This window comes from Astatotilapia calliptera, chromosome 4 (genome assembly GCF_964374335.1).
Source record: "Astatotilapia calliptera chromosome 4, fAstCal68.1, whole genome shotgun sequence".
In the NCBI taxonomy this organism is placed as follows: domain Eukaryota; kingdom Metazoa; phylum Chordata; class Actinopteri; order Cichliformes; family Cichlidae; genus Astatotilapia; species Astatotilapia calliptera.
Window position 1 is genome coordinate 23,051,151 of NC_137425.1, and position 117,653 is coordinate 23,168,803.

At 40.8% G+C, this 117,653-nt stretch overlaps 1 protein-coding gene and 1 long non-coding RNA gene across 3 annotated transcripts; one reads left to right on the forward strand and one right to left on the reverse strand.

The window, feature by feature from the left end:
• Positions 1 to 5,320: 5,320 nt before the first annotated feature.
• prkcbb (protein kinase C, beta b) lies at positions 5,321 to 108,347 on the forward strand. Of its 2 annotated transcripts, none has more exons than XM_026165483.2 (17): positions 5,321 to 5,775; positions 7,086 to 7,117; positions 36,220 to 36,302; positions 45,529 to 45,640; positions 46,005 to 46,133; positions 55,716 to 55,872; positions 56,407 to 56,541; positions 58,671 to 58,767; positions 64,210 to 64,353; positions 70,855 to 71,028; positions 72,887 to 72,978; positions 73,982 to 74,044; positions 75,021 to 75,159; positions 78,647 to 78,727; positions 79,242 to 79,349; positions 87,230 to 87,370; positions 108,053 to 108,347. In XM_026165483.2, exons 1-17 carry the CDS (start codon positions 5,597 to 5,599, stop codon positions 108,206 to 108,208), a joined length of 2,022 nt encoding a protein of 673 aa, XP_026021268.1. In that variant the 5' UTR covers positions 5,321 to 5,596; the 3' UTR covers positions 108,209 to 108,347. The 2 variants fall into 2 exon arrangements, with proteins under 2 accessions (XP_026021268.1, XP_026021267.1); XM_026165482.2 differs by lacking the exon at positions 108,053 to 108,347 and adding an exon at positions 92,128 to 92,452.
• A 7,812-nt stretch (positions 108,348 to 116,159) lies between these two features.
• Positions 116,160 to 116,664, reverse strand: LOC145428315 (uncharacterized). The gene is made up of 2 exons (XR_013908596.1): positions 116,515 to 116,664; positions 116,160 to 116,414 (listed from the first exon to the last, which is right to left on the reverse strand). It is a non-coding gene; the product is annotated as an uncharacterized LOC145428315 (long non-coding RNA).
• Between the last annotated feature and the right edge of the window lie 989 nt (positions 116,665 to 117,653).

Consider the following 117,653-nt stretch of genomic DNA (forward strand, 5'->3'; position numbering starts at 1 on the left):
ATATAGCTGTGGCTCGACTGGATGATGAGGTGCAGGTGGGCTGACAGGTGGTTGCTATCTTGTGCAAGCAACATAATTATCATGTGCACACAAGATAATTATGTTGTATGGACAAGTTATTTTTTTATATGTGCAAAAAATGATTTGCTATAAAATTATAAGTCACAACAACAATTTCGGATGCACACAGTCACCATGTAACCCAGTGGAGTCCAGTGGAGTCACTATCAGCAGGTTGGCTATCATTCAAGCGCCGCATAACCATTTTCACAAAGGCACTGCAAACCTGGAGTTCTCTTGGACTTAATCTAACAGATGTGCATTATAGATGCTAGCTCAAATGTTAGCTTTTACCTGCCTTCTCCTTAGGACAAAGTCTGTGTGATTTCAGATTGGTCTGATGTGAGAGGAGACCAGCTAATATCCCTGTGTACTCACCACTAGAGAGTGGGTGTCATGTGCGCTACCTCTTGCACAATCTATCCTTATATTGAGGTAAGGCTGATGTTCTGTTTCTGATGCTATGTTGTTGTTGTTGTTTTCAGTGTACTATTAATAATAATAATAATAATAATTTTTAAAAAAAAACATTTGTTCCCATTGGCCTCGGTTGTATTTTACTCTGACTGGTTATTAAAATACGTGTTAGCATCTTGATGCATTCTCAATCATCCAGGTAACAAAATCCAGTTGATTCTGTTGATCGGGCCGTAGTGTTTTCAGTGGGAGAACTGCATGCTATCACACAGGCTGTAGAGGTTTCTCAGGGGGGCCTTGTGCGCACATTTCTCAAGAGTTGTCTGCCATACTGGATGTGATACAGCAACTACTCATTCAGGAAATGGACCAAAAACCTCTTTATGTTTGCTTTATTCACCAGCAGATTGCCACCAAAGTTTGCCTGGGAGACGGCAACTTGTCTGCAAACACACACAAAAATTGGAAAATTGTTCAGCTTCAGCGTAAAAGTTGGGCAGTGTTGGGTGTGGTTTTGAGTCACAACCTTTAATCACAAGGAGATTTTTGCCAACTGGTTGCCTTGAAAGACAAAAATGCAGCTGATTTCAGGCTTGCCTTTTCGCTGTCTCTAGCCCCCATCCTGCATTGATAAAAGTGAAAGAGGCCGGTGGCTTTCATGTAAAGTGAATCACTTCCAGTGTACACATGCGACACAATAGACCAATTCAGTTAGACCTACTCACAGGTTATGCTCATGTCACTTGATGCCTGGCATCATAGCAAATTAAGCTGTCATTATTTTTTACAGTCTGCCAGCTGCTGAGGAGAACAATTATGCAAAAACGCAGGTAGGTGTGCTTCTAATGTCAGAAGGTGTATGACTAAGAAAGTCTGGTGGCGGGGGGCAAAAAGGTTAACAAAAAAGAAAAGCTTCATTTCAGCTGCCAGCTAAATCTACAGCAATCTTCCAAATGATGAGACCTGAATGGATTGCACACTGTTATCTGTCCTGCAGCTGAATCAATCACATCTAGGTCATTTTAGCCAGCTGACTGCATGTGTGTGCATGTGCATGTGTGGGAGAACTCATTTGAGTTTTAGACCATTGGAGCAAAGATGTTTTGGAAAATATGGGCTGGGATGAGGCACTTAGGTGTGCTTGTTAGAATAAGAGGTGAGTGCAGCATGATGTGGACAGCATGGGCTATTTGGGGTAGATCCCTGTCCTGGAATGAGATCCATGCCTTTAATGCTACTACTATAACAGTTCTTTATGGATTTTTCAGTTTCTTGGCTGTGTGTAAATGCAGAATATGTAGTTATATGTAGAAGTTTAACGTGCTTGCTTTTTGTAAATGTAAATTCATCCTTCGACAGTTGAGCGATGCAGGTGGTTTGTAGTTTCTTGCCTCTTTCTGTGAAGCATCACACTGGCTGGTGAAATGACTCAGAAAGTCATGTAATTGATGGGTTTCATTCCAAAAATACCTTGACTGTATCTTGGAAAACTTTTTAGCATGAAATTCATCCAACAGTCGCAGATGATGATCCTTCAAAATCCCTTTGAAAGCAAAAGTCTTAAGATGAGTCACTACTCAACAACTGTGCTTGGTTTCAATGCCAGAACTCAAACTCTAAGAGGAGAGATTCTGTGTGTTTTTTTCATCCCCAAATGTTCAAATCTCCTTTTGGAAATGAACACTTCAGTTTCAAATATTGAGTATCGTTCCTTGTGTTTACAGATGGCTGTGTGTTATATTGGTGATGGAGATGACATTTTTCCCAGTTTTATCACATGCTAGCCTTACATAACCTGAACCAAATATAACTCAAGGTTAAAATGGAACTGAGATAGGAGAAAGGTGTCATTTCTGCATGTGTACAATCAATAGGCCACTGCACATTTGAAATTGTGTTTTTCAAACTTTACGTCCTTGACCGTGTTGTTTGTTTGATGACTCTTGACAAGGGAATGTTCAAGCTGTTAAAATCTTTCTTTTCCATCTTCCACCGCTTGAATAAACTCGTTTTTACTTAAATTTTGGGGGTGTTTTTTGTATGTATGCCATAAGACATATGCACTCACATTCCCCTTTAGAGTACATCTGTTCAGCTGTTTTTTAATGCAAATATCTAACCAGTTATTCATATGACAGCAACATTAAGCATTGTTGCTGATCATATCCATCTCTTTATGACCTTCTTCCAGCAGGATATGTCACAAAGGCATCTGAAACTGATTTCTTAAACATGACAATGAGTTCACTGTAGTCAAATGGCCTCCATGGTTTCCAGTAGATCATTCCTGGGATGTGGTGGAAAAGAAGATTCATATCATGGAATGTGCAGTTGACAAAACTGCAGCAACTGTGCGATGCTATCACGTCAATATGAACCAAAATCTCTGAGGAGTTTTTCAGCACCTTGTTTAATCTGTGCCACTAAGAATTGAAGGCAAAGGGGGGTCCAACCAGTGGAAAAGTGTAACTAATGATATGGTTAGTGTAAATACATCATTCATCACATTGTTTAAGCCTTTGTAAAACATCACAATTATCGGGACTGCTCCATTTACTGGATGTAAGATTGAAATCAGTCTCCAATAAATTACTTTTAACAATATTTTAAGCATTTTAAAACTTGTTGACATGTAGGAACATTAGGAGGGTTGCTGATTACTGTTTTTGTTGCTGCTGTCTGTGCCAGCTGCAGAGAGCTTCCTCTGAAGTGATGGGAGGACAAAACCCACAATGCTTATTTTGTGACTTTGTGCTTAAATAGGTTTACTAGCCTATTATCTCTCTACTTTGGGGAAAAAAACTGAGAGACTTTCCCACTGCACACTTTAAATTTAAGGCGACCACTTAATTTGTCTATCCTGTTTTTGTGACATTATCTGGCATTTTCAGAGAATCCCACATACTGCACACTATAACAAACGCTGGGGGGGAAACAGAGCCAGTAGACTTCATGTGTTCATGGGTGGATACATTTTGAAAAGTCCCATTTCTGATGACACAGTGAAGTGAGGCTAATTGACAAGTCAGGTGTTTTCTCCTTTTGTTTCTGTAGTTATTGATGCTAAACTATTAACAGTGTTTTTAGTTGTTTTTTTCCCAGGAAATAACTGTCACAGTATGACTTTACAGCTAGGTCAGAGGACTAATCCATATCCATATCCCTCACTCACTAATAGCCCTTTTCCACTAGTACCTACTTCGTTGGCTTGACTCGATGTTGTGTTTTTAGAGTTTTCCATTAGGTGGTGGTCCCTGGTACCAGGTACTTTTTTAGTACCTACTCGGCCATGATTTCAAATGATCTGAGTCAATCTGAAACTGTGACATCAACAGACTGCATGCCACCAATTGGATAGTCAGTGGCATCACCCGATGAGCCACGAGAGCAGCTCCTTCACGAAAGCCAAACTGCCATTTTTGAAACTGGCCGAGCCGAGTAGGTACCAGTGAGGAAGGGCTATAATTTTCTTTCGGGGGGCAGAGCCTCCAGCTTTCAGGCCCCTCTTCTGTGGTTCATTTTCCAGTTTGGATTTTGGAGACAGACAGTCTCTACTTTTAAGATTAGACTTAAAACTTTGCTTTTTAATAAGGTTTGTAGTGGTGGCTGGATTAGCTGACTCTGAATTCTCCCATAGTTATACTGCTAAAACCAGGACTGTTGTCTCAAAAATCTTGATTCCTTTAGATTATTGTCATGCTCTATTTTCTTGTCTGTAAAGCGTCTATGAATCGCCTCCAGTCAGTCCAGAATGCTGCTGCAAGGCTTCTAACTCACACTCATAAATGCTCTCACATGACCCCATTGTTAAAGATTTAGATATCAGTTTAAAACCTTGATTCTTACTTTGTTTGGAACAGCTTACCTCTCTCTCTCCTTTTAAAAAACACCTGCAAACACATCTGTTCAGACAGGCATTTGTGTAATGCTTCAGGGTTTTGTGTTGTTTTGATTTTGTGTTTATTTCACTAGGTTTTTAATACCTTTGTAAAGCACTTTGTGACAGCTTCTGGTCTAGAAAAGTGCTATATACTTACATGCTATATACATGTAAGTAAACTTTATTTTAATGCTATGCTGCAATAGGCTTGGGTTGGTGTGGGAGTCTCATGATGCACTAAGTGAATTTTTACACCTATAGTTAATTCACTCTGATCCAAATCAGTTGATGGGTTTGTAAACGTGTAGCTATTCCCTGTGTTTGTTTGTTTGTTTTTTCACACAGAGGAATCCAAGTAAGGTCCAAGTAAACCAAAATCCACTTACTGGCCAGATGTGTCTGGGGCGGGAGCAGCAAACGTAGAGGAAGCAGGTTCTATGTTCAGGACTATAAGAGGCCACAGATAATTTACATTCATTTCATGGCTAGTTGCTAGCCTGGGGTTGTTTTGGTCCACGCCAATTACTGTGTTCACGCCTGTACTAACCAGAGTTTTATTTAAACCAACTGAGCACTGCAGGCGTGAAAACACTCTTAGTGTTTCTTCTTCACTTCCTCACTATCTGCAGTTAAAATCTTGTTATTATTATCCACAGCCTGTCTTTGGTCTTTTGCACATGACTGCCCACCCTTATAACAGAATCGTCTTCCCTTCAAAAGGGAGTTTTTCCTTCCCACTGTCGCCAAATGTGTTTTCTTTGCATTATTGTCGGGTGTTTATCTTACAGTATAAGTGCCTATATAAACAGAGGTGAACTTAACTAAATTGAACACCATTTCTATTTCAGATTAGTTAAAGCGCGCTGCTTCTATTGGAGCTGCCACAGCAAATGAGATAATGTTAATAGTTGACGTCCCTCTCCCTCTCTCGCTCGCTCGCTCTCTCTGCTGTCAGAGCGCTTTGAAGAAAAAAGGAGGAAGCAGAGGGGAGGCAGTGTAGCGGCAGCCGTCTGCTCAACCGGAGGACAAGACAACTTAATCAGAGAAGGAAAAAAATAACCAAACTACCGAAAACTATCCATAAGCTGGTCCCAGCACCGCCGACAACACCTCCTCTCGGAACAACCCACGAAAGAAAGACTTTCCGCCTCTCCAGAGAGCGTCTGTTTCTGGCACCTGCAACTTGAGGTAGTTCATTTCCAACAACCATTAAGGCAGCTGCTTGAAAACACCGGGAGAATGGCAGACTCGGCGGCGGCCAACAGTGATGGGGAGGACGGACCCCGCGAGCCTATGCGGGGCTTCGCGCGCCAGGGAGCTCTCCGGCAGAAGAACGTGCACGAGGTGAAGGACCACAAATTCATCGCGCGCTTCTTCAAGCAGCCCACCTTCTGCAGCCACTGCACCGACTTCATCTGGTGAGGAGCTGGAACAGGGATGGACCTAGAGTTCATATTTATTTATTTTTTTAAAAAGAAAAAGTATTTAACTTAAGTCACTGCTTGTGTTGGTGCTGTTAAAGAAGACGGTAAATCCATTTACTGTGTACAGATAAGGCACTTTTTATTTATATAGGCTAAGTGAGTGGTGCAAAAGAAGGAATAAAAGGTAGGGATAAATAAAGTAGGGACAGAAGAATCGGTATCATGATGTATGCTGTTTTTTTTAAAGGAAGAAGAAGTGGGAGGTGGACTTGATTTAGTTTTCGCAAAAATAAAGACCGATTTCCGTCTTATTTTTGTACTTGTAGATACTATATGCGTTAGGTAGGGCAGAAAGGAAGCTAGAGAAATATATGTGGGTAGCTCTAAAGTTTTTTTTTTATATAAAAAGAATAGCTGCAGACCACTGTTTGATGCTATTAAGTAGGCAGAGGAACTGAGAGAAAAGAAAGCAGGAAAAGAAAAAAGAGGAAGGAATGAAGCGCTGCCAGCACGGATAACCTGAGTGGTAACAAGAAAGTGTTGCCCTGACACAAGTCCAGCCTTCCGCCTCCTCCCACTCCTTCTCTTCCGCCTGCAGTTTCTTCTGTCAGTCACCTGTGCAGACAGGTCACCCTGCAGCCCCCCCGGGGTTTACTAGACCGTGAGCCCCATACTCCAGGGCTATTTATTATCTGTTCCCTAAAGCGTTTTAAATTTGTCAATGGCCAGATGATGATCTATCTATCTATCTATCTATCTATCTATCTATCTATCTATCTATCTATCTATCTATCTATCTATCTATCTATCTATCTATCTATCTATCTATCTATCTAGGTCAATAAGCACAATGATAAAAGAACAATGGGAGCACCAAGTGATTTCAGGCCCTGAGAGATTATCTATTTCTAGTCACTGTATGAAAATCAGCTGGCCTGGGTGTGTGTTTGTGTGTTTATGCATGTGTGTGTCCACCTGTGGGAATCTCAGCGTTTCACATACCACTGACTAGGTGTGGTGTTTGTCAGTGTCAGCATGTAACCTCAGTACCTGCCCAGCAAACTGTTTACATGATAATTAAACGACCTCTGTGCTTGCAAACCTCACTGCTGTATGTGTGTGCATGTGTGTGGTTGTGTGTGTGCTATTTTGGGCAGAAACATCATTTTAAACGTTTGCTTCCATGGAGATATCTTAAGGTTAAGCGATTAGGTTTCAGTTTCTGTTCAGTTTTTTTCCTTTTCTGTGTGTGTGTGTGTGCGGATGCACATTTTAACTTCTCTGTGTGCTTGTTCTCTTCACAGGGGTTTTGGGAAGCAGGGATTTCAGTGTCAAGGTAGGACAATTAAATACACACGCACACATTATTTGTCACCGATCTACTGAATCTGAATTGAAAACTTTGTCACCCCTTCCTCTCTTCTGTTCAACTTTACCTTTTTCTTATTTCTGCCTGTCTCATCTTACAAGCTCCCTTTTTTCCATCTACCCTTTTCTCCTGGGTTTTCATTTTCCTTTCCTAGAGTAAGAGAAAATCCCAAGCTCTTGTTTGTGAAGGAAACGTCCACTGAAGAAAGTAACAGCAGTTTTTCATTGAAACAACAACAACAAAAAAAACCCCAAAAGAAAATAGGAACTTGGTAAAGATATAAGTGGTACAGTGCATTATATTTTTTGCACCATTTCCAAAGCTCATTTGTCAGGTAAAAACTAGCTCAACAGGCCGGCCAGCCTCCCTGGTGTGCAGCTAATCAAAGGCACAGCAGTCTAAAGTCCTAGTATGTTGGGATTTCATGAGAGCAAAGAATAACACCTCGACCCTTTGGGAGTAAAAATAAAATCTGATGAACAGAATAAGCGGGCAAAGATAATTTTGACATTTTAAAGTATGTCATCTTTGTTGAAAATGTCCAATTTTCTGTGTAAACAAAGCTGCAGACTTGGCTTCTCTTTTAAATAGAATAACCTAGAACTGTGTTTCTGCTTCTTCATTTCAGTGGGGAAAAGATATGTAGACAGCAGGAAGGTGATCTAGACTCATGAAATATGTCCTTGCAGACTCTCACCAGAAAAAAAACAACCTTTTGTCACGTTTTGTCGTATGTCTGCATCAGAAAAAGTATGTAATTTTGTGCCATTTGACTTGTCACACTGGAAAAAAAACCCTCCTCAAAGCAAGAGAGTAATGAATTGGCCTTATTTACGACCTTCTATGTTGAGGTTGACATTTGAATTATATGCAAAAAAAAAAGGCACTTTTCTTTCCTCTCTCATCCCTCCCTGCCAGTTTTGTCCCTCATCCTCACTTTGTCCGTCGTCTCCTAGTGTACTGTGGACAGACTCTGTGTCCGAGTTTGCAGCCTTTGCCACAGGAAATGATATAAACGACCACAGGAACGTGGCAAAAATGTGGAGGTGCTTTTTTGGCATTTATATTTTTCAATTTGTTTGAAGTCTGTGTTTTGTTTTTTTTCCACTGTATTAACTGCCAACTGGATGCTCAAGGATTTTCACGTCTCCTAGCAACAGTGAAACATTCAGACGCAGCCCTCTATATGCTGTGGGATGGAAGAGGTGTGCTTTAGCATAGCAGCAGGTTATCTGGTAATTGTCCCATGTGTGTATGTAACGGGTCAATATCATCCGTGCTGCTTGTTGGAAGAAATGTTGCACTGCAGGAGCCCCCAGACGCCTCTGGAGAGGAAGGAGTGTGTGTGCTGCAAACACCTGTGTGTCCTGATACCAGAGCTGGGAGGAGATTAGTGGCTAAATGGATGATTATAAAAGGAAAAGATTTATCTAATGGAAAATATCATGGATGCGTGTTGTTGTGAGTGAGAACTCATCGTTAGTTTGCACTTTCCTCCTTGGAAAAGTGTGTGGGTGTTTTTGTGTGTCCTGAGTTGCTCTCTGACCCTTTTGTCCGTCTGGAACAGGGTATCACTTCCTTAGAGCTCGGGGAGAAAGGGAATTCCTCCGCAAGGTCACACGCACTCATACACGCATGAAACACATCCGCTCACTGGCAGTGAGGTAAGGGATCAGTGTTTAGGTTGCGTCTTGGCCTTGCGTGGTCGTGCTTCTTTGACAGACGCGCAAAAACATGCAGTTTTAGAAGATTCAGAAGGAGAGAGCTCATGTGAATGAAGACAAGTATACCAGTCACAGTGACTACACGTTTTTTTTTTAGAGAAATGGTTTTTATGGCTCTCAAAGATAAATCACTATAGACCACAGTGGACAAGTTAGTTATAAGGACCCAGAATTGGCCCAGCAAAGACCCCAATAAAGCCCACAGGTTGGGTTTGGAAAATGTGAAAGAGGGCATAAATTTTGGATTTTTCCTGCCCATGAAAATATTCTAAGGAGCTTGGAAAGAAAGGAATCCTCAAATTATTATGACCTGGATGACTGAAAACCTACACAGACCCATGAAAAGTAATTAAATTATGGATTTCTGTGATTTTACACATTGCTCCTTACAAATTAAGCTCAAAGAGTCATGCTGACACGTTTATTTCATTTGCAACACCAGCATTTCTTTACTTTACCTGTTGAAATTCTTTGTCTTATATTAAATATCTCACTGATTAAAGGCGTAATTAAACATCTCACACTGACACTGGAGTTTCACTGGTGCGGCCCACATAAGAACAAAGCGGGCTTTATAAAAGGAGTTTGACATTCCCGGTCTACACGGTGTGTATGAATCGATCTCCTGCTTCCATTTTTATGATTGATCGCTGTGATTTTCTTTTTCTCCTCTCGACTCCTTTGTTCACCTGTTCCTCACCTCGTGATTCTCGTCTCACAGACTGTCTGACCCTTGAACATTTATCTCCATATGATATGGAGGGTTTGCAGATATTATATATGCCTGTTTATTGCTGCAAAGCAGATGGTCAGATGACAATCAAAGAATGAGAATAGAGAGTGTAGCAGGCAGCAGCTTGTGGTGGTATTTATGATAACGAAGGATGTGGTATAGAGTCTGCGTCACAAATGATCAGATGTTTGGATGTTAGTTGGGGGGAGAGAAATGATATGCATCACTATCACTTCTCTCCCCCCATTAGCAAAGATAACTTTAAGTGCTTTTCGGCATTTAGCTGTTGTTTGTTGTTAACACATTATCAGAAGCGACTGGTTAGGGAAAGCTATCGTTAACAACATCAATTGGAACTGAAACTACCACCAGTGTTAGCACAAAGCTCCCTAAAAAATTCTCGACTCTCTTTTTTTGAGAACTGCATTTGAATGACAATTCAATAAGATTTACATTATTTCCCAAATAATGTTTATATTTAATCTCAGTCAGCATCGTAATACAGCACCACGTAGTTACTGGACTGGTAGCACTGGTTGTGAGTGCAGTGCCAGTGCCAGTCTCAGCTGTGCTTTGTTGTGATGATAGTTGTGACATGTTTGTTGTCGGTGAGTGTGACGGCTGATTTAGACTTATGCTGTGAATTTTCTTGGGCCTACAGCATGACCTACTTGTGCTTGCGCTGGTGCATTACGTGTTACCAACCATGTGGTTGTGTCCTGGTGGTGCCAGCTATGATACAAAATAAAATGCTGGGACTTTTTGTCCTCGTACCTCACATCCATTCTGATAGTTTTAGCAATCTCTTTCCAGGAATTTCTTGATATTTGTGAGCCCTTATATTAATCCTATGATTGTTATAACTCATAAATTCAAAAACTGTGGTGTAAAAGTAGCCAGAAATGCACAGGAGTATGTCAGGTTACATCGTAGGTTACAGAGGGGTTTGAGGTTGCAATGTAGCTTTCCTGCTGAAGCATAAATCCCCAGGTAGGATTTCAGAGGGCTTGCAGGTTATAACCTACCTACGGTGTGGATTTACCACAGATGAATCCCCAGTAACACTGAGTAAATGCACTGAACATAGTTAAATACCACTGGGAGGCTCTGAAACCATAGACTGCATATAAGATATTCACACTCTCCAGGGGCCTGTACTATGAAACAGCATATCCTTTGTGAAATAAACAAAAGACATTTGTATAGTAAATATTGGAAACAAAGGAACCTTTCTGTCATTTAATTGTTTAACTATTACTTAATTACTTTATTATAGTATGAATGACAGTGGTGAAGTCTTTATCAGCAGGAAAAAATTATAAAGTTCATAAAAATACAGTTAAAAGTTCCAAATTGTTGCCCCTCCTTCTCATTTTTCAAAGCCGTCCAGTTTGACACCCTGCTCTAAATGCAGCTGCGGACAAAGAACCGAAAAAGAGCTGTGCAGGCAGCCAAAGGGGAAGTAAAGAACATATTTAAAAAATTAAAATGAGAAGTAGACAAAATGAGTTGCATATTTTATTTAAGGTCAGCAAGTGCAAAGGTTTGTTTTTCTCTGTTTTATGTCACTTTATAACTACATAAGCATGAAATGGTTTGGAAGTTATTTAATCTCTCAGTTATGGTAATGGCTTATCAGGAAAACCCAAAAGAGTTCAAATACTCTCTGTAAGCTACTGTCCTCTTCTGGGAATGCTGAAGTTATTTTCCATAGAGCAGATTAGTCAGTAGGTGGTAGTTTTGTGTATGCTGATCTCTTACCTGGAAGACAGGACTGATACCTCTACCGAAGCCACATTCACCCATTCACACAAGTGCTTTCTTCTTGTTTAAGCTTCTCAGTGCTTTCCTATGGAGGCATCGGATGCATTAGAGAGCTGGGGCAACTCGGGTTGCCCAAGGATATTTGGCTTGCAGGGATCGAACCACCAACCTTGCGTTTAGCAGATGACCTGCTCTACCTCCTGAGCTACAGTAACCCCTACTTTCACCTAAACCTGTCTGCTAAAGTTCGCTCAGGTCTGAGTGATTTAAATTTCATCCTCAGATGGTGAACGTTAGTGTCTGTTGGGACGTCCAGGTACCTCATTTAGCCGACATCCTGCTTCACAGTCCAGGACTCTTGTCTGACAAGTGAATCCAATGCAAACATGCCTTAAACCTGTGGTCTTATTAATTAATTTCTATTAATAAATTAAATAAAACTTATTTATATGACTTAATGGTCAGCAGAGGGCGACTGCCATAGCTGCAAAAAGATGTACGTTATGTACGATTATTGGAAAATAACCTTAAATTCTCACCTAATTTATTGCCTTTGTACACACTCTCCTTATGTGCTTATGATATAAATTGCCTGTCTTAAATCTTATTTAACACAGCATAGTGTTCATCTTGTAAATCAAAGAGCTCAATACAGCAGGCTTTGCTTTAGGGCAGGATTACCTTGTGATTGACAAGCCGCTGGCTTGTTACCCTCAGTTTCTCAGTGACATCAACCTCTTGCTTGTCAGGCCAACAAAACAAAAAACAAGACAGCAGTAGCCAAATTGCCAGAGCGGAGGGTTCATGGTGGAAGTTCACAAACCACATTACTGTGGTTATGCTCGGTCAGCTCAAGCTGGTGACTGTGCCCTGGCCCCTCATTGTTGTCTATCAGCTCTCGGCAAATGTAGACGAATATCCAAATTTCCCAGAGCCTAAATTTAAGTTAAATCCAATTAAGCCCAATTCCACGTTTTGTCCAACAGCAGTCCAAGCCCCAGAGATTTTGAGTTCGTCATCATGAAGGTAGAGTCAGGGTGAATCGATTATAAACAGACACAGGCTGATGAGACAAATAGAGCGTACAGTATTTTTTAATTCTTGTTTGTTTGTTTTTTGCTTTTTTCCTATGACTATTAATAAAGAATTAAACACCAAGGCACTCCCATCTGTTGGAATTGCAGCTAATATTACTGCACACATGAATAAAGAGGCTGGTTCTGTTTTGCATTTTGTGCGTCTCGGTATCAAGTGTTGCGGGTTGGAGCAGCTGACTGCCTCGGTAGTGTTGCTGCTGTAAACAATAAACTGTAATGCCTCAGTGGGATTCTGCCGTTTTGTTGTCCATACACTAGAGAGACTGTGGGATTCAAAGGGCAGCAGCAGCTTGTGTTATGCAATGTGGTATTTCTAAGAAGCGCGCTTCCACGTTTGTGCGATTTTTGAGCGTATTCCCTACTTCTTTGAGTCGGGAGTGAGTGTGCATGCACGTGCCTCGTGTTCCATTTAATAAGCTGGTGAGCACTTATTTCCTTAATGGCTGCTTGTGCAAAACTGTGCCTGTGCTAATGCTTCCACGTGATTGGTTTCTGCTTGTGTGTGTGTGTGTGTCTACACGTGTTCCTAAATGAGCATGTTAATAATGAGTAGGGTTTCAGTTTGTAACAGGCTGTTGAGTATCTTCCACTGTTTCCTCACAGACTTAATGGACAAATTATCCCTTTGGAGAGCTCGAGAGGGGTGGAAGGGACAGTGAGTGGCAGGAAGTGTGGTAAACATTGCAACTAGGGGAATAAGGAGGGAAAGACAGAGAATTAGATGGAGAACAGAGAAAACGGCTGAAAGGATGGAAGATAAGCATGATGAGATGAGAAGGGTGGAGGCAGAAGCAAAGAAAGGCATAATGAAGAAGTGGGGGTGGAATTCATAGAGGGAAGAGAAGGAGTCAGGAAAGGGGGAGACAGTGAGTGGGAAGGGCGTAGGAAGAGGAGGACTGTGTGTTTGCAGGGGGGGAAAAGTATGAAATATTTAGTTATCCTTCAGTTTTTGTAATAATGAAACCTATCAAGAATATACCGTACTCACTTGAAGACATGAAGCTAAGGCCAAAAGAAAGAGGAATTTATAAAGATAGAGGAAGGATAAATTAGCACAGATATAGAGGAGACGCACACCAAGTTCTGCATAATTTATTTAATGTTTATATTTAGCGTCCCGTATGTAATCATTTTGCAGTGTGACGCCTGGATACACACACTGCTGTGCTATTTGTGTTGCTGATGATATCATTAAGTCAAAAGTGAGGTTTTTTGTGTGCGTTTGATTTGAAAGAATCTGCTCTGAATAAAGAGAACTGCAAAGAGGTAAAATGGTCTGGTTCTGCACTAATCTACTCTAAAAAAAAAAAAAAAGTGGAATAAATTAAACCAGCGCAAATGGTTGAAAATGAGAGAAAAAGGTATGCTGGAATGACACTCCAGCAGATAGGTGGGAGATATTTTTTGCCAGGCAGAGAAGATAATGGACAGGGAAGAAGAGGTAGAAAAGAGGTGAGAGAGAGAGGGAAGATGAAATGGTGTAGGCACAGAGTGTAGATTGCACTTAAAACAAGCCCATAAAGGTGTTGTTTGCTGCAGCTATTAGCGCTTTTCAAACGGGGAAAAAAATGTATATAAAAAGCACCATTCAAGGGCTCTATTCAAGCTTCCCTTTGACTCATGCCGTCTTTTGTGCGCGAGTTTAACCGAGTGGTCTCTGGCTTTCACCATCTACCATAAAGCTGTTGTTGGGCACGGTGCCCGCAGTTCTTCTGGAATCACATAATACGTCTTCTGGCTTTTCATGAGTCTGTTCAGGTTCAAATGACTTAGTGAATATTTGCAAACACCAGTGTCTGTCGGCTATGGCGAATGCAGCTCAGGTGCTTCTGCAACTCCAACCTGTGTGGGTGGGAGGTCTCGGGATCTGCAACCTGCCTCCTACACACAGACACACACATATGCACACACGCGCACATATAAAAACACTGGGTTTTCATGCACGGACACGGATGAGCACGCGTCGCGTTGATGGTGAGATCACTGAGATCCTGCATGAACGAAAGTGGTTAAGAACATCTGTAATCCAGTGTGCTGTTTTTTCCTCCGTTAAGCCCTGTAGACGCCAACATTTTCTTTTCACCTACAGGTCTTTCCTCTCTAACTCACATCCTGTGCATTCATTTTTATTCCTCCCCTACTTACACATATCTCTAGCTTTCCGTGGTCCTTCTTTGCCCGTGTTGCTCCTTGTGTCTACTAGTCCTCCCTCTCTACCCCCCACCTCTTTCTCTATCTCCCCTTCTTCTCTCAAGTGGCTGTGTGCTGGAAGCTGTGGGCTTTGATGCTTTTATAAATAGCAAAAGTGTTCCACTGAGAGTACCAACAAATAGGATGGATGAATGGATGGATAGGTGGATGGATGGAGGGGGGAAGTGGTGAAAAGGGGTTGGAAGAGGAGGGAGGGCTGAACGCGTGGGAGTGTGAAGGGAGAACGGTGGAAATCAGCAGAATAAAGGTAAGGTTTAAAAAGTGACAGAGGCCGAGGTGTTTTTGTCGAGATAGTGGAATGAAGTGATCGAGCGTAAAAGACGCGTACCATTTTCAAGAGTTTCCTGTTATATAACACTATTGTGCGGGCTCTTGTGCCATGCCTCTGTAGTGGGTATAGCTCTGAAAGCGAGCCACAGTCGACTTATTGATAGGGCCAAAAATATTGCAGCATTATAGTGCATTGATTTCTCCATCATTCCCCTGTGTTATTCAGACACAACAAGCTTGCTTCCTAAACAGCTTAAGCCCATGGCACACTGCAACATAATATGAATCATATGTTTTAGGTGGGAAGTCTCACTCGGCTTATTGCTACTGGAGAAGATGCTGCTGTTTTTTATTTTTATTTTATTTTATCGAATTTTATTCTACTACTGCATTTATTTTGACTCCCGAGAATAAAGCGTTTGTGTCCAACATAGGTGTAAATGTAAATACAGGAACAGAAAACATGTTGAAAAAGTGAATTCACCAAGTGGTTATACGCGTGTTGTCATAATCATATCAACATTTATTGACTTTAAGAGGAGTAGTGCTGCTCAGATGTTTACATTTGAACACAGGAAATGCACAGAGGCTAAAGTCTTTTTAATTTGCTGTTTGAAATTTTTAGTTTCAGTTTTTCACTTGCAGTTTGGTAACTTTTGCACCCTAAGACCATGTTTGTAGTAAGTGTTCTCACGTAGTCATTTCACTGTAACACCCAGTATGTTTCCTCCCATGACTTCCTCTTCTCAGTTTTAAAGTTGAGCACATTAAAGAACCGACATGTGCGTGCGCGTGTGTGTGTGTGCACGCGCGCATCTACCAATGTGTGAACATATCTGAGAGTGTGTTTCATGTCAGCATGTGTGTGTACCACTGCATGTTCAGTTTTATACAGAATAAGAGAGAAAGTCAAGAAGCTGAGCTTAAAATTGTGGTTTTTCATCAGCCCGTCAGAGGTGGCTATCTGCTGTATCTCTGTGAGTGCACATGTTATTCCACAGGTGTGCGTGTCTGTGTGTGCGTGTGTGAAACAAAGTCTAATTTTACTTGCCACTGAGGACTAGCTCCTTTTGCTCTGATCCACTTTCACACATCAAGTCTCTGATCACTGAGAGTGTGTTTGTTTGTATTAGTGTGTGTCTGTGTGTGCTCGTACTCACTTTCAGTTACACATTGACAGATGATCTCCTTCAGGGCTTGGTTGTCCTTGCTGCTGACATTTGCGGCAATTCTACACCCGTTGCCACGGTGACACCTTGGAGCCATATCAGGGCAAACCAGACAGTCCATGTGGGTCAGTCTTGTTTGACATCTTAAACAAAAAAGAGACTGGACAGTGTGTACACAGTACCCAAATTTAGATCCTTCCTCTTTAGATTTGCAAAATAAACGAAGCAGCTTCATGGAAACATTGCAGCACTTTTGTGGTGGTTACTAGAGGTGGGAATCACCGAACACTCCACGATATGATGTTATCATGAAACATCACTCACAATACAATATTACTGCAATTTCTAACAGTATTACTGTTCATTTTTAACTGCAGTTTTTGCGATATGCTGAACAACTTTTCTGCTCTGTAAGAATATAACCAGTACAACCAGTTGGCAGCCTGTTGAGTCAAGCCTCCTGGAGTTGTGCTCATTGACAAAGACTTATTCAGACTGATGTGCATTTAGAAATTAGACAATAATTATTTGCAAACCTCCAACAAGCTCTCTGAGAGTGACTGCAGAAAGGTTGCAATCACATTGCAATCAAAAATGTTGTGAGTGAGCAATACATTCAGGCTCGGGGCAACCATGTAGTCAACACAAGGTGCAATTGGTTGCCGAATGTGAAAAAATTCAACTCAATCACCAGGTAGATATCAGGTTTTTTCTAGCTTGCTTTGAATTAGGAGGTAGCTTTGTGAACATTAGTGTGTTAGATGGTTTTTCAGTTAAATCTTTTGCTAATTTGACGTCATCTCAGAATGGCTGTGCATGACATGAGCTCTGTTATTTGTAGTATTTCCACAGTATTTAATTTATTTAATAAAGTACTGAAATTTGGTGTCCCTGCCTCCTGCGTGACCTTTGACCTTTGGCACCACAGTTCTTCCTTTAGTGTCACCTGGTGTAGTTTTCCTTTTGTTGTCGTTTTATAAGTAAATGTCAGACAAAAATCTAATCAGCTCATCAGCGTCATCTGAAATGTGTGCTAGCACAATGTTAGCATGCATAGAACATTATAACCATATGCCTAAAAGTGGATAGAGGTTTCTTGTGCCATCAGAGTAGCTCTAACCCACTGGGACATTGGCTCTCTTTAGGTTGTCCTGTGGTGACTGGCACTTGGACATTGAAAAGGGGAACCTTTATTAATCCTTTATTAATGTAGATTGTGGACTTTCTAAACATGCTCAATCAGGTCAGCTTCTTCCTGTGTGGAGATTTACAAAACACATAAGGATGAATGGTTTTATTGGAGTTATGCTTCAGCATCACCTTGGAGTGAATCCTTCTGTCATGCGTGCTACCTGAACATGATTTTACAGGCAACTGATCAAATAAAAGTTAAGCATGCTCTTATTGCTGTAACACAAATGTGTTTGCTAAGTCTTTCCACCCAATTTACTGCCACCACAAAACTCAAAGTCCTTGGCTCGTCTTTTTAAACGACTTACTCTCCCAACACTTGTCTCCTACATGATCACTGTCACGGCACCTTTGCATCGCTCATTGTTGCCTGACTGGAGCGTAGGTGATCTACGAATTGAACTCGATCTATTGCATTCAGGGCAAATTGGTGATGATGATGAGATGAGCTAAATGTCTAAAACATGAGTCATGGTGTGTAGGTGTGATAGCCCACCTGGATTACTAACTGCTGGGGAACAGAAGCTGCTGTGCTTCTATTGTGGGTTTGAAAGACTTTCTTTGAAAAGGGATGCAACTGCATGATGGTTTTGTTGCAAAACTGAGGAAAGTATGATATAATTTGGTTTTTGTTTTTGTTTTTTGACTCAGGACAGGAAAAAAGACTCAGGAAAAATAGAGAATGAGGTCCAAAATCCTGGACAAGCAAAGCAAAAGAGCATGCAAAGGACAGAGGAAAAAAAAGTAGTAGGCAATGGTCAAATGGGGGAAAAGAAGAAAGATAAACAAAATGTTGGAGCGCTTGACTGGGAAGGACCAAGACAGTGTGGCAAACAGGAAGAGCTACACATCAGGTAGAGGAGAGACTGGCAGGCTAATTGAAAGCAGGTGTCACAAAAAACTGTCAGGAAAACAAACAAAATGAGGAAGTGAAACTGACAGGGGTGCGAGATGAACTGGAATTAGAAAATTAAAACAAAAAATAAGGGATGAGTAATGTTCAGAGTCCATGCTGTTTGTCAGTTACACTTCATAATATTAAGAGTATTACTGCAAAAGCTATAGAAGGATAATATTAGGACATAGGGCTGCTCGATTATGGCAAAAATGATAATCACGATTATTTTCATTGAAATTGAGATCGCGATTATTTGACGATATTTATTTAACCCTTTAAGACCTACTATAGAACCAAGTCCGCCAGAGCTTATATTATTTTTTTACATGTTGTAGTGCCATTTGTGGTAGCATTTCAAGTTGCTATACAACTGTTATAGCCCATATTTTAATAATATGTATGCATTAAGTCCATAGTAACTACATTAATTGCAAAAAAGTGCAATAAACTACAAAAAAATTGAAAATTGTTTTTGTTTTTTAACATATATTTCTACTTGGAGAAATTTAAGAGGTTTATCCCTCAAAACTTTAAATACAAAAAAGTTTATTTTGAGTGTCTTCATAGTTTTATTTTGGAGATACAGCAATTTTTATATACTGCAGGAAAAACAAAAACAATCCTATGATGCAAATTTGCAAAGAAAACAGCAGGTGCATCAAAATAAACTATTTCCAGCAGTGCAATTCGAGTTCTAAGCATCCCAGAAACTATTCAGAAAAGTCAAACATGACCAGTATAGGCTTTTAAGGCCTACAAGTAAAAAAAACTACATTTTCCGCGAAAATGACATCACCTCCGGTTTTGGGCAGGAAATGGCGGACATGTGATAGTTAGCAGTGACATTTGTTTCAATGTGCCAAGTGTTACAAACAGCTGATCGGATCGGCAAAGCGTGTTTCTGGAATATTATGTTTTTGTTCCTGCAAGCGCTTTTTATGCAATTTATGTGGAAGAAAACCGTGACCGAGGACAAGCTGATGGCATAAGATGTAAGTTTCATATGCAAAACAAATTATTGCGCTAGCTTACAAGGTTCAGGTTCTACAGGGATTTAAAAATAGTTACACAAAACAGAGCGTGCTGCTCTGACCGGCTTTAAAGGGTTAACAATAACAATGTATTGAATAATGACTTTAAAAAATAATATAAAATAGTGTGCAACACCACTGAAGTTTTTTTTTACCTCTCTTTTCAACCAACGGCAGTCACTCTCCTCTCCAAATAACTCCTGCTTAGCTTTCCGAGCTTCCCTCGGGTCCTCTTAATCAGCGGTCTCCAACCTTTTTTGCGCCACAGACCGGTTTATGCCCGACAATATTTTCACGGACCAGCCTTTAAGGTGTCGCGGATAAATGAGGGAGGGGCTAATAATCGGCTCAGTCATTTTTAATGATCGTTGAAAGCCCAGATCGTAATGTGATTAAAATTCGATTAATTGAGCAGCCCTATTAGGACATATGAATATTTAAGCTTGTTTACTGTGTTTTGTATCTTTTTCAGCCAATTATTTGCACTCAAAATATCAGTTTAAAGTTTGGCGAGTGTGAAAACAACTGCAGAAAGAGAAAAAGGAGCAATCACATTAATTATTTATATCATTAGGATATGAATGAATGAAGGGAAGGAAGGGCAGTTTTATGATACAGTGACACCACAGTATCATGTGACACTGTATTTGTATAGCGCTTTTCTAGTCCCTAAGGACCCCAAAGCGCTTTACACAACCTGTCATCCACCCATTCACACACACATTCACACACTGGTGATGGCAAGCTACACTGTAGCCACAGCCACCCTGGGGCGCACTGACAGAGACGAGGCTGCCGGACACTGGCGCCACTGGGCCCTCTGACCACCACCAACATATAGGCATATAGGGAAAGATTTGTGGCGATTCTTAATATGCTCTTACCCGGGACCTCTGCGCTCCTCTTTAAGGTCAAACAGGGTCAAACTTTGATAAAAGATCATGTCACATTTGACCTCTAATCCCACAGTGACATTTTTTCAAGTTCACAACAAAATGTGTTTTTCAAGTGTCAGAGAAAAAGAATGAGCTGCTTAGTTAGTTAGAAATATACTGTAGTATAATATTTGGTAGTAAGCTGAAGTTATTCATGTCTAGTTATTTATAAATCAGTACAGAATATCCATTACCTGCTCCTACATAGTGTTTATGCAATCAAAGTAAACATCTGTCTTGCTTATGTGATTTGTACTGCACTACTTAAAGTACATTTAAAAAGAACAAAGAAAACGAATTAAATATTCAAAATATAATCCTATTCCCGTAAAAGTAAATACTGAGAGAGAGTGAGCTGCCTCGGTGGAGTTTGTGCTCTCGGAGTGCTTCTTGTTATTTGTGATATTATTAGGAGTGGGAATGGCAGTGTTCTCATAGTATGTTGCAATACTGCATGCAGCATGGGAAAAATAGGACAATCATCCACACTATATCACATATAACTAAAGAAGAAAAGATAAACCTAAAAGACAAATGCTAGGAACTATATTTATTCTTTGCACTGTTTCATTAGCATTTGTATTCTTCTTATTATTATTAAAACTACACTTATTTTCTTTATGTATTTCTTCTGTTTCTGTTTATTGTCTTTACACACATCTATTTTCCCTAATGGAAATGTTACAGTTTAATATTGTATATCGAGGTCTGCTTAAACATTTGTGCAAATGTGGCTCTCCTTCTGTTTGCATGGGCTTTTGTAGTGGATCAGCTTTTAGTAGTGGCTTTTTTTTTTACCACAAAGTGCATGTGCGGAGACCGTTTCGCTGGAAAAACCTCGTCAAAATATTCAGATAGTTTAAGTTTCACAATGTTACTGGAAGGTTTGTTTCACGGGAACGTTGTTAAGATTGTGGTACGTTATGGTTTTTAGTGACTCCATCGTGTGTTTATCCTATAAGCATGTCTGGCAGTGAAAAAAATCTGAACACATGCGTTCCCAGACTTGGCACAGGTTTCGCTCAGTCCATGTTTGGACTTTCTGTCTGTGGAGTGTTTATCTTCTTGATGTGAGTTTGTTTGCATGCAGATCTTCAGTGGCAAAATCTAAATCTAAATCTAGGGTTGCACACAGTTGCTCCATTTTTTGTGTGTGTATGGGCTGATGGAGATCAGCTAAACTATGTCACTGTCGCTCCTCAGATGCTTTAACCCATTCATCTACGGATGGTAACCTAGCAACAGGGGCACAAGCCGACAGGAGAGCAGTTATCCCAGACCTCTTTTTATGCCTCTTCCTCTATCTTTCTTTTCGTTTCCTTATTTGACTTTGTCCTTTTGTGCCACTCTCCCCTCACATCTGTCACTTTGTCTCCCTCATCTGACACGTGTCCCTTTCTCCTCTCCCCCTCTCTCTGATTTAACTTCAGCAGTCTTCTTCTTTCACTCTCTCCCTATTAGCTTCCTCATTGTTCACCGACCACCTAAGTTTGTGACTTTATGGGCTGTCACTTAATGACAGAGCCTCTTTCTTTTAAATATCGTCCACCTACGCTAGTGTCAATTTAGCATTATCGTTTTATTTCATGTACTCTTTGCAGATGAATGTAAACAACCTCTGTATAACTATAATGGCAATTTTCTTGTCACGCCATCAAGGGACATTCAAATTTTAGTTTGACAGTGAGAGGGAGAAAGAGAAAGAAAGACAAAACAAGTGATATTCAAGTATGTGTCATTGAGTTTTTTGTTTGCGGTCTTGGCTATAATTATTGCTAAATTTCTTTGTTGTCAAAATATGTGTATGTTTTGTGTAGCTCCTGCTCTGTTGCCCTCCAAATTGTGCAGTTACACAAGCAAGCATACATACACACACACACAAGCTCTTGTTTTCTTTGTGCTACATATTCTACCTGTTAGCTAAACGCTCACATAGCACAAATTCTACTTTTGCTGAATCCTACTTTTCTAGCTGTTGTTTTTGGGCTTTCTGAATATTAGCACTGACAACTACATCAAAACAACATTGTACTGTTGCTCTCTAACCTACCTTAAAAGTATAGTGTGTAAAATCTCACTATTACCACCACTGACTGCAGTCAACTTAATTTTGTTTTCGTAGCCTTCCCAATTTAATAATTCAGAGTTAGAGGCTGTCTGTCCGCTGTTAACTTCAGCTGATAACAAAACAGAACCAGAAAACTTTGCTCAGCTGGTGTCCACGTCTATTTTCTCTGGCTGTAACAGCAGCTGCTGTTAGCTGCTGTTAGCCTGTATTAGCTGCTGTTAGCCTCTGTTAGCTGCTGTTAGTGAAACCAGCTTTGAAGTGAATAACGCTGTTGGACTCTGACACTTAGTGAATAAACTCTCATATGATGTGAGAATGTAACCAAACAGTTTACTAGTGGGAAAGTGGTATTGTTAGGGCATTTAAGCCTAATGTTACATAGCATTAAATTAGCCTATAACCAGCTGTTGTTATTTCTTTAGCTGGGACTAAATATGCATGTTTTTTGTGTTAGAACCCAGACTTCAGTTCAGGAGGTGAGGCTTGAGGTGAAGAGGAATAGGATGACATTTTATCTGGATGCCAGCCATGTATCTTTCTTTTACATTTTCACTTCTTTGAAAAAGGTAACCTTTTTTGGGTGATAAAACATAGGTATAACATAACATTTTCCTTAATATCTTAAGTTGCTTTCACACCACGCGGACATATGTGGCTGGTCTTAATTTGGTCCTTATTTTTCAGTGATTGCCCGCCTGATCTTTGAAGCTAAAATGTAGCTTGATTGGTATCTCCCATTAGAGATGTGCGAGGAGGTTTTTTTCTTAACAGCAAAGTTTTGGCTTCATTAAATCTGGCCAAAAGCTGAGCCTTTCTTTACTGCACTCAGTTTTATCCCCCTCAGCCTGCTAGTGTTGCGCTGCTACTCTGCTGTACAGAAGCTGCATAATGCTGTGTAAATAAGCAGGTGGACATGACATTATCTGCCTGTATCAGCAACTATGATTTATGTCGTGAAGATCCAGGTTATCAAAATTAAGAAAATTTCCTGATTGCTAACTCTCTTATCTCGTCTCTCTTTTTGGCAGAGAGCAGTCGTATGTGAAAATACTGAGCAAGCAGCTACTCGTTCTTAGGTAGTGCTGAGCATCGCCAGAACATCCTCCAATAAATAATAACCTCAGAGGTTGTTTGAGCAAGCATTAGATATATTTTGTGGACTCAATTATGTAAGACAGCATCAGTTATTTCAACAAATTCTCCATAATGACAACAGTTTCATGGTCATGTGACAAGTGTGTATATCTATATATATATTTATTTATTATTATAACCATGACGATAGGTACTTTACACCTATATGGTTTCAATTGGAGAGCTTGCCTTTTTTTATTGAAAATACCAAACATCAGTGGTTGTGTCAGGGGTTATGTGTAGTTCTTTAAGCCCTTATCTATCAGGTCGTGTGTATTAATAAGTTAAGGAGAGTTATGTTGCAAATTACTAGTGGATGCAATCCACTCTGAGTTAAAACTGACACTGTGTGTGATCACGTGATCACGTACAGCGTACCATAAATATACAGCGAAAAGCTTTTACTGAGTGAATTATAGCTTTGTAGCACTGTGGCATTATAATGTCAGTCAGATCAATCATATTGTAGCTCTAAGCTGGAGATGTAGTGGTAGAGTTCACAACAGGTCCACAATATTTCTGCCATATTTCCTCCACTTGTATACTACGAAGGGAGTTCGGCACAGCCAGGGTTTCTTTGCATTAGCTGGGTCGGCAAAAGCTAAAGCCTCAGTTGGAGATGACAGATATTACAATCATGTTTAGCAACTTTCTCTGATAAGGCAGGCTTTTTACAGGTCAAGTGACTCTTCTTCCACACAAAATGATCCCTGTAAGTGCAGCCGACTCCAAACAGATGTTATCAGATGATGGTACCGTCAACAGATGATGATGATAAAAATCTATAAAGAAGATAAAAACACTTAACAATAAAATGCAACAGTATTGCAAATAGGATGAGATCAGCACACAGAGCGGTAAAATAAACATTTTATTTCAAGTTAATTATTTTATTGCTGAGTGGTCTCTCTGTGCTGCTGTTTATTTTTATCATGCACTTTGGAGCTCTGAAACTTGAAACTGGATGCATTTACTGTAAAAATAAAAGGTTACTGTCCCACAGCCTGTTGAAGGGGATGTGGAAAGCGCTTTAGATTGTCAACAGGTGAAAGTGAAATGAATTTGACTGATTGATCAGGTTTCTTAGAGAGTTTTTTTTGTGTTCTAGTTGTTGCAGTGTAAAACAGACTAAGCAGCAGATAACCATCGAGGATAACAAACTTCTAATTTTCCTTAATCCTGCCCCTCCATATGTTAATAATAAAAATAAACTGAAACTAAAGAAAAAACTAACTAAGCTGAATTAAAAACAAAAAGTCAAAATGGAATAAAAACACAAACTTCTTAGAAAATACAAACCTGTAGTAAATATGTTCCCATAAAGTTACCACGTTGATTTAGCCAGGACACAGAAAACTCTAGGACTTTAGTCTCACGCCGTAGCACAGCCCTCTGGACTGAGTTTAGCTCCGTATATCAACAACATGATTGGCTATCATCAGCTCATTTGTTGAAGTCACATTAACAAATCAAATTGCTGCCTGTATCGGTCTGAATTTTTGTGTTTCATTCTGTAATCAGTGCTGGCACATGTACTTGTATTTCATGTATTATTTGGTATTCAAAGCTGTTCATCGGCTCTCCACTCTCACCTCGATGTCCTCTCTCACCCACTCTTTCTCCCTCATCCTCTTCATATTATCTCTCTCTCTGTTAATGAGTAACCTCAGATCAGGTAAAACTGCATGCCTGCTCTAAATACAAGGATGTCTAATGTAAAGAACCCACACTGTATACACTCGAGCGTTCACTCTGCTTTTTCTTTCCTACCCGCAGTTATTTTCTTGCTGTCTGGCCGAAAACAGCAGGTACTGTTTGCGGGGGAGTTAAGAGAGAGAGGGAGAGAGAGAGTGGCAGTGAAGGGTGGAGTGAGTGAGAGATGAGGGCAGGAGAGTGAAGCATAGTGAAGAAAAGTTGATGTACAGTACAGGAGATTACAGGGTTACCGGTGTGTGTCTGTGTGTGTGTGTCGACTGGACATGCTCAGCAGATGCGGAGGTAGATGTACTTCTGCAGTGAGAGGACACGAAGAGCCCTCCATGTGCACACAAACAGGGAGCGAGAAGAGACAACAAGTGTTGGTGCAGAGATTAACAGTGCAAATGTCAGTGTTTTTTACTGTGCCGTGCAGCTATTCAGCACATCTTCTTGACAATATATTTTTAATCCAAACTTATGTTTCGTCGTTTAAGTAGATTGTTTTTACATACTCGATTTCTTTTAGGTTATTGGTACTAATATATGCATTGCACGCAGGCCTACTTACACCATCAGTGTTACACCCATTAGAAGAAACTGATACACATGGAAACGTATGCTTCCCCCATCTTAACAAGCTCTATCAAGGTGCACAAAAAGCAAGACACCTACGTAACGCCCACACAGCAGTGGCTCAGCTGTAGACTGCACAAACACTAGGAAGCTCTCAGATCTGAAAGTTTGCAGTTGCATGTATGTGATTAAAAAGCAAATATATTAACCGCGAGGTGGAGGCGAGCCAACTTGCTGAAAAATGTGATCGAGCGAGTAGGGGATGGAATTGGGTGACAGGATAAAGAGAAGGATGAATGAGCAGAGCCTGGGATAAAATGGGGAAAAGAAGGAGAGTGAAAGGCCAGAAATCAAGAGGAGGAGATGGAGTGAATGAAAGAAAGGGAATGCAGTGAATGAGCTAGAGACGGAGCAGATGAGAGACAGAGAGAGAGAGAGGATAAGGGTGGAGGTGTTAGCTGGACCACGTGAAATCACTCTGTGCCAAAACTTTTACAGCGCTGGCACAGAGCTGAAACTGAAATCGAGCGGCGCAAGAAGCCAGACAGACTGTAGTGTCTCCTGAAAAGGCAGTTTTATTGTTTTGTCACTCTGTTATCTTCCTATTTAATATTAGAATAGCTATTGAACGAGAAACAATACATTATTTTTAAAAAAGCGTCTTCCTATTATAGTTCTGCTGATATTTTATATAATTTATTATCTGCTATTCAAGGAGTAGTAAATGAAACGTAAGACAGCTGCATGTTCCTGCTTATGATGACTGCATGTTACCATCTACTGAAGTCACACAGTGTTAACGCTGCTTCTTTCTTCCCCTTTTTCAAAAGCTGTGGCCCGTTTGTGGCTTTAGGACTGATAGTGATTGCCTTGCAGTGGACTCCCCCTATAGTAAGCTGTCAAATCATTTATAGTTAACACGTGACTTGTTTTTATAGCAGATTTTTCCTGATAGAGAAGAATCTCTCTAAATGCAGCCATAGTCACAGCAAACAGCCACATGCCACAAACACATATGGAGCATCCTAAGAGGAGTGAAATGAAAGGAGCAAGTGTTCAAGGACCACTTGAGCAGATGGACTCTGTTGAAGTTGCAAAAATAAAAAGAATAGATGTTAAATACGCCTGAAATCTAACAAATATAACCTTTTGATGATCTTTTAGGATTTGCCAGATTTCCTGGGAAGCGTTGCGTAAAAGCACTGGTGAAAGGGTCCTGTTGTGAAAGTCTAATTGATTGTTTTACTTTGTTTACACCCCTACTTGTCTTTATGAGCATGACCAACCCAAGGTCACATTTTCGCTTGCCAAGTGAAATCCTCTGTTTTTGTGTAACAAGATGAAAAATGATCGCTGGAGAGATGGAGGAGGAGGAGTATAGAGGAGAAGAAGAGCGGATGGATTGACGGAAGGGAGAGAGAGAAAGAGGAGGAGTGATATGGGTGTGCTGACTCACTCTGACCCTTCTCCCTGCTCCACCAGCGGCATCGTGGGTATTTATACATTGGCGTAGGCTGTTCACCTCCCCCTTATATAAGAAGTTACACACACAAACACGCACAGACATGAGGGGAGGTGCCCAAGGTGAATGGTGCTCCGTTTTGTTCACATCATTGACTTTCTTCTTCTTGCTTTCGATTCTTTATCACCTCGCTCTTCTTCTTCTTCTTGCCTTCCTCCTGTTGCACCAGCCTCCTCTTTGAGTTTTTCACCCCCACTCATGAGGAAGTTTCCTCTTCACTGAGACAGTAGGAAGAGCAAGAAACAGAAACGGCAACAGTAGTGCTCGCCTAGACCTTTCCCTACGCTGTTTAAACACTGTGCCAGGTCTGCTAGGCTGCAGTCAGGGAGAAGGTGTGATGCAGGTGTTTTGTAGCCAAATGAGTGAGCCAAGTCAGTCAGTATACATTCACTGGTACACCTGATAAACTGCTCCTTTACTCAACTATCTAATTAGGCAGTCACGTTGCAGCAACTCAGTACATTTAGGCATGCAGAAGAACAGCGATTTTTAGTGGCTGGCATGGCAGTTGGTGCCAGATCAGCTTTTCTGAGTATTTCATGAACTGCCAATCTACTGGGATTTTCCAGTTCAGCCATTTTACAGAGATTAGTCTGAAAAAGAGAAAATATCCAGTGAGCGGCAGTCCTTCGGGTGAGAACGCCTCATTGATGACAGAGGTCAGAAGAGAATGGAAAGAATACTTTGAGCTTGTATAAACACTCATTACAACTAAGGTGTGCAGAAGAGCATCTCTGTTGCAGCAGAAGACCATGTACTGTCATTATAGGCTCGTTATGTCACTTTTGCATAACGTGTATGCTGAAAGGACAGTTTTATATCCAAAGCTTGTATCATTTGCTATAATTATTTTAGAAATTACAACAAAAGCTGTAAGATCCAGCATCAATGGGAGCAATTATGGCTGCTCACTACATCACAGAAAACTAAGATAAACATGCTCATTGTCAAACCAGACGAATATATACAAATAATTATTCAAGATTCAAGACCTTCATTCTCAGAAAAGAGTAAGTTAATCTTGATCTCTTATATTCAGCATGTTAATTCAGCGATAAAGGTAGTATTACTTATAGTAAGTGTCTGCAATGCAGGAAACGCTGTAGGTGACAGCCTACTATGGCTATAGATTAATAAATAGAAGTAGCTACAGATTTCTGTGTGGTGTAGCATTGAACCTGGATACTGAATCTGAAAGCATCTAAATCTGGGACATCGCTGCATGTCACTGCGTCTCGCATGCACACCAAAACAAACGCACAGGCGCACGCACGTTGGCAGCTCATTAGAGGGAAAGGCTGTGTACGACATCGTGTTCTGCCAACATTTCATAAACAGAATATACCGGAGCAAGTTGGAGAGATGAAGAGAGGAGAGGGGAAGAAAAAATCAAAGTGGAAAAAAAAGAGGTATAAATGAGAAAATTGAAAAAAACAGTAAAGTGCTTCACTGCATTAGAGCTCAGTAAATGCTGTCTCTAATAAGTGTTCCTAATGAAAACATTAATTGCGACTTGTTTCGCTTCAGTATGAGAGCAAATGATTTATTATCTGCGCTCAGAAAGTTTTTAGATTTCTGAGTAATCTTTCACAAAATGTTCTTCATGTAAGATGATGCAGTCTTACTGTAATGCAGTGTCTCTCTGTTTGATTCCTCTTTTGCACCGTATTGATGCACAGAGAGCCTGATGGGAAGATGATATTGACTGACAATAAGCTTTTATATAATCATGTCACGTGACTGTTGGGGAGGGATTAGGGCAGCGTGGCACACGTCAAAGAGCTGTAGTTGCACAAAGATATTTCAAGAGGTGTGTTTTGTATGTTTCTGTGTCTGCGTGTGAGCGGCCTAACCCAGCGGTTGCTGGGATGAACGCTTTCATTTCCTTTGCGATTCATGAAACTTTTAGCATTTTACTTCCAGTGGTTATATAAAGAACGGAACATCCATTAAAAGCAATTAGGGAATCGAATCAACGCTAATGACTGAATTCATCATAGATTCATCTGGTGGTTATTTTTTCTTCGATTAACCAGTTGTTTGCAAGCAACATTAAAAATGACCCAGAGCTCAAAATCTTACTTTATGCTTTTTGCTCTAAGAGAAACATTTATGTCCTACAAACTTATGCTATTATAAATGTATTTCTGTTGTGAAGTGAGAAGCTTTTTTTCTTGTTAAAGTAGTTACTGATGGGGAAAAGGAACGCATGCTGCAGACAGCTGACTGTGCATGTAATGACCCGCCCTCTCCTGGGAAAAAGGCCCATGAAAACCTTTGCATTGTGGACAACATGTTTGCACTTGCATAGCAGTGGATGCTTTAAATCATTTACCATTTTAGCTGATTTTATCCACCAGTTTCTCACTCATAAGAAGAAAAAAAGAGGTGCTATCTGCAACCAGCAACTTAATGCCCTGCCAAGCTCTGCAGGTGCTTTCCATTGCTTTAATATAAACTGAAGTGTAACAAATTAATGAGAGTTACTGAGATGGAGAAAAAACGAGAGAGATACATGGGAGAAACCTGTAACTGTGCCTGTTTGTAGTATGTGTTTCTGTGTTCTTGATGAATGTCATGAATATTTAATTTGTATGATAAATAATGAAGGCACGGCACGGTGCCAACTACACACGTGTGGGTGCACAGAGGGCACCGAGGGGGCAGAGATGTGTGGAGCAGGAGGACAAATAAAAGCACGGTTTGTGAGGGAGGTAGACAGGGAACAACCCTCAGTTTAATCCATGCAGGATTGCACAGTAGCGGCAGCTGTTGAGTGCTGAGAAAATAATAAATCTTTTATTTTGGTTTCATTAGCAAAAACCACAACATCTACTGAGATTGTTTATGAAATATTTAGTGTGTTAGGGACTTGCAAAATGGAGGAAAGGAGCAGGATGGTGGTTCTGCTGGTTGGAAATCCTCCGGAAATATGTACCATCACTTCTGGGCTTGGCATCCCCTGAGAAATGAGAGAAAGAGAGAAAAGGTGGGGGGAGGGGAAATAGGAACAAACAGGTCAACAGGGCAGGAATACTTTTATATGAGCAGCTGAACCTCGGTTCCAGCTGTCAGCTTCCAAAAAGTTGGCCCCAGCCCACAAGTTGGCTGGATTTGGTTTGTTACCAACTGTTATTGCCCACAGCTCAAGATTACAGGTGAGGATTGGGATATAGATCGATCCCGAGATGCCTAAATTGCTCCACTTGGGGTAGCAAGTGTACCCTTTTCAGGCTAAGGATCATGGGCTTAGATCTGGGTGTGCTGATCGTGAGGAGCTGGAGGCCACCCCCCTGATGAAGCTAACATCATCTGCAAAAAGCAGAGATAAAATACTGAGGCACCTAAAGTGAAAGCTTTCCACCACCTGGGTACACCTAGAAATTCTGTCCATGAAAATTCTGAGCAGAACTGGTGACAAAGGGCAACTCTGGCGGAGTCCAACACCCACTGGAAATCTGTTCGACTTAGTGCTTGCAGTGTGGTTCAAGCTCCTACAGTGGTTTTACAGGGACCAAATGGCTTGAAGCTTTCACTAAAGGGTGGCTGGCCTCTCACTGTCCCTTAGAGACAAGGTGAGGAGTTCAGTCATGTCAAAGGGGCTCAATGTAGCTCCTCCACATCAAAAGAAGCCAGCTGAAGTGGTTCAGCCACCTGACAGGTTTCCTCTGGGCGCTTACCGAGTCAGATATTCTGGGTATGTCCCACTGGAAGGAGACACCGGTGCTGACCCAGGACACTCTGGCGAGATTACATCTCTCAGCTGTCTGGGAATGCCTCGGTGTTCCCCTAGTTACACTGGAGGAGGTGGCTGGGAAGAGGGAGGTCTCGGTTTTTCTGCTTAGGCTGCTGTCCCCGCAACCCAGCCCTAGATAAGCAGGCAAAAATGCACGGATGATTTAAAAGCCAAAATATATAAAATTATAACGTTTCATTTAGTGTGACCTGAAATAAGTAACTGAATCCATATACTCATCAGGAAAATGTTTAATGAGTTCAAGCTAAATCCATCTTTGTTACTGTCTATGGTTCCCTTTTCTTTTTAAATCAGCTTTTCAACCAATTATCACTTGACCTATGCATTGTGGTACAGCAGTTGGGTAACCCTCAGTTGGCTGATTGGAGGACTCCTTTCAAGATGGCCTCCTTCTCTTAATCCAGCAAATGGGATCTGGGCTTGTGAGATTAGGTGATGCCCTTTGTCTTGCATGTGTTGCCTGTCAGTGTTTCGGGTCAGCTAAGTGGATGTGTAAATAATTGAGCAACTAATGACTAATTAACAGATTTATTGAGAAAAGGAGGGGCACATTTTAGCTCTGACAGTATTTTTTGGTGTTTGGTTTTGGCCCAAAGGTCATATGCTTGAATGGCATACAGCACTATTTTATTGGCAGATCTGCGTGTATGTGTGTATGTGTGTGCATGCATTAGTGTGTTTTCATTAGGGATTTGGCAGTAGCAATACTCGAAAAGAGCAGTTGCCTTGAAGCAATATGTGCGCACAGCTCACACCATTTCTCTCTGTACTCCCATCCTTCCACCCTCACACCCTGCGTATTCAATCTGCGATATCACTGGAATGAGTGGGTGGTCTTTGTGTGTGAGTGTGTGTGGTACAGTATCATTGCAGTGCGTAGGTGGTGTAACCAAAGAGAGGATGTTGCGTGGGAGTGAAGTACCATTGAGGTGGGCATGATTTATGTGTGTTGGAGAAAGTTCCTTTGTGTTAATTATAACCCCTCTGATCACCACCGGTTTGCCAGTAGGTACGGATTAAATAGAATATGACACAAAGATAACTGATCCCCAAATATGTAAGTGAGATCATGGTGATAAATGCACACTGAAAATATCAGAAACATTTTTGGAAAAAGTGAAAGATCAATTTGTTAAACGTTGTGATCTATCAATCACTCAGACTGTGCATTACACAATAGTGCAGGGAAAACTGTGCGCTTGTGTTCAAAGCCATGCTTTTTCATGCTTGTGTGACTTTGCTTAAATAACATGAAGTGGTAAGCATAATTTAGTTCTGTTTCTAAACAGGAAGCAGTCATTGTGGCTTTAATGATTTGAAAGTGTTCTCAAAAGTATTAAGGATGAATTTAAAAACCAACTAATCAATCAACACTTTAAAAATCTTTCACTAATATGGTATTTTTCATGTTCCAGTAAATATGTAGGACATTAAATAAGCACCGCAGCTGAGCATTTCCGTCTTGCTTAACATACGTTACAAACCCGAGGGCTCGACCCCATCAGCCAGGGAATGGGGCTAACATTGATCAAACACCAGCAACACGTTATTAAGCTATCAAGTCAAAGTTGTCGACGTGGACTCTTTTCATATCAGCTCAGCAGGAAAATGTCCTCTTATCTCTGTTTCAAGATGTGTGTGTCTGCGAGTGTGTGTGTGTCACTGTAAACCAGACAAACACTGCACAGTGGAGGAGACAATTAAAATAAAGATGATGTTACACAATCTGACAGCAACGTATGTTATTGCAAGTGTGCCGCGTGTCCCGGCAAGTGGTCGTTTAAGTGCTTCGCTTCTGATGACAGTTTTAATTTACACAGCTAGCAACTAGCTGTTTTCCAGTGTGCTCAAGGCAAGTGTTTGTTCATGTGTTCTGGGATTTTTTTCTTCTTTCCTTTCACCAAAACAGCACAGCACTAGATTTATGTTCCAGGTCCTCGTGAGTTAAACATTTAGCACAGATCTTTTTCTATTTTGCAAGATAACTTAGGAAGAACAGGAAGAATGGAGCCTGCGTGCAAGTGGCTGAGCGGGAGGCACAAGGGCAGATTTGCATATTCATATTATGCATGCTAAATGAGGCAAACAAAAGCCCCACAAACTATGGATATGAAATACATAATTTTATCTTTTTTTAAATTTGATGAGCATGTTTTTTTAAAATCACTCTAGCAAAGCAAACCTTCAGTAGAGTGGTGGCTGTTTTTTTTAAGTAGTATTTTTGGTTTGACAACAGCTTTGTTTCACAAAACACTGCACACTAACTCATTAATCAATATGTTATTTTAGTGTGCTGTAATAGAGTTTCAGTAGTTGTTTTATCATAACGTGTATTTGGGCGCCTCTGGATCTTCTATCTGACATACACGCCATGTAAATATACTCTGGGGCACAGTCATAAGGACTGTGTATGTGAGATATATTTAGCTTCCTCTGTTAGTCTTGCCTGTCAGTGGAGCTGACATTGATCAGGGGGGAAATGACAGACTCACTGTGCGTCAAAGCTTTCACATGTTTCTGCACCGCTGATTGTTACCAACACAGAAAGTGTTACGCTTTTCATCACATTTGGATTCTTATTGTATAGGCTTTCCTTTGGTCTTTTTAAATGTGTGTTGATGTGTATGCCTGTTATTTAAAAAACAAAAAAACAGCAACTCTTCAACCCTGTAAAATGGCACATTTAGATTTGAGATATTTTAATTTGTTGACACAGTAGACTTTAGAAACATAGCAAATTATGTTGATACAAAGTCATTTTTGTACATACTGTACCATAAAGCAGAGGTTACATTTAACAGTACATCCAAGACATTTAGAAGGTGCTCTTATCCAGAGTGGCTGACAGTGATTCAACGGTGCTGGAGTGACAATAAAGAGAGTGTGGGTGTGAATCCCACTGTACGTTTATCACTGCTAAAGCTTTTCTTATGTTAAATAAGTGCTGCTTCTAACAGCCCAGGGACAGCAAAACAGCCCAGCTTCTATCAAACCTACTGCTAAAAATATCGGTGCTTTTGGTTGAATAAAAATTAAGTCAGTGAGTCAGTAAATGCAGATAATACTCCTGTGCCGGGGATCATGTTTTGATCTTGATAAAGATGGTTAGTGTACTTGTTCACCCAGTGCAGTTATATAATCTGTGTTAGCCATCGTCAGCTATGAGTATATTTATTATGTGAATATGCAAAAGTCTCGAGCCACCTGTCATTTCTTTAAATTTTGCCTCCAAGGAACCAGATTTTCTTATCATTTCTTTAAAAAGTGGTCTTGAGCAAAAGTTCTCCAGGCTTTCTGAAGATCCTTTAAAGGTTTTTCTTTGGTCATTGGCTGCTTTTTCACTCATTTTCAGTCCAGTCCTTGTACAGGTTATTAGCAGAGGAATGTTTTTGTGTTAAGCCACTTAATGCTTAGATGTGAATCATTCAAATATCACCTAACCAGGGTCGTCAGTCTACACATAACAGACAACTTAGCAAAGAAACAATTTTAAATTGCGTCCCTGGTACTTTGGTGTTAGCAGTCTGTTGCAAAAACACATAAATTGTTCCCATTTCCTTACTCAAATTTATGAGTGTTAGGGTTAGAGGTGGTAGGGCTAAAAAAGCTCTCAGCAGATGAAAAGAATCTGAAAGTCATGTGCTTAACAAATAGGAAAAAATCCAGTAAAAACCAGACACAAGACCTGAAAGATGAATCTGGCCTATCAGTTGGTCCATCTACTGTTCAGCGAAGCCTAATTCTGAAGAAAGGGAAACAGGGGGAAAGGCGTACGACAAAAGACACAAGTAATGGACTGAAATTCAGTGGTAACAGGTCTTATGGAGAGTAGAGCAGGACGATATGAAAAATATTTATCACGATATACATTTGAAAATTTGCGATAACGATTTAACTGATGATATAATTGACACCAGACAAAATGCTTTACAACTCCACAACTTTATTAGTGCAAAAAAACATCAATGTATTTTCACTTAAACAAGCAGCTGTTTTTTATGTGTATTAAAGTTATATAAAAATGTAACAGTGCAAATTGACAGTTTAACCAAAAGGCATTTCCAGTGGAAACTGGCCGACATATCCTCAGCATAACCATGTATAATATCCACAAAACTTAAAAACTTAAAACGTATCACTCCGCGAGGCGCCTGCCTAATATAGCTGTAATGCTCCAACAATCCATCAAGCGGTGCGGGTTCGTAGCTTAGCAAAGTCATACTGAAACATTTGACAGATTTTCAAGCGCCGTGTACATAAAACCGTTTCGAGGTCAGTAAACACAACCAGAATTCATACATGAGGCACACGGGATTATAAGGGACACTGTCGATTTTCAGAAAAATCAAAGGATTGAGTTTAAGTGTGCCGTATTTTCCAAACAACGCGGTAATAACGACGGCCCGCTAGCATGCTCTACCAAAAATAGTGCTTTGTTGTGTATGTGACGGACGAAAGCTAAACCAGTTCCACACCACTGAAGTTGCAGCATTTTTACAAACCAATTCTGGTTTCATTCAACGATCCGCTTTCGCTCTTCTCATGTGCGCATGTAAACATAGGCGCTGCACATGCGCGTTTTACCCATATTCTATCGCGATATTTCATTTTTCTATCGTTGCCCAAAATCACGCCGGTATTACCGTGAACGGTATGATATGGCCCAGCCCTAACAGTCAGTGTGTGCAGGCCTGTGTAAAACACAGTGGAGGCTCTGTGATGGATTGTGGCTGCATTTCTGCTTCAGAATTTAACCCACCATGCAGTAACATCTGTAAAACATCAGATTGCTTCATTTTTCAGCGTGACAATGATCCCAAACACACTTTTAATGCAGTAAAAGCAAACCTAGATCAGTCGTGGATTGGCCTCCCCTGACCGTGGACCTCAACATTATTGAAGCAGTGTGGGTTCATCTTAATAGAAAACGGAACAAAAGGCAATTCAATTCAATTCAATTTTATTTATATAGCGCCAAATCACAACAAAAGTCGCCTCAAGGCAGAGACATCTAAAGAAGAGCTTTAAATGTTGGAGGTTTTTCCAAATGTGAGCTGATTTAAGCCCATTCACAGGTGCCAGACTAAGATTTTGGCTGAACAGCCTTCAAGTTAGCTTGAAACTAATGTTGACATCAGACTGTGTTTTTAAAAACAGCAAATACAAGTCAGCATGTGTTTACTGGTCAAAGCTAAAGAAAAAATGTCAGATTTTTAGACATTTTTAGATCGCAGGATCTCTTTGCTGTGTACAGAATACTGATGCTTTCTCTTCCTCTTTTTCTCTCTTCACAGTGTGTTGTTTCGTGGTTCACAAACGTTGCCATGAGTTCGTCACTTTCTCCTGCCCAGGTGCTGATAAAGGGCCCGCGTCAGACGTGAGTACAAATAAACGAATCATTTTAAACTGTGTGAGAGCAAGAGCATGCACAAGTAAGTGAAAGACACGTGGAAAGCGAGAGACACAGAGAGCACGTCGACATTTCCATTCATGAGCCCCCGTCACCTGTCGGCGCCGGTGTTACGCTTGAGCAGCCTCCATCTTTTTCTCGCTTCTCAGTCTCTTTTTCCTGTCTTGACAGTTCAACCGTAACCTCCAGGAGTTTCTCTAGTAATTACATTTAAGTAAGTACAGAAGAAGTGATACCATAAAAGCCAGAAAAGACATGTAACACCTGGAGCTGCCAAATATAACCGCTGTATTACAGTAATTGCTCTTCATCACGCTACACGAAGAAAATGACGGCCTTATATTTAACCACATGGACCCAAAGTAGTGTTCTCTAACTGCTGCCTATGTTCACCTATGCTTCTTTTCTTCCTCTTAGAGGTTTTATATTATAAAAAACTGAAGCTCAGAGGTTCCCTTGATCTCTTTTTAGTATCTTTGAAGTTTGAAAACACCCCTCCTTGCTGGTTGAGTGTTTCTGTGGTGTTATCTGTACGAGCCACAGGTTGCAGTTCGCATTCTTTGACATGAATTCAAAGAGTATTGTCGGAGGTTAAAAGCTGTGCCACTCTCGTATTATTATTAATTCTCTTTAAACGTTCTCTTCACCTTCTTATCCGCTCTAACAACATGAAGTGCCGTTAAGTGGTATGCTGCTCTGTCAAGGAGCTGACGAGTTGTCTTTTCTCTGATTCATATTCTTAAAATGCAAATCTAGTCTCCAACCGATCCTCCCGAAGGAACAAGACGTTTGCCTTCTTTTTCTCTGTCTCTCATAAGAGCGCTCTTAGGGTGCCGTTTTTATCCTCACCGAAGCCCCTCCCTACGTTCCTCAGCCACGTCTTTACCTGCCTCTGGAGTGCCCTTTCAGCCTGACGAGCGCACTTAGCGTGCCGCCTTCAGAGGAAACGCTGTTTGGCTTCCTGTAGCGTGTTCTGTATAACTGATAATTCTCCGCAATGAATAAGAGGTTAATCTTTTTATCATTTACCCATCCTGCCTCTCCTTCTCACAGCAGTGCCACAAATAGTTGATGTTTTTATAGCTTCCTTAACAGGCTGCACCTTAAATGCCAAGCTGGACGCCAAAATTTGTAAAACTTTGCCCATGTTTTGTGTCGACCGACACTGATACAATTCTTTCTTTTGACCTTAAAAATCCATTCAGATTTCCTGTAAACTGCCAGTTTAGGCAGACGACTGAACTTTTTATTCTTTAGGAATCTTTCATTTGTCTTATATTCATGCAGCTGCTGCATTGTGGACATCATAGCCTTTTTATTTTACTGTTATCCTGCTGATAAACTAATGTCTCTTTTTATGATAATAACTTGATTTTGTGTACATGTTTTTCAAACTACTTCCCCTCCTCTCGGTCTTCTCTTTCCTCTTGAGTTTTCAAAAGCCATTTTCTTCATTAGCAACTTCAAATGTCATTCCATATCTCTATAATCTCCTCTCTATTTTCTCTAGATGTCCCCTTAGCTTTAATGGCACTTATCTATATATTTCTATATTTGGTGCACATGCAACTCTCCCATGTCTTTATCTGTCTCCCATTGTTTCCCACACCACCATACCAAACTCTGTCCTCTATTTAAATGCCACTCCACCCAGGGGGCCACTGCTCTTAATTACGGGGCCTCGCCTTCCCCACTATGTCATCTCTTTAATGAGTTCATGGCCTTACGACCTTGGTTGCAGCACAGTGGGAATGCAGGGTAGATCTTCTCCTAACTAGCTGCTCATTTAAATATAGAAGACAGGAAGGCAAGAAGCCTGACGATTACAAGAAAGGAGGGTGATGAGGCCTCTTACGGCACTCACTCACAGACCTGTTTTTCTTGAAATTGGCATTTTGTAGCATACTTATTTGAGGCTAACAGAAGTGCCCAGATTTTTTTTTACATTAGCATTATCAAATTCCTAAATTAACATTTTAATAACCATGTCAGATGTGACACAGTGTCTTCACCTGTACACACACACACAGATACTGCCTTTGTGAGCTGACACGGAGAGGAGAGCTTACTATTCCAGTTATTTTCAGATCACTCAGTCGAAATGTTCCAATATTTTTGCACTATATTAGCAAATAGAGTATATCTAAATATCACATATAGATAAATATACATCAGATATGAAAGACGTGCTCTGGCTGAGCGTGTCTTTTGACTAGAAAATCTCAGTGTTCTATGGGAACACCAATTTTTTAGAAAGATTGTACGATCAGAAATATTGCATCATTCTCTGCGGCGATCAGCCCATCGCTCCCTTTTTACCTTCTGCCTCTCTCTATGTCTCTCTCTCATCCTCTCTGTCAGCTGCGCATGTTTATTAAAAGACAAATTCAATTATAGATCTGGGTTAATAGAATGGGCTCCCCGTGGGAGAGGTCGAGGGATGAGCTTCTCTAATGAAACCTACATTTCAGGCACGCACCCTTACGAAGGTGTTGTGTGTGTGTGTGTGTGTGTGTGTGTGTGTGTTTGAGAAGCCGGTTGCATAAGAATAGCACCGCTTCAAAATAGCTTTACAAATTTGCAAGACAAGTAGACGGTTAACTCTGTGTGTGTTTGTTTGTTTTGTGGAATTTCCGTACTTCCTGTGATTTATTTGATGTGATGTATGTTTTCCATTCAAAAATATTAACTGCCTCTGTTACCAAAAAGTGGATTCTTATATGATAAAATGCAATGGAAGTTATGTGTAGGGGGAAAAATGTAAAAAAGGTCCAATTACATTATGTGAAACTAGGCAGCGTAGAAGGACGTGGAAGTAGCTCAGTAAATTTGATCATGGCGTTATCATATATCAACAGATTTTAAAAGAAATAATAGAAGCTAGTTCAGGTTAGTCATCTAATTTTGTCAGAGAAGATGAGTAGATGAAGTCCTTTTTTTTTCTCCAGAGTTAAATTAAGTTTATTTTGCATAATTTGCTCATTTGCTTTTTCCTCAAAAGCTGTTTGACTGGAGTCAGAATGTAGCATAAACACACCAAAGAGGTAAAGCTTTAGCTTCATCTGACTGACATACACTCTGAATATGTGAATTATTAGTTTTTATTAGTTTGTATTTTTAGAAACAACAAAATAAGCATTTTTGTTAAACTTCAAGGCTTTTTAAAATAATCTTGTTTCTTTGTTTCCAGTCTTTTTCTTATGCTAACATGCTGCTGGCTTCAGTTTTAGATTCTCACTTTGTTAAATTATTACCTTTTCTACCTTTTTCTGATGTTTTTTTTTTTTTTGCAGACACTCCTATACAACAAGTGCACATGCACCAATAGCATGCATTTATACATGGTCATTCTCATTTCTGCACATAAACAATATAAATATGATTTCAACATGATGATATATTTATCAGTATGTCTGCACGGGTTGTTAAAAAGACGTCAAAGCTGTGAAGTAGCCTTTGAGAGGCAAAGAGAAAGGTTGATGGAGAGATTGTTGTTAAATACGTAGCACGGCCGACTCCGTCCCCTGTCTCGTTATTGCGCTGTCTTTCTTTCAAGGCCCTTCTCCCAAGCTCGCTTGAGAGATCTATTTTGCTCAAATCCTTTAAATAATATTTCACACGCTTTCACTTACATGTTTCCCAGAGGAAGGGTTATAAGCCTGAGTCAGGTAAACACTTGGCACAGCGTTTCTTTTATTGATCAGGGCAGCAAAAGCAGCTGTTGCAGCCTGCGTTATATTACATTTTACTTTTTCGGAGGAAAGTTTACAGCCTCTTATTGAATCGGAGTGGGTGGCTACAAAAGAATGTTTGCTGGTTAACTTTCACAGCCTTTGGGGAAGTACACATAGTTTTTCAATAACAGCAATGTGAGTCATACTAACTGAAGTTTTTCTAGATTTAAAAAGTTAATCTGTGTATTTATTACTTTGTTTTATGTGACGATGCAAGCTAAAATAAGTGCGCCTCTTAAAATAAAGGCAGATCAAACCAAACTCTGACTTACTGTTTGTTTTGTTTTCATTTTGTTTTACTTTTTTCTTTATCTTGATATTATTGTAGGATAAATAACGTGTTTTTTTATGTGAGCTTTGAGTGTGTTTCATTTTTCATGTTAATAAAACAGCTTGCTCATTAACATACAGTAGATCTGCTGTAGCATATTTATGTATGTTTGCTCCGTTGCTCCTCCTTGATGCGTTCAACTGGATGAAACTTACTATATTAACTGCCTATTGCACCAGGATTATCAATGTCTGTATAGCTTTTGGTAATTATTGATCTAACACTCAGATCCTTATAAATCACATAATATATTTAGACCCCAAAACAAACAGTGACATTACGTCTACATTGCACATGTTGATGTTTGTAAATACAATCTGCTAACCAATTTTTAGTGCAGTGGTATTTTTCACTAAAATGTGACGTCGTGCATATGTGTAAACAACCGTTCATCAACACTAACACGCTAACAGTGCCTGTAATTCATAACTTTCTCTTACAACATGAATATGTAGCTCACAAAGATATATGTGTTTGTTATTCAGGCGTTTGATGTTTATAAACAGCTGTTTTTGCCATCTGACTATACACAATGATATAATGAAGATAAAAACAAGCTGACACACTTCTGTGTTTTAATGCACGAGTAAAGCAAAAACTGCATTTCTTTTTGGGAAGAAAATTAAGTTTTTCAGCATTTTTTTTTTTTAGTAAAAAACTATTTTTGTTTTTCAGACTTGCTTGTAGCAAAACTTTCGAATAAATAATGCCTAACATGAGCATGTTTATATTGGTTTCAATTAAGCTCTGTGAAAAGTAAAAGCCACAAATAACCTTCGTGGTGCCCGTCGACATGACACGCAACGGCTTCATGACAGGTTTAGTCTGTGCAGCGATTTTGCCACCGGAGATATGTCAGAAAGTACTAGCTTGAGAGGAGTAAGTGGACTGAAGGCAAAATCAGCGCTGAAAAATAAAAAGTTTTTGTGTGAGTGACTGTGAGCACCGATCTGCCTGTCACACAGCATCATGAAAACATGACAAGATGTGTATGTAATTGTTGTGAGCTGACTGATGCTAATGCCAGGGAATTTAACAGACAGCAGAGTTTTAAAAAACAAAAGAAGAGCAGCGAGTGAGAGACAACACAGTGACAGGAAGGTGGTCAAAACAGCGCACTGAGCATGGACTAATGGCTAGTCACTGGCTGATTTTATGAGCAGGTTTTCAGTTTACATGCTAAAAAAAATCAAATTTGTTAAATCTGCTTTGAATAACTTCTTTTTGGGTGAAATTTGGCAACACTGTAGAGAAGATAACAGGTGTCAAAGCATATCTATGGTAACACACAAAAACAAATATATCAGCATAAAACTGGTGACAAGACTTTACTTTTCCCCCAGTGGCTCCATGGCATGAAGGAATATCAGGGCCAGATCAAGAAAATATTGTTCATTTTTGAGAATAACGTCAAAATGTGGAGATCAAAGTTGTCATTTCTTGTCAGACAACTGTCACGGCTGCTGTCCCCTCTACAAAACGCCTTGTTTAGATGAGGTAGTGAACTCGTGCTTGAGAATTGGTTTTAGTAGCAAGGAAATGATTTCTCCTTTAGCACATACACATCGTGGTGATAAGTATTAACACGTTAAAGAGATGGTGTAGAAAGTTGCATCTGGTCAGAAGGAAAAAAACACAGAAACTTGGAGAAGTTGGCAGTGGACAGCTGCAAGGATAGTGATGTTTACACCCTCGTGCAGTAAAGAGGATGTATGCTGTACCACAAGAAGATACCTGATCAAGTTGTTTGTAGAGGGTAGAGCAGCCGTGGCAGTTTTTTGGTTTTTCAGGATCTTTAATATCCACGTTTCAACTTTATTCTCAAAAAGAACAATAATATATATATTTTAATGTGGCCTTAGTACGCCGTCATAGCACAGTGGAGACATTTTCATGAAAAAGATCCCCTCTTTAAGTCTGGGAGGAGGCAAAAATCCCCTGGGAGGGGTTGTGTCAGAAAAGACTTCTGAGGTAAAGATCTGCCAACTCAAATATGCAGAGGCGTCCACTGTGGCGACTCCTTGTAAATAAGAGAGCGGCCAAAAGAAGCTTTAGTTTAGTGTAGATACTTTTTTTTCCCAGCATGCCCTCTCAGACACTGGGCCTGTTTGAACAGGTTAATTTCAGTACCGAGGTCGAGTTATTTATCAGCTATCAGTTATTAAAGTTGAGGACCTCTGGAAGACCTTTACAATTTCAGTAAAATGGTGGTAGAAGGACGGCAAAAAGAATGTGGTAAAATATTTTCCATCTCATAATAATAAAACAGGTTTGGCTATTTGAAGGTATAAACAGAATGTCCTGGCTCTGTTTGAAGGTAACAAAATCTCCTTAATGTTATGCTAAGGCTTACTAATCAAAATTGGTTATTTTATATTGAAATTATGACATGAATATACAACTCTAATGTCATTTTGACAGAGGAAGCCTCACATGCTGCTTGGTCTCTGTACCTAAACTGAGAAACTGGAGCCAGTGAAGCTGTGGCTGGATGCTATTAAATATATATACATATATACACAAATATTAGTCCAAACACTGAAATATTCCAGTTCTGATCCTTTCACACTCAAATCTAAAAGTGTTAAACACAAAAGTTGGCAGAACATCCTAACACAGTCACGTAAACCTTCCATTTTAGGATGATATATTAAGCTGATTGTTGTTAAGCTGTGATTCAAACTTACATTTCTTTGTTTTACTTTACTTTAGTTTACTGTTCACTAAGTGGAAACATTAAATCAAGAAGACCTACCGGTGTTTTTCACAGCTTGTTTTGACTCATGAAATTAACATCATCCTTGAAAACACCGTCATATTGAAGCAACCTTATAGATCACAATGTCCACGTCCTGTAGGGAGGAGGTCAGGGTGGATGGAAGGGTTAAAGAACTTAACTTATTTTTATTCATATATTGACTTCTGTGAGAAAAATGACAGAAAAGGTATTTTTTAAAAATCTGTTTAAACTGATTTTACATCAAAATAAAGTTCATCAAAGAAGGGGGAGACAATAAAAGTGGTGTCTTTTTTCTCCTAGTCGCTGCTTTCATGCGTTCTTCTTAATGATTTTTCTTTCTCATTGATGTTTGAGTTTTCGCTGCGGATGCATTTAATCATTCATATTTATAAAGAAGCTGGCACTCTTTGTAATCAGCCCTCACACTGCTCTCTGTCTGCTGCTGCTCATCACTGGAGCTTCAGCAGCACAATGTTCCCTTGTTTTTATGCGGCACAAAAAAGAAACAGTAGGTGGTATTGTCCTCGAGAAAGGCGAAAAACAGCATTTGAAACAAATACACAAAGTAGCGCGTGGAAATGTACACGGAAATCACAGGCATCCACACATTCAGGCTTAGGGCAACACTGCTGAAGACACTGTGGGGACACTGGGTATAATTGACTGGTCACCTAAATTTAATGTTATTTCCAGGACAGGTGTGGAAGAGAGGAAGGCATCAATCATTCTAATTTTTTCTTGGCTCATGAGATTAAAAGGCACGAAGGCACGTGTGAAAGAAAACTGGCACTCGTGGTCTCCTTCTAAATTGGCTTTAAAGGAAAATTAACAGTAAGCACTGGTCTATTTGATGTCATCAAAGCACTTTGCGCTGGAGGAGATCCCTCACAAATCATATTAAATTCTGTATCTGCATGTTTGCTAGCTGCGATGGATCCCCTTGGCAGAAATAATTTAACTCCCACATTGAAGTACGCCCGCTTCGCTGCACAGTTTGGATCCTCCACAAGCGGTATATCGGATGTGCACGGCCTAGGAGTTAATGTGTGCGTGTGCGTGTGTGCGTGTGCGTGTGCGTGTGTGCGTGTGCGTGTGCGTGTGTGTGTGTGTGTGTGTGTGTGTGTGTGTGTGTGTGTGATCCAGGTGTGGTTGCAGGTGTCACACACATTAGGCAGAAATAGCCGTGTTTCCGCCCCAGTTATGATTCAGTTCTGAACGTCCATAAAAAGTAATGGCATCCATTTTTTTGTCAGTTCAAAGCACATAATTACTGTCAAAAGGACAAAATGACCAAATTGCAGATAAGTGACAGTTTTTCCCTTTTTTTAGCCTGGGTGCAGATGCCAGCAAACTCAATAAACTGATCCGGAGGGCCAGTAATGTTGCGGGGATGGAACTGGACTCTGTTAAGGTGGAGACGGAGAGGCGGATGTTGTCCAAGATAAGGACAATGCTCCATGACGTGCTGTCCAGTCACAGGAGAACGTTCAGTGCACACACTTAATATCACGTACAGTCTGAGAAGAGAGGCGTTTTCATTTCAACCATTTACATTTGTGTTATATCCTGGGATATTTATAGTTGAGCAATCTGTATATTTTATTTTGCTATATTTTGTAACTTTGTAATATATTGTAACATTTAATTTAGTTTATTCAGCTACTGTTCTTATGGTCTTGTAGCAACTGTGACCATGTGACTATAAATTATTCTGATTCTGTTATTGATGCTCTTACATCATCGGAGCCACACCCAGATCTGTGTGCTTGACTTACCTGTGTGGTTAGGTCATCAATCTGTTTACACACTTAGACACGTTTTTGTGTAATGTCCTTTGAAGTAACACTAACCCAACACAACTGTGCGCAGCAGACCTGCACAGACAGCAAGTAGCCGTAGCCGTACGTTGTCTCTGCTATTCATTCGACTTTAACAGATGTCACGGGAGGCTGACTTCATGCAAACTTTTTGCGTCACTGTTGTTGCCTACAGACACACATGGATGTGCATCCTTCGTAGCCTTTCTAAATTGATGCCAACAAAGAAATTCAGAGGAAATGTATTTTGATCAGATTACAGTGCATGTGCCCGTATGTAAACCCCGCCTGTCAAAACTTTCCCCTGAATGCACCATTACCATTCAGAGCAGTGGAAAGTGGAAAGTCAGAGAGAGAGACTAAGATGAATGCTGGTGATAAAAGGAGAATATCAAACAGATGGAGGAGGAGAGGAACAGGCAAAGCTTCATTCATTCAGTTTTTTTGTTTGTTTGTTTTTAAGCGGTTGAACGGTGCACAGTTAAACAGCTGAACAACACAATCATTAAAGAAATGTTTAATTTGTAGTGAAAAAGTCTTTAATTCTCTGTTTTTGTCCTTTGCTCTTCAGGACCCGAGGTCAAAGCACAAGTTTAAGATCCACACCTACTCCAGCCCCACCTTCTGTGACCACTGTGGCTCCCTACTCTATGGCCTCATACACCAGGGAATGAGATGTGACCGTATGTAGTACACCCGCTGCCCATTTATGCATGTATCACATACTGCAGCCTTACGATTGTACCATCCATATTTAGATTGTACAGTATTTAGGTGGTATGCTCACACAGAGGGATGTACAATTAGGTAGAACATTATTCATACCTTAATGTTATTAAAGGGGAGGGATGGTGACTATATTGGGAAAAGGTGCTGGATATGTAGGCAGGAAGAAAAGAGGAAGACCACAAAGAAACTTCATGGATGTAGTGAAGGAGGACATGCAGTAGTATGTAATCATTTTATGGCACACATATCACTATGAATAATACTCTTGCATAACATTACAAACCTATCTGTGGGTGTGTGTGAATATGTATTTTTCAGACTGTATGATGAACATCCATAAGCGATGTGTGGCCAACGTGCCGAGCCTGTGTGGCACAGACCACACTGAGAGGAGAGGTCGCATCCAGATCACCGCCGAGGTTAAGACTAATGTTCTCACTGTTACCAGTAAGTATATTCCAGAAGCATACACACGTTTACAGCCTACACACACCTGTGCAGTCCTCCGGCTCGCTTGTCATTTTAAAGTTTGAGAATACCGGTCTTCTGTCTCCCTCTGCTGTTGGCAAAGATGAAGGATGGAACTGAAATATGAGCTCACGCTTAGAAATCACTCTCGTTTGGTCTGCATTCATTTCCACTTTCATTAGAGGAAAGTGCCACACACTTTGGTCTGTAATAATGTAATAATTTATTCAGATACACCGATGTTTCCTCTGTGAAAGGAAAATGAGCCTGGAGTACAGTCAGTGTGTATCTTTGAAAACTAACACAATATACTTAATAGAAGCAGGTTTGCTTCAATCAGACTATGTATAAAAATAGTTTGTGGAATAAAATTTTGGAAGCCTCAATTTTAGGACTACGGCCATCTTGGATTTTTGGATCCGCACGTGACCACATTTGGACGAGTTATCGGCTAATGCCCACAGGCTCGGTTAGCAAATTGCAGACATGGACTGTGTGAATGCCTCACACAGACACACATTCTTGTAAATGAGTGCTCAGTGACACGCTAATAAAATACTAGAATTTCAATCACCATAACTGGGTTACACACTTATGATATTTGCTCTCTTATTGCCGAGGAGTTGCCACAGCTGATGGATCTGCATGTTTGATGACGTCTTTTATTCCACGCACAGTTGGTGTGGAGCACCCACAATTTCGTTGTATGTGCGGTGAAACTAAAAGGCTATTCTCTTCCATTCTAATTGAATATTTTAAGAAATCATCTTTCGTTCAGTTGTTGAAATATACAGACCAAAAGCTTTATTTGAACCTGGCTGCAAACATGTTTATTTCAGATCTAGAGTTGGACTTTTTTTTCAAAGCCTATCCTGTCAGCTCAGAATTGTGATCTGAACACACGTTTTGCTTTTCCAAGATGATCTTTACAGGTTCTGTTTGGTTATTTATTAACCATTTAAAGTGCTTTATTTATATTTATTACCATTATAATGGCGCTATGTCCAAGTAGCCCCACTGCAGTTACTGGTATTATTTCTGGGCAGACTGAGGTGTGACTGAACATGAAATCATTTACCATTCTCGACTCAGCTAGTGAGAACACGGCCTCATTTCTGTGAAGTGTCATCCCCAGGTCCAAAACTCACGAGATGCTGTCAGTGATTAAAAAGGTCATTTGGCAACTCTATCAGATGCTGGACTCTAGTGCTTAACCACACCACAACCTAGAAAACTATTAGAGTGATGCAATATTAGGGATGATGATAACAACTGCAATCTCCCTGCTCTCGTGGTCATTTGGCATCAAGTCATCAATCTGGTGTTAGAATAAAGGAAAAAACGGATTCATTAATTGTTAATTAATTCAGTTTTTTACGTTACAGTTGTTACATTTTCAGTTTCAGATTGCAGTGTGTCGCATATCAGTACGTTAATAGTCTCACTTTTCATTGATATCATGGCTGTTTAGCTTTCCTCCATCAGCTGACTTAATTTATGTGTCCCCTATGAAGTCGCTTCATGCACTGAGCCGTCCTTCACGCTGTGATTTAACCAGTGCATTCAGGCAAAGCTAGCTCTCTCTCTGGGTTAAATATATTGAAACGATGATGGGATACACTGGGTAAGCAAGTTGAGTCAATTCCAGTGTGTTGTGGACTGTGTCTCCATTTGTTCTTCGGTTTGTCTGATTTTTTTATTTGCCTGCCAGACGTTACGCGTACCACTGACATTTGCACAGTAGTGAAAAATGTTTGTGAAACCATGTTTATGTATTTGGCAGTCAGAAATTTCACCTGCTTCGCTCGGTCATGTCTGGCAGCCAAAGAATAAATAAAAAAGCAGGGTGCTGCTCAGAGAAATCACTATCTGCCAAGCTTTCAAAAATATGAAATATTAATTATTAATAAATTCATCTGGTTAAACTGTTTTTTTCTCAACAACTCAGAGGAATGTTTTATTTGTGAAATATAAGTTATTAAAAACTACAAAAATCTTTACTGTAAATTAAGTGATGGCTCTCATTTCGTGCACATATAAAAATGGTTATCGTGGCAAATGTTAGTATGCATGTCAGTACAATATGTAGACATTCATGTTGTATCATTTAAGCAAGTGTTGTTTCAAAGAGATATACTATTCACTACACTGTGTGCTCACATCATTCTTGGAACAATGTTTCTGTCTATTTAACTGAAAAAAAATTGGAAAAGTGGAGAGAAACGTCGTTACATTGATCCGCAGTGCCTTTTATGACCTGCAGGTGGCTGCAGAGATTTACATTAACGTTTTTCATTACCCTGATAATCACAGCTTTGCCTCAAACGAAAAAATAACTTTATTGAGGATCCGTACTCCAGCTGTGTGATGTGAGTTCCTAAACACGGCTGCATAAACCTGCTCCAGCTTCAGATGTGTCACAGTTCATACTCGAGCAGCAGGTGACGTAGTGATAATTAATGTGCATTTTTCTTCCCTTTTTTTGTCCTTGTCTTTTCATCTAAACTTCAGCATATGAATAAGCATCTCGTAAGATATCCTATCTCAAATCTTAAGCCATAAAACTCCTGTTGTTTCCTAAGCCATGCCGAGTCTTCAGTTCGCTTCATCTCTTATTTTTTGTTGCTCCTCCAGCTCTGTAAAAGCAAAGAGTTTGTAAAGTAGTTTTTGGCAGTGCATCTCCTTACAAAGCATAAATAAATGGTGGCTGACTTCTTCCTGATCTCCAAATGTATCCAGGCATTTTGCTGCAGTTATTGATTGGACCCATGAAAACAAACAGTGTCCTCACTAAATATTGCATAAATGTTAGCGAGAACTTGTAACAGCACATTCATAGGCCTGTTATTTTTGCATGTAGGATATTTTCCCTTTATTGGCTCTTGCTGGGTTTAATTCCTCTGCAGATTCCCCTCCTCTGTTCTCTTTTTCAGATTCCCACGCTCGTAGACTGATCATTAAGTGGTGGTTACTCTGGGAAATGATAAGAGAGCAGACTTATCACATGCAGACTGCTAAGACAGCAGAAAAGGCTAAAAATTCACTGGTGCTGCAAACCAGAGCAGATGATAGTTGAGCTAGATGGTAGAAAATGTCAAAGTACATTAACTAAAGCTATTTACCATGAAGTTTAGTCTCATCTATATTTCGGTCTTTCACATACACTGATTTTTATGTTAATGTGCATATAACTTGTGGTTGTGTTTTGCAGATTATAGTAAAAGGAGGATTTGGAGGAGTAGTGCTCGCTTTTGTCCACAGGGGTCAGTGTGGAGCTATGATTGGCGTATACCCTCTATGCAGTGAGGTAGAGGTGGGGGGAAATGCCACCACTGAGAATGAATTGCAGAACCACTAGGAATTATTTTACAGCTTAATGTAGCGGGATCTGGTGAAAACAGCTGCTACGCTGAGAAGTGCAATTGGGTTGTGGATTTAATCAAAGCAATTGACATTGGCGTAAAGTGACACTTTAATAATCAATTTTAATTCACCTCCGGCCTCTTTCATAGTCAGATTAGAGCTCAGGTCACTGGCAGTACAGTGCACATGGAGATGGGGGGGACGTCAGCCTCCAGCAGGGAGAATTCAATGGGACACTAAAAGGTGCCCTCTGTCTTTGGTACTCCACCCAAGCTGCCTAATAGTGAGGTAGGGGATCATTTACCTGTTTTATACAGCCTGTTGTGTGTCTCTAGCTGTTCTGAAAGGTGGGATGTATTGGTATATAACTACAAAGACTGAGGAGAACTGCATTAAAGTTTAAACCCTTTCCAGCTCCTCTCCAATCAGTGCATAGCTGGCCAGTTGTTTAGTGAAATGGCCTTCTAACTGATCAGGAGCTGGGAATAAAAACTTGATGCAACACAAACAAGGAATGTTGCAGCATTTACATTAGACGCTTTTACTAAAGTCTAATTTAAATCAGAGAATGAAAAGGGGAGGTGTGGGTTCTGTCCAGATATTCCAGCTTCCTCCTACAGTCCGAAGACATTTTATGTCAATTGGTGAGACTAAACTGGCTGTAGGTGTGTGAATGTGGGCTTAAATAGTTGTCTGTCTCTCTGCATTAGACCTGACATAGGATGTGACCCACCTTTTGCTAACCCTAACCCTGTCCACAACCAAGAACTGGATGAGCAATTAAGAAAACAGATGAATGAATAGACATATAGGTGTAGATCACAGGAGCAGGAGGGGGGTGCAAAGGAAGTAGGCTTGTCCCAAAACATGACCATGTTTTTGATTTTTGTTTTTAAAAATAGTCATTATTCTGAAACTGAACCAGGGACAGATGGATAGCTGCAAGCATGTACGGTATATTGCATAATTCATTAGCTGAAAAGCAGCAGCCAATCAAGAGCAGAGAGAAAACGTGGGTCAGGTGACACTGCAGGCATTTGGAAGTACAGGTGGGAGTAGCAATGCCTGTCTGGGAAAACCACAGAGCCACAGCACATTATTTCCTGCTTTGTGAGGCTCAGATAAGATGTTAAATATCTAGACTCTTCAGACTTTGGGTTATTATTGTTGTCATCTGTTCAGGCATCCCAGACTGAACACTGTCAACATCCACCGGATGACATTCTCAGAAAAGCTTTTGCAAGCAAGAAGAAGGTGGATATAACCCAGTAATCCTACTTACCATCCTATGAAGCTGCTTCACAGGGGAAAAGGGGCACAGCCAACACCCACGCAGCACTTCACATGTAGTATTCTGCTGTAACTGCACTCTTATCACCTCTGCCTGCCCCTCACACACAAACACAGACCCGTACATGTGCCTTTCAGTTAGCACACACTGGATGCAAGCAAGAATTTCTCACCTGTGCATACACAAACAGGTCCATTCACTTCTATAAAAACTGCACGTCTTTACTGTAAGTGTCCTTTGAGACTCTTTGGCATGCTACCCTCTTTACAGCTCTCCTCCTCGACCTGCATTTGATGGTCACTTTAACGGGCATCATCTAATATTTATTGAGCTGCTTCACTGAGGGCTTAATGCTGGCCAATGGCTGTGTGCTGTGGTTAACCTCCTGGAGTTTAGTGTAGAGTAATGGTTAAAGAGCATGAAGACTTCATCTCTCTGACATCTTTGAGGTTTTTCTCACACTGTGAGTTCACTGGCAAGCTGCTCTAGTTTCTCCTCTGGCTATGCTGCACGTCCCCCAAAGGATTATTGAGTAACAGTGTGCAACACTTTTTGTCAGTATGCAAACAGACCTTTCACCAAATTTAGCTAAAATAAGTCACAGTGCGTGCTACTTTTTCTCTCGCCCTCCACTCGTTAAATAGCACAAATTCTTCTGTGCTGCACTGGGAGATCAAAGCCGCTACTGAGTCTGCTAAAATTCACACGCTCAACCCAGATTGCAATAAATGTTTGGCTTAAAAGTGGCAAAGTTATGCACTTCTTTTATGGGCCACATTTGTCTTTGCCCAGGGTGAATCTGGCTGCCTCAGCTCAGCCAGAGGTCCAACTTATAAAAGGCCAGATATGAGATGTGTTGTGACATTTGAGCCACATCTGGCTCATCCTACATCTGCTGGTGCAACAACTGTGCTGTAAGTGAATAAAATAGGCAAAATTAGTATGTCTCCTATCTGGGTAAAGACCCATTGTCAGAAAATGGCAATATAAGATGTACATGTAGTCCTTTAAATGCACCTTTATAGTAGGGCTGTGCACTATGGCAAAATCTCATATCCCGATATAAGACATTTATCGTCCTGACAACAATATAAATCACAAAAATGTAACATTTTCTGTAAATTCAGTGAATCTCGGGCAACTTGACTTGTGTGAAGTTTTTCCAGCTGGGCGTCATGTACCTGGAGTCGAGTGTTTTAACCGATGCATGAAACTATACATTTAGACATAAGTTGTAACGGTCACCAGTTTCTTTCAAAGTTTGAGTCTAAGTTTTATTTTTTAGCACCTGATGGCTCCTTTTTTTCTTCTCATCCGTAAAAACTCTGCATACTCTTTCACTTGATTCAGTTTATTTTGAAAAGTCTCAACAGGATCTTGAGCTTTATTGTGAAAGGTTTATGTGGAAAACAAACAAGCGGACATCGGAGCCACGCGATGGTTTTACCGTCATTGTTGCTAAGGACAACACGTAAAAACAGGCTTGTCGTCCATAGTGTGGTTATTAGGGGTGGGTTTTTATAATCGATTTATCGATTAAAATCGATTCTGGCTTGGATAACGTGAAATCGATTCATTAAAATCTTGAATCGATTCATTAAAATCTTGAATCGATTCATTAAAATCTTGAATCGATTTTTTAATATAAATTTATTTTTCCCGAAATGCCAGAATCTCAGGTGAAACCTCACAAAATTTCAAGAACCACCAAACAGCTAAAACAGTAAATGAGAGCAGGAACACTGATTCTGCACAAAGACTTAAATACACAGCGGGACCCGCGGATCAGAATCAGTGAGATGTCACCTTTCTCACCGACGGCACGGACACAGTCGGGGCTGAAAGCCGACAGCTCGCAGATTCTGATCTGTCGGCAGGTCCGTGCTTTGTATTTACGCCCTTTTTGCACTGATTCTAAAGCTGTTAGTTTGATCTCTCTCCAAACAATATTGACCGAACCAGCAGCAAAAGAAGATCCAAACCAAACTTCACATAAACATCGTCATGGACTCGCTCCGACTTTTGCTGTTTTGCTTCCACCACAATAAAATCACACATCATGCACAGCTCTCTCTCTCTCTCTCTCTCTGTACTTTAAGAACAGTTTCCCGTCTAAAAATCTGTTTTCTGCATTATTCGCTTGCTTGTTACGCACAAGTCTACCGTTGTTTACAGCGCACTCGGCCGCTGTTTGTTTCCTTTTACTTACTTCCGAAAAGAAAACCTAATTTCTGCCGTTCAATACTGAACAAATTTAAACTTTTTAAAATTATGCAAAATGCAAAACGCTTAGCTGTGTCTCTAATAAAACCGCTGTAACATCAGAGGTAATGTTCATAAGTTGATTAATGGTTTTCTTTCGTTTTTGATGTACTGCAGAATATTTTTATAAAATCCCAGGCCAGGAAAATCACCTTCATGTTTTTCTGTGTTTTATCTTCAGCTACTTTGACACAAAGGCATCTGCTGTGACACTTACACCTTTGATAAAGTCTTGCGTGTGTCAGCTTCCTTTTTATAGATACAAAAATGTACTGATCCGAATAATAATATTTCTGACTGTCAAAATTTCCCAGATTCAAATCGAATCGAATCGAATCGAATTGAATCGTGGATCGAATCGATTCTAGAAATCAGTGACGATACCCAGCCCTAGTGGTTATATTAAATATAAGAGAAAGAGAGAACTTTAAGAAATTAATATAGCCACTACAGTGACCATCAAAACCATGAAAAAATATTGCTGTAAACAGTTTATTTTATGACACCAGGAAACAAACGATAGCGTAAAATGAAACGATAGACGTTTTTATATCATCATCCGATATATATCGTTATATGGAACAGCCCTACTTTATAGGTCAAAAGTCCAAAACAAATCCATACAGACAACCTGACAAAGAGCAAGGAAAAGACAGCACGATTTATACTCTCACACAACCGAGACACAACCGAGACACACAATCACAGGGGAGGAAGTAATAATGAATACAAAGCACAAGAGAAAAGGGAGTACCAAAATTAAACAGGAAGTAACCAATGCAAAGGTTAGACACAGCAGGACTTTACGATAAGGCAATCACTGGGAACAACTAGTAAAGCATAGAGTCCTGTGAGATCGATGAATGGAATGAAAGTGCTTATCTGTTTTCTTTATATTTAATTTTAACAGGATGTGATCATTTGCCCTGAAAGCAGTGTAGATGAAATATTGCACATAACACCTTAGTTTATCATGTTTTGCCAGGAGGCCCACAACCAAAATGACAGCGCTCTAACCAAACACATTTGTTTTCTGTGTGTGTTGCATGTGCAGTGACAAAGGTCTCGTGTGCTTTTGTGTGTCAACTGCTTTCCTAATGGGCTGCCTAAGACACAGCAGCCCCGCTTTTGGTAATTGGATGTGACCTCACAACTTGACCGGGAACTGTAACTGTGCGCACATGCAATTTAACCCACACTCTGACCGCAGGGGATTTTACACCACTGGAATACAATTACAGCCCAATAACAAACAGCCACATAAGAGGGATTAGTGTTGGAACTGGCAACCTTCATCGGTCTACACGGTCATTACAGACAGACTCTGTTAACCTCAAGGCTGTAGCCTCCTGTATAGTTAGGTTAAGCATGCCGAAATTTAATTTGTTGATTTCAGGGCAGAGTTTTGGTTTCCAATCTAAGGCTCTTATTTGACTGAATTGCAGTAACGAGTAGGACAAAACTGCTAAAACAAGTACGCATTCTCTGAAACACAATGTCTGGAAATAAATAAAGGTTGAAGTTGAACTGTTAACTTGGTCTAAAAGATGGAGTGACTGCAAGTTTTTTAAGGTGGCTAAACCCAACTTGGGTATGCAATATGTGAGCAACGTGTTAAGCAAAATTCCTTTAATTTTGCAAAATCATTTATTACTGATTATTTACAGGGTCAGTAATAAAAGCTACTGCTTTTGGCCTCGACTTCGTATGCTCCGTTTAAATCTGTTTGGTAATTATGACATGAATTTTATAAAAATGTCTGATGGGATTAAATGAAATGATGACCATTTATATCCAAAAAGTTGCTCTGACATTATGAGTGTTCTGCGGAAACTCCTGCCACAGTTCTGACCATATTTCACATAGTACCCACCCTGAAATGGTTGTAGAGCTTTCCTGCTGCAGGCTTGAAGACGTGTGTAAAGCACGTAGAATTTGTAGCCTGTTTGCAGCAACATCCAAATTTGTTCTGTCAAAATCTGCTTTATTGACCAAGCATGAATAATAAAGTTTCTCTTATGAACCAGCGTGGATGCAATACAACTAAAACAACCAATAGATTGGTTGGCATGGGTATTCACTGCCAGGCAGTAATTCTATTTAAAGCAATGTCAGCTCATTCATCACTTTAAAAATAAAAACAAATGCATATTTGCTTCAGCTTCACCAAGCAGGAAAATTCATACGAGGCAGCAGAAAAGTGAGTGCAGATATATGGGATTATAAATATTTGGCTAAAACCAGGTGGTGTGTCCTTAAAAGTTAGTCAAAAATTAAATTTGAATAAACATATTTGTTCTTTATTTTAAGTTTTAAGAATAGTAATAATTAAAATTATGTCTGCATTTATTTATATTCATAAATTCCCACCATTCCTAATTCAGCTCGTTTTATGAGAGTGATCATTAAAGTTATTTTAGCTACATTTAGTTACATTTATATGTAGAAATAGTTCACCTTCATATTAAAGCTGTGGTTTCTTACACACTTGTGTATTTTCTGTCTCAGTGTTGTGCAGAGTACTTCTCCTAAAGAAAGGTTTATAAATTAAAACTTTCAATGCTGCTTTAAATGAGTGTCTATTCTCTTTTTTTCCTCCCTTCTCTCCCCTCACACATCTTGTTTCTTTTTATTTCTCCCTTCAGTCAAAGAGGCCAGGAATCTGGTTCCCATGGACCCCAACGGTCTGTCAGACCCTTATGTGAAGCTTAAACTGATCCCGGATCCCCGCAGCGAGAGTAAACAGAAGACCAAGACCATAAAGTGCTGCCTCAACCCCACCTGGAACGAGACCTTTAAATTGTAAGGCTTTATCACGCCAAGTGTGAGGCTATCTTATATATTTATCAGCCTGTCTTTCCTGTGTCCCTTTATCTCTTTTTTGTCTTCTCCTCACTCGCTCAGTGCAATGAGTTGAGACCGCGTCGCATTATGCTCATCTTTCCAAGCATGTGTAACCGCTGGCGCTCAGTTAAAAACATCTGGCGCCTCATTTTTGTAAAACCTTGCTTTTGGGGTCGTTTGCCACAGTTGGCTCCAGTGACTTACTTAATAAGGCACATTGAATTTACTGTGGAAGTGCAGATGTTCACTCTGAAATGCTATCATTTCTATCAATGTGTCTAAAAGAAAGAAAAAAGTATGCACAGAAGAAAGATGGAAAGCTTTCCTGATACCTTATCAGAGGAATGATCCCAGGAATAAATGTGCAAGATGAAAAAGAATGAATTCAACACTGCTCCCGTGTGTCTTTAAAACTCAAACCTTTGACAATAACCACACCTACAGTTATCACTCTCAGCCATCAACTGTTGTTTGTCCTTCCTTCTCTCGCAGCCACCTGAAAGAATACGATAAGGACCGCCGTCTGTCAGTGGAGATGTGGGACTGGGACCTGACCAGCCGCAATGACTTCATGGGATCACTGTCCTTTGGCATCTCGGAGCTCCAGAAACAAGGGGTGGATGGATGGTGAGATGAAAAAAAGGAGGAATAGAAGAGGGTGTAGAGAGGCATGAGGCAGAGAAACTGTGGTGGTAGAGGAGGAGGAGGGAAAGGTGACCTTGTTCATTAATGCGCTGTAGGAGAAATACTTTAGTTAGAGCTCCTCTTTTTAGTCTGATTATACTCAGCGCCAGAGCAACTCTACCCCCATCTCTTTATCTCTGCTTCTTTATCTCCACCACCCTCCCTCCCTCCCTCCTTCCTGCACTTTCTATCTGTAGCCCAGTCTCTATATCCATCTTCCTCTCTTTTGTTTTTTGCTGACGCTGCCCTGTCAGGGTTTTTAATGAGATGCCAGGTTTTGAGGTGGAATGGTGGAGGTGGAAAGATGCCATTAAAAACCTGATGTTCAGAGTGAACCTGTGCAAGTTTTCCTCTATTCCGTCTTCGAGCAGCCCTCACACTCGCTGGCGAGAGGAGATACAGAGCGCGAGTAAAGCTAAAGCTCTGTGTGAGACTGTGGTATTTGAAATAATGCTAAAACATACTTGTGTCCTAATAATAGTTTGCAGATATGTACAGTGTGAACATTACTGTGCAGAAGTCTTGAGTCACCCCTGATTTATTTATTTTTTTATTATTCTGTATCCAAGGAGACACACTTTCTTCTGATTTCCTGAAGCTCTTCTAAGGTTTTTCATTGGACATTGGCTGGTTTTTCACCCACCTTCAGTCCAGTATTTTTCTTTATTGAACTACTTAATGCTGACCTAAGAGTCATTAAAGCATAAAAAAGGCATAAAAAAGGCATTCATAATTAGCAAAGAGCCGTATAATAGCATCTTTAGGTGCTTTGTTACTAGCAGCCTGTCTCATAGGACAATTGTATTCCAATTTCTTTACTTGAAACTAAAAAAAGATGTCAAAGTTTGACGCATAAAACAATATTTTTGCACCAACAGGGTGATTCCCAGAGTGCTATTAGCTGCAAACTTGGCACTCAGCACAGTGTGCAGTATGTCCCTAAAAAAATTTGAGGAAACTGGACAAGTAGAGGACAAAGGAAGAAGTAGCTGTCCTAAAAACTATCTACAACACATGACTATCAGCAGATGAAAGTTATGTCCTTAAGAAATAGGGAAAAAATCCAGCAGAGACCTGACACAGAGATGCAGCCTAATCCGAAGCCTAATCGGAAATGTACTAACTCTGTTTTTGTCTTATATATACATTATTTCCACATGTGATTGCACATGTTTCAATAAATTTCCCTAAAAAAAATATAAAGAAATGAGGGGCAGCCTGAGACTTTAGCACAGCACTGTAAATGTACACATGTAAGAATATGAGTTCATTATAGGATTCAAAGTTTTGGTGATACCTTTTATATATTGTTGGCAGTCTGAAGGAGCTAGCACAAACTCCATCAGTATGCAAACATAGTCGCTGTCATTAATAAGTGTTTATTATGAGATAAGCAACCATGACCAGCTTGTTATCATGTGTTAATTTCGGTAACAGCTCCACCTTGCTGCTTAAAGGGCAGATTTTTGCTAGTAAGTGGAGTACAGAAACCAGAAAGGTAGCTCCTGATAAACAACAGTGTCGCTTCATATCTGTTTCCCATGTCATTTTTTAACATCGATTAAAATCTTGCACAAGTGGTTCAGAGAATAGGGAACAAGCCAGTTATATTATCTACTTATGCTTCATCACTGCCAAAACAGGAAAATGAAGAACGATTTTAACAAAAAATAACTGTGGCATGAGACATAACTGCTTGAAACACAGCTCAGATCTGACAGTAACTGGCTGAGGAGGCATATTTCCTAACAGCAAAGAAAGTAAAGAGCAGGGATCTGTTTCCCTGCATCTATAAAGGCCAAGCACAAATGATTTGCTATTTAAAAATGTGAAAACTATATAGTATTGATTTTGTGGGACGATAAGCGTCTCCACTGTGTTTTGAGCCCATCTCAGGCTTTGTTAAAATACCATGAAGGGAAATGAATTGGTAAATAATGGCCTGATTATTCTTTAGGCCCTTAAATTGGTGCAGTAACTGTCAGCAGCTTCAGTTAATGGCAGCAGTTAAACACCCCAATTGTATAAACTAATTGGGAATTGATTTGACTGGAAATATTCTCTCACTTTAGGTTTAAGCTGCTCTCCCAGGAAGAAGGCGAGTACTTCAATGTACCCGTCCCTCCGGAGGGGGAGGAGGGCAACGAGGAGCTACGGCAGAAATTTGAGGTGTGTGTGCATTAAAATCTTAAAAGTTGAGGTACAGTGCAGGTGATTAAAGGGTTACCTGTGTGCGTGCGTGTGTGTGTGTGTGTGTGTGTGTGTGTGTGTGTGTGTGTGTGTGTGAGGACTATGCATCTGTGTGTGTCTGAGTGAGGGCCACTCTGGGAGAGCTGTTAGCAGTTGGCAGGCACACTTATAGCACCATCCGGTCTGGCACACTGCAGGCCCAGTGTGTGCGTGTGTGTGCGCGTGTGTGTGTGTGAGTAACAGCTGACCAGTAGGCCCATTCATTTGGCAGTGTTGAGGACAACCACTTTGTTTTTTTCTCTCTCTCTTTTACTCGCCTCCTTCTGTCTTTGTGACACTCAGCCACAAACCTGAAAGACTTTTTGTGAATGTGTTAAAATAGTGATGTTAGTAGCAAATTTGCTTCTGTCACAGTTTAGGAAAATGTTCTTGCAGGGCATGTTAAAAAAAAGAAGATGAAAAATACACAGTTTGTTTGAAATACAGTCTTGTCCAAAGGTCTTTAACCCCACCCCCAATTTTTTCATGCATTAAATATTTTTTTTCAGGTCTGACGCTTCTATTGTTCTCAACTTGTACAGTTTCCTTAAATTTTTTAGAGACATGCTGCACACCATACTGAGATCCACTCATTTTTCTGATTCTAGCTAATCCAGATGGTGCAAAAATATTACTTTTTATGTCTGTGAAGCTGCATTACCATTGGCATGTTTTTTGGCAGGTTCAAGTGAAGAAATGGAAACAAATGATGTATGAGGGGGATAAAACTTTTAAGGTTTTGACCAACAAACGGTGAACTAAAAATGCAGGACACAGAATCAGAGTTTAGAAGGTTGATTGTGGAGGGAAGTGTAGAGTGGAAAGTTCCAGGCAAGTGGCGTGCCCCGGAGGTCTGTGGCTGAGCTGGCGGGGAGGAGAGAGGCAGGGTTTGCAAACCTGAGAGGTGAATTGCAGGCGAGTGGGTTTAGAGGGCAGCTGGCTGACACGCACAAGGAGAGATGAGTTCACAAGAGCTAGAAAACTGTTAATGGATCGGACCTTGCATGCGGAACGATTACAAAGAAGAGATTTTCCCTTCATTAGATAGTTTTGCTATAATCTTCTTGATTGTGCCTTTATTTTAACAATCACAAGTTCAATGTAAGTGCACTGCAGTATTCTTTATGGCTAATTGTTTGAATGTTGGCTTCATAGGGAAGCTATTCCTGCCTTCTATCCTTCCTTTCTCTCAGCGTTCCTCCTCCCTGTCCTCATTCAGCTTCCCTCTCCCTCCTTGACTTATCTGTTTTGTCCGCTGTCACCTTTGCAGCCCGCCTTGTGATTTTCTTTCTTTTAATCTGTATTTCTTTCCCATGTCTCCTCAAGGTCACGCTCCTCAGACGTTTACTGAGACAAATTCTCAGTAAACGTCACACACGCACACACAGAAACATGCGCATCCACACAAGCTTGAATTCAACCTCTGGGGTGAAGCCTTCAGAGAGGTTGCAATGAGAAAGAAAGACACAGATGCCTCCATCTCATACACATGATGAAACTCAGAATAAGATATGAAGGAGAAGGCGATTTGACTTTTACGATAAATTTGCTCTCATTTTCCTGTATGCTGATTACATTCGGTTTACAGTTCACTGTAAATGTGTGGGAAAAGCATCTAGAACAGCTTGTTGGAAGACAGCTGGGACTTCAGCGTCACCACTGATATTTGGGGGAGCAGTGTTTGCCTGGTGTCACGGACTGATATCAATTGATTTCAAAGGAGTTTCTGCAACACACATTGGTACCATGTGGTAACTGTAACTTTTAGAGTAGGAAAACCACATCACTAACAAGTGCTTTAAATGTATTTTAGGGGTGGAAATCAAGACGTAATAACACTTTATTTTACCGTGTCCGATACTTTGCCTTTTTGAGTTCCTTCTTCCTGTGTGAGATTGGTAAACGCTCTTCGGCACATGTTCTGATCTAATTTGGCACCACTATATTGATAATTGTGTCACCAGAGAAGGCAGTAAAATATATTGGTACATCAGTATTTTGTCCCAGCCTTATTGTACTCAGCCAGTACCCAAATCTACTTGTAATTAAGAGGGCACAGAGTTTTGGGGGGTGGGGTTTCAGTTCTGAGGACCTTTAATGACATCCTTCTGTTTGCATTCAGCATTTGTCTGGTGGTCTTTTATCATCTGCATGGCTTTAGCGTCAAACATAAGGCCTGCGTGCCAGAATCAGCCTGACAAAGACCCCAATCTGGCCCGCTGGCAGGCTTTGGAAAATGTAAAGGAGGGCATAGATTTTGGTCTTTTAACTGTAGTTTTAAATCTCATGGACATTGACAGTACAGCAAAGTAATTCAGTTATAGATTTACACACATTCTTCCAATCTAAGCTCAAAGAGTCATGCTGACAGATTTCTTTCATTTACTACAGCAGCATTTCTTTACCATGTAGAAAACCTGAGACATAATGTTACAATTGCTCTTCTTTGTCTTACATTAAGGTCTCTCATTGATTGAATGCGTAGTTAAACCTTTTACACTGACAGAAATTGGAGTTTCACCAGTTCGGCCCACATAAGATCAAAGTGGGCTGTATGTAGCCCGCTGTATAAAACGAGTTAGACATTCCTGCTTTAGACAGAGTTAGTGCGAGAGAGCGGCATTACTCTGCAGGCTTTGCCTTCAGCATGCTCCGCTGCTCGCAAACACCTTGACTGTTCCCGCTTGTTTGTGTGTCTGTGTGTGTTTGCGTGACAACAGATGGAGACAGATAGAGGCTTTTATCCATTGATGAGCTGAGAACTGTATGGCGTGCACCACACGCAGTGCAGGGAGCCGCAGAGCAGTGGCAGTGAGGAAATTACTGCAGCGGCACAGGACAAAAAGTGCAGAGACCGTCAGTGTGGATCATCAGTTTAAGATAAGATTGGAAAAAGATTAGATGTGCTCTGCCTGTACCTCTGTTTCTGAGCGAGGAGGCATGTATTAATTAAGATTAATATACTAAGAGCATTTTAAAACTGAAGCGCGGCTTAACAAAGTAGAGAATACGATTAAAATTCTTACAAGGGAGATAAGACGAGAGGGAATGACAAGGTCGAGACAGAGAGATGGTTAGAAATGAAGAGCGAGCAGAGGACTGACAGCTGCTGATACACACGAATAAATGGAAAGTTAGAGACAAAGGCCAAATCTATAAAGATGAAGGTGAAAATGAAACAGAATAAATGATAAACGAAACACAACGAGGAAGATTTCTGTCTTTCAACACATTTTGATTGTTTCACAGTAAAATTTAAAGGCATGGAGTTATGTTTACGTCTGGGGCTTCAGTATCTTAAAGTCAGTAATTATTTGTGTGCGCTTAGTGGTTTTTATATAAACTGAAAAAAAAAGTTAAAAAACGATCTTTCTGGTTTTTGCCAGTAAAGGTTGCAAATGCAAACACAAACAAATATCATACTTTACACATGAGCACTATGTAGAAGTCTTTTTGCCACACTGTGTTTTAATTTTGCAGTCAGACAAAGGAAAACAGTGGTACATGTCACTGAAACCGTAAATGCTTTACTTAGTCCCTAAGGACCCCAAAGCACTTTACACTACATTCAGTCATTCACACACTGGTGATGGCAAGCTGGGGCGCACTGACAGAGGTGAGGCTGCCGGACACTGGCGCCACCGGGCCCTCTGACCACCACCAGTAGGCAACGGGTGAAGTGTCTTGCCCAAGGACACAACGAGCCGGGGCTCGAACCAGCAACCTTCCGATTACAAGACGAACTGCCAACTCTTGAGCCACGATCGCCCCGTAAAACCGTGACACGATCACAATTACTGTGAGTGCGTGCAATGAACTCACAATCTTTGTTGCACCAAGACAGCAATAAAATGACAATAAGCTGGCAACAAGAGTCAGTCTGCTACCAGTTGTGACTGAATGGGGTCAATTTAGCAATTACATGCAATCTGTTCATGATAATACAGAGATTAAATGTGATAAATCAGGGAAAATCTCAAATATATTCACATTACCTCCTTCATTCAGAGGAAATTTCACCAAGCATAGTTATCAGAAAGAGGGAAAACGTGGCCCCAAGGAGCAGACTCACAGAAATGGAGGACATTGAAAGGGATTTTATTTACAGTGAATCAACAAATTAAAGTTAGTGAGGCACGACTGGTGCAGATTTAGTGGGATGATCTAAAAGAGGGAAAAAACTGAGTTAGAAATAAAGGAGCTGCTGTAACTAAATTAAACAAAGGGAAAAGCAAATGGTGCTTACTCGTCACACTGTTGTGCAAGAGGGAACAGAGGGGTTACCAAGAGAGGCCAAGATGGGGAGACGAGATTGCAGGCAGGCAGGTGAGTGGGGAAGCCAGGTGGGTTACTCCAGGAAGCTTAAGGTTTGTAATTCTTCCAAATATGGTTTCATGGGTCTGGAGAAAGTAAGACTAAACTAAAGTAGCACAGGAAAAACAGGTTTATAACTTGAAGCAAAGGAATAGGAGAAACACTAGAGATCCTAAAGGTTACCATAAAGGCTGCAATAATGATCTGGCAAAGAACTGCCGCTAGTTCCACATTCCACAGCTAGTTGCTAGCTCATACAGACGTTTGGACATCTATACTACCTCCTACATCCCAGAGTACAGAGCATGCATGGCTCCAGGAAGTTATTAGCTCAGACTTGAAACGTACACCCGGTAGTTGGTTTGGATCGAGGTCAGATCACATTCACACCATAGATAAACTGCATTAAAGTTCATTTGGAACCAAACCATCTAAAAGGTCTCAGTGCGGTCGTTTTGGTCCACACCCAAGTGCGATTACCGTGTTCACACCTGCACAAGTGAAACACACCAAGGGGGAAAACAAACCAGATATCAATTTAAACAGAGTAAACACTGCAGGTATAAAAACATCTTCAGAGTCGGACCTAATTGTTTGGTGACCTGGGGTTGAGGGTGTCGCATGTTCTGAGCGACCGGTAACTTGTTATAGTGAATGCAAAAAGCATTCTATGCAATCACCAGGAAGCCACGACAGCCTGGAAGTTTCCAGAAAACTAGAGCTACTGTGACTGGTCCATATTATGTAATTACGGTTTTAAATCATATAAACCACTAAGAGCAGATCTTTAATTCTCAGTTGTTAGGTCTTATAGTCATGCTTACTAATCTGTCTCTGATTTGATCTTTGTTTATGGCAATTATGCAAGTGTTTTCAAAATTACTAATAGTATTCATTAACATTAAAATGCTACAAAAAGCACTTCTTAATTAAGTCCAGATGGCTCAATAACACCAACATCCTCATCCTGACATTTTAAAAAAATATTAGCTCACTATGAAATCCTGGATTTCGGGTGCCAATTTGTTTTGCCTAATTTCTCCTTTATTTTCTCTCACCCCCATCTAGAGGGCTAAAATTGGTCCGGGGAAGAACACAGAAGGGAAGTCAGCCAACGCCGCATCCCGGTTCGACTCCAATGGCAACCAAGACCGCATGAAGTTGTCTGACTTTAACTTCCTCATGGTGCTGGGCAAGGGCAGCTTTGGCAAGGTAAGACGTGATGTTTAAGTGTGTGTGTGTGTGTGTGTTACTGTTTTTGATATTTAACACCATCGACTTGGTGGGGATGCCAGATGGAAATTAGCCTGCATGGCTAAATCTGGCACATTTGTATTATATACCCTTCTGCCAATTAATATTTTCACTTTTTAAATAAAGTAAACAAAAAATAAACATTTTCTATGGGATACAAGGTACAGTCAAAAAGAACAGCGGCCTCACCCTTAAAATCCAAAAATCAGCACAATCATAGCTTAACAACTTGCTATACGTATATTATGCTCCCTGTGACTTTGGCCTCTTAATTTACATGTAGTTTAAGTCGATATATGAGCCAGCTATCATGGACACAGAAAACCTTGTTTTTTTTATAACTTGTGTGCTATAGCGAATATATCTGGGAGGCTCTTGTTTGTCTGTGTGTTTGTTTGTTTGAGCATCAGAGCTTTGCTGTATAACTGCAAACAGAGCTTACAGCAAAGGAAAGAAAACATGGCCAAAAAGAGGAGATGGAGACAGAGGGAATCAAAGGTGATGAAGCACGAGTAGGGCGAGGTGGATGAAGAGAAAGAGGTGAGGAAGATGATGCGACAAACAGGTAGGCGATGGAAGAAGAGAGGCGAGAGATGTGAGGCATCGCGACAAGGTTGACGTGAATAAAATGAGCGAGAGGTAAAAACGTTGGACTGAATGAAAAGCGGGAAAAGGCGGGGGGCGGGGGGGGGGATGTTAGAGTGATGTGAATGAATGAAAATCAAGGCAAGAAACAGAAAGAATGGGAAGATGCTGTGAAAGCCAGACAGAGGGGTAGAGCAGCAGGGTGGAGGGAGGCCGAAAGTGACATAAAGAGCACGAAAGAGAGAGAGAGAGACCATTGTCTGAGTATCAGACTTGTATGCCGGCTGCCTGTTTCCATGGTAACAAGCATTTAAAGCTACACTGATGCGTCATTGTAATGGAGCCTGAGTTGAAGCGCGATCATTACTGGAATACCCAACTCACACAAACGCAGACTGCTGAAGCATGCAGAGATGCACAGCTTCAGCAGAAGACAAAGTGTACACACACACACAAGCAAACACACACATGTTGGAAAGCACATTCCTGCAAATGTAAATCCAACAGTCATTTTAGTCTGTGCTATGCAGACGCACACACACACCAGAACATTTTGTGAGACGAGTCGCTCACATGACGTGTGTGTCACTTTAAAGGTTCCTGAGTGTGCGTGGGAGGCTGGTAGGACCTGCTGCCACACAACCGGAGTAACACAATACTGCTGCAAACACTTCTCTGTGATTATAGGACACATGTGCAGTCAAGAGGGCACGCTTCATTTTGGCCTGCCTCATCATTCTTTATACGCATGCATCGCGGCGTAATAAGAGCTGGAGTTGCACAGACACACAAAAATAACTTCAAGTTTACAGCTGCTGCTTCCCAAAGGCAGTTGGTGTCTCATTTTCATACGGCGCCACAGCAAAAACAGGCATTGCTGTGCAGAATAATGAATTTTAGCAAATTTAATGATAGCCAAAAGCAAAAATTGTCATTACTGTAAGGTCAAGGGTGTCAAACATGAGGCCCAGGGACCAGAATCAGCCCAGCAAGGACTCCAATTCGGCCCACTATACAGCTTCAGAATAATGAAGGAGGGCATAACGCTTTTTTGGACATTTATCGTATAGTTTCATTGGTTCGGTCCACTCAAGATCCAAGTGTGCTGCAAATGGTCCACAACATAAAATACATTAAGGACTTATATTCTGAGAGTTTGTAGCCTTCTTTTTTTGAAAACACTGTAGAATAGACAGTAAGGCGTGAAGATACCACAGGGGGGACTGACACAGTTCCCCGGGTGGGCTCCCTGCAGTAGCCTTTGAGCATACGGGTGAGGAATTGTGTTAGGATACATGAATGTTCCCTTTAGTTTTTTGGTGGGACACAGTAACACAATACCAGCAATAACACTTCAGCTGAGAGATGCATGTATTTTTAATCGCTGTAAAATCATTTTTGTGTTGCCAACATCCTTGCCTGGATTTGTGGCAATGGCTACAGTGTTGAATTATCCCTGGAAGCACAACATCAGGAATTATTTAAAAAAAAACATCTCTGCACTTTCCATACTTTGCGCAGCCATCCAGTGGGCCTGGTTTGGAAGCTCTAATAGGCCACAAACCTCATGCTTGACAATCCTCTAGACCAGCTAAGACTGTGTGGTAGTGGGCTATTACACAACAAATTAGTTCTTGGTTACAGTTTCCCCCCTTTCTCCTCACAGAAGACACTGCAGCCTGAGATTTGCTGTACACAGAAGAATAATTATTGGAGTAATGAACAAACTGATGGTATTTAAAAAGAAATGTTCTTCAAGCCCACCACACAAACACTGTAACTAAAGCCACTGCAGACATGATCCAAATGCAAAAGGAAGTCTTAAAAGTTTTCATTTAGGTTTTCTTGGAACACTCAATGCCTCAGTGGAAACAACAGCTGCGTATACTATATATAATAAATGACCGTTTTTAATGATACACACAGCCCACTGTGATGCAGCACAGTGCAGATTCTTGCAGGGCAGCATTCATTTTGCCTGGATAAATTCACTGTGCAAGGTCAGCAGAGAAAACACAGCGGCATCATTTACGACACATGACAGCTAATATCCTCGAGACGGCTTTCTGGCAAACGACCCTGAAAAACCTCCCAGGGTGCAAACAGTGACACACATGCTGCAACCGGTCTATGAGTGGATCAGACACCAAACATCCTTGTGGTCAAGCACAATAACTGGGAAGGTGAATAAACAAGGATAATAAATGCAGAAGTTAAAATGTGTAATCGATGGTGGTGTAATGATGCCAAAAAGATCATGTTGTTACTGTCTGACCTGTGCGTTTTATGTCTTTCTCCTGTGCTGGTCTTGTCCTTGTGGTTGTATAAAATGAACTTTGGGCCAGATGGTGTCCTTCCTCTCTGTTTCAACTCTATAAAGTTTGTATTTACATAAAGTCACGCTGCCACCATATGCACACACGCACACACTCAGTTGTGTTCAACAAAGTATACTACCAGCTGAAGTTTTTAAAACTGGCAGCTGTATAACCAAAAACGCATATTAATACCCTGATACGTGCTCACGCACACACCCGTCTACATATATAACTGCGTCTCTTTGTCCATATGTGCTGCACTCCCCACAGAATACCGAACCCAGTAACCTCTCTGCATTATCATACCTGAATATTTATAAGACATAAACAGCAAAGTTGCTAAGTTTCTCATCTCAGAGGGGGAAAGCGGGAATAAGAGGTCACTCTTATTGCTCCATTCTTAAAGAATTTAGAGAGAATAACGAGTGTGACATCAATGTGTTTGCACCGCGAAGCTGATGCTCATTTCCTGCCTCTAAATAATGAGTAAGAGGAAGTCATTTTTTTTTATTTCTTACGTCTTTGTGGTATATGTTTCTATTTGCAGACATACAGCCTGTAGAGATCAAGCTTGTGTTCTTTCTCACGGCTGTGTCTGTTAGCCTCAGAGGAATGGTCAAGTGGAATTTTGGTGACTAGGTTCGCCCTGTGGTTTGTGCAAATTAAAATCGAATGTTTAATAATAGATATAAATGCACAATACAACTGAATGAAAAACAACTTCTTGAGGTCACAGAAGTCATTTGGCCTTATGGGAACTACACATGGCAAACACCGCAGCCTTTCCACAGCATTCTAAAATGTAAGTTGGTGCCTTTGCCCTTATTCCAAGCAAGAAATCATTGAAATATCTTCACTACTAAGCAGAGATGGGCAGCAATGCGTTACAAGTAACACATTACTGTAATCTGATTAATTCTTAAGGTAATGAGTAAAGTAATTATTGCAAAAAAGTAATTAGATTACTCTTACTTTTCCGCAACCACGCTGTGTTACTGCGTTACTTAATCGTGATTTTTGTTTGCGAGAGTGTCTCATGACAATGACGTACGAGCGTGTGACGCCCGTGGCAGCAACAGACGTGTGCAGATCAACAATGGATCATATGGAGTGCAGGAGATAGTACGACCATGCAGCATTTAAAGCGTGGAAGTACTGACATTGCTTTGAGTTTGAGTCCCTAAAAAGTGACAAAAACATTAGCATCCGTTGTACAGTCTGCGTGGAAAGAAAACTTCTTTTTACAGCGAAAAATTAAACTTCAAATCTGAGCAAGCACCTAGCACGCTTCCACGGGAATGTGAAATTCACAGAGCGAACCTCAGATCCTTCAACTGACATGCCGCTGCGGCACCAGGCAAACCTCCGCGTGCTCCACTCTTGCTAAACAGGTGAAAACAGATTTAAGAGCAACAGGATTTAGTGCTGCTGAATCTTTGGTTTTATTTATTTTTTGCTGTGTTTTACTTGCATCTATTTGAAAGACACAAAAAAACTATTTTTATGCTGGAATATGCAGAAAATAGGTTTGAATGTTAAGTAATAAATAACTAAGTAATAAAGTAACTAATTACTTTTGGAAAATAAGTAATCAGTAAAGTATTGGGATTACTTTCTTGGAGAAGTAATTAGTAATGAATTACTGTTTTCAAGTGACCACCACTGCTACTAAGTCACAGTGACTTTCTGGAAAAAAAACAGACAAGTGTGAAAAATGAAGCACAACCTTATTGCTTCCATAGGAATGAGGGGGTAACATTAGCCAAATTATTAGCTGATTATTAGCACGTGGAAAGATAGAAGCAGAGGCTTTAGCAGTTTGCTGCTCTGTAGCATTCAGGTGTCTGTTAACACAATGCCACAATCTTCCCAGGAGTGAACGTCCCAGCAAATTCAGTTCAAGGTCAGGGTCAGAGAAACTACCGACAGATTGTGCAGACCTCAGTTAGCATGTTAAATGTAAAAGCTCATGACAGTACAGAAACAAAACTGAAGGAACCACAAGAGTTCTTCCACAATATGCTTTGAAAAGAGGAGAACGAAGCTGTTTGGCAACAAACAAACACAGTATATGGGCACAAACGCCTCATACCAGCTGTCAAGCACGGTGGTGGAGGGGTGATGATTTGGGGTTGTTTTACAGCCACAGGACCGGTGCATCTTACAGTCATTGAGTCGACTAGAGTCACATGTAGTAGTACATTAATATGCCTCTAGGTTAAAATTCAACATATAAGGAACAGTTAATTTTGTAGCTGTGTGGTTAGATAGGCTGAAACACACCAACTCTCTGCATTTCTCAAACTATCTCAATGTTACCTTAAACATGAATGCTGCACACACACCCTCAACAGGCTCCTGTAAATCCTTTCTTTCTTTGAAGGTTGAATTTAATTGAACTTTTGCTCTGGTCACAAGTCTGTGTGAACCTTTCATGACACCTGGTCCGCATTTGGCAACCACATAAAAGTAATCACAATTCAGGGTGTGTTTATTTTCATTTATGTGCATCTCATAAGTGGATTACAAGAAGCTGTCATCCTTGAATTCCCAATAAAAAGTCAAACTTGAGTGCTGCCAGGCAGTTTCTGAGTTCGCCCATGTGTCCCTCACAACACCCTGCCCTTCTTAAAATTTATTTAACCTTTTTTTCTGTTTTTTAATCCCAGTCTCTTCACCTATCAACCTTCCTTTATCTACAGTTTCCCCACACTGTGAACCATATGATCCAGGAAATGTGAAATAAGCCCTTTTTACTTTGATTTTTGTCTTCTTTGTCTTTTTTTCTCTCCTTTGCTTCATCCTTACTGTTCATGAAGGGCAAAAGGAAGTCGAACAGTATAAAAATCTTTGAGAAACTCTGACTAATATTAAAGTTATCACAAGAAGAACCACTGGCTAAGCGCTTTCTCCCCTTGCAGGGAGATTGCTGCAGCAGCTTTTAGGTTTTGCGTCCTCTAACGGCATCATTATGTTTAATACTTGTAAGAGTGGCGAGTTTCGAATTCATTATATAATTAATGTTTGTTAAAGCCTTGCTAGCCATCCAGCAGGGGTTATTGAACACAGATTTTGTGGCTTACAGAACAGGCCGTTAAAAAATGTCTCGATTACGATTAATTTTTGTTATCTCGCACAAATTGTACCCATGTAATGTATGTGATGTATAAAAATGGCTTTGAGTGACTCTGTAAGAGGCTTCACATCATCCCATTTTCCTCTTTCTCTCCTTTCTTATTCCCCTGGTTATTTCGCCTCCATTGGCGTCTTGAAAAGTGATGAATCGGTTTCTCTTTGTCTTTTTTCTCTTTATTTCTTACTTTGACTGTCTAACCCAAAACAGTCAGAGAAGCTTTCCTTCATCGCTCTGATCCTTTATCCCCGTCCTTCACAATACCTCCCCTGTTTCTCCTGTTTCTCCTTTTCTCTCTCTGTTTCTTTCCCTTCTTTGTTGGTACAGAGCCATGACAGCAGCTGTGAGCCTTAAAGATTTTGAATATTGATGAATTCATCTTCTCGCATTTCCCACATGTTCTTTGTTCGCCCTCTCTCTAAGGTGATGCTGGCAGAGCGCAAAGGAACCGAGGACTTGTACGCTGTAAAGATCCTGAAGAAGGACGTCGTGATCCAAGATGATGACGTAGAGTGCACCATGGTGGAGAAGAGAGTGCTAGCTTTATCTGGAAAGCCCCCGTTCTTAACACAGCTGCACTCTACCTTCCAGACTATGGTGAGTGGGCCGACATGTTCCCACCGAATATATCTCACTGAGATATATTCATTTTATTTTATACAAACTTAAAAGCTGCCCTGTTTTAACTTGTCACTCCTTAAATTTAATTGGCACTTTCAGAATATACTGTCATGTTCACCATCATGGATCTCAAACAAGTAATAGACATTAATACCAATGCTGAAGCTAACACTTTTTTAGGTACACCTTGTTTTCACCTTGAGAATTTCCTTCATTCTTCATGGCACAGATTTAACCGGGTCATGGAAACATTCCTTATTTATTCTGGTCCATGTTGACATGGCTGCATCACACATGTTAATCTCCCATCTCACCACAACTCACTGTTGCATTCAAGAAACCATGATTTGAGCTTTGTGACACAGTGTGTTATCCTGAGGATGGTGCACTGTAGGCAAAAAGGCTGCTAAGTTGGTACTAAAGGGCCCACAGTGTGCCAAGAAATACTATTACACCCCCACACAAGGCAGGAGGAATCTGAGGTTTCATGTTGTTTATGCTAAATTCTGACCTTCAACACTAATCAGACCAATGCTTTTCAAATATTTTAATCCAGTTTTGTTAAGATTGTGTGATTTGTATTCTCAGTTTCCTGTTCTTAACAGGAAACAACAAACACTCCACATTCAAAGTCACCTAAATCCCATTTCGCCCCCTTTATGATGCTCAGTTTGGAGTTCAGCAGGTCACCTGCACCGTGTCTACATGCCTGAGTGCATAGAGCTGCTGCCATGTGATTGGCTAACTGGATATTTGCATTAACAAGTAGTTGAACAGGTGTAGCTTCTAAAGTGGTGGTCTTTGTATTTGGAAGGAATTTTAGACCCGGTTTCTCAAAATGTAATTTGTACTTTAACTTTATATTGTGTATCTTTTATTTATTCGTTTTGTTATTCAGTCTACATGGATTATATTAACCTTTCAGTGGAAAAATGTGGAGTTTTTTGTTTTTTTAATATATCTGGTTACACATGCTACCAAACACAAGAACTACAACCTAAAAAAAACATCTGGAGTGACTGCTTACCTGTTGTCCCAAGTTTACAGCTGGAATGCACAAACTTTATAATGTGCATTAGTCCTAATGATGAGTCAGCAGAGGGGTAAATATAGCTCTCCTGCTTCATTAACACTCATCTCTGCATTCTCACTGATTAGTGATGTGTTGTAAATGCATTTGAATGACAAAAGTAAATAAAACCGATCTGATACTGACACACACACCTACACACACACACATTTTGTACATCAAATTCAGTTATTACATGCAGGCAGTTACAATGCAATTACAATCATGCATGCACACATCCATACAGTAATATGGCGCCTATGCAGTGCATACGCAAGTACAGTTAAACCACACACACTCACACACACACAGATACTATAGGCTCGCACACAGAACAAGCAACTGCTCATAAGACTTATCAGGGAGTACAGACTCTAACACTAAAAAACTTCGCAATAAACTCCAGAACACACAGACACACACACCAAATCCCTCCACATTTTCTCACTTACTGAAACTTATTGGCAATTTCTGTAGATAATGGAGGACTACAGGTCCCTAAATTGATGTCACCGTGTTCCCTCAGTTGAAGACTTATTGGATCCACCGACAACCCAATCACCACTTTTCTCCCCGTCCTCCTCACTTCCTCTGTCATATTTTCTGCATCTCTCCTCTGATCTTCTCTCAATTCGCGCATCAAACTCACAGCAGTCCCTTCCACCTCCACAGTATTTTACGCTCCTTTGACCTCTCATCCATTTTTATTAACGTGCACTTTGTGACCTGTCTTTCTCTGCTTGCCCTTCTACGCCCCCTCCACAGGACCGTTTGTATTTTGTCATGGAGTACATAAACGGCGGAGATCTCATGTATCAGATACAGCAGGTCGGCAAGTTCAAAGAACCTCACGCTGTGTGAGTACACACACACACACACACACACAGACAGAAAATCAGAGCCCCGTGAAAGCAGGTGTTTCACACTTTAGTAATACCTGTTTAAATCGTGGTGAATAAGCCATCATCAGCTTGACTGGTGATGGATGAGCAATCCCAGCAGAGCCCGGAGGTGAAATATGTTGTTTGCCCCCAATGCAGCTTGCTGCTCTGAAGAGCTTCAAAGAAATGAAAGTAATCCAGCAGCTCCTGAGAGTTTTCAGTGCATGGCGCAGTACCTCCAGAACTGCAGAATATAATTACGGTGGCTGGCGAGATCGCTGGTGTCAAGCCCAACCAGCAGGCTGACACATTTGACAAGTGGGGCTGTCGGTGTCGAGCGAGAGCTGTTGAGGAGTTAGCCCTTCATGTAATTCATAGAGAATTAAAGTTTCTTCCCTATGGCTGAAGGTTCAGACTGCAGAGGGGGTAAGTCGAAGTACACGAGGAACTCTTTTAACTAAGGCCATCAGCTTGTTCGCTCTCTTTTTTTTATTAAACAGGAAATCCTTCTCCACGGATGATTAAATTGCTTTGAACTTCAGTGTTGCAGAGTCTTTTTGTATATTGAGAGCTTCAGTATTTATTCTTTAATGCTGCTGCTCATCATTCTGAGCACAGAAAGAACATCTAATTAGCTCCAAACGGGCTCTGCACAGTTTTCACAACCAAATGACTCTTGCTGTCTTTAAAATGCGCTTTTTAAACGCAGAGAGCGCATGCACGCCCGCGCAAGCGTGGCCGACTGTGCGGTCTGTCCGTCCAGACCTCTGCCGCTGATCTTATCAGTTGCTTGCTGGCCTTGAAGAGACAGGAGTGACCTTTACTCTGACACGCGCATACACGCACACAAATGATCTGTTTTCCTGCTGTCCTTTTTCTCGGCCTCTGTCTAATTGCCGTTGTTGTTGCCGTTTGTGTTTTTTGTGTGTGTGTGTGTGTGCGTGTGTGCGTGTGTGTGTGTGTGTGTGTGTGTGTGCAGATTCTACGCTGCAGAGATAGCGATTGGTCTGTTTTTCCTACATCAAAAGGGCATCATCTACAGGTAACATCCATAACACAACCTACTAAACGCAGAACATTAACCAAATATAGCTGAGCTCACACAGTAGTACGTACCTGAAATAGTGCAAATGAAATCCACGGTGTGTCTTTTTTCCAGTTTCCCCCTGTCTGCTCCTCTCCAGCGTATGTCGGCAATTTCTTCCTGTTAAAAGGGAGTTTTTCCTTCCCACTGTCGCCAAGTGCTTGCTCATAGGAGGTAGTTTGATTGTTCGGGATTTCTTTGCATTATTCTAGGCTCTTTATCTTACAGTATAAAGCGCCTCGAGGCGGCTGCTGATGTGATTTGGCGCTATATAAATAAAACTGAACTGAACTGAATGAATTACTGCCATGTGCCAAATATACTCTTATACAATATGGAAGTTTATAAAATCAGGAAGTTTCAGAGTGAATTTGTGACTTGTCAGTAAAGTAAAGTTTCTTTCAGCACAGTATTAGCAGCTAGGATAATTAAAATGAACCTGTTGTGCTCATTTCCAGCACTGTTGTGTTCTTCTTGGACTACTAGAGAAGTTTTGTATGACTGGCAGTTCAAAATAGTCTTAATTTGTTAGAGTGATGTCAGTTTGATCACTACTGGTGTATTGCTACAAGCCAAAGGTGAATGTGAGCTATTCAGTACTATATATGTTTTATTATAAGGTACTTCACAAATGTAAAAGAAATGAGAAACAATGTAAATTTAACCTTTCTTCACATCTAACACATTGTTTGGACTAACGCAGGCATTCACTTCAACATGAGCTGGAAGTTGTACATAATGTAGATCCATCTGTAATGTTCAGAAAGGGTTGTACAGTCGAACTGATGCAGTCTCAATAGCTGAGGATCACATTTCACAAACCTTTTGAGCCTCTAAATTGAATTGTAATACAGATTTGCCGTTTCGAGTATCGATGCCAAGTTATGTTGATTAGTCTGTTGTTCCTTTTTGACTTTGCTTCACCCTCTCACAGAGACCTGAAGCTGGACAATGTAATGCTGGACTGTGAGGGCCACATTAAAATAGCAGACTTTGGCATGTGTAAAGAGAATATGAATGATGGAATCACAACCAAGACCTTCTGTGGCACACCGGATTACATTGCTCCTGAGGTAAAGTGTGTGTGAGAGTGATGGTGGTTGGATCTGTTGTATTGATCTCTCACTGTTCTCCTGCAGTAGCTACACAGCTCAAAAAGAGGCTAAATAAAACTTTTATTTTGGAAAAAACTTTGCTTTCTTGCAGACAACTAGAAGAGAATACTCTCGTGTTTGCATGTATGTAGCTGGAGCCATGCTTTACTTATTAATAGTACTTCTGTCCTAATGTAACAGGAGCACTTTCTAAAGCTCACTAAAATACTACATTAAATTTGTCTAATTTGTTAAAATACCCAAAGCTGAAAATGACACATTTCAGTTTTGCACCGGTTTTTGTGCCAGACTATTTCTTGGCCAGAAGCAGGGATTTCCTCAAGTCTTGCCGTCTTTTTATGTAACACTCAGCAGAAACGCCAATGAGCATCTCTCCATGAAAATAAACTCTCCCTTAAAGTGTCGGTGGTAGTTTGGTAGTTCTATTAGCTGGAATACATAATGATACTTTAATTGCATTTCAGCCTCACTATCAGTTTGCTCTCATGTCAGTCAGCCCATGTAGTCTAAACGTCCCTCAAAATTAACTGACTGTGTAGGTATTATATTTGGGAACATTATTACCTCCTGGATTCACACAATAAAAAAGCCTTTCAGTAAATTTACTGCACTCTGCTAAAGTAAATAGTTCTACCACTGTGAACTTGGTAAGTCAAATCAAAAATCAAATCAAATTCAAATTCAAATTTTATTTGTCACGTACACAGTCATACACAGTACGATATGTAGTGAAATGCTTGGACAACTGCTCGTGACCTAAAGAAAACAAAAAAGGAAAAGGCTATGAATAAGATAGGAAATAAATATGAAAAATTAAAAAGGGTAAATTTAACTAGGAAGGAATAAAATATAAATTAAGGTTAAAAATGAAATAACTGTACAACACAAATTAGAATGAAGGGTAAATTTAACTGGGAAGAATAAGATAAAATATATAAATTAAAGTTGAAAATAAAATAACTGTACAACAAAATACACAATATAGAACTATATAAGAATGTATGAAGAAATCTAAATATAAATAAATATATACACAATAACAGCAGCATATACACAATAACAGCAGCGTGATTTAAGTAATGAAGTGAAAACAATGTCCAGAATGTCCAGTGTGTGTAAGAACTGTATGTGTGGGTCAGTACTGTGTGGTGGTGTGATTGAGAGACCGTATCGCCTGCGGGAAGAAGCTCCTCCTCAGTCTCTCTGTGTTGGTCTTCAGGGAGCGGAATCGCTTTCCTGACCTCAGCAGAGAGAACAGTCTGTTGTTGGGATGGCTGAGGTCCTTCACCATCTTCCTGGCCTTGGTCCAGCACCGCCTGCTGTAGATTGAGTGCAGGTCAGGGAGCTCGGAGCGGATGGTGCGCTCAGCTGACCGCACAACCCTCTGTAGAGCTCGTCTGTCCTGCATGGTGCTGTTCCCGAACCAGGTTAAGATGTTTCCCGTCAGGATGCTCTCTATGGTGCAGGAGTAAAAGTTCCTGAGCACCTTGGAGGGCAGTTGGAAGTCTCTCAAGCGTCTGAGGTGGTAGAGACGCTGTCGGGCCTTTTTCACCACAGTGTTGATGTGACAGGACCATGACAGGTCCTGCGTGATGTGAACTCCGAGGTATTTGAAGCTGTCCACTCTCTCCACTGGGCACTCGTTGATGACGGGGGTCTGGTAGTTCCTCTCCTGCTTAGTGCTGAAGTCCACTATCAGCTCCTTTGTCTTACTGACGTTTAGAAGGAGGTTGTTCCTCTGGCACCAGTTCTCCAGATTCCTAATCTCCTTCAGGTAGGCCGTCTCGTTGTTATCAGAGATCAGGCCCACCACGACGGTGTCGTCAGCAAACTTGATGATGGTGGTGGAGATGGTAGTGGCCACACAGTCATATGTGTACAAAGAGTACAGCAGGGGGCTCAGAACACACCCCTGGGGGGCTCCAGTGCTGAGAGTGGTGGAGGCTGAGACATGTCCGCCCATCCTTACTGCCTGTGGTCTGCCAGTTAGGAAGTTGGAGATCCACAGACACATAGATGAGGTGAGTCCCAGATGCTCCAGCTTGGTGGTGAGTGTGGAGGGAATTATGGTGTTAAATGCAGAGCTGTAGTCTATGAAGAGCATTTTAACATAATTCCCCCTTCTAGTGTCCAAGTGAGTGAGTGATGTGTGGAGGAGATGAGAGATGGCATCGTCTGTGGAACGATTTGGACGGTAAGCGAACTGTAGTGGGTCCAGTGTGTCTGGTAGTGAAGAAATGATGAAGTCTCTGACCAGGCGTTCAAAGCACTTCATCACTACTGAGGTGAGGGCTACAGGGCGATAGTCATTGAGAGAAGCAGGGTGGGGTTTCTTCGGGACAGGAACAATGATGGACTCTTTGAAGCATGTGGGGATCACCGACTGAGATAAAGAGATGTTGAATATCTCAGTGAACACAGGAGCTAGCTGGTATCTCTGAGGATACGACCTGGGATGCCGTCTGGTCCTGCTGCTTTCCTGGTGTTCACTCTCTTGAAGGCTCTCCTTACTTCATGCTCGGAGATGACGAGCACGTTTCCGGTGCTGGCAGTATCTTCCTGTCTGCAGCCGTTAGCGCCGCTAACACTAGCATTGTTGGAGTCAGTTGCAGGTGTGGTGCACACGTCTTACTTTTGATCCATAAAACTCATAAAGCTCATCTTGCACGTGAAGCAGGTGTTTTTCTAATTGATTTTTTTCTCATACAAAATAAATGTGGTGCACAAAAGTCTTTCACAAAATAGTATCTGCAGTGTTGTCTACAGTCCACAAAATGCCTGTACTGGTTTAAAAAAAATGCTGCTCTGCCCCTTAAGTGCTCGTTAAGTATCGGCAGTAACCCTGTGGGGACGCGTACTGTGCTTGTATTACAAATAACAAGAAAAAGTGAAGTCTAATTTTAAGCACTTTTAAAAATACAGCAGCTGTTGTACAAAATGAGTAAAATACATAAAAACAATTAAAAAAAGAGAGCATAAATAAATAAAGCAGCACAAATACAAAGGGATCAGAACTTAAAAATAGATTTCAAAGCATCTAAAAGCCAAACCTGATCTCCTCTGGGTTTTAGTAGTTTAGTTTTGAGTATTTGACCAGCAGACCTCAGTAACCTAGTGGGAGTGTGCAAAGTCAAAAGATCAGAGAGGTCAACCCAACCCAGTGCGATGCATCCAAAACAAACAATAAAATCTTAAAATGATTTCTAAACCTGACTCACTGGCAGCCGGTGTAGGGGGAGCCAGTATGGGTGATATGTGGTCTCCCAGTTAATAGCCAATAACGCTTGATGGAAAGAACGACTTATCACTGTTGACTTTTTTTTTTTTTTTTGACTGGAGCTATTGTTTAACAGATAGGATCATTTTCTTTAATGCTGACTACCTTTGTATCATAGACTGAAGCGATGACTGCAGCATTTCTGAACAATGTGTCTCCTATGCTCAGATTATAGCCTACCAGCCTTACGGGAAATCTGTGGACTGGTGGGCCTTTGGCGTCTTGCTCTACGAGATGCTGGCTGGACAGGTTGGTCTGTGTGTGTGTGTGTGTGTGTGTGTGTGTGTGTGTGTGTGTGTGTGTGTGTGTGTGTGTGTATTTGTGTGTGTTCCTGTGTCTGTGTGTGAGAGAGAGAGAGTGGGTAATTGCACAAAGGATTTATTAATCTTGGTTAAGGAAAAAAAAATATAACACCATCTTTGGATCTACATGAATGTGTGATTCACGCTCCTTTCAGAGCAGCGTTTTGTATTCACGGCTGAGTGTGAATAAAAACAAACACTCCTGATCTCAGCCTTTAAAATGTGACACTGTGTAATGAAAGGTTAGCTATTAAATTATATGCTATAATGAGATTTTCTCTCGTGGCATTAATAATTGTTAAGATGTGACATTTTGAAATTCTGAATATTTCATTTAGAGGCCTGCAGCTTTTAGATTCTTGGGAGAAAAAAGCTGCTTTTAATGAATGAATCAAGTATCCTCTATTTGTCCTGTGCTGCCTTCTGCTTCTCCTCACTCATTTCTCTCCTGTCCTCTCAAGCCTCCATTTGACGGAGAGGATGAAGATGAGTTATTTCAGTCAATCATGGAGCACCACGTCTCCTATCCCAAGTCAATGTCCAAGGAGGCTGTCGCTATCTGTAAAGGGGTGAGTGTACGAAAAACACACACACGCACAAAGCACGCTTTAAGCCGCGAGTCCTTGCCCGTCTCTCAAGCTCAACCTCGCTCCCTCCTCGCAAACTCACTCTCCCGCTTTCTGTCTCGCTTCCCGTATCCTCCTGACACTCTTCCCTCTTGAACACAAACATGCCGAGGAGAGAACGAGGAAGGGATTAAATCCGCTTGAGGAAAGGATGCGGGAAGAGGGAGGAGGGTGAAAGGAGGAAAAGAAGGAGACATCAAAATTATCTGCATAATTAAATCCATTGTGGTGGAACATTTATTTGGAGCGAAACAACATTGTTCCCCTCTCGCTATCTTCCCCACTTCCATCTCGCCCGCCGTCTCTGTCGTAGCGCTGTCCTCGTCCATCCTTCCCCTCGCGCTCTGCAGTGTCCATTGTCAAGCTATTGTTGTGCCTTTTTTTTTCATTGTACATCCCCTCTATCTCTTTATCACACACACATACACACACATTAGATGGGTCTAATAGCTTGAGCCTGTGCAGTTGGCTGTAGAAACTCCTTTTCAGAATAGACTGGCCAGGCCTGATTGCTGCACTCGGATTATTTGTGTTTTGCGGACACACAGTTTGTGTCACACACCCTTCGTCACATACCAAAAAACTGGAGAGAGAAAAAAATATCAATAAAATATTATTTTATCTTTTGAAGTTCTGCAGTACCCACAGAAAGCACCTACACATTAACATCAGTGTGTAGCGCGAGCGTGGATGAGGACACACACGCACACATTTGTTCCAGCATGACCTGAGTCATACATCCTCCTACTAAATTTAAAGGCAAAGGCATTCATAGGTAAATTACTGACAAGTACGTTCGCTGCATTACAAACGCCCACACTGGCTGTGTTATGTATTAGTGATGATTACCGGGTTGTAGTGCTGCAACAGTGCATCCTCAGTGGAGCATGAAAGCTCGCCTCCGTCCACCCCCAGAGCTCCCTCTGCACCCTGCTAGGACTGCCTGAGTTAACTCAGTGTGTGTGTGTGTGTGTGTGTGTGTGTGTGTGTGTGTGTGTGTGTGAGAGAGAGAGAGAGAGAGAGAGAGTCTCGGTGTGTATGTGAAGACAACATGAAGGCTTCATTTTAAATGCTACAAGATAATTCCATTATTCTGTTCATAAAGTGGATTTTTTCAGTGCTTTGCTTGATGCGTTCTGTCTACATGCTGGACGCTACCTTAAATAACCTGTTGTTGTAATGGGAAAATTACCACAGTTCAAGTAATCATTTTTAATAGAAGGTGATCATTTCTTGACAAGAATGAGAAGTAGTCTGATTAAAAGCAAGCATACTGATTGCAGTGTGCCTGACTCTCATCTGTTTTCAGTTTGTGTGAACAGAGATACAGGTCTCTCTGCCTCACCTCCTTCAAAACAGAAAGCTGAATGTCTTAGGCTTCAAATAATTGAAAATAACTAAGTCCATGCCAGCCAAATAAAAGCAACACTGCACGCCTCCGATCCATTATCAGATGATTAGCGCACTTTCAGGTATTAAAAGTCCAACTCTGCTGAAGTTGCGGCACGATTTCACAGCATCTCAGTAATCTGAGTTCAAACAAGAAGTAAATAGTTTAATTCTTGCCAGCATGCAGTGTTTTAATAGGCTGGTGTATTTAGATCAAATGCTTAAAAATTGTGTGTGGGTGTGTGTGAGGGGAGGTGGAGAGGGTTAGGACATGTGTGGAGAGGGAGTGATCATTTCCACTCCCCTGCTTCCACCCAATCAAGCATCCATATTTTATAGCCAGCAATGGGCAACCCGCACACAAACACACACACACATACTCTGTTCCAGTGTGTTTTGTAGCGCTGCAGTGTTAGGTACATGATTTGTTCAACTTCATTTGATTCTACAGCAAAGAGTAATTGCTCAGATGTGTCCTCACAAAAGCGAACACAGGTGCACACAAAAGCACAAAAGTGTTTTCTGCCACTGTTCTCTTTCTGCACTAACCACAGGAAGCTTTGTGAATGAAATCTCTGGGCCTCATGAGGACAGTCGCAAGTATGAAGTTTATTCATTCATCCATTTTCTTCCACTTATCCAATTCAGGGTTGCAGGGGGGCGCTGGAGCCTATCCCAGCTGCCATAACACAAAGAGACAGACAACCATTCACACTCAGATTCACACCTGTGGGCAATTTAGAATCACCATTTAATGTAACCCCACTAGCTGCATGTCTTTGGATTGTGGGAGGAAGCAGGAGTACCCGGAGAGAACCCACACAGTGTTGGGACAGTGGCAGGGGGAGTGTGACTGGGGCGGTACACCTGTCAAACAGCGGTCCTGAGATCAGAGAGGACAGAAACTTCCCATGGAGCAGACGGGCAAATGAAAAGCAGGGCCGCATGATCCGTCTGAGTTTTGGGGTTTTAAGTAGGAGGCGTCAGAAATGTTACCACAGTGATAACTGGCCTGTGGCAGCCAAGAGTTCATAGTGATGTCACCCTTGGTGGCACCAAGAACCTGCAACCTGGGAGCACGTGGCCCTTCTCTCCATCCATCCAGCACTGTGTTATTTGTTTGTTTGGCCTGGTTATTTTAGGTTTTACACCATACAACATTATGCATCCTTAACATTGAATCCCCCATCCAAATACTGACACATAGATAACACTCTTTAGCACACCTCATGAAATATTATGGTTTTTAACCCCATTCAGTTAATAAATTGTTTGTCATGGCCCTCGAGCCAGACTGTCACACTACTGATGATGTGTTGCTGCAATAGCAATCCTGCTTTGTATGAGAGGAACCGCGGGTTGGTGTATGTGTTTGGTGTGAAGCTACCCTCTGAAGGGTTATTACCGAACGCCTCTAAGTCAGAATCCTGCCTAGATGCATTGATATCGCAGCGCTGTGGATCTTCAGTTGATCTCAGTCTCAGATGGCCCATCTCCAACATTGCAATCATGTAAATGATTTCCATCTGCATGGGATGGGTCCCTTCTGTGCTTACATGGAAAGCCAGAGGCAGGGAGAGCAGCAGCAAGGTCCTCCATGCAGAAAAAATGGAGGCATTAGTGAGAACAGAAATGATACCAAGTCAAATACAGCATGAAAAGGAGCTGGGGTGGAGGTGGGTTGCAAAGTGGCTTGCGTGTATTCATTAAAGAAGTTAGCCTACCAACACACATACACAGAGCCCGCTCTATGTATGTTTTACTAATTGGATGCATACAAATGTATACATACAAATCCAGCCAGCTGTACTCCGAGATATTTGTGGAAACTTAAAATATTGGTGACTTATTGGGTTAAAACTGGAAGCATACCCTTCAAAATGAAGACTGCAGATGTACATGGTTAGTATAGGCAGATAACTTTATTCCTGTTGATCTATGAGAGTTTCAGGTATTTAATCAAATCCAAGGGAAATTACATTATACATTGACAGCATGTCAAACTAGTGTTTGCCAGATGGTAATTGCCCATTAGTATAGAGATGAGGGAAATCCTGTCATTTTCACATATGCCATTATTATCCGCAGTCAGTGGCCCAATTTTAGTTTGGCTGCTATGTGGTCGACTGAATACGATGCTCTGTCTTTCTCCTGATGAGTGAAAAAGGGTTCGTTCATATTCACTGCAGCTTTTCTTTACAGAAAACTAGCTGCTGTACCTGTACCTACTGTTCAATAGGTGACAAGTTTGGGGTTTCACTTTTAAAATGAAGTCACTAAAGGGATTTTAATCTACTGTAGGACAGCTGTGTTTTTTAAATGTGCCTTAAAACTGTTGCTACATGACAAGAGTCAGATTATAACACACTGATGTACAAATAACTGACAAATGTGATTCTTCAGGTCTTTGACACTGTCCAGCTGTCCAGTCTGTATCTGTTCATTCAGCCTATGACAGCAGGGTTAGACTCCAGTGCCCGGTGACCCTAAACCAATGGCCACAGCATCTGAATCAACTCACTTTCATACAAATCAGACAACTCCCAGCATTAGTGGTCAGGTACACCTGTATATATATATATTGCTATGCCTGTTACTTTAGGTAGAGAAAGTGGATTTGTGTGCGCGCCCATGCATTATGAGCTGCCAATGTGTTTCATGCAGATTCATGCGCATGTGCAAGCAGTGCAAGATTGACTGACCCCTGGAAAATGTTATTCTTGCTGCAATGTAATGAGTTATGACTGCTGCTCCTAAGGGAGGCACGCCCCACCCACACACACACTCACTGTAGCATCACTCCCCCATGGAGGTTTTGTGTGGACAGACATTATAAACGGTCTTTAATTACGCCTGCGGATAACTACTGTGGCAAAAGAGGAAAGAAAGACAACAGTTATTCATTTGTCTGCAGGCTGTTACTTGGTGGCTTGTATTTGCTCCCCAGGGAGAGGCATGCAAGATGACAGTAAAATGGAAGGATGGTTAAAATTAAGGATTAAGAAACTCTAATAACTATAATGAGCTTTTTCATAAACAGCAATGAAAGTGGAAGAATTGTGGTTTAAACCCAGGGCAGGAATCAGGAATAAATGAGATGAAACTTTAATGATTCCAAAGGGGAAATTTGGGGCACTGGAGCAGCACACTGTTGAGCACAGATCAGATTTAGACTCCTCTTGCAGGTTAGTAATATGGCTCCTACTTCCTTTATGTAACTGTGTGTACACATGAAAATAAAAAGTTGTAAAATCATGAGTTTCCTGAAGTGTAGTTTCCTGCAGATCATTTGTAACTTGGAAACGGTTAACACTTAAAACAACATTTTTCCTTTGGCAAAGACGAAATGATTAAACAGCTCGTTTAATGTTTTGGCAACACCAGAAGCATTGCTCCAGGGCTTGTAATGTTAGCTGTCGGATCACTATATCATTTTGATCCACACTAAAATATCTCAACAGCTCTTCAGTGGATTGCAGTGAAGTTTTTTGCAGACATTATGAGTTCTTGTATTCTAATTGCATTTAGACTAATGATCCACAACACCTATATAAAAGTCAAAAAGCATCACCAATTGGTTTTTGAAGCCTGGAGTCCTAGCTGCAGGATTATGACTGAACACCTCTAAGTCAGAATCCTTCCTGCATGCACTGATGCCATATTAGCAGACTGGTCATCATCTTTGTGATTACTTTGGTCACCAGTAGTTTGTATGAAAGACGGTAACTTTTCTGCAAACACTCACCAGCTACTCGCCAAGCAGTAGTGAAAAAGGGAAAAGTGTGACACACACCGTGAACAAAGTAAACCCTTTCAAAACACGGTGGTTGCAGCAGTAAGGCGCAGTTTCATTAGCACATGGCGAGTAGTTTGACATCAGTGATCTGCCATGGACCAAAGCAATCACAACCCACATAGCAGACACGTCTGACCCGGATCTGATGTCAAGCCAGCACTGCTGGCTGACTTCGGGCATGGTAAGTGGTATGTCATCCAGATATGGGCCAGGCCTGGCGTAGATGGCACTGTTTATGTGATGCCATGCCACATCTGGCCTGGTTGTAGTTTGGTGTATGTGGCCAAGGCTCATAGAAAACAGGTCTTCCCCGGATCCGGCATCAAGTTGGCACTTCTGACTGACCCTATGTCATGGCAGGGTGTATGTCAACCAGATGTGTGTCAGGTCTGGCAATGATGTCAATGTTTATGCTATGGCATGCCATATCTGGCCCGATTGTAGTTTGGTGTATGTGGCCCAGGCCCATAGAAAACAGGTCTTCCCTGGATCCGGCATCAAGCTGGCACTTCTGAGTGACTGGTGTCATGGCAGGGTGTATGTCAACCAGATGTGGGCCAGATCTGGCAATGATGGCACTATTTATGTTCCTATTTTCCTATTTTAGTTAGAAGACCCACATGCCATGTTGCAATACTATACTGCTACGGTGGCCAATGTTTCAACTGCAGGTTTGACAGGTTTGTGAGTGTACACTTTATCCAAAACCTAGTGAGGGTTTACTCATGTTTACCACTGGGTGGCTGTAGCTCAGGCGGTAGAGCAGGTCACCTACTGATCGGAAGGTTAGTGGTTCGATCCCTGGCACCTCCAGTTTGCCTGTCAAGAGTATGAATGTAGTTAGGAAGCACTCAGTTTAGAGGTAGTGTGTGAATGTGGCATGTAGAGCACTTTGAGTAATGTGGGGAGTAGAAAAGCGCTGTATAAGAATCAGTCTAAAGAGTTTTGTCTTTTGCACTATTATGTTCCGGCCAGACATGAAACTGTTCTGGACCACCACAAGACCACTGGTGTGTCTGCAACTGGCCTTGTGCTGGCCCATGTGCGGATTACCACTGGCAAACTTGATCTGGGCCACCAAAGGGCCGTCATTCTTTGCGGTATGTGGACCATGTGTAACCACATTGTGTGGGCCAGATCCGGGCCATACCAATTTTGCTATGTGGGAAGGAGGTTTTTGGTGAAAAACCCTCTTTTAGACTGATTTCACCTACGCTGCAGCTGGCAACTTAAACCAACCAATCAGGAACCACAGATTTTTCATTAGTTATCAAAAGTTGCCAGGGAGACGCCAACTTGTCTCTTGGCCTTGACTTTATTTTCTCAGTTATAGCTTAAATCTAGTGCCAGTTAGCAATTACAATGCACTGTTCTCTGAAACTATGACGGTGAGCGTGGTAAACATCATATTTGCTAAACATCAATATGTTAGTATTGTAAATGTAAGGTTTACTTCACAGCACAGATGCATGAAAATGCAGCCTCACAGAATCAGAATCAGAATACTTTATTGATCCCTGGGGGAAATTATTTTTTGTTACAGTGCTCCATTTTAAACCAACATTAAGACAAGACAGACAATACGCTAACTAAGAATAGTACAATATATACATATATATACATACATACATACATAAGTCACTTATAAATAAATATTTGGAAAAGAAACATGTGTAGCTGTAGCAGCAAACAGTGTGTTAAGTGGATGCGTTGTACAGGGAGATGGCCACAGGCAGGAAAGATTTCCTGTGTCGTTCAGTGGTGCTTTTCGGTAATCTCAGTCTCTCACTGAACGAGCTCCTGTGACTGACCAACATGTCATGGAGTGGGTGGGAGGTGTTATCCAACATTGTCTTTATCTTGGACAGCATCCGCCTCTCCGACACCACCTTGAGGGAGTCCAGCTCCATCCCCACAACATTGCTGGCCTTACGGATCAGTTTATTAAGTCTGTTGGCATCTGCGACCCTCAGCCTGCTCCCCCAGCATGCAACAGCATAGAGGATCGCACTGGCCACCACAGACTCATAGAAAATCCTCAGCATTTTCTGGCAGATGTTGAAGGACCTCAGTCGCCTCAAAAAATAGAGACGACTCTGGCCCTTCCTGTAAAGTGCTGTGGTGTTTTTAGCCCAGTCCAGTTTATTGTCAATGTGTACTCCAAGGTATTTATAGTCCTCCACAATGTCAACACTGACCCCCTGGATTGAAACAGGGGTCAAGTGTTTCCTGGTCTTCCTGAAGTCCACGATCAGTTCCTTGGTCTTTGCCACGTTGAGCTGCAGATGATTCTGCTCACACCACGTGACAAAGGAGTCGACCACAGCCCGGTACTCTGTCTCATCATCCCTGCTGATGCATCCAACCACCGCAGAGTCATCAGAAAACTTCTGAAGATGGCAGGTCTCTGTGCAGTGGCTGAAGTCTGTGGTGTAGAGGGTGAAGAGGAAGGGGGAGAGGACAGTCCCCTGTGGTGCCCCTGTGTTGCACAGAGATGCTAATGTGGCTACTAGCTTTTTTTGCAGTGTCAAGACTACCAGAAAGGTAGAAAGATGAATAAGCATTCACTTAAAAAAACAAACAAAAAAAAAGCAAGGTGGACACACAGTAATCGTTTCTCTTCTCCATGTCTGCACAGCTGATGACAAAGCATCCAGCGAAACGCCTGGGCTGTGGTCCTGAGGGGGAGAGAGACATCAGAGAGCACAGCTTCTTCCGCTACATGGACTGGGAGAAACTGGAGAACAAGGAGGTGCAACCACCCTTCAAACCGAGAGCTGTAAGTCCGTCCCCGCCAAACCCGACATGACCGCAGATAAGCATGTGCAAGTCACAAGTCGCACAATAATAAGTGCGCAAAATACTCTTTGACCGGAGTAGAGACGTGGAGTTTAATTCATTAGAGGTTAAACTCATAATAAAAACTCTCTCTTCTCTTCTTTTATTCTAATTTCCTTCTCCTTCCTATTTTCTTTCAACAACTACCTTTCTCTTGGCTTACTCATCTTTTCACTATCAATGTGATGTTTCTGTCTCTTTCCTTTCCTTTAATTTGGGACAATGCACACAGGTAAGTCTCGAAATGGTGCTCATGATGTTGACAGTGATGCTGAAGGATGTGTGGCGATGAGGGCAGCGTCGGTGATGATAACAATGCCGGGGATGTTGATGGCGAAAACACTAAAAGAGGCTCAGTGATGAACGTGGGCTAGATGAAAATATACTGGACATTGACTGCACTTTTGGATGCACATGCAGAAAATTGGCAGCTACAGTTTGGTGCCGTTGAAATAAAAGAGCGTTTGGTTTCTCTGAGGTTAGCCTGAGTTTAGACTAAACCTCCAGGGGATAATAAGTCCGTACAGAGCAAATGTGTTTGTGTTGTTCGTTGTTAGACGACTTCTTTTTTTTTTAACTTACGACAAAACAAGTTTGATCATGAGCCGAGTCAGAATGATGTCATCTAATACTCACACAAACCCCAGCCACGCAGCCTGAGGCTACAGTGCTGCTAAAGAGTTTTTCAGAGTTGAGCTTTTCCTGCAGCCTGCGGTGTGTGTGCATGCGTGTGTGTTGGACCAGTAATACTGCAGTGTGTCTCTTTATTCAGGACGTGTACGTTCTCGTGTGGTGGAGGTCTCCATTAGGATCTGGCTTTTTTTTTTTTTTAAGACTTAGACGTGTTTCTGCAGAGTCACACCGTCTATTGTCTAAGCTCTTCTCATCGCTACTTTTTCTCCCTTTCTCTTCATCTCTCTCTTTGTTCTGTTTGATCTCGTCTCTCCAACATCTTGTATCTTTCTCACCCCTGCCCCGTCACTTGCTGTTTTCTCTCTTACTGCCTTTGAGTGGCAATAATAAATAGGTTTGGAACCATTGCGTTTACGCCACATCAAAGTTTAGCTCGGTTTAGCATCTGAAGGCAGTTCTTTGATCTTTTATGGTGCTATGTTGCCAGATTTCTTTCAGTAACCTGTGATGGGTTTTGTCTCTGTGTTATTTTAAGGAGGCTCTCCTTTTATTTCTCACTAAAAGCCTTATCACCACGAAGATGTGCGGCAAAAAGAAAAACAAAACAAATTCCCTGAAACTTGAATTATTTTATCTTTAACTCATAAGAGTTTAATCTTTAATCTTTTGTACAGTACTGTGTAAAAGTCTTGAGCTACCCCTCATATATGGAAATACAATCTATAAACAAAAACAGAGTTTTAACTCTCTTAGGCAGCTTTCTTGTCAGTAGTCTTTAGGAATAGTTCTCCAGACTTCTTGAAGGACATTCAAAGCTCTTCTTTGGATGTTTGCTGCCTTTTCTTCTATTCTCTGCCAAGATGATCCCACACTGCTTCGATCATGTCGAGGTCTGGGCTCTGGGGAGGCCAATCCATGACTGATAGTGTTCCACTGTTTATTTTGCTCTGCAGGTTTGCTTTGGCTGCCTCTGAAGTGTTTTTGGGATCACTGTTAAGCAAAAGAATGAAATCATTTCCAATCACACGCTTTCCAGATGGTAGTTTTTTATGTTCATAATTCAATTTTGACAAGATCCCCAACCTCACTGGCTGAAATTAGGCACCAAACCAGAGCCTCCTCCATGTTTTACAGATGCAGACGCTCACTCTTTGAACCAAAAATCTCAAATTTGGATTCATCACTCCATAAGATCTGTTGCCACTAACTTTCAGTCCAGTTCTTGTGTAATTTAACATATCACAGCCTTTTCTCCCTGTTTCCCTTCCTTAAGAATCGCTTCTTGTCACCCACTCTTCCACCAAGACTATTTCCACCCAGAAATGCCAAGTTTTTGACCGATAGCTTTTTGGAATTGACCTTGCTGGTGCAAAAATACCGTTTGATGCCCTTCAAACTGCTTTATCTTGGTCATTGATGCTGAATGATGTGTTTTTCTAACAGGCTACTAACAGGAAAGTGCCTAAAATACAAATTAAAACTGTTTCTTTGTCTGAGTAGACAAAAGACTGATTCTTGAGTTGAGTAGTTTTTATGCTTGAATGATTCATAGGCCAGTATTCAGTGGTCTATCAAAAAAAGAAATTCTCAGAAAATGGTTAGAAACAAGAACTCAACTGAAAATTAGGGAAAAAGCAGCCAAAAAAAAATGTTTAAAACTTCAGAAAACCCGGAGAACTCTTGCTCAGGACCACTTAAAAAAAAGACAAGAGAAAAAACAATTCCTCTGAGTTTAAATGTAAAGAAATGAGGGGTTACTCAAAACTTCCGTACAGTACTGTATGTTTTATTTACAATATAACTCATAATACTAATCATTAGCATTATGATTATCTTTTACATTTTCCTTATGCAACACATTGTTTACTTTATTCATAATAAACAAAATTCTTATGCTTATTTTGCATTAAAAAAAAATGTGAAAAGGAGCCGTTTTAATGAGGAAATAATAGCATGGAAAAATAATTTGTAGGAGACAGACAAACATTTATAGTAAGTTTGTTTCTTTGATGCTGTTTTGGTGTGGGTTGTTGTTTCTGGAGGATATTTGATTCCAATAGGCCTTATTGGTTTGATCAGGAATTAATTTGTTAATATTTTGTTGATTTTTGTCAGTTTGTGGCTTTATGTGCTACTGATGCTTTAATGAATTAGCTGACAAACAGGAGCTGATGAATTAATGAATGACTGACCGATCATCCAACAGACAGACTGACTGGCTGCCTCCTTCATCCACCTGACATCTAAAAAATGTTCCAAATACCATTTTGTTTGGTAGTTACTGTATCGCTGTGCCGTGTTTCCACTCATCTGTCTTTTCAGCAACCCAGTGTTTGTCTTTTTCTCCATCATCCTCACAAAGATATTATCCATCCATCCATCTTCCCACTACTCCATCCATCAAGCCATCTGTCCTTTCATCTACACATTTTATTTGTCCTCTATGTTCACGGTTTTTTCGTATATATTTATTTGCATGCTCTGTGGGAAGTCTCAAATGAAACCTGGAGTGCACTACAAAAATCTTACAGTAGTATACAGTTTAAACTATTACAACTTCTAAATAATATAGTAACTAATACTTTTGTCCAGTTTTTTTTTTTTCTTCTAAACGGACAATTCCCAAAATGAACCCCGTTACCTCCATGGTGTCCCTCGGGTTGTGGCTCTTTGACTTTCCATAAACTTCTAAACTTTGTGGCACTCATTTTATTTCCCTTCTCGGCTGATTTTTCCCATCTGCCTCCCCAAACAGGTTAAACAAATGTGAGTAATTAGCTGCAAATACTACTGACCCTGGCGTATTTCTCATTTCACATTATTTCCCCAAACTATAAACACTTTGGCTTAATTTCATTAGGTTTTTTTGGAGTTGCAGAGATTTAATGAGTTTGTAGTTTTCCTCTGGGTGATGTTGTCAGAGGACACTGAATCCTTGTTGTGTTAATTAAAGCTCAGTGCAGTGATGGAGATGGGGGAGGGGGCAGGAAGTAGCTCAGCCCACCGTCCCTGTGAGGGATACTGCCGGGAAAAATATAGTTTTCAAGTTAATAACCAGTTTTATGTACTTAGATGGGAACGCATCTCAAGGGTATATAAGCTTGATTTGGCTTCCCAATGGTCAGAGGAAGGAAAAGGACGAGAAAACAGATTCCATCTGATGTAAATTGGACACTACGTAGAGGAGATGATTTCACTCTGGCACCAGTTACGTCTTTGTAAGTGCTGACTGTTGCCGAGACTCAGATTGGATCATGAAAGCCACATGTCAAGGGTTTCAGTTAAGTGTCACATGTAGGATATTGTGAAGGTTAGTAAATTATTTTGGCAAACTGCACATTTCCTAAGCAAAAATCCAGAGCCTTTTTTCCCCAGTCCTGATGATCTGATTTGGTCTATCAAATCTCTGCAGGTCTCCACGGCTGCAGCATATAATTAACCCACAATTACACCAATAATTATCTTGTGGCTTTAAGCCTTTTCTAGTGCGGCTGTTTAGAAATCCATTTAAATCCAAGTTTTGCAACCGCTGTCCTTAAAAGAAAGCAGAAAAATCTGTTCGTTTGTTTGTTTTTGCCAAATAAAGGGGAAAAGTCCACACGCCATGCATTAATGCTTGCATGGTCACCAGTTCGGTGTAGTGCACTTCCATAGGCTGTTTGAGACTTCAGTAACCTTGTTTGGAAGTTTGAGTTGAAAATGCTTCAAATATTTGAAAAAGGGAAAGCATACCTGAGGCGTGCTTCATTTATCTTCTCCAAGAAGTGATTTACTCTTTTCTTTTTTCACTTCTAATTAAAAAATGGCATTTTATGCATGACTAATGGAGAGTTAAATCAAGCGCACCCCAAGTACTGCCACTTGTTCTGATATTTGAAACCTTGTTCAAAGTGATGTCATCTCACACCCTGGTTCAACCTGCCATCCCCCCCTTCTTTTGTTTTCCTCTCCTTCTACCCCCCACCCAACTTTGATCCATCCACTCCTATCCATTCCCACTCTTCCCCTTCCCAAATCCCCCCCTGCCTTGTACTCCATCCCTCCCCGCCCTCCCTCCCTTAACAGTGTGGACGAGATGCCGAAAACTTTGACCGTTTTTTCACACGCCACCCGCCAGTGCTGACCCCTCCAGATGAGGAAGTGATTCAGAATCTGGACCAAGACGAGTTCCAGGGATTCTCCTTTATCAACCCAGAGTTCACAGGAAATGCTGCTGCCACCACTGCCACCGAGCAGGCTTGATTACAGCTCACGCATGGACACATGGACACACACGCAAACATACACAACTGTTTCTTCAGGATCAATCCCTACCTAACCCTGAGATACACGCACGCATGCGCAAACGTGCCATCTTAAATTTCTGATGATTTCTGATGATTGTGTCGTTAAACTGACAGACAAAGTAAGGTTTTATGAGAAGAACACACATTGTTCACACTGTTGCAGCTTGGATAATTTGTTGGCCCCTTCTTGAGATTTAAAAGCTTGATTTCGTGTGCTGTAGCACGATTTAATTACAGATTTCATTGAGAGCTTTGGATAAATGCATTTATACAAATTTGTCACGATTAAACACAATCAAATCACAGCTGTAACTTAGTACAGTGCAGCATACAGTATGCAGTTAGCCTTTTCTTAGCACTGAGAGGGTTATTACTATACATCAATCATCCGCAACATTAAAACCACCTGGCTTTTATTGCCTAAATCCCTCTCATATCACCAGAACAGCTCTGACTCATTGCAGACACACAAGAGTCCCTGAGATGTCCTGTGATATCGAGCACCAAGATGTCAGCAGCAGATCGTGTAAGTTAGATCTGGGGAATTTGGAAGTTAAGACCTTGAGCTCTTTAAAAGCATTCCTGAAGACGTTTTGCAGCATTATGCTGCAAAGTCAAAAGCTGCTGGTGTGTTATTCATTTCTGCTGTCGGTGGTTTAAGTGTTGCGGATGATCGTTCTAAACCAGTTTAGAACAATAGCGTGCATGACACAGTACATACCAAGAAGCATCTGACGTGCTTTCTAAATCTGTCTTTTTTTGTATCTTGGGTGATTTTCAAATTGTGTTGCTTGCAGTGTGAACAAAGAGTTTGGGTTTAATTTAGCATGCGCAATCAGATAAAGGATTAGAAATTAATTAGGATCTTTTAAAGTTCATAAATCATGGATTTTGAAACCGAGGGACCAAAATAATTGGATTTCATATAGCACAGTTAGGGTGTGACTAAAAGGGTGATTATATTTTAATAAATGCATTTACTAAAACTTTTACAATCTAACTATAGGATTTCACAACTAAACAACCGCGAGACGTCCTGTGTAACATAGCTTTGGCACTCCATTTTCTAACTTTTATTCAGGTGGGAAATGTGATTTAGCTTTTCTTTTACCCATTCCTCAGCTTTTCCAGTGCATTTTGATAAGCCTATAATTTTAGTGTGCTTCTTAGTGGGCTTATATTAATAATAGTGTCTGTGTGTTTATACCTATAAACTGGAATGCTTGACATGCATGCATGAGTTTCTATATCAAGAGTAGCCCTGGACCTTATCTCCCAACTGCATTTTAGCATATTTGCTCATGGAGTATTATTTTAATAATTAATACTGCGAGTTTTCAGGTTTGTACCACAAATATCAGATTGCATGTAATTTCTGTCCATAAAAAAATGCTGTTGGGAAATGTAGTCTTTACCGAGGGTTTGAGTCAGACAAATAGATAATGCCATTTCTTGTACTCTGATCTGATGTCTGTTAAGCAGTATTTAAGCGATGAAAAAGACTAGCAGTTATTTCTTTGTGTTTTATAAAAGCATGATTCCAATATCTGACCATTTGTTTACAGTGTGTGTGTGTGTGTGTGTGTGTGTGTGTGTGTGTGTGTGTGTGTGTGTGTGTGTGTGTGTGTGTGTGTGTCGGTATAAGCGTGTTTGTGTTAGGGAACAAGTACTGTCTATGCAAACACACTTATGTGTTTGCATTTTTGTGAGTCCATACAACCTTTTACTTTTGTTAGCGTGGTAAATGTCGGCAGCCCTCTTTAAATCGAGCAGTATTAATGTGGTAGAGGCAGAATAGAAAAATCTATTTGCATTTTAGGAAAGAAATAAAAGAAATTAGAATAAAATGTTTTACTAGCAGTCAAAAAGGTGCATCTCTTTCTAGTCACAAGAGTGATCCAAACCCTTTAGAGACCAGTTGGCAACCTCTCGCAACCTCCGGTCACTAGGACTGGTTGGCAAGTGGTTGGTAACAGTTGGTAGGTGAAATTGGTCACAAAGAGGGTGCTACACCAAAAACTTGATCCTTGATTGCCACAGTCACCCACAGTTTGCAAAGAAGACACTGGCTTCTTTGCAAACAGTCTCCAACTACTTTCTGACTGGCAGTGAAACTTGAAGTAAATTTGCCACAAACTGGAGACAGTTTGGCCTTTCTAGTTTTGCATTGCACTTCTCATGGTTTCACTGCTTCAGTTGGTGAGAGTTTGAAGAAAAGTTTTAAAGGTGAGCAACGCAATCCCAAGAAGGTTTTTGGTGCAGCATCATCGTATACCTCTTTTAGATCAAGTTCACATAGCAGTGCATCAATCAATCTCTAGCATCAACCAGTTGACGAGTCTCCACTCATATCCACTAATATCTACTGGTATCCACTAGTATCCTCTCATCAAGTGGTTGATGCTAGGGGTCACAGGTTGGTCTCTAGGTCTGTGCGGCTAGGGCTTTAGAAAGTCCAAAAAAATTTTAGTTTGGATGAACAGTGATGCCAAATTCCACCTCTGTAGACCTTGGAAAGCACCACCTCAAACACACAGCTGATTTGCAGGTTAGGATTTCTTGTCTGAAAGTCAAAAGTGGGCCCAGGTCTCTGCTGTCAAAATGCATGTTTAAGTCCTTGAGCATCTTTAAAAGTCACTTAGCCTATGAAAAGTTTCTTTAAGGACAGAGAAACAGAAAATCAGAACAATATATCAGGCTTTCCTGGGTTTTTGGTCTACTTTTCTAGAAGTAGGAGTTGAGGTTTAACCCACTGTGATTTGCTGTCTGTGTTTGCCATAAGAATAACTGGGACAGAAGGTAATGTTACAGTAGGCCTGCTGAAGTAGAAAACTCTGTGTTTTCTCTTTTGTTTTCCCTAGCAAGCAATAATCCTGTTAGTGATTTACATATTGAGGTGGTGAGGTTAGCAGTACGTCTGTTCAGCTCAGGCTTTGTGTCTCTTTGACTCTAGCCACTTATTAAAGAGGGACAGTGGAGGAGGTCGTTGGGGGGGTTTGTTTGTCTGCAAAGTTGGTGCGTTAACACTCTGGTTCAGTAACTTTCTTCTTGTATATCTGCAGCTGATGGTTTTTGTTCTGGTGGCAGTTGGAGGTCTTCAGGCATCCACTTGATCAGAGTTGAATGGGATCTTTATAATGCATAGTTTAAATGTTAATTATTGTTATTGCCATCAAACGTAACTCTTTAAAATGAGTTTAGGAGAAAATATCAAGGTTTTTTTTTTTTTTTAATTGACCTTACTTGAGATTGGGTAGAATATATCCTCTATGTCCCCACCAAAATATTGAAAGTCTTGGTGCAGGAGGTACCATTTACTTGCAGATCCACTTATTATTTGATAGCCAAAAAAGCAACTGCAGGAATGTTTAGATCCAGTATAATTATCCTATTCAAATATAATTCCCTTTTGTGAAAATTATTTGGCACACCTGGATGTTTGCTTAGGTTTAGGGGTTCATCATTTATACTGGGATTAGGTGATAGATTGCAATTATCCTGTCGGCTTCAGTCCAAACAAGCGATGCTAGCAGATTGTAGAGGTTTGTGCACTGCGTAGAAATGCTATCATACAGTAAATTCACTTGAATGAGTGGCAGCTATCAGTGATGCTAAGAAGCTTTAAAAGATAACAGTAAATTAATCATATGTGACAGCTATACTCACAGTAATGTCTGATTTAGCTATAGTTGCACATACTCTGGGCTTCTTCAATGATTGTAATTTTCTTAATTCATTACTTTTTTTAAAAAAATGGTAGATATAAAAGAGCCCTGTCGCCTACAGATAGAGTTAAGGTTGTGTCTAAGGTGAGGAAGGGTTAGCAGGAAACTGACATCGCTAAGATTTTTTATCATCATCATTTTGTCGCAGAATACTGTAACACACGGTCCCTCTAATCCAATCAGATGCGAGCAGAGACAGAGGCCTATAATATACCGTAATTTGGCTTTTGATTAAAGCGGTCTCGTTTGGATGTCTTTTGAGTTTAAATGCTGAGTTCAGCAGGGGAGAACATTTCAGTTTTCTATCGTTTTTCTTGAGTGTGAATGAAAATGTGTTTTATGACTCGATGTCGCCTGTGTCTACTTTCTATGTCGAACCTCCATTGTCAGTATTTATTTCAGCCACTGAAATCTAACAGCAACAGCAACTATAGAAATATATATAATGAAACATATATATTACTGTTAAAAACTGATATATACATATAATTATACATGTGGAGGGGAAGAGAAGTCTTGCTCCAGGATTTGTGTCTGTTTCGATGATTCCTTCCTGCTGAAGGAGAAGCAAAAAAGGACTGTGCATGAAAAAAACAACTTTTTTTAACCTTTTTTTATTAGTTAGATATGATATATATTTAACATATTAGGATGATCCATGTTTCTGTGTCAGCAGTGCTTCAAAGACTGTGTGATTCCAGCTACTGTTATTAACGTTATGTATGAGCATAGGTATATACTGAAAAAAGGAAAGAAAAAAATGCTTTAAAAATGCTTTCCATGTGCCATTCTTTTTTCTTTTCTTTTTTTTTGCTTGTTTTTCAAGAAAAGCCGACATACCCAAAATAAAGAATTTCAATGACGCATTACAAGATGTTTAGTGTGTTTTCGAGTGCACTGTGTACGTTTTAATCTGCTGCAGGAACTGTCTGTGGCTCCGTGGCTCCATGCTTTCATATTTTTTATTTCAGCCCCTCATTTACTTGCTCTTTATTCGTGTCATTCTCACACAAACGCACGCTCCGTTTCTGTCCGTGGAGACCGAACTGATTTGATTTTAAAAGAGAATGACGGGACGGAGGACAGTGAGAGAGAGCAAAGGAGGTAAGAAGACAGAGAGATTAGAGTGATGAGGGCTGACAGACGGGGGTTTTGCTGAGCAATTGGAAAAGAGAAACAATATAAGATGAAAAGGAGAGGGCGGCATTGAACAACAATGAAGGGAGGCAAGAAGAAAAAAGCATTAAGAAGGGACAGTGGCTGGGAGAATAAGATGGAGGGAGGGGACAAGGAAGCGAAGCGAGGCTCCACGAAGCAATGCAGGCGGCTACGACAGGCTGTGCATATTTCATGGCTGCCACTTATCATAAGAGCCTTTTCCTGATGGGGGAGCGTAGGTCTGATGACTTCAAGGAAATAACATGCAGAACACGGCCTACATATACACAGCCCTGCTGAGCCACTCAGCCGCTTCTCACCGCCTCTAAAGCTGCTCGCAATCCACTGTAGTCAAGCAGCTGCTGCTCCTGCACATTTACTTTTAATAACTGTATCGTGCACCGTTTATTTCTCTTAGTCCGTTTCAGTGTCAACAAGTGTGGAGACCGGCTAGATGCAGAGTTTGTGAACCATGTCTGACCTGTGCTAGAGTGTGATGGGAAAACAAATACAGCACCAGGAATGCTTCTGGCTGTTCATAAACCCAGTGAAGCTTCAAAATCCAAGAATGAAGAGTAAAATCAGGCTAGTTAGGCTTAACGGTTAATGAGAATGGTAAAAAAGATGCCCGATGTCCTGTGAGAAACATCAATGAATCATCTACATCGGTTCTAGTTTTTGCTGGATCGAGCATTGAACATGTGACCGGTGTTCCATGGTAACAACAGCTGCTTTTTAGTGTTAAACAAACCTGATGAGGCTTTCACCCGACCTCAGATATGCATAAAATACTGTATATGTATGGGCTCAAAATGTGGTCATAAATATTTTGTACTTGTAAATCAGGATTTGTATGTGTAAAAAGAATTTGTGTATGTATAAAAAAGATTTGTGTGTGGACTTAGCCAAAGAAAACCCTGTTCAAAACCCAAAACCCAGTTCAAAAAAAAGCGCCCCTCCAACAGCCAAACCCATCTGTTCTCTGATTGGATTGTTACATTTGTGATTGACATGACATTGACCAATCAGATGAAATGAAGAAAAATAGGGTCAAAATTTGTACTTGTAACTTGCAGGGTTTTTTTTTGGCTAAGTCCACACACAAATCTTTTTTACACATACAAATCCTGATTTACAAGTACAAAATATTTATGACCACATTTTGAGCCCATACATATGAGAGTATCAAAAGAAAGGTATTTTTCATTGTCAGTAATACATTTACTTTTGAAGCAGTCTCCAAAAAAAGGCAAATGCCTTCCAAATTACCCGGGAACACAGCGTCAAGTCTGTATGTAGCAATTTACAACATACAGGTATAAACGTCTACAGCTTCAGCAGTTAACCTGATTTATTTTGCACACGTACAGTTCCACATTTATACGCTGATGTTAAAGTACTTTGGCTCAGGCAGCAGCCATCGGCTCTGTGACTCTTGTTGACATTTTATCACAGAATGTCCTTAATTTTTTTAAATCAATGTTTCCTCTACATAAACACATTTGTAATGTTGTTTTCCCCAAAATGATAACTAGTTTGACATTTATGGAAATACTCAGACTTGTTTCCCTGCTGAGTTAGATAAGAAGAGTGATTCCACTCTAGCGTCTATCCATATGAAGCTGGAGTGTAGCTTAAATATTCAAAACAGCGTTTTCTCCAAGGCTAATTCTTCTACCAGCACTACTGATGCTTCTTAATTAACAGGTTACACGTACACGGGGTCTTTTGAGGCCATGTTCTCTGTGAGGTGCAATACATTTTTGGTTTAAAGATAGAGGCCATGCAGGGCTATAAGCATGAATAAATCTAATAAAACAAATTTTTAACTTACTATACAGGACAACAGTAACCTCTCACTGAATCGTGTCGGACTGATGAATAAGAGGACCGTGACTCACTGAACATTCTTTTATTTATTTATTTTAAAGAATGAAAGCAAAAGATATTTTATTAATTGTGAGTTGTTGGGGTTTTTTTTATATAAGACTTGTAAAAAAAATTAACAAGGACATTAGACAAGTGCACATAAACACTTAAAAAAAATAAAAGACTATAATTAACACATATGCAAAGACTGATTATAAGTTTGATTGAATTGTTAAAACAAATGTTAAGGCTCCACAAAGACAAACCTTTGCTAGGAACTTGTTGCACCATAATTTTGCTTGGATGTGTTATGAGCTGATTCAAGCAGCAGAATTAGACTCAAAACTGAATAAACTAAAGTTGGAAAATGCTGCATGATAAAGTAAGTTTAAACACTTTTTATCCATATTCTTGAATCACAGGTTTACTTTACAAAATGTCATGCATCTTTACAGCCCTTTCTTTATAGTGTAAATTTATAGTCACCAACCACTTCTTCAGGTCTTTGGTCACTTGGTCAACTACCTGTTAACACAAATGATTAAACAGCCAATCACAAAGCAGCAACGCAGTGTATTTAGGTATATAGACATGGACAGAACTGGCTGATCTGCTGAGATTTTCCCACAAAAACATCTCGAGGGTTTACAGAGAATGGTCCAAAGAAGCGTCATTTGTCTGAGTGAAAATGTCTTGTTGATGTCAGCAGGCTCATAGCAAGGCAACAGTAATTCAAATAACCACTTGTTACAGCCAAGGTATGCAGAAGAGCATCTCTCAGCACACATTTCCTCTAACTGAGGAGAGTGAGGTTTCAACGAAACTGGATAATAGAAAATTGGAAAAATGTTGTCTGATGTGGTTAATTTCAATTTCAACTACAACATTTTGATGTTAGGATTAAAAGGTTGAAAACATGGATCCATCCTGCCTTGTATCAACGGTTCAGTCTGCTGCTGCTGCTGGTGTAACGATGTGGGGAATATTTTCTGAAAATTATTAAAACACCACAATCTAAGTATTGATGATCATGTCCAAACTTTTATAGCCAACATCTGATGGCTGCTTCCAGCAGGATAATGCACAAAACTCACAGAGCCCAAATAATCTGGTTTCTTCAACATGACGATTAGTTCACTGTACTCAAATAACCTCCACAATCACCAGATCCCAATACAGTACATTTGAGATTCACATCACAGATGTACAGCAGACAAATCTGCAGCAACTGTGTGATGCTGTCGTGCCAATATGGAGCAACATCTCTGAGGAATTTTTCCAGCACCTTGTTGAATCTGTGCCACAGAGAATTAAGGCTGTAAAACAAAAAGGGCTCCAACCCAGGACTAGCAACCTGTACCTAATAAAGTGGCCGTCAGTGCTGTAATCATTTATTGGAGGACAAGAATCATGTTCGCTAATTTCAAGTTTTGATATGGAGCTAGGCGAAAACCTTAGCTCTGACATTGAAAACAAATGATACTGTGTAAAGCACATTTCCCTGATTATACAGTATAATAGGCTACATACATTTTAATGGTCAAGAATAGTGTTTTCCTGTTGCCTTAGCCCACAGCCAGAACAGAAAATATACTTTACCTCACGTCCCTCTGTTAACTTTACACTAACGCTGTAGTGCAGCTGTATTTTATGCAAATGTTTTTTATAAAGCAAGTCAGATTCCTGTGTAACAGCAAGTTCCAGCACATAAGCTGTATAAAGTTTGTATTGGAGTGGATGTAATAGCCAGTGTACACAGTAAGCCACAGCAGTGCTGGAGTATGTATGATAATTAATTCCAAATGTTGCGGCCCCCAAATTAAAGCCAGTGGCTTTAGCACAAAGCAGTCGGCGCTTATCAGCCCAAAACAGGTCAGCGTTCGATACCGCCTTTCATTCACCCTCCTCTCCTCTTCACCTCCCCTTTCCCGTGCCTCCCACTCTCCCCACAACCTCAGCTGACATCGGCTCGTCTCCCACTAATCCTCTTGTTACTGAAAAGAGATGGGATGAGAGAGAGGTGCAGGGGAGTCGGGCAAAGGGAGAAGAGGAGGAGAGGAAGGGGAGGAAAGGTGTAAGGAGGCAAATACAAAATTCAAGATTCAGCCATGTTCCTCCATTAAAATCAATGCTACCAGAACACAGTCGTGTGTAATAAAATTGTGTGTCTTGCTTAATGTCACTGCATATTCTGAGCTTTCTAGCTATGTATCTATACCAAGAGCCACTGATATTTATCTCCCTCTCTGTCCTTTGCTGCATCTCTTTCTCTCCCTCTCTCTCTTTTTTTCTCTTCATATCTCTGTCTCTCTGCCTTGCAGCATTAACTGCAAATGAAGCGTGTTGAGATGGAACACATTATGAGCTGGCCTACATGGCTGGCAGCTGTGTGTGTGTATGTGTGTGTGTTCATGTTTGGTAAATAGCTGGAATGCACACAGCGGACCATTTTCAAGGTTTTGGGAACGTACACACGCATGCATCTTTTCATATGTGTTTGTGCTTCCTGTCTGCATAATTCTATTGAAGGATGCTCAGTGCTGTCAACTACCTACATACACATGACTCCAGATAAGCAACTTACAATAGGAGTTGAAGCATCTCACTTATGGAGCTTCAGAGACAGGACATTTGGCCTTTTATTAAAGAAAGTTAAATGTGTTTGTAAACTAAATCTAAGAATGAATTTGAATCAGAGGGCCTTACATAGCAAACCCATACACAGGGTGGCAATTTTCCTAGACCACTTAGGGAGAAACGATAGACTATAAAACTGGTGGGTTCAGCAATCAAACATAAGAAACAGATATCACTAAAACAAGAGATGCCTGCAAGAAAGGCAAAGGATAAGAGGACAGCGAGGGAAAAGAGGAAACTACAGAGGAAATAATACACAAAGTTAATAACATGCTGTATTGTTTATATACTATTTACCCCAGTAAATTCACCTGAGCTAGGCCTAATAAAAAGCTTTATCAAAAAGAACAGTTACCCGATAGCTGAAGGCTCTGCATCCCATTCCCAGTTTTGATCACATGATTCTGTGTGTTGTAGATTTTTAAAACAACAACAACAACAATGGATTTCAAATTCCATTTGATTTTAAATGCAACCAGTGAAGAGAAACTAATATGGGAGAAGTCTCTACTTCCTAATCTATATTAGGAAGCAGAGACTTATATGTGTGTGTATGTCCTCGTGTATATATATATATATGAGGACAGGCCCCTGCACGGTATGTACCACCGGCAGATAGCGGAGGTGGTTGATATCCAGAAATCCTACCAGTGGCTGGACAAAGCTGGACTGAAGGACAGCACAGAGGCACTAATCATGGCAGCACAAGAACAAGCTCTGAGCACAAGATCCATAGAGGCTGGGGTCTATCACACCAGGCAAGACCCCAGGTGCAGGCTGTGTAAAGATGCCCCAGAGACAATCCAGCACATAACAGCAGGGTGCAAGATGCTAGCAGGCAAGGCATACATGGAACGCCATAACCAAGTGGCCGGCATAGTATACAGGAACATCGGTGCCGAGTATAACCAGGAAGTCCCGAGGTCAAAATGGGAAACACCCCCAAAGGTGGTGGAGAATGACCAAGCTAAGAGAAGAGCTCGAGAAAATGTGGAGGGTGAAGGTAACAGTGGTCCCAGTGGTAATTGGAGCACTAGGTGCGGTGACTAGGCGAGTGGCTCCGGCAGGTCCCGGGAACAACATCGGAGATCTCTGTCCAGAAGAGCGCAGTCCTAGGAACAGCTAAGATACTGCGCAGGACCCTCAAGCTCCCAGGCCTCTGGTAGAGGACCCGAGCTTGAAGGATTGACCGCCCGCAGGGGCGAGCGGGGAATTTATATATCTATCTATCTCTCTATTTCTCTCTGTCTCTCTCTGTCTCTCTCTCTCTCGCCATATATATATATATATATATATATATATATATATATATATATATATATATATATATATATATATATATATTCTAAATGTAGTAACTTTAGTTTTCTATAAATGCAAAAATAGCTGGGTGGGTGGGTTTCAAATTCCATTTGATTTTAAATGCAAGCAGTGAAGAGAAACTAATATGGGAGAAGTCTCAATGATAGAGAAGATACATTAACAAGGTAATATATATTGGGCCGAGTTAAGAGCCCTGTGGAACTCCATGTCTAACCTTTCTGTGAAAGACTCCTCTTTCACATGAGCAAACTGAAATCTCTTGCAGATATATGTCTCAAACTAGCACATCATGTTAGCTTCATCACAGTGATATGCTCCAGTCTATGATCACTGATGTAAATTGCAGCAGGAGGAGGGGTTTAATAACAAAGAGGTAGCTGGATATGTTCAACTCTGGACCATTTTATCCAGTGGACTAAAATACATTTTTATTTGTACTTGAATATAATAAAACTTAAAAACAAATGGTACCTGTAGATCAAATATGATCAGGATGATCACATACAGTGGAAGTTTTGGTACTACTATAGATTAAATATTTGTTGAAATTAGCTCGTATGTTTTAGAGATATGACCTCATTTAATTTGAGATTAGCAGCTTTCCCATTAACATGAGTGCACATAAAGTGCTCGAGGTACACTGTTCTAGATGTCCTTTGCAAAAACTTTCAATTCATTGTTTTAAGCTGTTTGCTATAACTCTAAATACACCTTTTAGGACTGTAACAGTGCTTAACCTCACAGTAGTATGTATTGAGTGTGGAATGAGGGTTAGATAAAACTTAATCTCGCCATCGGATATTCTACTTGGAGAGCAAAACACACGTGCTCTGTATGGGTTTTGTACCCACCAGGCCTCTCCTGAGAGGAGACACTCCAGTGGGTATAAAAGCCAGGAACGTGAGGTGGACCTCAGCCAACTGTGGCAGGTGTGTCCCTGTAGCTAGAGGGAGCTTATCTTAGGCCATGAGAAAGCTGGAAGATAAAGGTATGTAACACTTATTTGTAGTTTCCCCTGTGTTAAAGGCCCTCCTGTCCCTCTCTGTACTCCTTCATTCTTCCTCCACCATCTTGTATCAACTTTCACCCTTTATAAATATTGGTTCCACTCTTATTTAATTCAATTCTATTTATATATGACCAAATCACAACAACAGTCTCTCCAGAGCCTACAATAATCAGATGACCGCCTTATGAGCAAGAACTTGGTAACAGCGGAAAGAAAAACTCCTTTTTAACAGGAAGGAACCTCTGGCAGAACAAGCTCAGGAAGGGCCAGCCATCTGCTGTGACTATTTGGTTTAGAGGGGAGGACACAAGGCTAAAGACATGCTATAGAATAGTCAGAGATTAATAATAATTAATGATTAAATGCAGAGTCTTGCATAAACACATATAGACTGAAGACAGATGAGTGCAGACGAAACACTCAGTGCATCATGGGAAGCGTCCAGCAGCCTAGGCCTAAGGGAGGATTCAGGGTCACCTGATCCAGCCCTAACTATAAGCTTTATCAAAAAGAAAAGTTTTAAGTCTAGTCTTAAAAGTAGAGAGGGTGTCGGTCTCCCAAATCCAAACTGGGAGCTGGTTCCACAGAAGAAGGGTCTGAAAACTGAAGACTGATTTTTAAATAGCCTAGAAAGCCAGCAGTCCTCTCCGCCTAACCCTGTCTCTTTTTCTCTTCCTTTTCACGTTGCCACTGTGTCTTCATTTATTTGTGTTTTTCAGACTTACATGCTGATAGATCCTCACACTGTTGACTTTATGGATGTATTTGATAAATCGCTTGCTGTCTTTTTAATCAAAATATTTATGATTGTGGATTTTTCTGTGGATTGCCTCTTATAAGCTCTTCCCCGCTACCGCTGCTTTCCTGGTGATGTGAATATTTATGTAACTGCTTGATTTTATTTTTTCTTCTCTCCTTCTTTGCTATTCATCCCACTGTGACTCTATGGCTTTTTAATATTACGTCTTAAACACTGACTATATTCTGGTCATTTTTTTGCCAACTCCAGATGCATTTAAAGGTACATTCAGCGACCACATCACAAAGGAGTCATCAGATTTCAGTCTACAGGATTGAGATCTGATGACTGTAGAGGCCATTTGAGTTCACTGAACTCAAATGAAATACAGAAACCTGCTTGAGGTTAACCAGCTTGAGCTGGAAGCAGCCATCAAAAGATGGGTACACTGTGGCCATAAAGGGATGGACATGTCAGTAACAATACTCAGGTAGACTGGAAGGATGCTCACACTAAATTCTGACCCTAACGTAGCAGCAGAAATCAAGAGTTATCAGACCTGGCAACGATTTTCAGTCTTGTATTGTCCAATTTTGGTGAGCTTGTGCCAATTATAGCCTCAATGCCCTGTTCTTAGCTGATGAAAGTGGCACTGGATGTGGTCTTCTGCTGCTGTACCACATTTGCTTCAAGGTTGGATGTGTTGTGTGTTCAGAGATGCTGTTCTGCATACTTTGGTTGTAACAAGTGGCTATTTGAAGTAGCGTCATCCTCCTTTCAGCTCAAAGCGGTCGGGTTTGATTACATATGTGTTAAAGAGCACTTGAACAAACATATTTAATGAAATGGCCAGTGAATATATATTTTCCATATTATTATATAGCATATTATTTGTGAATTAGCTCATCAAAGTTTGCGTTTTAAGTATGTGATAACATCGAAGAACGCTGAAACATGCTGATGAAGGCATGCAAAGTTTTCACACTTATGTAAATGATCTGGCGACGTGAGACCCAGGGAGTGACAGTAAGTAGGACTCATAATTAGAAAAAGTTAAAAGCTGATAAAGAGCAGGTGAAACACAATGTGATATCTGCGTTATAGAAATCAGCCTAAGGTGTCTTTGCTTTTGATTAAAGATGGAAATGGCCACACTGGAGATCATTTTAAAGTTTGTGCTGTTCTGGTTCCGTCTTTACTTCTATTTCTTTGGGGAACATACTTGCCAGCGGTGAAGCTTGGTGTTGCCTTTCATAAATCTATACATAAAAAATGAGCCAGGTTGTGTGTTAATGAGCCTCTGCCCCAGAGAAAGCCCCTCCTGCTTTACTACGAGTGCATCCACCCAGGATCCCTCACCTCCTGCAGAAAGTCACAGTTGGTGTACTCGACCCCCTCAAGTTTGTCTCTTTCCTCTCTTTGCTTAGCACCTCTCAGCACTCACTCCTCTCTGCAGCTCTCCTTTACTGTATGCAGTTTCCCAGCATATCCATAAATTATACTGAAAATGGCTTGATCTCCTAATATCCTATTTCCTTATGAACAGCCTGACTCACGTTTGTTCTAACTGATTATTTTCCACATGTTTAAGTCCAGACTCAACTTTTCTTTCTACTTGCACTTGTGTGTTTACTAGCAAAGTGTTATTACATGAAGATTGGAAAAGCCCTAAAGGAAGGGAAGTGGGGGTGCTGTGCTTCATCCAAAAACTTTCTGTGCAATGCAAATGGACTGAATACACCACTGTTCTGTTTTGTTCAGTGCTGAAAAAAGAGAGATGTTTCTTATTTTCAAGGCTTAGCAAGTCCAACCAGCTACAACGCCTTTTCTTAGATGAAGGTCAAGAAGGTCTTCTGTATTCTTGTGGGGCAACATTCACATTCTTCTTAACATTTAATAATAAAGTTTAAATACTTTAGATAGTGAAACTTAACTGGAAAGATTAGATGTTCAGGTGAGTTTTTCCTAACATACCATGTGACTGCACACAGGATTTTGTGCCGCAGCAGGTGGTTTCATTTCAGGGATCACTAGCATCAACATTTCCACTGTGAGAGACAGACAACAAATTTTTTAGGGTATCCACTTTGATCTACAAATGTAAAGAAAATACCAGAGTTTTGTGGGTTTTGAATGAACAGTCTCTGGTTATCAGTTCAAGCACATTTGATGCTGTTTCTTGTGTTCTGTGTTGTTTCTCATTTGTAAGCCAAAAAAGGAAAAAAAGCAAGTACAGGTTTTGGAAATAAAAATTTTTTAAATAAGAATTGATACAATTCACCTGTGTGCAGTAAAGATAAACTTTCTGCAAACAGCAAAGTAACCTGGCTCATGCTACAGGCTCATGCTAGTGGCATAACCAAAATTACTGCTTCTGTGTGCACTGAACTTGCCTTTGAAATAATTGCTTTGAAGACTTTGAGGACCAGGTTTGTGTCCATTCAAAGCCAGTTGCCATCTTCAAAGCACCTTGACAATAAAAGTGCAAAAAGACAGATCCTCTGCTTTCCGTTGGCGATTGAATTGGGTCAAGCTGACAATTACCTGCAAAAGTTCGTCATGATATCGCAATCAGCTGTGATAAAGTCTTCATTCTCAGCTGACTGCAGGTTTCCCAACCCTATAAACAGCACATTTGCATACATATGCTTACTCTTGGCCATTGATTGGTGCTCGTAACAATTTGCATAGCTGTATGAGAGTGACTGCAGTCAGTTTGAGTTAGCCCACGCGTGCGAGCTGTCCAATCACCTTGCAATTGAAAGGTGATTGGACATGGACTATGCAGAGGTTGGCAGTGTTGTACACTATGTAACATCTTATAATCAGTCTCCAACACCAAAGCTTTCACCGGGGAAACACCGATTTTTTTCCTAGTTGCAAGGAGGCCGATGTCCTATTTTTACTGTATTGTGACTGAGCAATAAGCATAAAGACTTGAAACAGAGGAAGACAGACAGACATGAGAGTGAACAGGATTTATTTGACCTCGGGTACGAAAGGGAAGCGCTTCCTAATCATTTGTTCGTTGCACCATCACAGTACAGAAACTGAACAATATTGCAGTTTCTTTAGTTCAAAAGAGCTTGTGCTTTAAGTTGATTGTCCGCTATAGGGTGTTTAACAGCAGTGGATTCTCTTTTCCATCCCAATCCATCCCACTCTCCTCCAACAATATTTTTTCTGTCGTTCCTCCCTCTCATCACATCCTCTCCCCTTCATAATCTCTGAACCCCACCTGCAGAGGAACCGTCGGGACACCTGCAACTTTGACAAGGAGTTCACTAAGATGGCTGTGGACTTGACGCCAACAGACAAGCTCGTCATCATGAACCTGGACCAGGACGATTTCCTCGGCTTTTCCTACATCAACCCGGAATACGTGGCCCCCGCTAATTAACACCGATGGACCGATAGAGGAGGTTTCAAAGCAGTAAATGTGTATGTTCAGTAAATGTCTGTAGTTCTTTTAGGCCATACTGGGGTATCTCCAAGATTGCAGCCCAAAACAGGAATCACAGCACCAAACACTGGATACCAAAGACGTTGAAGTATTGAATCAAAAATGTCCGAGGTGTCAACATCTGCTTTTTGTGCAGGGCAGGAACAAGAGAAAATATCAACCGCATTAATCCAACCAGTTTTATTCAGTGTAGAGAAGCACAAGCTTACCGCTTCACTCGTGTCAGCTCACTCTTTCTTTATTCAACGATAGAATTCCTGATGTGTTTATGGCATTGTATCTGCAACAAGCCTTTCACCGCTCTTAGTATTCTTAAAGTGAAGTATTGCGTTATGTTCCCTTGTGTTATCCCACAAGTTTCACAGCATCATTGTGACATCTACAAAGCACCATCGCGCAAATCCAGGCTCATATTTTCCTGGCATTGCTAAATTGGCCGCCATCGATGAGCGCTGATAGTTCCAGGTTTAACTCTGGATCCCTGTCATGCACAGTAAAATGGGACCAAGACCTACGAAGCACACTGGAATGTAGATTTGGTGTTTATGAATGTTTTTACAACATAACTGGCGTGTCACGGTGTTAGCAATGTAAAGTTTTATATATATTCTAATGTTGTTACTCTTGTGTCTTTGTAAAAATTGTATAGGAGTAAAACTTTCTAACTTCTTGAACTGTATGCACATCTGCATTTCGTAATATCAACCGTATCCTCTGCATTCATCCTGACACACACCGCGAGCAGTACCGCCAACCACTTCCACTGGGCCATTGTTCCCATCCCACTCTCATGAGGCTTAGCGTCTCACACTTAGCGAGCTTCACAGCCTTTTTAGGGGTTTTTTTTTTTTACCCCCTCTTTTTCTTTTTCCTCTATTTCCTCCTTTTCACCCTCCATCCGCCCCTCTGATGCCTCTCTTATTATTATCAGAATTGTTTTGGCTCTAGCCCGTATGTCTGCCAGGGCTTCAGTGGGAGCCTGGTGCGATGAGTCGTCGCAGGAGTTGGCAATGCAGCAGTCACCAGTGGGGCATCCACACGTGCGCAGAAGGTGAACGCTGAGCTGCTTTGACAGCCTCCAAGGGAGTCATTTCACAAACAGCAATAATAAAAAAGCAATGCTGCTTTTTCATATTTTTTTTTATTTTAATTTAAACCACCTGCCTGTAATTTATTTGTGTATGTGTGCATTTCTTGACAGTCATCCATATATTAGAATATATGTACGTGAGTGTGTGTGTGTGACAGACAGAATTACATGTATGTATTTTGGGTCACACACACAAGCACCCATACCTGTGTACACCCACGTAGCCATACAGTCAGATCCTCGACTGAGGGTTGGAATTACTAGGTGAAGCGTAACAAGGCGGACAATGACTAAGAAATGTTTGCACCTGGAGGCACACAAGACATATACTGTAGGTCCGTTGCACAGGCCTAGATTCCCATCCTCCTCCTTCTCCTGCTGCTTTAATCAGCACAAACAGCATCTTCATGAAAGGACGCACGCCTGTAGTGTCTTCAATAACGTGCACACAGCATCTTCGAGCTTTGGTGAAACTTTACTCTGCCGTCCTTATGTTTTGCTTCTTTGCTGTATAATATAAAATTTTTAAAAAAAAACAACTGCCCTTTGTGTGTCAGCCATATATTTCTCTGGTCAAGGGTGTAAATATCTCCTAATATTAATCACGCCCAGTCTCAGCATCTGCTGTTGACAACCCCACACCCCAAAGCGCTCGATAGCACTCAGCCAGCTGTCTTGTGAATTTGTATGGCCGAGTTAATGAGTGAGCACGGCACACTACATGCGTGTGACTCAGATATCTTAAGCGCTGCTCAGTTTTAATATAGGTCTGTCTTTAAATCTGATAAGAAATGTTCTCTTCAGCTTCAGCATCGTTTGACTAAACAGCGCCAACATGAAAAAATGACCGTAACACACGCACAAGCTGGTTTAAGAAGCTAGCAGATATGTTTCACATTTTTAAAAAAAATTACAGGACTATGAGGAAGTATACTATGCATGCATGTGACGATCTCTCTTTTTCATATCTTGTTCCATATGATATGGACTTATTCTATATTAAGTGTTGGACTGGTGTGTGTGGGTATGTGTGTGATAGTTTCTTTATTAGACAGTAAAAGGGTTTTTATGTCGCTTAATTTATGATATGTCTCGTGTCATTGCTGCACATTTACTGAATATTATTGAAAGACTGTGTTTTGCTTTTATTTGTACAGATATAAATATTTTTGAAGTACATAGGGGTAAGAGTCTTCCATTTCCATAGTTGTATTTATACTCAGAAATCAATGTGTTTAGGGGTAAAAATGATGTATGTAAGTTGCAATAGAAAACATGGAGCGAAAACTAGATATAAATATACATCTGTGCTGACTGAAATCCAGCAAGATCTAGATGTTTAGTGCTCTGCCACTCGTATGTGGACTGTATTGGCCTGAAAGTGTCCTTCCCTCCTGTCTCTCCTCCCGACCTTTCCTTTGATCACGCCTTTCCATCTGTCATTTTATTTTCTGCTCTGACCTTTCTCTCCCCTTCTTCCTCTCTTCCTCTCCCACTCAGCTTCCTCGTTGTCTTTCTCTTTCTTCGTTCCTTTCCTCTTGACCTTTATCCCTTCCTGCAGCTTTTTCCCTTGCTTCTTCCCTCGTCTTCTCGAGGCATTTCAGTTTCATTTGCCTCTCATTATCCCTGATTGGTCCCGTTCTCTTCCCCTTTACCCTTCTCTCTTACGGTTTGTAGCCTTTCAAAGGCTACATGACACTAAACATAACAACCGAGGAGCTGCTGCTAAGGTTTAATTAACATTTGATGGCTGCATTTTGACCTTACTTCTGCTTTGATTTAGGCTGGGCTTACATTCTAAACAACAAGTGATTTAACAATAACCTGAAGATAATTTTCAGTGTTTAAATGCAGAAAACTGCAAGAAAAGAGTAAGGATGTGTTTTATGAGATAAGATAGTTCACTGATTTAATAATAATAACAATAATAATAATAATAATAATAATAATAATGTTTTGTGATGCTTGCGGTTGTAAAGTAATAAATTATGTTGCAAAATCACATGTTGGCTTGTTTCCTTGTTTTTGGTCTGTTTTGTTTTGAATGTCTTTCTTTTTTCTAGATCATCTGTTATATTCTCACTGTGAAAATATGATAAAAAAAAAAAGTAAGTGGAGCAGTTATAGCATCACAAGCTGTTGCATACAGGTCAAATCACTGGTTAAACTTTGCCATCAATATATCAACAGTTCATGGGCTGTTGTGTTAATGATGAAATTTGATTTCAAAATCTTTTATTTTTTAAGAACTGATAACAACCATTAATTAATCTGAAATGATGCAAAATGCCACAGGAGTTTAGAAAACCTTTTTATTACCGTAGTAAATCTGTAAGAATGTGCAGAAATTAACGAGGTATCTCTTCATAATATTTTGTACAGCAAATGCAAAATGTGTCTTTATCATTACGCATACTTTTTAATGGCTTTCAGCAAACAGGTATAGACAAACACCTCTGAAGGCACCACGTATATGGCCCTTTCTCATAATGTCAATATTAATGTAACAGTGATTAATATTTTATTTGAAGGAAAACTGATGAACAAATATGAAGATAAAGGGTTAAAAAAAAAAGCCCAGAAGAAGAACAAGTAGGACATGGATTTAAAATTACATATGAGGATAAACTGAATACTGGACCTTTCTAAATGTCTGTGCAACATATACTGTTGTATATATAGAATCAGTGATAGACTTTGTGACCTTATCTCCGTGTAGTTTCCCTCTCAAGTACAACAAAAGGCAAAAAACAGGAGCTCCACAGATTAGCCACAGGACAGAAGTTGCAACTACAGTATGTTCAATACTAGTTCATGGTCAAGTTTATTTATATAGCACATTTCCAAACAGTCCAAATGTTTTAAAAAATAATGTAGATTTCTATTTGAAATTCATGCTCTTAATATATACTGTTATTGTCACGGTTCTGGGTCATTTTGACCCAGCATTTTCAGTTTCTTGTATTTTGCTGTTTATTCTGTATTATGGTTTACTTTCAGATTCTTTAGTTGTCCTGTTTTGAATATTATAATCCTCAGTTTCAGTGTTATTCTGGTTAAGAGTTTCGTTCTTAGGTTTAGTTCAGTGTCTGTCATGTTTCTGGTTTTACTTTGAAGGTCCGTGTCTCGTGTTAGTGTGTGCAGTGTTACTCTCCCCTGCGTTGTCATTATGTTTCATTCGAGTCAGCTGTGTCTCCACGTCTCCTGATCACCCCATGTGTGTATCTAAGTCCTCAGACTCCGTGTGTTTAACATTGCGTTGTCTGTGTTACCCACCCCATTTTTGGTCATAGTTTATTGCCACAGTGTGTTGTCATAGTTCAGGTCTTAGTAGTCAGTTTTTCATGGTTGCTCTTAGTTTCCTTAGTTTTCATATTCAGTTCCTGCTACCAGCCAAATAAAGGCTCGTTTTTGGTTCTCAGGTTCCGTCTCCTCGCCTCTGTCTGCTCCTGGGTCCTCAACACAAACCCACACATGGTCTGCCTCCGCAGCCCGTGACAGTTATTCTCTATGTGCCACTGTCTAGATGTACTATGATATACTTTGAGGGTCTTTAGAGTAATTTTAGGCTACTTTTGCACAATGGTGCTGAGTTTGCATGTCTGAATCCGGACTGGGGATTCATGCTTTGCATGGGAGTTTGCATGTTGGCCACATGTCTGTATGGGTCCCCTCGGAGTACTCAAGCTTCCTCCTTCAGTCAAAAGATGTGCGTGGGGTTGTGAATGGTTGTCTGTCTCTATGCATTAATCCTGCAACAGACTGGCCACCTGTGTACCCTCCATGCTGGCTAGTGACAGCTGGGATAGGCTCCGCCCTCCGGATGATGCTGAACTGGATAATAAGAAGAAGGTGAATGGATGGATGGCTAATAGGGTGAAGGATTCAGGTTAGAAATTTTATTTGTATTCAATTGCAAGTCATTTGTTCTTTGATCTCTGGGCCCCTATACAGAAGAGGCTCCCATTTAACAAGTGAATACTTTATGCATAATCATGATTGTGACTGCATTTTGTGGATAAACTGAAAGTGAAATAAGCATTTGTTCTATATGAGAGCACACAGAGAGAACTGCAAAAGTAAATTATGTCATGCCAAACATGAACCTTCCCTGAAGACATGTTTTAAAAAATCATTAAAATCACTGTATGCTAAATGCATATAGGCATACATATGCAAACACACTGGCAGCATGAACTATGACAGAAACTGGAGCGACCATAAATAAGTATAAAGTGCAGCAGAGGCTTTCACACTTTCAAACAAGGGAACATAAAATTAGACTCAATAACTGTTTATTTGTTTGTTTGTTTGTTCCCCTTAGGCTTGCAATGGTGAGAGAGCGGGGTGTTGATTGGAGCCTGCCCCAAGGCAGTGACAGAGGAAGCACTGATTTTGGTATATGCATTTTAGCTCTGTGCCTTTCAGAGCATGCTGAAGCGAGGAAGCTACATGCTATTGCTGAATGAAAAAGAAAAAAAGATGATGGGGGAGTTTTGAGGTAAAAACGACGCTCTCTGCAGCAGACTGACGAGAGATGAAAAAGGAAAACTGACAAAAGCAAAAGATTCTCTTATTTTTTCATTCAGTGGCTCTTTAAAACGCTCAAGAGGGTAGCATGACAGAGGAGCTTATTGGATTTATTTCACCCTATCTCCTTTCTTGCCCTCTCTTCTACCACCTCTCACTCTCTCTCTCTCACATACAGCCGCACAGACGTTTTCATTAGGCAACCATATTAGGCACACCTTCACACCATCAGACATGTTTCTTCCCAGCTAAAGTGTCCCTCTGTTTCTCTGTTTCTCTATTTCATTCACACCACACCTCATTCTTAATCAATCAATGTCAAAGTCTGTTATGTTTTTACCTAATCTGACACACACACACACACACAGTCATGTTCCCATATCTTTATGAGACATTCACTGACCTGTTTTCCTGTATGCTCATAACTTTAAACCAAGTCTTTAAAGCCTCAGTCACACTTATAGGAAAAATAAGACAGCTAGGAAAAACCAGTGGTTGCTTTTAAGTATTTTGGTGTTGGGAGACTGACATTAAGTAGTTCCTGGTTGCCCAGATGTTCATCATGAAAGACCATCAACCTCTGGGCAACTACTTTCAATTACAAGACAATTACACAGGCAATTGAGAAGCAACACGTCTAGGAAAAAGTTGCCATCCGACTTGGACTGATTTCATTCAGACAGAAGAATTTAAAATAATTGCAAATACTTTACAAATGCAGACAGACCAACTCATTGCAATCAACTGGAGTCAGCCTGCGAGCGGTCCCAAATTAATGGATAACACCTCTGCTTAATTATTTATATCACTTCCACTGATTTTTTTTTAAAGTAATTTGCACCCTGCATGGGGTAATGTAGAGACGAACGACGTGATGGGGACCCCTCCAGAGCTCCAAGGCAACTAGCATCAAGATCCTGACTCCACTGCAATAAATATTTAAAAAAGTAGACGGCAACAGGTTTGCAAATTTCACTGCTCTATCACAGTTACAATTATTAGCATGAAGCAGACTGGTTTCATCTTATTGCTGTATCACCATCTCGACACATCTTGAAGACACCAGGTGACAGCGAGTGGAGACTGCAAACGATTGCCGTAATTTTGGTGATGCCATGGTCTCTAGCCACTGTTTTCGCCAGTGTGACTGTAGCATAAACTAAACTCTTCAAGCTAACATCCATGTCCCTGCACCATGAATTACATAAAGGAAACATTAGAACTCATTAGAAACACTTTTCATGTGACAATGAAAAAAAGTGTTTGTCATGCACATTACAATCACCCAGAAATGAATGATTACTTCACATTTGAAGACCTACCACGTACAGAAGACTGAACTCTGGCCGTGCCAGAGGCAACACACACATCTGAAAAACTCTGATTTCTCTCCAACGCACTCACTTGTATACATCATTAAATATACGAGCACAGTCACACAAAAATGCAACATCACCACTAGCTGCCCCACACTCCCCATCTGTAAATCTATCCAGCTCACCCTCCTTACGGCACATTTCTCTTCCTCCAAACAGCTTATCTTTTGCTCTCTAATTTCTCTGTGGTTTTCAGTTTCCTCTAACTTCTTCCTCCTCCTCCTAATCTCTGAACACTGGCCAGAGGTGTGAGAAGGTTCCAGCTCACCAAGCAGAAGCCCTGCAGTCTTCCTCCTCCTCCCCGCTTCAAGAACCTCCCCATCTCTCTATCCTCATCCTTCTGTTGCACTGCCAATAACTGAGGAGAGGAGAGAAAAAGAGAGCAGAAACAGCTCTCCCAATGACAGAGAAAGGGCAAACATAGGACATTTTGGTGATTGCTAACGTCATGTCCCAAATGCCTTTCCCCACAAGGGCCTCCTCGAGTCCTGTCTCTCTCTGCTGCCTACCAACACCATCACTGTAATCACACTTTGGTTAGAAGTTAATAGTTTGTCGTTATAAAAAGTTCCTGTCAGTAGTCTGCACTTTATGCCATATCTAAGAGAGCAAAAGGGTTTTAAGAGAGGAAATTAAGCCACAAGGTGATGCTGATCTTACAACAATCTGCATTACTCATGGTAAGAAATCTGACTGCAGTTTTTTAGTGTTTCTGCTGACATCCTGAAAGAAACCTAAGATTTACTGTTGTCGATATTTATAAAACACGTGCCTGCTGTGATAAATATATCACAACTGCAGTGTTTAATTCTTAGTAGTAGTACCTCTCTATATAAAATATACTTACCTTACCTATACCTCATGACCACAGAGTAGGAAACCTGAAAGTATATTTTCAATTCAATTCAATTCAATTTTATTTATATAGCGCCAAATCACAACATAAGTCGCCTCAAGGTGCTTCATAGATACAGAGAAAAACCCAACAATCATATGACCCCCTATGAGCAAGCACTTTGGCGACAGTGGGAAGGAAAAACTCCCTTTTAACAGGAAGAAACCTCCGGCAGAACCAGGCTCAGGGAGGGGCGGGGCCATCTGCTGCGACCGGTTGGGGTGAGAGAAGGAAGACAGGATAAAAGACATGCTGTGGAAGAGAGACAGAAGTTAATAACAGATATGATCATTTTATATACATGTTGCCAATGCTGCATTCTGTCAGTAACCTTTTTAAATAAAATATATACCCAAGAGAGTGGCTCATGGGTGCAGTGGTTAACCTTGTCACAAGAAGGTTCTGGGCATGTTCGTGATTGTCTGTCTCTGTGTGGAGCTGGTAGATCCACAGGCGACCTCTCCTGGGTGTACCCTGCCCCTCGCCCTATGACAGCTAACCCCTGTTGAACTCCATAAGCAGAAGAAAATGAACGAATGGGTATCTAAAAGTCAACTCTCTGCAATGGAGGGGGGGGGGGGGGGGGGGGTCTCAAAGTTTGGGCTCATGTGAACAAGAAAAATGCAAACATCCAAAAAATTGTAGGTAGCGTTCGTAACCTGCCCAGAGAATCTTGTGCTGCCTTGAGTTTACCGTTTTTAACCATCAGTGAGGCAGTGTTTGTTGACACCAGCTCCATGTGTTAATGTTAGGAAGGGTTAGCCATGTATGATGGATAGAAAGAAGATCTGAAACTGAAGAGAAATGCTCCCTCAGTCTTTCTCTGTGCTGCTTTATAGAATGACACAAACTGTTGGTGTTTCATCTTTTCTTGACACGCTTGCAGGCTGCACAAAATGTTCCCTCGCTGTGCCACTGGTCAGACTTTGGCTCTATAACTTTTATGCTCTCTCAAAAAACAAGAACATTTCATCTACTGAAAAATGCTGCTTGTATTCTGTAAACTGATTGCATCAACATGTCACCATTCAACCATTTCTTTTTCTATATCCTTTCTTCATCTTCTTCCACCTGTCCTTTCCTCACTTGTTGCCTCCTCCATTGCCTTTTGCCCACCCTTCATTCTTTTTCTTCCTTATCTCTCCACTTCTCTTCTCAGCCACCATCCAAACTCACTTCGACATCTCCTTTCCCGCCCTCCTTCCTCTCTTCGGCTTCCCTGCTTTCCGTCTCTCACCAGAGGTGAAACGCTGTACTTCTCTTCCTAAAGTCATTTCTATGTTAATGAGTCTTCTTGTGAGATAATGCAGCCGAGCAAGGGCCTCGGACACACACACACACAGATACACAGAGGAAGAGCAAGTGAGAAGAATGATAGGACCTGTCACTGCACTCTCTGGTGATCAGTTCATGGATTTATTTATCTGTAATCCTTCTCCCCCCGCTCTCTGTGCTCTGTGCTCACTTTTCTGTCTCTCTGTTTTTGATTGT

Bases quoted from the DNA above. Each gene is read 5' to 3' on its own strand.
- prkcbb (XM_026165482.2), top strand. From the start codon at position 5,597: ATGGCAGACTCGGCGGCGGCCAACAGTGATGGGGAGGACGGACCCCGC. The intron at 55,873-56,406 runs GTAAGGCTTTAT...CTTCTCTCGCAG, and splicing joins TGGAACGAGACCTTTAAATT to CCACCTGAAAGAATACGATA. The intron at 74,045-75,020 runs GTAACATCCATA...ACCCTCTCACAG, and splicing joins CAAAAGGGCATCATCTACAG to AGACCTGAAGCTGGACAATG.